Genomic DNA, 144,179 nt, shown 5'->3' with positions numbered 1-144,179 from the left:
TGGCTGTTCTCTAGCAGCAGTGAATTTGGCATCAGAACCAAAGAAACACTTGCCATGCTGTGCTGAAAGCAGGTGGGATTTCTGGGTGCTAGACTGGATAAAGGGCAAAAACACCATTCCCACACATTAGAGCAAAATTGCTGTGCCCATCTACAACACAATGGCACAGTTTGGGTCTGTGTCTGGGGAAAGCATCCCCTTGCACAGGGCAGAGCCCTTCCCGGTGCAGAGCAGCAGCAGCATGGGGGTGCTTGGTGGGCAGTGGGGATGTCTTTCTCTTACACAGACTACCACAGCTGTATTAAAACCAGTAAGTTCACTCCAGCTAAGCTGCACCCAAAGTAACCAAGTATCATCCTGCCTTGCTTATGTTTGTTTTGCTTCAGCCTCCTGCTTTTCTCTCTTGTTCTGACCAGGAAAGGCCAGGGTGAAAAAAGGGAAAACATGTTTTCTGCCTTCTTCTGATCAACTGAGGATTCTGCAATGCACTGCTCTGCAAGGAAGCAAATACCAGGAACAGCCAGAACAGTGTGAAACCCCTTTGGCCTGCTGAAGCTGGCAAGAACTTTACCATTGACCCTATTAGTACTGTACGAGTAGAGCCCAGGGACTGTTTATGCAATAGTGGGTATTTTATGTCTGAACAACAGGTTTAATTACTGTTGATCATGTCACGAGGATACCATATTTTATTTCTGTTTAATCAACAAAAAAAAGCCACCACTTCCAGAACTGTTAAATTCTATCAGAATAAACACTCATTTGGAGTCTACACTTGGGTTTAGAAACAGGAGGAGGAAGCCATTACCCTTTGCATTTCCTCTACATAACCTTAATACAATGTAATAAACACTTCAGTTATGTTTAGTAACAATAGTTACTAAATCTAGCATCAAGATGCTGCTTTTCTACCAGGGCAAAAACAGAGGCATAAACGTTCAAGCCACATCAGTGCTCCACAGCATTCCCACAGCACCGCTGAGCTCTTTACTAGACAGAAAGACTACAGAGTCCCTTCAGAGAATGGCACCACTTTATGCTTGTTTCCACAGAAATAGTAATGTCGGTGTCAAGGCTGAGTGGGTGAGGAAGGCTCCACATTGCAAAGAGCTGAGTAATCCTCTGAGACATGGAGCTTCTCTGGGTAGGGGCTGAGGGCACACAGCCCTGGGCAGAAAGGCTTTAGCATCCTGTGGGATCAAGCTGTTACTACTGAATTCCTCTCTTTTGCAATCTGTCAGGAAACAGCTGTGCCGAAGTGGGAAAAAAAAATCCCGGAAAGTTATTGAAACATGCTCACTATTAAAGGCCTCATGTTTCCACTGCAAATGGATACAATTCCCAGTGAGATTTCTGCTGTCTTTTAAGGTCAGTGTTTGCAGCGTTACAAAACACCAGGCGTTCTGTGACGCTGTACTCACAGAGTTGGGGAACATTTTTAAGTAAGACTGGAAAAAAAATGCAACTTGCTTGTTGCGAGTGACACCCCTGCTTGCCTGTAAGCATATGTAACACTGATTTACTGTCCATTCTGCCACTTCTCAGTACTGAGCCGACTTCCATTTCCTTGGGCACTTCCCTTCTGACTTTGCCCCAGTCGGATCTGGTGACTGGGGCTACTTTAAAGCAATCTTCCATTGCCTGCATTTGAAATCCATACTGAAAGGGAATGCAGTGGCTTGGTATGGACTGCACGGTACTCTGCTACCTTTGGCTCTAAGGACAAATACTCTATTCCCCTTGTTCAAATTGGCAATCCTAAAATGAAAGGTTTGAAAAGAGGCATCACAACAACCAATGCCATCTTCATCAAGACTAGAATCCCTGTCGATGTGCGGGGAAGGATTGCCGACAGCAGAATTAGCTGTGCTGTCTGTCTCCTTGTGAGCTGCCTTGCTTCATTTTTTCCATAATTGCTGGTATCTAATATCCCTCTTGGGAAACAAACCCTTTTCGTAGCAGCACTGAGGATCGTTTCAAACTCAGGGTTTTTTCCCCCTTTCTCACCACTCTAGAAATGCATTCTGGATCGACAGATTTTAATATCTCTCTTTGGTGAGGACAGATCAGACACTTAGTGGCATTCCATGCAAGTGAGGACTCATTACTGCGAAGCTGTTGTTTCTTGCCCAGCCAGTTAATTGAAGCCTATAAAATTTCCATTGTTCAACCCTGGAGTATCTCACAGGGTATGGCTGGACAAGGCAAATCCCAAAGTCTCATCCACTGGACTGATACATGGGCTCCCAGGCACGCAAAGGATGGATAAGTAACCCAAGACTGTGCCATTTGAGCAGGTTCTGTCCAGGGATCTCCAACAGAGGTTTTAATCCTATCTGTGGAAGTAAAGACACTGAGAGGTGAAGTCACTTGCCTTGAGGCACGCAACAACTTAGCTGCAGAGTTGGAAATAAAACTGAGGAATGAACATGCTGGACCACGCTGTAATCAGCAGATGCTATTGCTTCCAAGTTCTAATTAAAGAGCTGTCATTACACAAAAAGCATTTGTAGTTTGCAGTAAAACTGATAAAGCTCAATAGTCTGGAGTACTGGAGGGAAGGCATATGTTCTTTAAATTTCCCAGAGATGATAATGTACTCTTTTTTTTTACAGTCTGCCTCAGCCTTTGTAGCTAGCTAATCCCAGCTCTGAGGTCTCTCTCTCCTCTAATAAATCCAGGATCCTGCCAGTCCAAATTAAGTAACGCTAAATATGTACAGCCTGCACTACGGTTTCCTACCTGAGACTGTTTGTGCGAAAGAAACTGTGCTGTAGCACTTTCATGGAACAGACAGAACAACCAGTAGGATAAATAACAAGTCTGGGAGAACAGAAGTGGCTGATGTGATACAGCCATCATTAACTCAGCTGGCAATGTTTAAATGCATGGAAATAGGTGGTAATCCAAATATAAACAAACCAATTTGATGTCTTGGGTATGGAAGTGCCCACACAGACACACATGAATACCCACATTTCATTGCAAAGGCAGCTCCTGCTTGTAGCTAAGGCCATGCCAAGCACCACTCCAGCCCCAGCTCCAGCTCCAGTGCTGAGAGTCTGGTTGCCTTGGCTGGCGCAGCTGCTGGATTTCCACCCCAGCTCTGGAGCCAGGCAGAGCCCAGTGCTGCTGTGCCGCTCCTGCTGGCACTGCCATGAGGTCATGGGGCCCGTGGCACAGTAGGCTGGTGGCAGGGGCCAGCGTGCATGCAGGCAGTATGTTCGGCTTGGAGGAAAAAGCGTGCCCAGGGCTGCTCCACGCCAATGTCTCCAGTTGAGCCAGGAGCAACAGGAACTATCTCTCTAGACTTCTGTCCAGCCCTGCTCCTTCAGACAGACAGCAGCTTAACATGGGCCACTGTGGGAGACGAAAGGACAAGGCAAGTGTACTTCACCCTGTTTCCCACAAAAAATGAAATACCTCTAAGATTTTCCTACAGTCCAATGATTACTTGGGTTTCTCACCTGGTGAGCACATATTGCTGTGAATACTGAGGTGGTGTGGTGTGTGCAGTCGCTGCTGGGAGCACAAAGATGCTTTATTTGCAGGCAAAGACCAGATGAGTTTGTGTAAACTGCATCAAGCTGCAGGTGACTGAGAGCTCGTATGTCCCATAGCTTGTAGCATCAGTTTTGATAAAGGGGGGGGGGGGGAAGGTGGCAAAATAAGGCCTTCAGCTGAGCTTGTTTTCAGATCTCTTTCCCCAGTGTACACTGGCATCCCAGATATGACCTTCCTGTCACCAAAATCTGCCATGGCACCTGAGCACAGTGCTGGGCTCAGACCCAAACCACGAGCCAAGGGGAGGACCACTCTCTGCAAGGCTGTTCGCATGCTGTTATCAGCGGCCCAGCCTCCTTAGGTTGATCTTTTATTTCTACTGCTCCCACCCTATGAATAGGCATGGTTGTTTCCATTCTCCCCCCCTCCACCCATGTACCCATGTCTAGAGGGCAAATGCATAGATCCTTCAATTCTTCAGGCTTCAAAATGGAACATTTTGATACCTCAGAAAGCTGCCAGGCCACTAAGCCAGATGATAAGCAGAGCTGTCATGCAAGTGAACAGTGCTAGGTAAAATATAAACCTGAGGGCACAAAGTTGGGCACCATGAGCTGGCTGGGACACAGCCTAGTGCTCTGAAAAAGCAAAAACCCACACTAGGCTAGAGGTTCATCCAGTGTTTCAGTAGAGCTCTACCAACATTTAGCACAGAAAGAGAGAGAGGAAATGCCTTGAAATGAGACAACCAGAATTATCTGTAAGGTGTTGTGTGATCAAGGCGGTGTTCTAAAATCAAGGGGCCAGGAACATCAAAGTCCCCAAGAGATAAAGGGGACAAAAAAAACCCCAGCCAAAAAAAACCCAACCCAGGTGCAGTTGAGGTCTTCTGCACAAAATAGCAGGTGAGATAAAGGCTTGTGTAATTGCTCTTTAGACAGCCAATCAAGGCAGGTTTCAGAAACTGTGAGAGAAAAGCCAATTCTGCTGCAGTGCCTGAGAGGTGAGGCATGGGGGCTTTGCCCTTGGGGCAGTTGGCTCCTGTGACTTTGCTCTGTTCACAGAAGCTGGAGGCGGCCTGTTGGCGGGTTGGAGTATTCTCTGGAAAGTAGCAAGGTACTTGCCAAGGCACCTTGCAATGCACATGCCATTAGTGCCTCACTATAAGCAACAGAGTTCAGTTATGTAAGCTTCTGCTCCTAGTTAGATCTAGCACGGTGGCTATTCAATCTGTACTTGATCAGAAATCATCTTTGAACTGCTAGTTCCAGAGCTTTTTCTGATTAAAAAATAGCCATAAATATGTACATGGTCTGGCTGCAGCCACTGGATTTCTCACAGACTCTGTTGGGGACTTCTCAGCTGCGTCCCTGCCTGCTGCAGCTGCTGGGAAGGTGGCACAAGCCCTTGTACTTTCATGGCACACACTAATAGCACTCTATACGCTGCTGCAAACAAGGTGAGGCCACCCATGGGGAATTTCATGTTTGGCAAAGAGAATTACAAATTTGATTCTAGCAGCATTGAACAGTTTGCCCAATTCAGTTGGCAAGCCACGTGCAGGGGGCACAGCCAGATCCAGTCCTCGCAACTCCTGCCTTCCCAAAGCACAGCTCACTTGGGGCAGGCCAGGACTGCAGAACCTCTAGCACCTTGCCTGCCTTCTGCATGACCAAAAGCAGAACATCTAACGCAGTCTGCACTATGAAAAAAGGCACTCAGAGAAAAGAAGAATGTTTTCCTCTGCCCACTCAGAAATGAAGAGATCAAGAGAGAAATCCTGACTCAAGAAAAATGAGCAGGACTTTGCCACTGATTTCAACAGGCCCAGCTTTTCACCCCAAGAGTCTGCTCTGCAGTTGAGTAAGGAGATAAGTTGTCAGCAGCAACAGTCTGGCCTGTTGGCTGATTGCAGAAGCAGCAAAATCACAGCTCACTCACAGTCAGATGTACCTCACATACCTCCTGCTTTTCAGAAAGCTCAGGGCTCCATGTTGTTTCTTGTGCAATGACATTAATAATCATGCCTGATGATGTTTAAGAACAGAGATAGAATTCTCACAGATTATCAGTTTGTCACAGGGGATGCTAGCAGACAGAAGCTTTACTGGGATGAGGTTCGCATTTCAATGAATGATCTGCACAGAGAGCTTTCAGCTCCTCCATGCATCAGATCTAGGCAGAAGCAGATCTGTCCTGAAGCATCCTTCCAAGATGCCCTGCAGTGATCAGAGAGGTCTGACTCCATCCAGGTCACAGTCAAAGCTGGCAAGGCTAGAAATTATACATGGCTTTAACTGTAGAAGATGCTGCACTGCAAAGTGAGTAACCTGGGTTTCAGAAAAGCAAGCTGAAAACAATCACGTTTCGAGCTGCAGCTCTTGCACACATGCCACAAAAGTACCAACTGGCATATTGCTTAAACCTCAGCACGCCCTCAGACCCGAGGTGCTCAGAGCCTCCCATGAAGAGAATGGCAGAAGAATTCAATCTGGCCAGCTTGAAAGGACTCCAAGGGTTTTGCTGAGAGCTGGAGCTACCCCCCCCAACATGCAGGTAGAGACAAAGAGTGCAAATATGTAGGCAACAGCGTCTTGCCCCATAGGGACTGCACTGAGACCCACACAGACAAACCTTGCTGCAGGCATGCTGCTGATTGCCTAAACCAGGGGCAATTCCAAGGGAACCCTATGTGAGAGGGTTGTCCCTCCTAACTTCTTCCCAGCACCATCCTCCCATCACACTTCTCTACCCTGCAGACAGCCTGAGAGGCAGGTAAAGCACCTTCCTCAGCTTGCCAAATGAGCCTAATGAAGGGCTCTTCTTTTAGCAGTAATTTCCTAGGCATTATGCAAGACTAATGAACAGCAAGGAGTGGAATGCTCTGAATTAGGTACTTTTCAAGAGGCAGTAGTACCAGTACCAAACTTTGCACAGATCTGAATTTAAGATCAATGCTCAGCACTACTCTTTCTGCAAGCAGAGAAGCTAGAAACATCCCTCCCTCCCTCATCTCCCTATGAAAACAATACTTAGATTTCCCTGAAATACTGTGTATCAAGCAGCCGTCTCTTTGCCAAGCTACTGAGTATCTTGAGACTCATAACAGTCTCAAGAGCTGACAAAGCTACCTGTGTGTGTGGTTGAAGAGGCTCTGGGGGAAGGCAAGCCACATCCCTGCTTTGGGCCTCGTTTCTGCCATCCACAAGACTCGCACAAGAGACAATGCTGGCTGCGTAACTTCTCATGGTGCCGAGGAACAAAACGCAGGAGCCTGCTGCCAGCACAATCAAATTCTTCTTGCACACAACACCAATCCTCTGCCACGCTTTAAAACAGACTTGAAAATGCCAGCAGCCACGCTGATGCAGTCACAAGACAAAACACCGGCTGCTCTCCGTTTGCTCTGCAGGATGCAGCCACCAGGCTCGCGTGGCTGTAGATGCAGGGAGCATCTGCTGCCTGTGCTGGGAGTACCATCCGCTTGGGCACACGCACACATGGTCCTCAAGGGGCCACATGCTCACCAGCTACAGCCTCACACCATAAACACAAGCTGCTGCTCAAGTGCAATGCTTGGCTGAGATCCCTTCTGCCTCTACAGCACTCAAACAACTCAGAAACAAGCAGATTGCTGGGATAAATGCAACCAGGCCTTGTTTCTTCTGCTGCAGGTTTCATATCTGACATTTGCCTAGTGCTCTTTCCCATAACCCCTCCTCCCCCTCCATGGGCAATAAAGATGTGCATGCAAGAAGCATTGTTATCCCCATTCCTCAGGTAAGGGACCTCAACACCTTGGCCATGCCGTGAAGATGGCATTCCCAGCACAGGAAGGCAGGAGCCCAGCCCCAGGCTCTTCCTGCCTCACCCCCAGCCTCCTCCCTGCAGATTTGGCCCATTTCCCATTGTGTGATCCACCAGCAACCTAAGGAGCAGGTCCTTCTGTAGGTTCCTGTCTTCACACTTGGAGTCTGTTCTCTCCTTCTTTAACTCTTTGTTGTTTAGGCTGGATATCCCTTATTTCAGTTGTTCCATGCAGAATATGCAGCGGGGCAGTAGTGCAGCTATTACTTTTTCTGGTGTCTGCCCCTATTAATTTAGCTGCTCTTCGCTAGTGGTATCACCACTTCAACTACAGCATGTAAAACAGACCCAGAATTTCATCTGCAGCCACACCTCTGCTGAACATGGCCAGAGAATCACCTGTCTGGTTCCTACTGGCTACTGTACTGTTTATCTAAGCCAGCGTGACAATCTTCTTGCATAGTCCCCCACTACATAATGTGAATGTAGAGTTTCACTGAATCTAGGCAAGGAACACGCAGCTGGGAACTCAGGGAGGCAAGGGCAAGGGCTGCTTCCTGACTGTATCCCCATTTCTCTCTGTGTCCATTTCTACAAGGCAAGGGAAGAGGAAGTTTGAAAAGGATTTCCCTTTGCAAACCACCAGGTCCTGAAAGCCCCCAGCAAGCACAACCCCAGGACAGTTGTCTGCACCAAACAAAGGGCAGCAATGGCTGTGGCTGAAAACATTTGCAGGCAGCAGAGCCTGCATGTATTTGACATACAAAACCATAATAAACCAAGCACATAGCATGGGTTGGCACAGCTGCCACCTTCTCACTGTCTCTCTGCTCTTATCCGCAAAAATGCACAGTTTGTGCTTTGCTGCCCAGGGAAGAGAAGATGCACTGCTGGCTGGGCTGTACGCCTTCCCTCGCCTTGGCTGAGCCACCCCAGAGCAAAGGGTTGAGGTTTAATTTGCCCCTCTCCACTCCCCCTTGCTGCCCAGGGGCAGGCCTTGCCCTCCCCAGTTAACACTGATCACCAGTGCTGGTTCCACATCGCTGGTACACAGCCAGCCCTGACAGATGGCTGCAGAGTGGAGTTTTCAATACAAGAAACAGTTGAAACAACAAAAACCCTGCTGAGGCTGATTCAGCTCCTGAGCCTGCATCCCATTAAGCAAGTAATTTTTTCCAGTAGTTGGGCGCAGGAGCAGTGTACTGGGGCAGGGCTTCCTGGGCCACGGCTGCCCACACAGAATCACCTCTCCCAGCCAGGCTGCCCGTGGCCAACTTACTCCAAACTGGGCCCATGTTGCTCCTTCTACACTAGGAAACAAGTCCTTGTGAAAACAAGTCCTCATAACAAGGACTTCCAGCCCATTTTTACTGAAGCCACGCTGGCAATTCAGCATGTTTCACGCACTAGCAGTCCTCTCAGGAGCATGCTGCTTCAATATGAGAGGGGGATTCTGGCCAATGGAGATCTGCCCAAGGTAAAAAGGAGAGAATTTCTTAACATCCCCAGCTGGCATCTCCCAACATCTCACAGGCACTGCACATGGTGCAGAATACATGGAGATGGCTGTGATATTTTGTGGTGTACAAGGGGCAGCATACCTCCTGACGAGCTGAAATGAGGCAATCACCAGCTGCAGCTCTTGCACACGGACCATTCCAATCCAGAGCTGGTGCAGTTACATTAAAATCACCTTTCCCTCTTTTGTATCACGTCCCAGACTTACTCACACCGTCTCACAGACAAATCTTGTCCCTTTGAGACATCCTAACTCAGAGTACTAAAAAATTCTCAAAACCTAGTAAAAGCTACAGCTGGAGGAACAGCTCTACAACTGTTTCTCTCCTCCATCACCACTGGGGTTTTTTTTTGCTGTTCATGAAGTGATGCAGTGTCCAGACAGGATGAGGTTTGTGTCACTCTGCATGTCATCCACAGAAGATGCTGGACTGAAACGGTAATCAGCTGGAATATTTCAAGCAGGACTTTAAAAAAACACTAATATTTTTAAGGTGAGTAGATATCCCCAGCAACTCACTCAGATCCCATAGTACATTAGGAGCGAAATTCCCACCCAAAAGGATAGGTCGTAGGAAGTGAATGTAACTGCATCTTTCAGGGACTGGCTGCCTTTGAAAACACTGTCTTTAATAATTCTGCTCAGTTGCTTTTAATTTACCTTGGGAGGCTCTAAGTCAAGGAACAGCTTGTAATTACTACTGATATATATACTGCTCTCTGAAGTAAGACACATTGAATTGTGAGTTTTGGTAACAATGGGATAAATATTAACTGGCTAACAATTTTGCAATTGTTAAGCAAAGTCTAGAGATATAGGAGTTTGCTTAACCAAACAGTTCAGAGGAGTTTGCGTAGTCCTGGGCATACTTTCAAGTAAAAGTCATAACCAGGTTGTGCTGGAATTGCATGAAGAAGGTGGTAGTAAAATTACCAAACTGAGGATTTGATCTCTTGAGCAGACTGGTGAATGGTTTTGGATTGAAAATGAAGGCTCTTAACCACTGTGCAAACACCTGCTCAGTGGAAACATGAGGAGTCATGTAACTGATCATGCCAAATCTGATAGAGATCACAGAGCTGATCCAGAGATAGGGACACATGCAGGATCTTTTTTGTGCTCTGACCCAATTTCAAATACGGACTGTGAAGCTTTGGATGACCCTTGGGTGTTTCACTAACTACTAACCTTTAGAGAAACCCAAAATGTCCTGCTCACTTTCATTGGGCTCAGCCTCTACACCTAGAGATTTCTGCTGCTTTTTTTCTATTTTCATAGAATCATAAAATCATAGAATGGTAGGGTTGGAAGGGACCTCCAGAGATTACCTAGTCCAACCCCTGTGCAAAAGCAAATTCACCTAGAAACAATACAAAGCAATGAGCACCCACATAATGAATGTTACAGGCATTTCTGAACTGCTCACAGGCAGTCAACAGCCAGTGCTACACTCATGTACACGTGTTCACTTGTCTTTGCCTTCCATGGCAGTATTCATGCCATGGAGAAAAATTGGCCTTAGCTCCTCATCAAATACTTGGTTTTGCCAGATTACAATGTTTTGACTTTGGGTGAAGGAGCATCACATTACAGCAGAATGTCTGATCTAGATAATCTGAAGCCAAAGCAGTGCTAATCTCACAGCGCATATATGTCAACACACTTACTCACAACTCCTGGGTTAGGGAATGCAGCACTTTCCCTTCATCCTGAGGCTGAACCAAAAATACCAAAGAGAAGCTGGCAGAAACTGTAATTATAAATGAAGACATCACGAAACCAGCCCTGCATAAAACCAAGATCACGCTCCAGCTTTGAGCTGGCTGCTGAGTAAGAATTATTGAGTAAAACAAGTACAAAATGTATTGGTATCACTGATAAATACCCCTACCACAAACCACTATAATGAACCTATAAAGTGTTACAGTAAAATAAAAGTTGGCAAGCCATACACAGACAGGATTTTTTACTTAAATTTAAAACTTGGTTTTACCAATTTCCTGGTACAGGATAGGAACTTTTCAGCCCCCATAAAAGCGCACACTTTCATTAGCTATGAGCTACATAATATTTAAATGCTGACATAAAGACTGGATCACTTCAGATCTTTTTCTTTCTTTGGGCTAAGTATATATTTTGGAGATGAGCCATTGGCTATCCGGTAAACAGTCTGCTTCACAAAATGACCCGTTTCCTCCCCATGCAGCCAGAGCATTTACAGGAGATGGTCATTTGCTTCCTGTAACATTTGTGGAAGAATTTTCCACTGTGAAGCGGGTCAAGAGTCAGCAAACAGCCCTGGAGCTCCCTGCCAAATCCCCATGGCGCAGCAAGCGAGGGAAAGCCCCCAGCAAAGAGGCGGCAATGGGAATGCTGCAAAGGCGGCACCTGCCCAGCCCTCAAAGGACAGATTTTGCTTGACAGGAGGTAGTAGAAAAAGTGTAACAAAAAGGTATTAAGAGTATCATGTTATTTTCCTAAAGCCCAAGGCATCAGACTATATAACTGCAGAGTCTCTCCTATAGCAGCAGGCTTTGAGACTTGAATCCCAAAAATACGCAGTGTGGTATCCAGTGCTGTCACACCAGGCAAACTCTTGCTCATGCTCCTCTCTCATCTCCCAGGAGTTATCCCAAGTCCTGTTTACTCTATGGGGCCATTTTCCCCCATCAGTTTCTGCAGGGTTAGGTTCACATTAAAGAAAAAAAAACAACCTCAAATCCTTCCAGCTTTCAAGTGTTACCATACTAATGGGTGAGGACTTCCAGCATGAGAGCAAAGGTCTTAACAGCACTCTTTGGGAAGAAGAGGGTCACCATACTACCTCAGATGGGATCAGACCAACAGTCAGGCTAGTCTAACCCTGGTTCTGACATTGGCCAATTCAGGATATCAAGGGAAGAGCAGGAGAAGACCATGGAATCAGGAGGAAATCAGTGGCAGGTTTCATCATTCCTTTGGAGGTGATGGAGGATACCAAGACTGGACCACAGATGAAGGTACTTGACAGAGGAACATTATCTGTGGAGCTAATCAAATCCTCAACTTTCGCCCTGTCTGCATCCAATAGTTTCTGTTACAGACAGCAAGACACTCGCAGCTCACATTCCTTGTCTCTTTGAGGCATAACTTGCCTCAAGCACCAGTCTGTTTGGAAGGTACCCAACCTGCTGTGAATGCCCTTGCATAGATTGCAAAAGTGCAAAATGCCTGACATACCAAATGCCTCAGATGTAATACCTATAGCCTGTCTCTGACAGAAAACACCAAAATCCAGTTGAACACTTGCATATCTTGGATTTCCAGACACCCAGGAATTCCAACAAATATATATATAACTAGCTTTCCCTTAGATAAAACTTACAGGTGGAAGAAAGGACACATCTAGAGGGAAGTCTCTAGAGTGGGGCAGTGCGAGGGGAATCTTGTTATTAGACCTGAGTGAAAAATGGCCATCAGACATTGAACAATATGACTCATTGGGAATGTTTTGACAAAATTATGAAATTACTCGAGTCTTAAAGCCAGTCTGAGGTACTGGGAAGAGCAACAAGTGGGTGGTCTTGTGAGAAAGCTTAGCAGCACAGCAAAATCCAATAGCACTCCTAAATTGCAGGTGGAATTGAACAATTAGAGCTTTGTACTTTCAACCAAGGACATCACAGCTTGTCTTAAGACTCTTCATAATGTTTTCTTCTGTCCTTGGGAATGCTTTTGTCTGCCATGGCAGCTGGTTTTCCTCGATGAGCTGATCTCATACAAACTGTAGCCTCACTGGGGGTTGTGATGTGGTCAAACATAGTGAAGAACAGCCACAGCAATCTCTCATTGCGATCTTACTGGCATTTGGGCAAAGATCTCCATACCAGTTAGGCTAATGCTTGATGAGGATGCTAAAAAGCAACACAGCTTTTAGTCACTGATGTGAGGAGGAGTTGGTAGCTACTTTTACAACATTTTGAGGAGAGGAATGCTGACTATTAAAGAGAAACTTTTCTGAAGATATGTAATGTAAATAAAGTCATGTAGTAAAGGGCAAGAAAGCAACAGTCTTGAAAACTATTTGTATTCACTGTTGAACATCAGAGCTGTTTTGCAGCTTTTCTGTCTCAAATCCAGAGAGGTAAATAATATATTGTGCTATAGCTGTTTATTCTTTAGGACAAACATGGAATATTATATCTTCATTTAAAGACATAATCTTGAACGCTTATGAGGTGTTATTTACAAGGAGAAAGCATGTGTAGTAAGGAAAGCCATATGTGACAGATAATAAAGGAAATATAGCTGAAGTGTTAGCAAAGATTTTCATTGCTACAAGAAAAAGGACTTAAATCTCAAATTCATTTCTGAAAGACTCTCAAAAGCATGTATACAGAAAAATCCATCTAATCATTTATGAATCCTGTTCTTGGTCTGTTGCATTCAATTTAGCTCCTAATCCCCTCTTTGTTGCCTTTTCAACTATATTTTGTTCTGTGTAAATTATCTTCTGAGCAGCATCCTTCTAAATTTCTTTGCAAATTCATTTCAAGTAACCATTTAAAGCCTCCAAAAGATGTATGTTTTTGGAACTAATTCAGCTCTCTTGATCATCGCAGGAGCAGTTATAGTTGAAAGAAAATAAAAACAGAGCCTGTCAATGTCTGATTGAGGTAAAAATTCATCAGCCTTCCATTCACTGCACAGGTGAGTTTTATCACTTCTTTTTCTGTTACACCATTGTTGCATCATTTATTCACTCATATTGCCTTCTGGAAGAAGACCGATCTAGAGTATTTTTACAAAAATGCTGTGTTTACACAGAGCTTCTTGGTACAGTCTTTGAACCCACAGAATCCAGCTGGAACTCTGCTGTCTGTGACATTTGCCATACGTAGTTTTAGAGACTAACATCAAAGAAAGTAACCTGCAGCTCTCAGCATCTCTCGTGGCCTTAGCTGAGCTGAAGGTCTCTGTCAGCTGGCATGGCTTCAAAGTGCTGTTAGAATGACTTTATACCAAAACAAGCTAATTACCACAGTCTGCATCCAAGATGGGCTCTCATATATTATTATACTGTCAAGGAAAAAGTTAGTTGTGGCATCACTAAAGATCTGAAGAAATTCTCAAACTGATCACTGTTGTGTATACCCAGTTACACAGAACATTAAAACACTATGATATTTCAAAGTTGGAAAAAAGAGAGCTTTAAAAAAGAAAACCACAAAATATGTAACATTATGAAAATTCACCATAAGAGAGAAAAAGCAGCTTTAAATTTGATGCCACTTCACTGTCCTACCACACAGCCACCAAGCATGAGCAGCCCCTTCACTGTCAGCCATTGTCCCAGACCCACCACCAGCATTTTTATATGCCTGTCTTGAAACAGCCTTCTCTTGCATCAGATGCAAGAGCTACACTGCCAACCACACAGAAGCCACAGTCCCCTCTATTAGGGTCTACATACCTCCAGAAGAAGCAGCAGCAAGGGCTGGAGAGCCTTGTCTACCTGCACCACTTGCCATTGATTGCCACATCTCTTTTCTTCCGGCCCTGTTTCTCTTCACCAGGTAAAGCTCACAAAGCACACTGCAAGAGACATGTTCCCAAAAAATACATCAGCTTCACAGGAAAGGAAGTTACAAATACATCTCATGTAGCACACTTCCAGATGAGAGAAACTATAGGAAGTTATAGCTCAGATTACTTGTGAAAAATTATGCACTTCCAGACCAGAGCTATGTGTTCTTAAACTTCAACCCAGAACTGTCTCTCTGTCTGAATCACGTTTCTGTTTGGTTTTCTTGTTAGTAACTAGTGCATGCTTACAAGCTGACTCCAGTATTCAGTAAGAACAAAATTCTTTCCACCAGAAAAAAAAAATCCATTCAGAAAGACTCAGTTTAACCAATGTGATTGACAGCTGGGCAGCATCTCAGTAACTTTAAGACTGTCTCATAAAGCCAATGTTGCTTCCATAGAGGATGGGAGTGTAAGACTGGAGAGCCCTCTGCCATCATTCACCTTAATTTCCCCAGGCCACAGAAAGTGCTTCAGTTTCAGTTTGCAGGTTCAAACTTGCATGTTCATTTCCCTCTAACACCTAAACTGTAGCCAGGCTTTATAGCAGATGCCTTTTCTCTGAGGATGGGTAGAATCAGAAGGTCCAAGATGGCTTGGTAAGTTCTATCCTAAAGGCTCTCCACTGATAGCTTTACCAGTGATTCTGGATCTCTCTCACCTGCTCTGAGCAAAAAGGCTAGTGTCCTGACATTTGCATAGTTCTATTGTGTGCAAAGAGACCTTACAGTAGAGGTTCCACCTCATGCTCAGGTATCTTAGGGCAAAGTACCAAAGGGCACCGATGGGGGACAGCTAATGGGATCCCTGGCCAAGTTCATGAAGAATTTTGTGTTCTTTGTATACAGAGAACAAGGGTCTCATGCTCTGCAGCTCCCTTTGTCCCATGGCCAAGGCTTTGCCGAGGGAACATGACGCCAACTATAGCTATCAAGTGTACTGTTTACCCCAAGATAATTCTATTTAGGGGAGTTATTCGCCACAGAATCTGGGAACCAGCACCACAGGAAGACAAAATCTCTGCCATTTATTCTGACTTCAGCCCTGGCCATCCACAATCTAGAATGAAACTTGAGTTGCAGTTTGGTTGCTGACACACAGCTCTAATCAGAGCATATCATCTCACCTCTCTGCAGGGCTATTAAAAAAAATCCAATACAAACAGAATTTTTAACAAAGCCCCCACCATGTCTAACCAGCAAACAAATCAGACAGAAAGTGGGTTTCCTCACCAGGACGCAAACATCTAGCATTAGAAAATACTACTTAAACAGCTATTTGATCATCCAAGTTTTTTATTTCAGTGGAGAGAAAAGATTCAGGATATTTTTGAGTCTCCCAGTGCATTTCTGTAAGAAGTGAGACATCCTGCCTGCTTCATATTTCTCTTTCCCTTTATTTTCTTCAGTTCACACAGATTAGCATTGCCAGTAGATTATTTGCAATGCTGACTAAAGATCATCACTGTAGGAACACTGGGACAAAAAGGATCTTCTGCAGCTGCCACAGCCATAAAATAACCACTTTGGAATGATTTCAACTTTCAGCATAAGCAGAGTGCAGCAGCAATGCTGCTTGTTCTAACTGACCGTGTCCACAGCTAATTCTTCATAAAATGTGCGGTAGCTCAAGCTGGGGACTGAAGACTCCACCATTCATTGACTGTTGTTGAAAATTATCCTACCAACTCTTAAGTCTTTTGCATTTGAGACAAACATTTCTCCAAAGGACTTGCTTATTCTAGTGAACTTATTTATGCAACTGTCTTGTTTTAGGATCATTAACTTTCATAAAATTAATACACGCACGATTTTAAGTCATGGAATTCAGGCTCAGAAATCCAATGAGATCCACTCATTGAGAGCAAAGAGGAAATTTCAAATTTACACTCATAAGCAGATGATGAAGCAGCAGTGCTCCAGGCCCCAGCCCTGCTCTGTGGGAAGAAACACGGAAATCCACCATGCTCTTCCTCAGATTGCCTCTAAACATCTGTCTTCCCCTTTCCATCCACATTTACTCCCAAGTAAAACACATCTAAGTATACCTCCTATTAAAAAGATGCAGGAGTGAAACTGATAAAAATGTCACTTCGTTTTAGGTCTTTTGGGTTTGTTTTGGTTTGGTTTTGGGTATTTTCAAATCACCTGTCAAAACAACAAAATAACTCCATGAAAATGTAATTTTATTTTAAAACTTAAAATCGGTGAGTGGACTTATTTACAATGACCTTGCACACTAAAGGAACTCAGTAGCAGCAGCTGAGTTCTTTGCACCAACCGTCTTCCTGAGAGTTACCAATTAACCCCAGAAGTTCTCTCTTTTTGAGGGAAAGTTAATTCTTCAATTTTAAAATGAAATCGCTCTTTTGGATGATTGCTGGAGAGAGTGCTGTTCTAGACCAAAAATGCCTTTGGAAATACATTAAGCTAATCCACAACAAAAAATCCACTCAGCCTGGAATATGTTTATAAAACAAGATAATTAGAAATGGTCTTAGTGGGATGGCTGCTCCAGACTTACTCTTCAAACTCCTGCTGTGATTACTTTTCTGCTCCTTCTCTATTTTCTCTGTTGCTCTGTCTCCTTCAAGCATATGCAACATACACATAAACCCAATCCAACAAATCTTTTCCACCACAATGTCCTGATTATCGTGTGGCGATGTGTGTAAAGGAAGGAGGATCAACTCATACTTCATACGCGATTTGAACTCTTTCTGGCAGCCTTCTTAAAGGGCAATGCCATGCAGCCCAGCAGGGTTTCTCTGGAGCGCCAGCAGCAGCAATGTCCCAGCTTTAAGAGAAGGAAACAGAGATCTCAGAAGCTCAATTTAGATAAAGTGACACAACAGAATGACGTCAATCAGGATTAGCACCTTCATATCTTGGTTCCTTGGTAAATACTTTACATCAACAAGTTACTTGCCTTAATTCCTGTCCCTCTGAAGATATGAGTTCATTTTTGCTTTCAAATCAACTTTCATGTGAGATATTGAAGTACTTAGGAATAATTCATGATTAAATTAATTTAACACGCTGTAAATCCTCAATAGTAGCATATGTACGTACCAGAGTACAGAATGAGGACCCTAGCATTAATCTGCTAGTATCTGAGAGCACCAGCAACACCAAAACCTAGCTCAGTACAGCTTAAAATCGGGCCCATCCAGCTGGACAGACAGCACACAGTTGACTGAGAATTTTCATACAATTAGCCTTAGAAGAGTTGGGAGCTGAAGCCATGGAGTCAGGTCACCTTGTAGAGGCTGGAGAGAAAAAAATTGCCCAGACTTGATGATCCAGAACTGTCTGGCAGAAGGGTGGTAGTGATACAAAGATTTCTTCTTGCTTTTTCAGTTTCATTCACAAGGTTAGGGATGCTTGTTATGCATATTTACTACAAGAGTATTCTCCAACCACTCCCTATCCATGTGGTAACATGAACATTATTCCGTGAATCCAAATTAATCCATACTAGGAAGAGACTGGAACAAGTTTCTTTTGTAGGGAACTTGCATTGCTACTGTAATTTCACAAAAAATGAGGCAAATTTATTTCTGCTTTTAAAAACAACGAAACAGAACAAAACCCTGTAACCCCAGCCTAAAACCAAAGCAATACCAAAATGAGAAATGTGCTGTGAGTCACCTAACACGCATCAGGGAATCCCCAAGATTTCTTTGATTAGAGACTATAATCATGGATTTGCATACAGACACACAAAAGGGACCCAAGCTAGGGAGAAACACTCCCTCTTTCACTTGAATGAGTACCAACTGTTGATGCATGTCATATGAGCTGTGAGATGCAAATAGATCTCAAAAGACTGTGGGCCCATCTGCAAATTATTTACTCCGCAGAGGGAGTGACTTGCAGCAGCATTTGTTCTGCTGGGGAGAACAGCAACTCACAGTGCAACCATGTAATAACCCAGCATTGTAATCCTTCAAACCAAAACCAACAGAACCCACCAAACTGGGACTTGCAATGGGAATTCTTTAATCTCACCTGTGCATGCCAGAGCAGGCTGGGACGCAGACAGGACACTGCTGAGTTACAACACTGTGCCACAGTGGGGTAAGGCTTGCTGCTGGGAGCAACTCCGAATACTCTGGCCGCTGTCATATGGCCAATACTTCACCAGAGCCCAAGGAAAGCGTTGGGTGATGAGGTATTAATTTACACTTTGACATACTGCAGCCAAGCAAGGGACTAGGAGGGCAGTGAAAGCAACCAGAGGGAAGAGTTGCTCAAGGATGAGTTGGAGATGTTAAGATTTGAATGTCCAGATGGAGCCTCACCCACTGAGCAGCTCTTCTGCACAGGGAACCAGAGGAGGTGAGAAAGCCTGGGAGTTAAGGAGTTACAGGGATAAGGCAGGAAACTGAAACAACTTGCCTGCAACAGAACTTGGTCAGCCCAGTTATAGCTGAGCTTTAGACTAAGATTTCCACTGCTTTTTCTCCCGTGTTTCTGGGTCCACTGAAAGCTTACCCCATTGCACTCTGATATTTCTTTATTAAAAAAGATTAATACAGCTTAGCTTGTCTGAAAGCAGGGAAGAAGACCAGCCCAGTTAATTCAAATAAGAGTGAAGGCTCGTGCAAGACCACATCACATCAGCATTTCTCTGTTCAATGCTCTCATAAAACGTGGGAAAGTCGCGTTGACTTTAACAGCCACGTGCATTTATCTTGGTCCTAGCTGTATCAGGTTGCTACATGCCACAGAAGAGTGGGGAAGGCAACATGATGCTTGGTGTCACATTGTACTGCAGTTCAAAGGAAGTCAGCTTCTGTACAGAAGAAAGCACTTAGCTGGGAACAACTGGTACGTCCCGTAACAGTAGCCTGGGGTGGGAGTGCTGGGCTGGCCCAGCTGGTTAACAGCTGGTTAGCTAGGACAGGAAAAATAAACTGCCTTATTTAACAATTTACCTCTCTCAATGTCTAAATAGTGTCTACTCATTTAAGTTTTCTACTTAAACACAGTTAAATGCGAAAAAAAACCCCTCTAAATTGAAACAGCTACCAGAAGAAAACACAGTGAACAAATCAGAGTTGCCAGACAATATTCCCAGACACCCATACAACTGGATGCAAATGCAACTGCAAGAACAGTAATCTCCAATAGCAATGTTGACTGCTGACTGCTGACACCTCTCACTACAGCACAGCTGCTGGGATACACTAGAAATGTACCTGCAGGAATGCCAGGTCTTACCATGGACTAAGTGTGTACGTATATTTAGCCCATTTTTGTAGCCTGTGTCGAATACCATGTTGTCCCAATGAACTGGAATGCTGTCTTACCTGAGCTAACCAGCACAGAGTCGGCCAAGGTATGCCTATCATACTTTGGCTGCCAGACTTTGCATCTGCTGACCTACCAGAATACCACTTTTTATTTCTTTTGCTTGCTCAGACATGTTATAAGTTACTTGCTGCATTTCATACCACTTCAGATGGAGCTATAACAGCAAAAGAAAGACCAAGTAATATCTGGGATCAAATACTACTCTGTAATCTCAGTGCATTGCTCCTGATTCAATATATTATCTAAAAAGATAGTTGACAATGGAGAAATTTGAGATAAGGTGATTTCCCTTTTCATTTCTAAAGAGCTTCACGTGACTTCACCCCACAATGACGGCCTGTACTAACTGCTGCCTCAAAGGACGTCATTGTCTGCAAGAGGGACTGAGAGGGGCAGCGAGGGAGGCACGGCTAACCCTATTGTACAGAAAGGGAAACCCACACACACAAGGGCACCTACTGAAACCAAGGATCATTCTCCCAGCAAGAGTGGAGCTCCAAGTACATGGAAAGTCCCAAAGACAATAAAGGAAGTGACATCCTGCCAACCCTCCACACAAACTGGATGACTCCCTTAAAAACTGCTTGGTCAGCAAACCTCACCAGCACACGCTGCCCCTGGAGATGCCTCCGCTGCAGATGCTTGTGGCAGGCAGAGCCTCAGGCAGAGGTCAGTGCCAGTGCTGGGTTCCTGTGTTGGTCACAGCACAAAGCTCACTTTGAAGAATGAATCAAATACAAGCCGTGGCTGAGCAGGAAACCTCGCTCCAGAGACAGGAAACAAAGACGTTAAAGCACAAATATCCAAACCAGTTGCCACAGGAGAAGCCTCCAACAAGAGCCCCTTCAAGCTGTGATGATATTAGGGGGCTGTGAAACACTTGTCAAGGATTAGTCTTTTTTGGAGACACTCACGACCAACATCTACAGGAAAATAGTTGCTGTAAACTTCACAAGTCCAGCTATACACAGAAGTTCTAAACATAAAAATAGTAGCTCCAAACCCAATTTATTTTGACTAGAGGAGGCTGGGTACCTCCAGCAACAGATTTGATGAAATCTCTGTAAAAGCAGATGGTTCTGCTATGAAGGCAGAGTCATGAGCCATATCCAAACCCCTCCCAGTCGAAGACAAACAGAAATATACTGGTTCTCAAAAGATGAGTGTGCAGAGAGGATTGGTGCTATATTTGTTTAAAGCCACTCCTTCAGCTACACTGGCCACAAACAGTATTTCTGAAGTGCAGTTTTACCTGGAGAGCCATGAAACTGGGATTTACATCACCATGCTCCTCTCACTTGGAAGATAGCCTTCCTAATCCCTGAAGCTCTGCTGCCTTACTCCTGTTATCAGAGCTGCCAAGGAGCTCTTGGGGTATAGCCTGCATGCCAGCTCCCTGACCTGGCTTTTTGAGCTCTCTTAGAGCCCCACAACTTCTGTTCTCAGCAATGGCCCTGACAGGAGCAGATGCTTTCACAGTGTCCATGAGGAGCAGACTGCTTAGCTGCTCCTCATCTAAATCTCCATGGGACTCATATTGCTTCAGAGAAGAGTTTGATCTTCATCTGTGGTTTTCAGGGAGGACTGTCACCCAACACTCAGTTTTCTTAAAGCGGTTCTCCCAACCCTGGCACCAAAGTCATGTCAGCAACAGAAAGACACATGTGTGGAAGTGAAGCATATTCACATCAGCTGAGGTTTGGGTCATGGAAGTGCTCTCAGGTGGCAAAACATAACCAGCTTCGAGTATCTGCATGACAGCACAGGAGTATCAGTCCTGCCTGATGCTCATCAGTGAGTCACCTCAGGTGCACTTCTGAGGGGTGACAGATCTCTGCAGACATGCTTTGCTCCTCCCAGGCACTTCTCTGGAAAGAAGTGAATTCATCCAAACTGTACCTGCGAAGGCTCTGCTCCCAGGATTTATTCTAATCTCAAACATCTGGATAACTGCATCAAACACTTCTGTGAAACACCATCAGCAACACATACACTTCTTTCTGATGTCAAGGCCATCTGAAGCCAGACAAATTACATCTGTTCACTAGAAAGCTGGCTGGCTATGTTTGCATAGGAGGAAAAAAAAAGCAAGGATGAGGATGCATCGTGGCAAGGATTACTGAACTGGCAAAGAAGAAAGTGCAATTTAGTGACAAAATAAAGGCAACACAAGGAGATTCTCCAGTTATGCCGATGGGCACTGGAGAGGACTCCGACTGATTCCTACAGGAGCAAAGAATGCTGGCTGCTGAACACCTTCTGTAAATTGAACCTACAGGCACAAACAGTGCTACTAAACACTACATGCAAAAATGCAAGCTAGAGCTCTGTAAGGCCCACAGGCTGACTGCAACCTGTCCCAGACCTACTCAGTGTGCCACAGAGCCACTGGCACAATGGGTTCACAAACTTGACTCGCACCGGTGGTCTCAGAGAGAGGTGACAGGCTAAAGACATTTGCACTGTCTGATGGGCTTCAGGAGAACATTTCCCTGCAGCATCTCCTCAAACACTGGGATAGTTACAGCTGCTACTGGTATCTCTGTGGGCTTCCCCTGAGGGTGGAGAAGCCAGAGCAGTGGAAACACAAATGGGACTTTCCCTCATAACTCTGGACAGGAATTTCCTCTTGAATGCCTGGCTATCACCAGCAGCTCTCTTTTCCAGCTCTCTGAATTCACACCCTTACCGGGTCACTTTTTGTCCTTCACACAATGTAACTCGGAGTCTGGTGGCTCCTCATTCTAAGGGAGAGGTCTTTTGTCAGTGCCTGTACAACCCTTTCCAGGGTTCAAATAGGCCAGTGCTTTTCATAATCTCTAAACAGAAATGAGAATGCAGACAAACTGCCATTTGACCAGTTATGCAAAGCAAAACCTCCTTCAGTGAGGTATGATTTGTGGATTAAAGTTTTTTCCCTTGAGCTCAATGCAACCTAAAAATCTCTTCTGGCAGCTTATCACAACTTAGCTAACCTCAATCCTTCAAAGGCTTCTCTATCTCAGCACACCAAGGAAGGTCTTTGTCAGGGACTTTCCAAAAGCCCTCAGCAAACCTGCTGCAACTCAGGGTACAGTACAGGCTTCTGAATTTCACAAAACATCTGAGATGCCAGAGTGAGAAGTGAGGGGTTGGATGTCAGGAACAGAACAAGCCTGGGCACTATTTCACTTTGAAACCTTGTGCCAGTCACCTGGAAACTTATCACATTGTTCCAGGAGCTTGGGAAACAGGAGGCTTCAGTTGGAGTACATCCAAGAGCACATCCTCACATCCAGGCTTGATGAGGTCCTGGAGAGGTGACAGCAGCTCCCTTGGGTAAACTGGAATTGGTCAGTGAAACAAAACTGATGGAAAAGAACTCATGAATTCCCTCCCAACTTACATCTGCATCTTCACAGACTACCCTTCTTTCACCCTTGAGACATGCATGAACATGAGACTAAAACATGTGCAGTCCAAGGGATTAATCAAAAGATGCCATAGGTTTGTTGGGAGAAAGCAGACTACATGCCTGCAGTAACGAAGGACGTAAAGAGATCACTATTAAACCCTGTCACAGGCTTCCTTGGTAGTTTTTATCTATTCACGATAGCTCTGTATTTTAAGCCTCTTAAAAAACAGAGAAGAGTATCATCATGTAATCTTACCAGATTCACAAATGAGACCACACTTATGAAAATATCTGAGAGTCAGAATAGGCAAACAGTATTTTCATTAAGTTCATCTAGAGAGAAATATAAACTCTGTAACCAGCAGAAAATGACTTCACATTGACTTCTTTGCAATGGAGCTACGTCTTGCTAAACAACCCAAAATTAGTTGCTGACTGGAGCTCAAGCTCTATGAAAATATATATATGCCTCCTTCTAAAAGCAGAACATCACATACAAGTACTTACTAGCACACACAGAGTTAACCTCTGTGCACTGCCTTCTTAAACAGAACTGGTTTCGAGATGTATTTGTTTAAACAAGTTAACAGAAATGTCAGAGGCCATTTCACCGACTGCACATGACGACAGCCTTCTTCCTCCTCTATCAGCAGAGAACAATTACAGACTGGGAAACAAGGGCTTACTAATGTTGAGTCAGAGCAGGAAGATCAGTCCAGAAAACACATATAAATGAAAGAAAGGACAGACTTTGCATTCTGTCTCCCCTTTCTTCCCTCAAAGAACATGAGATAAGCAGAGACTGCTTCTCCTGCTCTGGCTTGAAGAGCCCCATAGAAGTATGTGGCACATCGACAGCTTCATCTGTTCCCACAGCTCCCACGTGGTATGAAATCAGCTGTCTGAATATACCCTAGCTAAGGCCAACAACGTCTGGTTATCTCAGGGCAGAAAACTGTTTTCCAGGAGTATCAGGAAACAATATACTGTCCAAGGATGGGCCTGTGTGTAAAGCACAAGAGCTCTTGGATCTAGTCCAAGATGAGAAGCTCCAGTCTTTCTACGACTGCACAGACAAACCACACTGGCGTTTCCCTCCAGCTGCAAGTCCGAGCGCAGGGGACAGAGGAGGTTACCATTCCTTACCTTCCTGAGAGACTCGGGGCCAAATGCTAAGTGTTGGGCATGATAAGGGCCTGTAGAGAATTCCATTTTCTTTGACTGTAAGAGCCATCTCTTCAATGTTTAAGTGCAGATACTCACTAATAATCATGTACAAGCAGAAACCTACCAGCACCAAAAACAACTGGCAAGAACTGTGAGAGGCTCTGCAGCACCCTTCCCTACTTAAATGGGCTCCTGAAGTTTCTCATTACACGTTTAATTTTGTGGGGTTTCAGGAAAGGATAAAGCCTAGGTGAGATGTGATGAGTTACTCTAGCACAGTACTGTTCCATGTCTCTCAAAAAGCAACCATACATAACTGAATACTCCCATCTCTTTCAGAACACAAGTCCTGCTCTGCCTTCCTTTCCCTCAAGCAAAGATGTCACACGTAGGTCACTCCTAAAGTCAAGAGACTTTGTCTAGTTCTCATTAAGGAAAGCACATGGTTCTGCTAAGCCAGGAGAGCTACAGAATTCATGGGAAGACACAGCCTCGTTCTGCAAACAGACTTGTTTACGTTGTGGCTTTTCTAGAAGTGCATTGTAACACATAGCCCTAACGTGCACAAAACAGCTCATACAGGTGGTACTGCCTGGGCCCTGAGGGTTCTGCGTCCAGGGCACCACTGGGCCTCCTGGATGGGGCCTGTCTCTTCCCTGTCCAAGTAACGTGCAAGAAAGGCATTCATCCAACTTCTACATTTCACTTTGGGCTCCTCCATTGTGCTGAAACGGTTGTGCAATAAAACGTTACCTACCTTACCTACTTAATTCTCCCCTGAGGACCCGCTCTGCTTTTAACATCCTCTCCCTGGTTTCGCCTCCCTCGCTGGGCTGTTGTGCCAATTAATTAGTTAATGTTTGCAAGGTGCTTTGAAGATGAAGAGTGCTAAGTACTCAGCATTAAGCATGATTATTATAAAAATACTGCAGGCTCTGGCAGCACACTTCAGGCAGGCAAGGATTACACTGAAGTTGCTTTATCCTTTTGCCTCAGAACCGCCATCACTTGCAGCACCTTTCACTTACTGTGAAACACACAGCATGTCTCGTCTTACAGCTCGGTTATAAACCAGCTCTGGCCAGCCCCACACTGCCCAGCAGAGCGAAAAGGCTGGCCGTTGGTCACGGGGCACAAACCCCACTGCTGCAGCACACCAAACAGCAAACTCAGCGTCCTGCCAGGACAAATCATTTCCATGATGTCCCCAAATACAGCAATGGAAAGGTGAGGACCTCAGGCAAATATGGCCAGACGGGGCAGGAGCTGAGCAGGCGCTGTGGCTGGACAGGACTGCAGCACAGGAGCCTGCTGAGCAATGAGCTAGGCACCAGGCCTGGGGGAGGCTGAAGAATGCCAATAGCTCTCTGCCTTACAGATCCATGCCTTTGTATTTTTTATATATAAAATAGAAAAACACACAGTTTGGGATTTCCTTGGTAATCAGGGCAATGCAGTAAAACATTTTTCTTCTCCCTACCAGTGCAAGACTGTTGCCTGTTGGTGTTTTACACAGCCAAGCCCTCTTTCCTATGTATTTTCTTTAACTTACTCTCCTAAAAATATTACAGTTGCTATTCTTTATATACAGCATACATCCCAGACAGAAACAAGCTGCTGATCAAGCTAGTAAACAGGTACCTGTTACCCTATTTGTAACAAAAAGAAGTAGGAAGCTTTTCTTCAGAACTGTGATACTACCAAGACCCCTGAAGTGCTGAGCTGCTTTTCCCCAGCCTGAGCACCAGCCACCTTGCAGCAGCAGCTTGTGCCAAAAGCCCACTGAATTAGTGACAGGATAAGCAAAGGGAAGTTTATTAACAAATGAATTCCTGCTATTACAAACCACTTCCAGTGCACTACCAGGCTTTTAAAGGTTCACAGCAGGATAAGCCATCTCCTTTAGTTCCCAAGAGTGCAATTGAAGGCTTGATTTCCATGATTGCTGAGCTCTTACTGCAGCTCCCATTAGCTGTGGCAGAAGCTGAGAGTGTTTAACTCTTCTGAGACACAACAGTTTGATGGGTAAAGGGGGGCTGCACATTCCTGCTCTAACTGAAGGATCAAGATGCATCCAGTAAGTTTCCACTTCTGATGTGAGGGGCAAGTACAAGCACACGTTGAGGGAAGCCTGTTGCAGGCTGTGTCTCTGGGCTTTGACAGGGATAGCCTTGAGCAGGAATGGGAAGAGCCAGCACCTGGCCAAAGCCTTGACTCCAGCTCTTGCCCTAGTTACCCATAGTAAAAAGCAGGCAGGAGCAGGCAGAGCATACCAGGTCTGGGGTAGTTTAGGACATGTCTGATCAAAGCATTCACCTGCACCGATCCAGAAGACAACTGGAGCAACAAGCTGATGTGCTCATGAAGGGCTGGACCTCCTGAAGTTCTACAGCAGCAGCAATTTCAGCCCTAAATTTAACTGGCAAGGGGAATATTTGATAGGCATCTGCCCTCAGAAAGTGCTTTAAAGAGTAGATTTTTCAAAGTAATTCTCTCACATGACATCCTCCTTCTTATCTAGATGCTATATTACCAACCCAGCTATTGATGCTCCCCAGGGATTTAATTATTCACAAGAAATCACTCTTTGCTGCAGCCAGCTGACAGTGCTGGGCAAGGTCTTCTGGGATCAGGCTCCAGGCTGCTTTATGGCTTGATGTTAGAAGGAAATCACATGAAAATCACTCTTCTTGTACATGATCAGATAAATGCAGTCAGTAAGCACAAAGCTGAAAGCTCTTCAGTGAAGATGGGGTAGTGTGTTGGGTTTGGTTTTGGTTTTTTTCAAATGCTGATATGAACTATTAAGTAAAAAAACAAATCATGAAGCACTTATTCAGTCTCTAACGTCTGCCAGACTCATACAGGCTTCTGTGGGAGGTCTGTTTGAACAAGACTATTTTCAGCTATCCACCTGGAAAAAAAAAAAGATAAATAAAGAGGATTTTGTTTCAGTATAATCTAGTCCCACCACATGATGCTGACTGATTTGTGATAAGATTTCCAGAGCCCAGCAGGTGTTTGGGGAGTGGCTGCAGCCGCCCGTTCAACACAGCAATACTGAACCACAAGAGATAGATCTGAAACAGAGGTCAGAGGAAAAAAAAGTGTTGGAAGTTAGGTGTGGAGATGAATGATGAAACTAGATAAAACTTGTGGCAAACATGAATTGCAGGAGAGAAATTAAATGCTCTTTCTCAGAGAGGGCAAGTCAACTAGTCCCTGTTACAGGGTGCTTCGCCACCACACCAATGATCACAGGTCTTTGCCTATTCAGACATATTGGGACAACCATTTGAAGACTCCTGGAGTCCTAGGCCAGAACACAACTCGCAGTACAATTTGTCCATTTCTTCCACATCATTGCTACTACATTCAGCAATGTAAAACGGTTTTATTCCTTCTCTTCCAGAGCTCCTGTTGCCACAGGGAAGCTGATCATCAACAGCAGAGCAATTACAGAAATTCAAGCAGAACCAATCCTTTGCTCTTTACGGATGCCAAACACCAATGAGAAAACTTCAGCTTGTTGTTGGTGCTCAAAAGCCAAAGTCCCCTCAATTCAGACCTTCTTGCTGTCAGATGTTTCAGAATGATGTGCTAAATATAGGCATGACCCCATAAATATACCCCAGGTGCAATCTGCATCAAGCAAGACATCATGCATGGACCAGCTGGACACATTTGTTTCAGTATTGTGTCATGTGTAGGATAAACAATACATGCTTATCCAAATCTGCTACACTGCTATAAAGGCTGCTGTACTCCAGAAACAACTACAGAGAAATAGCAATTACAACAGCAAGGTTGCTAAGGTTTAACAAATTCAGACTAAATGATATTAAAGAGGTAACATGGGCTGAAGTTACCAGGCAGGAAAGAGGATGGACAAAGAGTTCCTGCATGGACACTGGCTTCCCCCTTGGAAACAAAACAAGCACCGTTTTGCACAGCTCCCTCCTGACTCTTCCAGAGAGGGCTTCCCAGGACATGGGGACAGGAGGCACCCCCACTGCTCCTGACCCAGGAGCTGACCTCTCCTCCTCTGCAGGGGCCCGTCCCACAACAAGCAAACCGGAACAGTTCCCAGCGAGACTTGCACAGGCCAGGAACCTCTTGGGCAAAGGAGCAGAACATTAACCTCGACGTTTTTTTCCACAGAAGCTGGGGATCACAGGTTTATGAATGTTAGGTCCTTTTATTCTCTGTGCAAGCCATTTTTGATTCTTGCAAACTCTTCTTTATTACTGGCATTGGAGCAGCCTGTTCAGGGGACGCACATACTCAGCAGTGCACTGAGTTTTGCTCCTCTAAAAGGAAAGAGTAAAACTAAATCAAAGACACTCACTTACTACGGAAAATTGCACTTCATCTGTGTATAGATGTTAACTACTTTGGAAGACATCAAAGTAAATTGGTGTGGAAAACTGACAGTTGAAAAATACCATAAGAATTGAATTATTTTTGTCTGAATCCTCAAAATCTTGTGCAATGTTCTATTTTCTAATGTAAGGGAAAAGAAATTAAAACAAAAACCACCACAAACAACCCAGAAGAGCCGATGGCTGGTGCTCCTCCAAAGAAATCTGCAACAGAAAGGCCTGCCCAGCCCGTCCAAACGCTGCACTCCCTGCCATGACCTGCACATACAAGGACTATAAACCTGGTTGCTACTGTAACGATGAGTCATTGCGTAACCCAAGTGTCATTTGCAAAGGGATCACCCTCTCCTGGTTTTGCTGTTCCCCATTAATTTTTTACTGCTGCAACTGTAGTCCCCAGAGAACAACCATTAGCACCCCCAAGGTAATGACCTAGCTAGACATGACTGTATTTATAGAGCTATTATTTCCCCATTAGTACATTTTGGAGCACAAAGAGAGCAATCAGACCCCTTGAGGATTATATCCTAACATATCTACTATAAATATTTATCTGACTGACTTAATTTTAGCTTTACCCAGGTCTTCCAGGGACACACAGTGGCCCTTAGCTTGGGAAACGAGAGGAGCAACACAACATGACCTTCTCATGTTTGAGCCCGTTTCCCCGGGCTACAGGCAGGTTACATTCCTGACACGCACCCGCTCTGGCCCGGCCTCGGTGTCAGGGCTCCTCACAAACCCAGTGCCAGGACTCGTAGTCCTTGGTGGCTGCTGTATTTATTGCTGAAGCTGGTAATGGAAAAGGACACGGATTGCATCGCATTTTCATGTCACATAAGACCCTTTGCCATGACAATGAAAAGCCTGGTCCTTCCCAAATGAGTATCAGTAGAGAGGGGTGATTCCTTTCTGCTTAGTACAGTACATTTGTGTGAGAGACAGATGTTCATTCAGCTACTACAATAAAAGGAAAACAGAGTCCTGGTCAGAGTAACATTATGGGAGCAAACTGCAAGTCAGAATAACAACATAACTTCCAGAGCATGATTTTGGGTTGACAACAAGGTCTGCCTACGTGCTTCAATCCTTGTCCTGTAAACTTTGTCTGGAAAGCAGCTCCCTTCTCATGCACAGTTTTTCAACAGACACTGGATTCCACTTTGGAGCCTCCATATTGGCTTGACAGGCACATCTGTATAGCAGGAAGGTTTGTAAGAAGGCAGTCCAGGTTCCTAGGACCTTCCTTCCTCAGGTGGCCCCGAAGCAGCAGCTATTTTAACCGTCCATGGCACATGGATTATTGGCACAGTATGCTACTCCACTCCACATACCATGCTTTGCCCCAAATCTTTTATTTCAAGTGGTCTTTGGGACTGACCCTCATGTAAAGGCTGTGGGAGAAGCCAGAGGAGAATCAGCGCAACCAGAGGAGAATCACTGCTGTGACTGCTGTCCCCGCTTCACACACACTGCTGTCTTCAGAGAGGAAGACTGCAGGGTGGGGCAAGACTGTGCTGCAAAGGGGGAAATTCAACAACAGCTCCAAAACACCCTCCTGAGGAAGCAGGGCATCAAGCTGCTACCCTGATGAACCACTCTGGTGCTCATTTCAGCTCACCTGTTTCATCTGCCATTCTCAAGAACAGACCGGTATCTCAGTTTTTAGAAGGGTTTTCCCACCTGTAGCATGACCAACAGTTAGTACCATTGCCCTGAGGATGCTGAGGTAGTTCAGCATGGCCTCCTCAGCTATTAATGACAAATCGACCCTAATAATTAACATTTTTTATTTCTCCAATTTGCTGAATTTTCAGTGATGGTATAAGCAGCACAAACTGCCTGGGAGACGCATCTACCATGAGATCCTCAGGTTAGGTGACAAGAGGAAACGGCCTCGAGTTGTGCCAGGGGAGGTTTAGATTGGATAGTGGGAAAAAATTCTTCACTGAGAGGGTGGTTAAACAGTGGCACAGGAGTCTCCAGCCCTGGAGATATTTAAAAGCCATGTAGCTGAGGTCCTGAGGGACATTGTTTAGTGATGGGCTTGGCACTGTGAGGTTAGTGGTTGGACTCGATCATAAAGGTCTTTTCCAACTGAAATGATTCTATGATCAGTCACTAAGAAGATGAACATCCTGCCTGGTTCTGCAGCTAGGTGCAGTTCACCTCACTTGGGCAGCAGAAGTGGCTGACATCTTCTCATCTCACACCAGGCTGCCCTTTGGGCTGCTAACAACACAACTTTTTATGGGGCTTCACTAACTGAGGAACAGATCTAGGTCTTAATTATACTAAAAGCAAGAAAGATAAGATCAGTTTTGAGTTTGCTTTGAATGCAGACCTGCTTGGCGCAGAGTCCCACGCGCAGTTGCGTCACCACAAGGTTCACTGAGTTTAGAAGCCGGGACAAGAAGCCAAGGGTGGAGTGGGGAACATTGCCACCAAAGTGCCCACACCAGAAACTGCTCCCACACCAGCCCACTGCAAGAACAGCCCCGTCCTTCAGCCCACAACTTCCCAGCAAGTCACCACAACAGCAGCAGTACTGCCCAGACTGAAGAGCAGGCTGCTTCACAGGTCCCCTGCTGAGCAAGCCCCCGACAGCCCTCCCAAGCCAGGCAGTGCAGCACAGTCTTCGGGTCATAGCACACCCCAGACCCCTCCAAGGGAAGTCTTCTCTCTTCTTCCACGTGAAATAGGTGGCCATGGAACAGAACAGCATTACAGTAGGTGGTGCCTCATAAGCTCCATATACCAATGAGCTCCATCCCAGAGTAGGGCTAGGAAAACGGATTCACATTTTCTGCTCACCACAAGCCTTCTTCACGGATGTAAGGGAACCCACTACTACTAAAGGACCTACTTAAGGACCGTTTCAAAAATGACACAAGAGTGGATGTATCTAAAATACCACAGAAACCAACATTCCCACCAGACACCAACCAAGAGGCATCTCAACACCAAGGAAATGGTGCTGGGCTGGTGGAGTGGGGGTTAACCATCTGCTTTGGCCACCCAGCATCCCAAGAAGCACTGGGTTGAAACACTGTGGCGGCTCCTCAGGGAAGCTGTAGGGCTTGAGGGACAAGGTGGTGCTCAGCTGCAGGATGCCTGAGGAGCACAGCCTGCCTCCCAGCCCCTGGCTCCTGAGGAAGCCATACCTGCAATGCTGTAGCCCATGGGAGTTATCATCCCTGGTAGATTTGCAGGCCTGACCTCTTTCACTTCTGAAAGAGAAACTGGGAATTTCACCATAAATGTTCCCGCTGCAGAAGCATAGCCCAGCAGACAACTACTAAAGGAGAGGGACAAGCCAACTATTTCAAATGAAATTCAAAAAAGATTCCTCTGGAAAAAAAATCCAATGTCTTGAGGGTCTCTCTCTCAAAGTACTTGTCCCTATTACTACCTACCCTTACTGAGAGCAACATCCAAGCCACTCACCAGCACCAGAAGGTGTTTTCATGCTGCACATCCCCAGGAAGGTAACTCCAGCACTGGAGAAGTGAAAAGAATGCTCCCACGGGGAGACGGAGTCAAATTGGGCAGGTAGCAGGGACAAATGCAGGTAGAAGATAACAAAATATCTTTTTAAGTGTAGTTTCACACAGTGTCCTCAGTATTTGAAATACAACCCATTTATTGGTATAATGGAAGGTGTATATTCATGTAATTAACCTAAGCATTCAGTGAGTAACTTAGCTGACCCATAAAACAACAAAAAAAATCCCAAGCTTCACAAGCTCTATCACAAGTGTAAATGTGTCACATCAGGCAGCAAACAAACCTTCTGCAGAAAAATATGAGAGGCAATTTCTTTACCCAAACAAAAAGACCTGCCACACACTTTTGAACCTACATTTCCTGATGTCTACAGCTGATCTGGCAGAGGGCAAGAATGAAAGACTGAAGCACGTGAGAACTTCTTAACCTGGTCTGTAGCAGGCAGAGCTGTGTGCAGCCCTACACTGAGTAGGGCCAGGCAGCCCACAGGCCCACTGACTCTGCAGGACGCTCCCCCCAGCCACCCCCAGCCCAGTGAACCCTGCCACTAGCACAGTTCAGGCAGCGAGTCAGCAGCTCTCAGGGGCTTGCTATAGCTTCACTAACTGGAGGGCTCCAACTGGGAATTGCTTTAAGAAGACTTCAAGCCTTCAAAAGACCTTCCAGGCTCTCACCTCCCCACCTGCACCACCTGTGAGGAGCACAGAAAACCTTTGTAACCTGCACCACAGGTGAGAAGCAGAAAAGCCCCATCAGCAAACACCTACACAGGAGCAGACCAACCTCCAAGTGGTCAAATGCATTATGTTCAGATCAGAAACAGCAACAGCCACTGAATAACTTCTGGAGCATTTGATCAGCTCTACTGGCTATCATTATTTTTGTTGAATCAACAGCCCCCATCAGAGCATATGCTCTTGTGAAAACAAGCAGCATTCACAGGTTAGGAGAGACATTTAGTAAATTAAACGCACACCCCACTTGCTCCACTGAGCCATAATGCGGTACGTACAAGGAAATCTCAGCAGCTAAATGTGTGCTCCTCCTTCAAGTGGCTGGCTGAGCATACACAATCTGTCCCTTCAAGGTTTTTCCATTAACAAACCCACGTGTAGAGCTATAAATCAAAATGAAAGAGAACAGCACAGGCCAGTAGAAGAGCAAGAGAAAGAAAATACGTGGCAAGTCATTTTGCAATAGGCAGTGATTAACTATTATCAGCTAAAAGCAGTCACAGAGAGAGCGATTCAGCAGCCGAAACAAGGTGAGAGAAACAAGGTGTTTAGCTGCTCTTGAAATGGCAACAAACATGACAACAACTTTTAAAAGGTATTAAAACCATTGCTAAAGACACACCTTGATTTGGAATTTACTGGGAGCAGAAAGACCACGATAGTATTGACTTTTGTAGAGAAGTGAGAGGACCCAAAGCAAAAGTGGGGGGATGCAGCAGTGAGGCACAGAAAGTGCCCTGTAGGGAGCCTGCACAGCTGCTCCACTGCCTCCCTGAGGCTGCTCAATGAGTTGGTGTGGCACAACAGGCTGCCCACATCCAACACAGGAATGGCATTTACACGAGTCATCCCTACACTCCAGAAGGCAGTACCTAGGATTTGCTGGGGGATGGAATTATCACTTTTTTTAACTACAAGCATTCCATGGGGCATCCCTCACTCCTACAATATCTGAAGTCTGTCCTTCTGCTACTTTTCTCCAAGTAGCAGCTGTGAACCACTTTTCTTGGTGGACAAAGTTGGTAATTTTTCAGAAAAGGAACAAAAATCTGCCATGAGGCATTGCTGTTGAACAGGTGATGTTTTGATGGGCACTGGGATTATGGGACCTTTTTTGCTAGTAGAAGAGCTATGTGTGGCACGCAAGCCCCCATTCTTGCACCCAACTTCATGGAAACATGCCTGTGGGATCACCTTGGCAGGTCTGGTAGAAAAAAAAACCCCACTACCTAACAGTCCCAAAGCTGTGTGGCTTTGGACACGAGGAGTCCCAGCATATGCTGAGACCTTCAGCTCACAACACAAATTCCCCTCGTCCTTGGTATTAATAATACACAAACTCCCAACGACCAGCTGCGTGCAGAAGGCAATCTCATTTTCTACCCTTGCTCATGCTGAGATGCCAGGAGGGTTCACAAGAACACCTCAGACCAGCAAATGCTTTTGGTGCTGTGAATCAGTTGAGCGGGCAGCAGCGAGCGCGCCAGCGTGCATGACAAGGCAGGAACGCTGCCAGCTGCCCTTCAGCTGCCGGAGCAGCGCCCATCTACACAAACACACTGGCACAACACCCACTTGCTCGCTGGCAACAGCACACTGTACACTGCTCAACGCTGCTCTTAAATACAGGAACCATTTTAGAGCACAACAACAGTCACACATGACAGCTTTAACCAAAGCTGCATATTTTCCTGCTATGGAAACCGGTCACAAGAGTGGGCTGCTGTCTCCTAATCTGCCCTGTTCTCTTCTGAAACCCTAAAACTGATGAAGTGCGACATGGACTAGTTACAACCGGCCCAAAGCAGCAATCTAAGCTTTTCACGTCAAAGCTCTGCCATTACATTACTAAGGGTCAAACCAAAGCACACAGACGTTTCACCTGCCACCTCCAAATGACCTCATGCAACTTGCAGCCTTGCTTCATCTTCAGAAAATGGACTCCCCACATACAGACAACAATAGTCCTCTACATTGTAAGGCCTTACGACACTTTTTTTTCCCCTCCTCTAGAAGCAGGAATAATCCTAAATGCAAGAAAATGGGAGCTGGCAGTAGCTCAGTGGTCCACAACTTAATGAGAGACACCACCACGTTTAGAAAAAAGCTCAAAAGCTGCCACAAAAATTGCAGCTTCTCCTCACCTACTAAGAGCAGAAAATGTACTGACTGAAGCTGTAGCAAAAGTTGAGCTGAAGCTTAGAAAACCTTTGGAAAACTGAAAACAGCTAAGCAGCACAATCATCACTGGGAATTTGCAGGTTAAAATCTGTCAGGAAGGCTTAAAGCAAGTTTATCCTCTCTCAGAGCATGCAAGTCCACCTCCAAACCTATTTTTCTGAGAACCTAAAAACCACTGGTGTTTAATGCTGGGCAATCCAAGAACCAAAGCACTCAGTGTTCTGTACTGCTGGATTCTGGCTTTAGGTATTTGCTACTCTATACATCTCAGAAAACAATTCCATGCATTCCTACACATTTAAGTAAACACTTTATAGGATTTGTAAGCCATCCATCTACCACCAGGTCCTCCAGCTGGTCCTCCCCTGCCACGTCACATCATGGCCCTAATCTCACAACCTGAGCCTCAAAGGCTAAGGTTGCACACAGGCTAAACCCCAGTGCTATCAACAGCCACACACTCATAAAACCATATCCTTCCCGTAAGTAGACTATCTTGGAGCAGATTAAATTGCACCTGGTCTGAAAAAACACTTAACAGACTGTAACTTGTACACAACAGCCAAATATTTCATGTGTAGAAAATTACAGCCCGGCCTTGCAAGAGCAGAACCACACGGCAAAAGCTCAGCTGAAGATGGAACAATAAATGAGTGGCTAGGAGGGAAGACACGCAGGTGGCCGGTGAGCATGAGGAGCCCTGCAACCCCGGCCCCATCACTGTTACCCACCCAGAGCTGCACAGCTCAGTTGAAGCCATGGGGTGCCAAGGCACAGGATCCATCTGTGTCCATATATGTGAAGTATCACATACTTCTGCTGTTGAATCCAAATAATTTGCGGGCCTAAATGACATTAGCATGTGTTCTAAATGTTGTAGGGTTTTTAAATGCAAGATTTTAGTTTATTGTACAGTCGTCTTTGGTACCAAGTTTAAAATACATATATTTATATGGCTTAGAAAGAACCATCTGGAATCATGGCCTGAAAAACACATCCTTTGGCAGACAACTCGTGTACTTCTGAGTAATTAGTGTGTGTTTACAGAAAGATAGAGCATGCTTAGGGTTTTTTTGTCAGCCCACTCTTCATTAATTACTACATTTTCCAAGGAGCAAGATATAACTCTCTGCTGCTCTCAAATTCAGCTGCAACAACCCCCTGTGTGCAAGGCCAAGACACAATATACATTGAAAATGATTGTGACTTGTGCCTTCTTTTCACCTCACACCTTCTGTGCATGGTCCTGCCCGAGGGAGGTGGCTTCCCAGACGGGCAGAATGCCTGCAAGCACTGCACCCTTATCCAACAAGACCCCTCTGCTAGATTCAGCTACTGCAAAGAGCCCTGCTTCTAAAACAACAGGGTTTATTTCCCCATCTATTTCAGATTTCCTTTCATTTTAAAGCTTTTCAGTTTTTTGAAAGGCCTATACAGCCTGATTTAAGAAACATCTAAAAGCTGGATCCCTTCAAGATCAAAGACCTTCCAAAAGTCAATTTACCTAAAATCTCTAATAAATTTTGAAAGGTGTACAGTCTTCTTAAATTTTACAATCACAGTCTGCTGAGAAAAATGCATGCATGCTCAGGGTTCAGCCAAAAAAATGTGTGTTTGCTCAGAGCTAAGCCCAGCAGAGTGCAACGCATGTATCAAACTACTCCCAGAGAGCCCCAACCCAAATATGACACCATTTGCTGAACTGTGTCAGAAAGCTTGAGCTCTCACTCCCAGCTCTCTGGCAACAGAGGCCCATCTGCCAGCACATCTTGGATGATGTTGTGTAACAACAGAAACCCGTTTGGCCTAGGAAGGAAGGTCTGAAGAGATTTACTAAGACATTGTGAAAGAAAGGGACATGATCTAGGTTGACCTGCTTCTGCACGGGGGTTGGACTTGATGATCTCTAAAGGTCCCTTCTAACCCCTACCATTCTATGATTCTATGAAAAGAGGCAGAAAAAGATGGGCTCAAAAAGCAGTCTAATGCACATGCTTCCAAGTAATTTCTTCTCATAAAAAAGCTTCCTTCCAGCTTCTCTGGGAATTGCTCTTTCTATGCAGCCAAGTGGCATGTCCAGCCCTGTCTACAGAACTCTGAACCGTCCCAAGTGCCCAGGTCAGCATGCTCAACCTTTTTCAGCCTGCAGCTCCAGTTCTTACCAGTGACATCAGCCCTTCTGCATATCCGAGGTAAGCCTGCTCACAGCTGGCCAGCTTTTCTTAGTTACATGGTGTGGATACCTTGCAAATAAGTTAAGAGGCAGAAAGGAGACTTAAAAACACTGCTCTACACAGCTGTGACTTATGCAGAGGTGTAAGTATTTCTAGTGAACATACTGCAATATAATGCATTACATATTTATACAATTCACATGATGTAAATCCAGAATTGCCTTTAACAAACGTCACTGTCACATGTATTAAGGACATTTAAATGGCTTGAAAAAGCTCAGATAATCCTGCTTACTCAAAAACTTTGCTGTTTAATTGAAGGGAAAGTTGTCCTAAAATTTAAAGACACAGGAGCAGAGGGAGTAAATTACTACAGAAAATGGCAGCCCTGAAGTCCAGCAAAGTGACAGATCTCAAAATTACTTAAGTATTTATTGGTGGTATAGCATTCCCAGATTTGGTTTTCCCCAGCATCATGCTATGGAAGCACCGAATCTCAAGACAGACCACCACATCCTTGGCTCTGCGTGCCACATGCCAGTGGCTACGCCAGGGTTAGTGCTTGAGAAAGTCTGAGAGCCAGAATAATCCTATTTAGTTCCGAGAGATCAAACAGGATTTGTAAAAGGGTAACATAACCACAGATTACTGAAATGTTCCCAGTTTAAGGGAGGTCATCTTGCAATCACGTTCAGAAAGTATTTACGTCCATAGATATACAGAAAGTTTTTTACTATGTCCAGAGGCTTCAGAATTACCTGAGATATATAAATTCATATATATGAACACCTATGAAAACCACTGGGAATGGTATTCAGAGAACACCAATCCCCTTCTTCCCCACCTTAGCTGCCCCCCATACAAATTTTGGCTGATTCACAGGAAGGTTCTCCCACAGCCATTCATACTGTCAATAAAGGGAACACATCAACAGAGCACAGCATCTCTTTCTCAGCAGAGAAAAGCCCATCAATATTCTCTAGTAGTCAACTTTTCTAAACAAGGTCTTCTTCAGAAGGCAGTACAGATGCTATCAAAATGCCAAGTGGACAAAGTCCATACTGATATTATCCACAATTAGCTCATAGTGAATCTAAACTGATGCACTGATTCAAGTGTCTCACAACCCAGCACACAGCTGTATGCCTGACCATACCTGTGATTACAGCAATTAACAGTTCCAAAGAGCTGCCCAGAGCTCTTTGTTGACAAGGTCCTTAACAATAGCTCAGATGTGAAACTTACAAGTCTTTGCTTTTAATTCTTTGTGCTGTGCCACTACTATGAAAATAGCAGCATCATTTATCTCCCAACAAAAAAGCTTTGACCCAAGGCAGTTGTTAACGCAAAAATGCTTCCGAAAGAAAATGTAGTCTACATGGATCATGGGAAAGTACAGCGCACTGACTGAGCTAACTGCCTGCAGCACCCAACCACTGCCAGCACTGAAGGGCAGGAAGGGCCCTTCCGAAGGAGCTTTCTGACACACTTCATTCCAAATGCAGAAAATCAGCCACCTGCCTAGTGAAGGTCCTGGGAAAAACATTATCTAAATGGTTACAGCAGACACAAACCTAATTATCAACCAGACAAGCACCATAAATAATCTGAAGATATGCACAGATGTTACTTCTGTGATAAGAACAGGGGCAGTTAGGGCTGCAGAAACTGGATCTCATTCAGCCAATATAGAACAACTCCTGTTATCCTTGAATATTTATTCCCCTGCCCCATAGTTTTTTCACTCCTCTGCAATTAAGTATATTTAAACTCAGACACGGAGACTTTAATACCCATCAAATGTTTTTATTTACAGCAACATGCTTTCCAACATGTCCACAGTAAAGAGCAGCCAGACCAAGTCACCTGGCTGTCAAGATAAAAATCAATATATTCCCTACGTACATCCCACTATCCACGAGCCAACGTGACTGCAAGAGAAGAAAGTGCTCCTGAGTTTAACTGAAGACAGAATTCCATATGGGAATACTCTGGCTCTGTGGACAGTGATGTCTTAAGGGTGCTGTTCTGGCTTCAGCTTCTCTGCCCTAAACTGCAGCTTGAAGCAGCTGACAGGCACTGCCTGGGTACCAGTGCTCACTGCCCTCGAACGCCGCGTTCCTGCTCTGGACTCTGATGGACCCTACTCAAAACCTGCCTGCCCATATGGCAGCTGTATTGCTGCCTGCTGGCTCCTTCTCTAAATTCTTGGAAAAATTTCAGTACAGACCTGAAATTAATACTGACAGTGACCAGGCACATCCTGTAACTGTACCCTTCACTGGGTGCTGAAATGAAGGACGATTCATCCTGATAACTTTAGAGAAAGAACAGCTAGTAATGAATTCATGTGTTTTCTACTAAAGATATTTTTCTTTTTCCTCCCAAGCATGCTTTATTTGCACATCCTACTTAAAATTTCTTTTCTTGGGGAATCTTATTCCCCTCTTACCTGAAATATTTTGTTTTTATAGCAACAGGTCAAGGCGGAGTTACTCTGTTCACTGTACAATCATTTCTTGAACCTTTTACAAACTTACCATAACTACTGTGAACTAAAGACACTCAGGATCTTGTGTGTTTATTCTGGAAGGTGATCATTTTGTCTCTGCAATACTTTAGCCTGCGTTGGCTATCCTTCACCGTAAGCCCTAACACCTTAATATGTCAGCCCTCTTTACAAAACACACGTCTGTCAAGTCAGCATGCTGAGTTGAAGGCTGTTCCTTTCTACACTGATTTTTGATCTGTATCCTATATTCTCCCACTACAACAGTCTAAACGTAGTTAGTCCCAACATAAGAACATCTCCCGGTCATTTTCAGAAAACTGATGTAAGAATCCCAACATTATCCCAAAGTCTGCAGTTCTAGGAAGCCATTAGCTTTTTATATTAGACTAAAACTGCCTATGTTCAATAAAGCACTGGTATAACTTCCAGGAAGAAAGGAGTAACACCATCTACATCCCAAGGCAATTCACAGAACTGTTGGGAAGAATAACAGCCAAGCATTTTTAGTCAGTAATCTGACACTCCACTATTTCTGTCCTTGTTATTTAAGCCTCTTGTTTCATCATCAGACATGAAGCTATAAATGATCACCAATGCTTCTCAGAATGACAGTAGGTATTTTGCATTTTCTTTTCCAAAGGAAGAATATTCTTATTTCCTTTCCTAATCACCAGAAAAACCTGTACTGAGAGAAATAACACAGAAAATTCAATCCAAAAGACAAATTAATTATCTGACATACATAGCATAGTAAGGAGGGTATGAAAAAGCAGTAATAATTCAAGTTGGGTTAATGTCAATATGAGGCAACCTCTAAGAAAAATGCAAAAGATCTATCTTTAAGTAAAGGCAGAAAACCTTTTGGAGTCTAAATTAACAGTTCTTCTTAAAGCAACACAAGTTAATTTGCTTGTAAGAAAGGGGAATTCTCTGACATTACCAGGTGTGAATCTGGAAATGGGCAAGCTGTCCAGGGTCAGTTTTAAAGTGCACAATTGAGCTTTTTCCAGCTACCTTTGAGGGGGAAAAACAAGACAAAACTCCACACCACCAAACAAACCATGGTTAGCCACAGCACTTTGGCTTGATCCTTTCTTATCTCCTCCCTTCACAAATATAGCACAGCCTAAGTAGCAGTTTATTTTAAGCTGAAAACTGAGACTAGGAGATAGGAAGCTCACACAGTTCAAATACAGTGACCTTACTCTGTAGCAGTAAACAAAGCACAAAATGGCAATCAGTAAATACCATCAGAACCAACGCTGGACCAACAGCTACAGCAGCATTCAGGAGCTGCTCTCAGGATGCTCCCCACCAAGCACCTGAACATAAATACAAGCGTACTGAACACCTGAATGAAGGGCTGGGACTGCTGCTACCAAACCCTGATGCTTATTTCCTTTTATATAGTGAAAATTAAGTGCCCTATTGGTGTTGATGTCAGTTCTCCAAAAAATGGATTTATCCTAAGGTCAATAATGAGACTTACTGCAGGAATCTGTCCTGTACACAAGGTTTATCATTCATCTTTACACCTGATTAAAAAACCCACAAAAACTCAGAAAACTGAAAAATTACCAGGCTAAGGTTAGCATTTCACTTCCACAGTTATATTCTTTAGTAAGGTATTTTGCAAAGAACAAGAAAGGCATGAAACAATAGAAAATTAGATATAATCTGACTCGGTCATAAGATATAAAGAAGATGGTATGTTAGTTGCTGCTTTCATTGTTTTGTAAGGTTTTATTTATCTTTTAAATAAAGAAAGAGTACAACATGGATAGGATTCCATGACTAACAATAACTGCATGAATGCTACTGCTTCCCAGAAAATTTCAACAGAACCTAGAGACGTGAAGTTACGCTTGTTGGTAAAGTGCCTCTGCCACCTCTCATTTCTTCAAGACCCCGGACCAAATCAAAAAGCACTTTCTGAAGTTAAGCTTCCACTTTAATAACTGATTTCTTCCAAATATCAGCCCAGCCAACTAAGATTCACAGGCTTTTAAAGCATTAAAAGATCCTTTAAAAAACACCACCAAGCCCTCAAGAAAGCAAAACCCTCGTGTCAAAGGATTTTTTAAAATAAAAAGACCTTATGTCAGAGAATCATCTCAGCCTAGACTTTTATGTTATTTTCTCTACTACTTAGCTTATGTAACTCCTCAGAATGCCACAGAGTTTTAAAGCAATTAAGGATACAAGCTAGTAATCAATACCAGTTTGCAGCTTTCCTGCAAGCCTTCCATGTCCAGACAAGTATTAAAAAACCCCAGTTCAAGTCAAAGGGCATCGCTAGGCAACAGTACGTGTTAGTCACATTGCTCTCCAAGCAGCACCGGCAAATCAAGCCACAGGCAAGTTCCTGAGCACTAGAATAGTCAAGTTTCACAAGTGTAAGACATTATACTTCTCACAGCAAAAACTAAAAGAACATTTATCAGAAATAAATCACCTCCTCGATCATGCCCATGTAACAACTCTCTACAGTGACACCCAGTGAGCTTGATTAGCAGTCTAATGCTATTCACCAAAAGCACTCTGCTAGTATGAGCTGACACTGAGGGCCCTCGTGCCTCCCAGCTGAGCAATAAATACCCATGACTTCATAGGAAAATCACCATCTCATGCTTAACACATTCTTCAGGCTGCAACTTCATATCACAGCTGAGCTAAAACTTGCTGCCATATATAGGATCCATCTTGCTCCACCTCTGCTTCCCCTGTACCAACTCAAGATACAGATGACTTTCAGTGTGGCACACTACTAGGAAACTATTTGCTTCTTCCTCTATGAGCAGGCTAAGTTTCAAAAGAAAACTATGTCAATGTTCACCTCTGCCAAAGAGATCACCTTTCCCTGATGTCCTCCAGCCACAACCACATCAACTTACTTAGCTAGCTCTTATGCTCACATGGCCAGTTCTGCAGACATGGCCGGAAGCCAAGACAAGAACTCAGCAGACAAGGCATTTCCCCACAGTTTAGCAAGTTCACTCGCTGAGCTGGACTAGTTATCGCCAAACCTGCGGCAAGGAAGAGTGAATGCATAAGCAGCTGCTAGTTTCTTAAGTGGTCAATTCATCAGGTGTGCTGCCACAGAAAATCCATACCAAGCTGCACGGCTAGGATGTAAGAAAACAGCTGGTTGAAAATGCTACTGACCACCAGAAAGAAAACTCCAGATGAACAACTGGGAAGCAGGATACAGTTGAAGGATAATACTTGAAACAGAAAAAACATGTGGCCGAGAACAGCTTTCAGTGACTGTTTCAATAGAATTTATTCTACACATCCTGCCCCTAGCCAGAAAACCTAGTACTCACACAGCTTAACACCAGCTCTTCAAAGAAATTTTTCTTTGTTGGAAGTTGTTCAAATCATGCCCTTTCTGGAAGACGTAGTCTGACCTGTCAGTACAAGACTAAACACAGTTCAATCCACATTCTTTTTCCTTTGGCTTAATATTTTAATTTGTATAAAATGAAACAATTCCAATTGATTCTCTCATACCTAGAGGCTGTGAAAAGGAATAGCAAAAACTTGACTATACATTAAGACTCATAACTAAAAAACCACTGTGGATAAGGCTGAGTTAATTCCAATGACTTTAATTACAAGATGATTGTTAAACACTTTCTAAAATTCCAAGTTGAAATGAGACTTTAAAAGAGCAATTTAAAAAAGAAGACTGTAAAAAATTACTTCTTTTCATCCTTGTAATCCACAAAAAGCCCCATTTTTGGAAGCTAAAGTGGACCATTTACTTAGTAAGGGCTTAGTCAGCACCAAACCTAGGAAAGTGATTAAAACATTCTCACTCCGAGGAGCGTAGCAAAAATTAAAATAGTCAACATTTTAATTAAACTGACATAAAAGCAAACACATCACCAGTGAAATGGTGAGGTGTTTTCATATGTCAAATTTGTTGTTTAAAAGGTATCTGGGAGGCTTTTTCATGAAAGTACAGCATGTTACATCCCATAGAATGAGTCCCTTTCTAAACAGCTGGCTTCTTCCCAAGAAGGCCACAGATGGAAAGCAGGTAACCTCATGTAAGGAGCCATTCTCTCAAGCAGAGGGCTCAACTAAGAGGATTACAGGGTCAGAATTCCAGCAGATGGAGAAAGGTTTTATCTGCACACGAACGCAGGCACAGGAACTCTTAAACAATTTAATTATAGAAAAAAAGAGAACAATTTCTCAGGCACTCAGACATCTGAGTTGAAATTTTTCACCTTGTTTTCATACTTGCAAACGTCTCCCCTGCAGTCAGCTGCTCAGCAGAATGTATTAACACATGCAGAGTGCCATCCTACTGCAGCTAGGATGCTTCCTCTGCCTTCCAGGCTGGAAAAATGGAGGAAGAATATTCTGACAAACTGCTAGCCTAATTAAAGATGACAAAAGCAAGATGTCCAGGTCAAAAGCTGCATCTCAACAGAACCAGGAAATGTCATGAGAGCAGAATGCTCGCTATGAGGTGCCCGCACCCTTCTGCTGTTTCATAAAAACGCAGAATTCAGATGGTCAGGAGAGAGATAAGCAACAGTCCTCCTTACACTACTATCAGATACTTTATTTCATCTTACATAACAACTCCACATACTAAACTTTTCACAGTATTGGTCAATGCTTTTGTTTGAAGAGGCATTAAGCCCATTCTGTTTTCTGTTACCTTTTTTCAAGTGGTATCCAAATTCTGTAGGACTGTGTGAAATATCAGTTAAAAAAAGCAACGCAGACAACCACTGAACGCCCTCTCATCAATGAGAGAAACTACATGTGGGATATTTAATCTCAGAAAGGGTAGAAAAGTTCAGATCTTCTAGCTTTTCCCCATTTCATAACTGGTATTGCAGCATCAAATAAGGTGCTTAGAAACAGTGTAAAACCAGTAATGACTCTGCCCAGACTATTATCCTCCAGTGACTTCCCAGTTAAACAAACCTATTTATAAAATCAACCAGGAACAACGGGAAATAGCACCAGAAGGATTATATGAGATTATGAGACACTATAATTAATATGCATTTTTGCATTGTGATTCATTTCACCTTTTAAAGGAGACTTTCATCTCTGCTATCAGAAATTGCTTAGTTTTGTTTAAATAAGGGCTTTTACTCTGAGATTTCTATCACCAGACTGTGTCAGTTATTGTATCATTATTATTACCATTGCTAATGCTCAGGCAAGAGCACTGGGCTTCAATGTATGAAAAATAAATATGTGATCAGTGAACTATTCTAACTGCAGGAACTTCATAGCACATCATGACAGTAATTAACTGTCCACAACCAACAGGAAATTAGGATAACCTAGGAAAAAAAACAAAATTTTACTGTACCACTGATATGTCCTTCCAATCCTTCCATACAAATGACAAGCTAAATCACCACACCCTGGTCACATAAAGGTCTCACTTAAACATTCTGTAAAGATAAGAATGTCTTCTCCTAATGAACTCAGTAAAAATCCCTGATTAATTCAGCTGGATAACCAGTTACTACAATTCTCAAAACTGAAATGTACTGTGCAAGATAAAACATGGCACTGATGACCCCTGGAGCAACAGTTGCTGCCATAAGAGAAAAACCTGAAAAAGTAAAAGGAACTCAAAAAACTTTATTCACAACAGAAACACAGACTCCAATGGAATTTTCTTATCAAAATAACCCCGTTATGGTTACTTACATCTTTGCTGTAAGAGAACTGTACAATATATATATAAATATATATATTTTTAAAAAATCAGGTTTTGTGCTTCCTTAATATTAATCGTCATCTTCTTCCTCTTCATCACTGATCACATATTTCTTATGCTTCTTACTTGCTTTGTCATCGTCCTCTGCTTTTCTCTTTCCAGAAGGTTCACCTTCCTAAAGGTAAAAAAGGAAAAAAATAAACCAACGTAGTCAAGCTAAAATAAAAAATGCTCAGAAGAATACCAAACAGAACTCCAAATCTTTCTTGTAAGTAAAGCAAAATTCTTGGTTCTAGTTTTTTTCCACTTTGTGCTACTGTGATGCAGGACTGCTTATGTATCAGTCCTACATGCTACCCAGTCTCAACTACCAACCTGAGAGAGTCCATAATACAGCTGTAGCTTCATTTACCTCAATGGACATGAAACTATATCTGCTTCCAACTGAACTACAGAATGGAAGGAACTGATACCATAATCTGGATTTATGGCACGTGCAATATCATTCTCAGCAAGTCTTACGAGCATGGGTGATTCCTAGAATTTGTAGTGAATTTTTCAATGTGCAGAAGTTTTCCCTTCAGGCAGGCTGTGTAGCTTTGCAAAGACTTCAGACTATGGACACTTGTATGCCCTAAATTACAGCTACTGATAGAAAGAAGAAATTCAGTAAGTGGGTAGGCATTTTGTTTGTTTGCTTATTTAAAGAAACCAACAAACCACACTACTCTCTGGCACAAAGGAACAAGACTGATGAGAAATGACTACTACTGAGAAGCAAAACCACTGTTCACAGTCCAAGAATTGAGGTGGTGTCAAAGAGTTGGTCAAAGGAACTCAAATCAAGGAGTTAATCACCTGTTTGCAAGCAATACCATAATGACTTTTATAGGCTGGATGCCCAATTTTTAGCAGCTAAATATAGAGTCAACAAGTTGATTTTTATTCCACGCACATTTCCACCAGTTCTGTTTAAATCAATCTTCCAACACGATTTTAAATCAAAATGCTATGACAGCATTTAATCAAAGTACAAATCCCTAGCTGTTAATGTAAACTCATCAATTTTGACATGAATAACAAGTGGTAACTTAATTATTGCTTAAAAAGAATATCCTTAAACATACCCTCAGGTCTAAGTAACCTCATCCCTTTTTCCATTTCTCGGCTTTGGTTTTGGCTTTTTTTTGCTTGCTTGTTTAGGATTTCTTGTTTTGGTTTTTTAAAGTAACACATATTTGTTGGATTTTAAGAAACAGCAAAGACTGAGTTTCAGAACTTCAATTAATAACTTATTGCAAGCATTTTATTGTATATTAACATATCAAGTTAGTAGAATGAGAATCTCAGGAAGGAATTTCAAGTATTGAAAACAGATATTAGTAGGGGTGGGAATCTCAATGATAGCTTCCTCCAAACAAGTGTTCTCTTTTAATCTAGCTAGGCTGTTGTTACATGATTCATCTTCCTGTTTAGCAGAATATCCCCATATACTCTAGCAAAAGTAAAACTACTTGTGTGGCGATTAAGTGCATTATTAATAGACTGACGTTTTTCGTATTGATAGCAAATTGTTATCGGGACAAAGATTTGTGTTGTATTGCTGACTGACGGCACATAAAAGCAAGTGTGTGTACAAGGAAGTCTGTTCTACGTCTGCAGATACATAAACACAAAGACCGTGCCTGCAGCTGGTGACTGCAAGCAAGCGGTCGCGCCTCGCTGGGGTTTTTGTGTGATGCTGCAGCACCACCCCGTGGCCCTGATGGGAATATTGCCTTTAAGTCACGTCATTTTAAAATGGAGGCTATTGTTCCTAGAGCAGCAGAGAAATGCTGTTGACTAGACCTTTGCAATACCAGCCTCAGAAGAAAATCCCGACTTTGCTGTATCATGACCTAGCAATTAGAGGTGTCTCATAAATAACCAATTCCGTTTCTACCAACGCTAACAGAGCTCACACAATTACAGTTTTGCCTACATGCCTCACGATGGCGGTCTCCAGGATTACTGTCTTATTTTCTGAAACACTACATTTTCCTCAATGTATAATGAAAAGCCATAATCTGTGTCCTAAAAAAAAAACCCAAGTTTTAATTCTGCATCATATTACCACACCTAGGAGTGCAAATACTCAGCTGACAGTACAAGAGTAGTGGCACAGCAGTGAGAACGGGCATTTAGGATGTAGCGAACATCCAAGAGGCTAGGAAATGAGACGTGCCTCCTGGGAAGTTTACAGAAAGCACAGTATAGAAATGCAAATCAGAGTAAACTTATTTCTTCAAAAATTAAGATTTCTTATATCATACAGTTATGTGTCACACTGAAAATTCTGACCTGTGTCAGTTATTGAAACACAGCTTTGCAATTTCAGCAGCTGTGATTACATTCTTGCATGCATTCATTCCCTAGAAGGACACAGAGTGAGCTACACTGCAGTTACTCTTTTAAGAAGAAAAGGATGGTTTATTATGGAAGCCCCTAAAATTCAAGAAAAATACTCTAGCCACTTGAGTAGCACACTAGATATGACTGTAGGAAATCAACTGAAAGAAATCTTAGAGCAATAGTTAAACAGTTAAAATAATCTCTTCAAAGAAATGGTGATACACAGTTTAAAAATATTCCATAAGTTTACACGGATCTATTCACACGTTCTCTTTTTAAACTTCAGCACAATATTAAATGCATAAACTTTAAAACATAATCTACAGTAAAACAGGACAGGAAATCAAACTAGCATGCCAATATAAAAATGTTTCTCATCACCCACAAGGTAGTAGTAAGAATCTATTAAGCTAAGTTTGTATTTATTATTCTGCCCCACAAGTGAAGGTGACTGTCAGCAGAGCCCAGCTGTGTCCAAACTACCACTGCTAAGCCTCAAGAGAAATACAAGCACAGCTGCAACGCAGGGCTGCACTATACTGGTCAGCAGCAGGATTACAGTAACACAGAACTGGTGATGTCTAACAAAAGCAAACTAATGGACTACTAAAATCAAGCAGGTCAAACATCTGACCAATCTCCAAAATTTCTTTCTTGCAGCTTCCCAAGGTACACAGTACATGTCCTACAGTCTTTGCCACAGAAGCATTTTACAGAGAGGAACAAGGGTCAGGAAAATAGACTACACATCTACAGCTGCTATAGGACAGAGTCCATATACTTCCTGGTTCCATCTCTACCACTGGATAAAAACAGTTTAATAAATAGTTTAATCTCAGAAATGGTGTCAGTTTTGAAAAATGTTACACTACAGTGCCGTATCCGAACAAGTGACATTACTTGGAATGAACTTAACTTCAAGATGGAATAGATACAAAGATTCATTTGCTTACACCCAGCAGTGACAACAAAATACCATTTTAGAAGAGGAAACAGCATTACTGCTGTAGCTAACAGTTAACTTCATCATGGCCCAATGTGTAGGGTGACAGATAACACCTATTTAGCAATGGATATTAACTCATTTTTTAACTCTTCTCTTTAAGAAGAGCAGAAACAGAATGTGTGAATGCTTCTGCAGTTTCCATAATAAACAGGACAGGACCATGTAGCTTAGGAGACAACATACTAGGATATCAATATTAAGTCTTCTTACTCCTTGCATAATTTTGGTAAAATGACTCTGCATACATTTTTCCATCTTTAAATTGGCAATAACAACAGTGACCTCCTTTGGATCTATGAACTCATGCAATGTGTACGAAATTGGTGATAATAATTAACATGGAAAGCATGCCAAGTCAAACAATACATTCATCACAGCATAAATGAAACTACAAAAGTCTCAGCTAGTTTAAAAACTAGAGTTAGTGCAGGAAATGCTCCTGACTGCAAATGAATAGCTTAAGAATGAAATCCCATTTTTACCTCATCACTATTAAGTTTCTTTGCCTTGAGTAGTCTTTGCGTTTTATCTTCATCTGAGCCTTCATCACTGTCAGAAGAGTAGATTCTAGCACGTTCTTCTACAGATGGAAGCAAAAAGAAACCGGTGAAGAAGGGGGCTACTAAAAATAATTCTCTTACACTTAGTCCCAGAGAAAGATGGCAGAATCTAACTCCAGAGTAAACAAAATAAACTTACATGAAATTAATTTGTGACAGTTCATGTATCAAATGAACTGGCAAAACATGATCTTACTGGGATTCTCCTGCAAAATGAATCCCACAGGCCCTACTTACATGCTGTTAAAGTTTATTATTACCTCTGATGCCACCTTTGTATCTGTTTTTAATAGCTGCTAAACTGATTGCATCATCTCCCTCATCCTCTTCATCATAGCGATCAGGTTCTAAGTAATTTGCACTCAGCCCACGCTGATGCTGCTTCTCCCGCATCCTTCGCTGCTGAGATTCTCTGCGAATAGAAGCTCTTAATCTCTCCTCTTCTTTCTGCCCAAAGAAAGGGGCAATATATAAAGATTGAGAGGAAAAAAAACCTACCAAAATCAAATCAAGAACATCTTGTATTTTACAGTAGCTTTTGAAATAATTTCACAGTAGTGTAAAGATTGTACATATTCTGATTTTTTTGTAATCTGTAAAGTTAAGCAAACTGCACCCATGGCCAGCAACTCTTGTAAGTCCAAAATACATTCTGTTTTTCATAAATTCATAAAATGTTTAGCTACATTACAATTGTGGGGTCTTTTTAGATTAAATCAGCAGATAAGAGAGTTCCATACCACTATACCTTAATCATTTCTGTGCGCTGAGACTCTGGATCACGACCTGCCATTGGCAAAATACGAATCTTCTGAGTCTTTGAACATCTATCTGCCAGGGATAGAGTCATCTTCCTGTGAGTAGCGCTGTCTGTAGAGTGTGGCCTGTTAAAACATTGCTATGGGTTAAAGACTTTTTCAAGGAACGTATCCATTCGTAAAGGATGGTAGGGCAAGCATACTTGAGATTCTGCACAACAGTTAAAGCATCATCCTTTCTATTTATTTATTTATGTGCCTTGTAACAGATACTGAAGACATCAATTTCTTGCTCAGCAAACCATCTGCAGTCCACTACTAGTCTAATTAAACACCATCACATTTCACATCACCATCCGAAGAGGTGATCATCATCTTGATATCAACTGTGCATCAGAAGAATCTCAGGGCACAGTAATATTCTTTCTAACTCAATTGAGGACTTGCACTTAAAAGTGCAAATTAAAAAGAGAAAAAGATATAAAAAGTACATGTAGCCTACCCATTGCAGTGAATGACACATTCAACTTTCAAGCTGGGACATCTAATTTAGGAAAAATCTTACCAAAATACTGACTTTGGAAAATAGCGCATTCTTCTGAAACAGTCAGGCTCTCAAGGTTTACACACTGTTATCTCTAATCTTTATATAGTAGTTACAACACTTAATTGCAAAAGTAGAATCAACATTTGACATGGAATAGCGTGTTTACCTGAAGGTTAATTTTGTCTTGAAAACAGCCTGTCCTTGTAGACCCGTCCCTTGTCTGATAAACAAATGGTTGTGATCTCCCTGTAGTGGTGCCTTGTACACGTCAAAGACCTCATTGCCCAAGTGGAGAGACATGCTTAAAAGAGATTCACATATCAATCATGTGATAAAGCCACCATAGTCTATTTTTGTCTCACTTATAAATGGAGAAAGCCCTGATGCTTCCTTTTTATATACAGTCAATAATTATACTTCAATCCAAACTAAGCAGAGCATAGAATTTTCACAGCACTGAGACTGAAATAATTTCTGCTGTGCAGAACTGACATCAAAGTTTGTTGACCTTCCCATCTTGCACACCACAGCACACCACTTTAAGAACAACTGTACTGTTCTAGTAGCAAAAAGGCCAAACTAACCTTCCATCTGACCATTTGACTATCCGTGCATTACTTTCTCTGATCTCATTCCCTTCCTCATCTCGTCGCATCCGCCACCGTATTGTGTTTTCTACCTGTGAGGAAAAAAAACAGAACACTTTTTCTAGCTCGCAGTAAGGAATACTGTGGTAAAACACAGTCTGTATAAGTGAAGAATTACAGTTAAAAAGGCTGGATAATTGCTGCATGGTGCAAAGAAACAAAGGTGAAAGGTGTAACTTTTCTAGGTGAAACGCAGCTGTCAAACTTCTTAAAAAATCATTACTAAAATATTATTACTTTCCTCAGCACTGAACTGTCCCTCACTTTCATATTCTGACATAAAACCCAAAACAGACTTTGAAGAAATGTGGCTAGATGAATGTAAAAGAGAAAAGGAAAATTAACATTATACCTTGAGTTTTAACCTAGTTCTACCCTCTTCATCAAGCATCTCCTCATCTTCAAATTCATCTTCATAATACTGGGGATCAAAAGGTCTGCAATAAATTACAGAATACAATCTTTATTCTTCTAAAAATTAATCCAGATTTTTCTAGTTGTGCAATATAACAGGTGCTTGAAAGGTTTAAATTATACACTGCACCCAACAGTAGCCCTGCAGCTGCGAGAGCCACTTCTGCAGTACTGCAACTCCTTGCATTGATTCTGCACCACAGGAGGCCTGTCCAAGTGTCCTCACCACCACCAGTGACACTTTAAACATTCAGATCCTTTAAATGCCTCTAGCTAAAGCAAGTCTGCCTCAGAAAACACTGTTTCCTTAGTGTCAGGATGATGAGGTCTGAGTTAAGCCTGAAACAAAATAGATACAATATTCTACACAGAAAATAAAAACTACCATCTTATAAATGTGGTCAATTAGATATTTCCAAGAGTACGATCTTTGTAATTGTTTAATTTGAATCTCAAAACCAACCAAGAGGAAAGGAAGGTGAGATTGATTTTCTTCTCTTCCTACAAAAAAAAAAAAAAACCCAAACAACTGTAAGTTGGGGTGGGAGGGAGTGGGGGAAGGCCATTCCCTAGCCCCCTTCCTAAGAGTCCCCAGGCTGTTGCAAGAGAAAGAAGTGATAAACAGCTACTGTGTAATTCTATTTCCAGTCCTGTCTGAGCCCTGGAGACCACCAGGACTTCTCTCACTGATTACAGGCATTAACCAGGTTCTTAACAGGTATCTCCTCAAACAGTCTGTAGTGTGAAAGCCAAGAAGAAAGCCAAGTAAGGTATAACAGGAATGACTCTCCACTGCAGCTAACAAAACGCCTAGTAAACAATGCAATGAAGTTACTTAACAAAACACTCTGAGAGATGGATTTAACAGCAATCTTCTCAAAGTGCTGAAGGTGGGCTTTAGGGCCAAACCTAACATCATCAACGACTTTTAATATTTGTTTCTCCTTATGAATTCCAGAAAATTACTTTAGCTTGGTTTAGGTGAATAGGAAAATGAGTGACCAGACTCTTAATAGTCAAATAGTACATTTAGAACACACAAATAAAAAAGGTTTATTCTAAAATTCAAAATGATGTTTTTATCACTAAAAAGCACATAAAGTCCTGTCTATTTGGTATTCTCATCTCCGAGAGCCTGAACTCAATTAAATCATATTTTTGTTTGGTTTTTAAAGACAAAAAGTTATTCACTCAAGCTGAAACCCTAGCTCATAAGAAAATTACTCAGCACTTGATTAGATAACAACAGTAGCTTCAACAGTATTACTCTTGACTGATCACAACCAAAAGCATGCATCTCAATGTCAACTGTTTTAAATATTGCCAATATATTTAATTGCATTACTAAAACAAAAGCAATATAGAGAAACACTAAACAAACTTATCAATCATGTTTCTAATGGACAATTACCTGGGCTCCACACTGAGGAAGTTGGGCAGTTTCACAAAATACAAATCATTACCCAGGTCTGTGTTCACTTTTGGTATTTCTACCTCTATTCTTGTTTCTGGAATAGGCTCTTCTTCCTGCTGTTCTTGACTCAAGCCATTCTCATCCTAATCAAAAAAAAAAAAAAAAAAAAAGAAGAGCAGCATAAGTGGAAAAAGTCTTATCTGGCAACTGTTGCTCTAACAAGCACTTACATTTTACTTAAAGAACTGTTATGCATGTGCACAGATCTCTTCAGGAAGCTTGGGGTAAAAGAACTTGCACATATTCAGTGAAAGCAATTTAATTCAGCATTTTCACATGCCAGTTACAGTGATTTCAAATACCAGTGCAAACTCCAGAGAGCAAAATCAGTAATGAAACAGCAGAGGAGCTGACATACAGTTTTCAGCTAAGCACTGGAAAGTAAATGGGGCACAATCTCCATGAGAGAAAAAAAAATAATTATGTATTATCATCAAGACCCAAAATTAACATATTTGTTAAATAACTGTACTTAGGTACCAAAGGCAGTCATGAATTTGTATTTTCTTGATGACAATCAAAATTACTCCTTATATTTCTTATAAGAAGTGGAGAAGGGATGGGGGAAGGAAGGTAAATGAATCCATCTAGTATTGCTATGTATAAAACTTTAAAAATTCTTTTAGCTAGGGCAAAAGTATCCATAGTGCTTACTTAGTGCTATTACTCTAAAATATTACCAAACTTAATCAGTGTTCTACATTTCAAAGCATGTTAATCCTTTCAAAAGCCAAGTCTACTCACAATGGGCTGTCCTGGAGTTGGTGGCTTGTCTTCTCCGTCACTCCCTGAGGAAATGTCATCTGCCCCTCCAAACAGATCCATGACATCTGCATGCTCTTGAGCAGAAAAATTACCCTTTTATAACACACACCCCTACATGCAAGTACACTCTCAGAAAAAAAGATTAACACATCCTTCACTTTTGCTACCACTTAAAATTATCTACACAGGTTAAAAATTGGAAATGTTTATAAAGCACACGCTATTGTCTTCTTCTGAAAAACTGTTTTTCCATGTTGTCTTTAAGCAAAGGATTCAAGGTATGTTCTCTTGGAAAGGCTCTACCAATTAGTTGAAAAAATGGAAACAGAAGAATTTAGAGTACAACATCATCTTTTACTCAAGTAATTAACTTAAATATTTGTTACCAGAAACTTCATCAGACATTTTGGATGTTATAATTCTCAAAAGAAAGGACACCTCTCTCTCAGTCACCTAAATGTCACAAAAACCAGCAAAAACTGCTCTGATTAGAGGTATTGTCTTTAACACCAGTAGAAATGTGTGAAACAACATTCACAAATGCAAATCCCTGTTTCTCCTGAAGAAGACTGAAAAACTGATAGAGCTATCTAATCAGCACAAAGGCAGCGTGTACTTCCCCATGCAGAATTCCTGCTGTGCTGTTCTGTTACTTCCATGGCCCTACAGTTACACCCTGTTGCAAGAACTATCGGTTTTATTATGTAGCAGATGAATGATGCGCTTAAGGTGAGGATTAAATGAATCAAAACCCTTCAAAAACAATGCTAACACTTACCTTTCTGTCCTTCTGTATCACTGTCCACTTCTGAATCTGAGGCAATTGGCTTCTTTCGCTTCATTCGCAGAACTTCATCTTCACTGTCACTGCCCCTTGCAGACTCTGCTAAGGAGCAAAATTATTCTCAGCAAATTAAAAATGTCATTCCACATACTTAAAAATCCCTTTGTATGAACAAGTTGATTCAGATGAAAATTAATTTAAAAATGGTGCCCAAAAAGCCAAGATAAAGATGGCCACAGTTGAAAGCTACACCAATGCCTCTATGTTGAAGTCTGAACCTTTTCAGGCCAATATAAATGAAATAATAGAAACCAAACCAGAAGCAAATTATTACTACTGTATTCAGTCCTACCAGATTTATGCTCTTGGTCCTCCTCATCAGAGTGCTGGGCCCTCTCGTCATCATCAGAGTTCTGCATCTTCTCCTCGTCAGAATGCTGGGCCCGCTCATCATCATCCGAGTTCTGCATCTTCTCCTCATCAGAGGCCTGTGGCCTCTCCTCATCATCAGAGTTCTGTATTTTTTCCTCATCTGAGTTCTGGAGCCTTTCCTCATCATCTGACATCTGCGGCCTTTCATCTTCATCAGAGTTCTGCACTTTCTCCTCATCATCAGAGTTCTGCTGCCTCTCCTCCTCATCTGAGTTCTGCTGCCTCTCCTCCTCATCTGACTGATCGCTTTTGTCTTCCTTGCCCCACTTCTCATCTTCTGAATGTGCTTTTTCAGAGCCATCTCCCTCTGAATGGTGACTGCCTTCATCTGAGCCATGTCCATGATCATCCTCCTCATCATCATGTGCAGCTTCTGAAGCACTGTGTTGGTCCACATCTGACTGGTCATTATCTTCATGCTCAGAATGTCCCGAAGCTTCTGAGCGATTATAGGATCTTTCAGAGTGGTTGTCACTCCCTGTATGATGGGATGCCACTTCGTCCTCACTGTCATCTCCAAATAACTCTTTATTGCTAGGTTTTATTGCCTCTCTGTCATCATCTTGGTCACTGTCACTTCCAGAGGCATTACTGCCAGAGCCAGCATTCTCCTGATCAGAATCAGATTCAGACCCAGAATCGGAATCTGCAAAACAAATATTACCCTTTTGGTGTTAAAATGTCCCCTCAAGGATGCACATAAGATGACGAACGTTGCCTTAAAAAAATAAATCAACCTCCCCTTGACAAGACTCAGGGAGAGAACTCAGAGAGAACTGCAAGAAACAAGTATAAACATCATCTACTAGAACAATAAACATATACTTCTAAAGTCACAGCTATAGAAAGACATAATGAAAAATGACAGATGCCACATCAAGTTTCAAACCACAAGCTATTATTTAAGATTCTAAAGCTGTAGAAGGACCAAGCAATTGCCCACAAGTAAAGACAATGAAATCTGAAATAGTAAGGGCTTAAAATAAGTGAGTACATGGCTTAGGAGATCCTAAAAATCTAAAACTGCCAGCATGTCTTTAATGTGAGTTAGCTGTCTTATATACCCTAGCACGTTTGTTACAATGCAGCAACTCTTCCACTCAGAGGTTAGAGAATGCCCTTTCAAGCAGGACAAAAAAAGACCTGCCTTGAAAAAACAGGCATTTAAAAAAGATACAAATAACTCAAATCGGAGGGTGTTCCGTCATTTTCCTTAGATGCTGATGACAGCTAAAACTTTTCCAGGGGCTGACAGGAAACATGCTGTGTTTCCACCAGCTCAAACCCGAACCGCTCTGGGCAAGCACAGGACTAAGCGTTATGAAAAACAGAAGTACGTTTTGCTTTTGTTTCCCATCACGAGTTTTCCATAGCTGCGGAGTGGAAAACAGCCGCTAGAACCCGCTTTCTCCTGGAGTCCCAGCTGCGGGAGCAAGGTCTGCGTTTCGGAGCACGCACACGGGCAGGCAGGCCCTGCTGAAACGCCCAGCCGCCCGCCCTGCAGCGAGGCACTCGGAGGTGAGACGCGGACACACCAACGCGGCTGCTTTTGCTTTTTATCCAGAAAAGCAAGTGCGCAAAGGAGGCACGGGGCACGGCGGGCTGGCGGGCCCGCGGGAGGAACGGCAACCCCTCAGCCCTCGGGGCAGCACCTCCCTCCCCTCGGCCGAGGGCTGCGGTTGCGGGCCAGGGGAGGGCCTTTCCGTGGGTCGCCGCCGAGTCGGGAGCGGCGGAAGGGGGTGGGGGAGTCGCGCGGCGGCCCCACACCTTTCTGCTCGGCCTCGGAGTCGGCGTCGCTGCCGAAGAGATCCTCCATGTCGGCCATGGCGCGAGCGGCTCCGCCGGCACAACGGCGCGCGCCCACGGCCCCTCCGACGGCGCCGCTCACTGACGTCACGCGGAGCGCCGCGCGCCCCGCCGCCGGGGCAAGAGGAGGGGCCGCAGCTCCTCTTAAAGGGGCCGCGCCGTGGGGCCCGCGCCCGTGGCGGCCGGCTCTGGTGGCGGCTGCGACCCCCCCCCGAGGGACGGGAACCGCTTATGAGAGCGGCGCGAGAGCAAGCAGGGACGGGAGTTTGGTGGCAGCCGCGTGCAGAGGGGAAGCCGACGCCCGCGGGGCGGGAGCGGGCTGCCGGGGTGCTGAGCGTTCACCCGCCCCGCGGCGTCACTGCACCGGTTCCTGCTGCTGCTCCTGTCGATTACAGGGCACCCTGCCCCACACAGCTCTCGTTTAGATCTAGTTCTCCATCGCTTGCAGGTGTACAGGCCACCCTGCTGTCAGACCTGCCTCCTATGGCCTTGACAGTCACCATGAAGGGGAGATGAGCTCAACCCCTCCCATTTTCCATAGGTGAGGACTTGCACACACAGCTGAGACGGGTGCAAGTCTTACCCACTGTCCAACAAAGGCATCACTCTTTGCTTGTCTTTAGCTCTACATCTTCCCATTGCCAAACGTTGCTGAAATCTTGCTGCACAAAGCGGCCAAACATCACAGCCCCTTTCTTTGCTTGCTTGTATGGACTTAACAGACACGACAAGATGCTATTACTCAGCCTCTTGCACAGCCTTCTGCTGCCTGCTGTGTGAAAAATCACACTCCACGGCAGTAGCCCTTCCACAAGTACCAAGTTCATTGACTTTACTACTGGAGAAGAAAAAGTCATGGTTTGACATAACTGCATGGGTCAACTTTAAGCAAGTCAGTGTGCTACTTAACCAAACAAAACCCCAGAACCACAAGAAGAATACAGTACTTTAATAATCAAAAACTTTTACTGGTTTACAATCTGACAGCATATAGTGCTGATAAGCAAAAATTCTCAATTCACGTTTCCTCAGTGGAAATTTAAATTGAACACTTGCTCGTTTGTAGCTCACAAACAGTATTACTCAAGCTGTGGAGAGAATGATATTATTTTTAAAAAATACAACAGTGAATAGAGAATTGCTTTGGAATATAGGCTATGTTTCCACGTTTAGCTTGGAACCAACAGAATCAACATACGGAGTCATTTGACTTCTGCATTATGCCCAAAATATAAATCAAGAAGAAAAATCTGCATCACCTCTTTTGGAAAAAAAAAAAAACCCAAACCTTTATGGTTGCTGCCTATCCAAGTAGCTTTTGCACTCAAGAAATAATGAAGTCATACACAAGATCTCACTACACTTAGTAGCACTACATCAGAGCATTCACTTTGCTTGTTGAGACCATTTATAAGCCCTGACTACAGACTGAATTACTTCATTTATTCTAAAAAGGATACACACAGCAGGCACAATAGTGAGAGTTGCAACTGTCACGTGCCCCATGCCAGATGTCTTCCAGCCATTGAGAGGGCCAAACTCTTTTGGTTGAAACGCCCCACTAAATATATGTCTCTATGCCTAGCCTGTCAGGTACTTGTCTTGAAAGTGCCAACAAGCAGTCAACTATTTAGTTGCTGTCTACAGAGCTAAACCAATTCTTAAGATCTGCTACTATTCACTGTGACAGGACACCTGAGAGATGCAGCTTAACATCCCCAGCCTTTGATTGGAATATAAATCATTAAGTAGCTAGACTTGATTTAATAAAGTACAAAAGGGATTTGGGCTATCATGTCTATAATCCAGCCTTTCATTTTTCTCCATCTTCAAGTAGGAGGTAACTGCCTAATTGTGTTAAATAATGATAAAATAAATCATAGAAACATAATACATGAACAGATTCCATGAGCGTGCAGCCCTTCAACAAATGAAGGAGGACATTACAGCCTGTTTTTTGACACAAAATGATTATGATGCCTAGCAAATAAAGAGTAAAGTACAGCTTTAGGCAACTCAGCACGTGACATGCTTTGGCCATGTTTGTACAGCACTGTCTGTAAAAAGCCACTTCACTGTGACCTTATGCATATTATATAAGAACTCAGATTTCAAAAATCTAAAAGGTTCTTGAAAACTTATAAAAGTCAAAACCAAAAGAATCCTTTTTTTGCTACAGTTATATAGTATACAGTATATAGTTACAGATGTATAGTCTTTGGTTTTAACAGAATTAATTCGGACTTGCTTTTCAGAGCACACATTTATTTGTAATTAAAATAGAAGGCTGATTTTGAAATAGCAAAAAAGAAAATGTTCTTCCACAAGTATAAACCAGTTATATACATTCTTACTAAAAGCACTATAGTTAAAAATTCTCTGTACAGTTGCAGTAAAACTCAAAGTCACCTCCAGAATAAAATCTGTCTTTAAAGATCCAAAACAAGATTTGCAGCAAATTATAACCTGACCAGAGAGTTGCTCTGTCACATTTTTGTAATACTATAAAAATACAATGTTGATACAAAAATCTGTCCAATGCTTCCTATACATAAAACGCTCACCATATTATGATTCTTTGATGAAGTTGTCAGTTCTATAAACACAGCCAAGCAGTGGTTTAGAACATTTTTATGAGTTTATGATCTCATGACAACACTGCACACTCATACAGTCCAAACAGACCTACTCCAAAAAGCCTCTAATTTTTCCTATTATTTCAGAGAAGTCTACTGTGATTATGTACAGAAGTTGAAGTGATTCTTGTTGCCTTATTAGTTTGCTTATAGAACTTTAAATACTTTGACAATTACTATGCCATTCAGATTTGACACTGCATATTGGTCAATTTCTGCATGTTTCATGTAGTGTTTCAACCTGAAGACATAAGTAGAATAGAAAAATCCTTTCTTTAGAAATGTAACTTTGTTGCTTTATTAAAAATATGACAGATTTATGTGAAGTACTAATAGCTTAATGCAACAGCTTAAAAAAAAAAAGAGGATTTTTCTATTTGCCATCAAATTAGGACAGTGGTTTTACACTTAAGGCTGCTTTTCCTGTACTGAATTATGCAGAATTTTAAAAATGGATGTCCACTACTTCTAAAGAAATTGTTCTTTAACAATGTAGATAAGGTTTTTTAAAACAAAGAATATAAACTAAATAATGCTGATGAACAGCTGGTGAAATCCCTCTAAAAACATCCAGATTAGATACAGAGCAAGATATCATTTTGGGACTCTTTGAAAAAGACTTTTAAGGATTTAAGTGTAAGACAAAAAACAGCATTTTGCAAGACTCCTACTTTTTTTTCTTTTTAAAGGCTTCTGTATTTTTGTTAGTTCCTCAAAACTCTTGGCAGAAGTCCTTGACCAATTTATTTTTGTTTGGTTTAATAGCATGTCTTAACATAATCACAGTATCAAGAACTAATACAATTTTTTTTTAAAGTAAAACTACAAATAAGACTGCTGTGAAAGATTTCTCTTCAGTGCATATGAACAAGGCTGAACAGCTCTACACGAGTCCAAGTGTTGTGTGAAGAATCCCTTATTGCTAACAAATAGTTTTCAATATACACACCCCTCCATGTAAATAAGCACCCCCAGATTTTCTAACAAACATTTCAGTTGGGTCATTATCTGCCCAATCATCCTGAATGTCCCATTCTTTGACTATAGACAATGATACCATTGATTTGCAATTATATTTTTAGTAGAAAGAACAGCCAAAGTCTTGAAATATAAGAAAGTTCTTCAAGAAACCAATCGAAAACTATGGTACAGAGACTGGTGCAGTTACTGGGTCTCAATCTGAAAAACGTGACGCATACCAACAGATGATTAATATAGCTTTGCTTTAAAAGGAATGGGGTTTCCAGTCTTTTCCCTTCTAACCCAGGTAAATGTAGTCCAGGATTGCCAAAGCCCACGGTGATGAGCATGCCTTTACAACCCTTGAAACCTCCACACGTTTTTGACAAGATCTGCTAGTTGTCTCCTTCAACCCTTCTCTTGCGAACTGTAACAAGAAGAAAAAAAGGTTTTACTATTTCATCATCCTACTTTTTGTATTTCTGCAACATCAGCAGTTACATTCCTGCATGAAGTTTCACACAGCAGAACTGAATTAACAGTGTTGTCCATCATTTTAAGCTTATGCTTTAGCAGTGCTTATGATGTTATTCATGAACAGCTTCAAATATTTATGAGGACATGCTTGTGGGACACAATCATTTTATGTTTGGTAAGCAGCTTCAGACAGTACTTTTTCTTTGATGTCACAGTTTTCTAGTGGTGAAGAATTAAGTTTACATGGCTTCAAAAGAAATAGTGCAAGAGTTTCACAGCAGATCTAATATGATTTATACACTTCACAAAAAAAAAAATAGATGTTACATTCAACAGCCTAAACATTCCATTAATGAAAATTATTAAAACTGGCAGAAAATGCAAAACAACAAAATTTGGAGAGTGAAATCACTAAAAGCTCACTTAGACTGAAGAATATGTCAGATTGACTGAATGACTGGAGTTTTACTCAATATTTGTAATATTTTTAATTGATATTTTCCTTTTCCCAATCAAATGGTATATTCCTTTTCTGTGCAGATGTAACAAATGAGGCTAAGGGTCTTTGGAATTATCTGAGGCATCTCCATTTTGTTTAAAGAAAAGTGCTTAAAAAAAAGCATGAGCAAGCATATCTGTGCAGAAAGAAAGTGATTCTATTCGCAAATCCACTCATTGGAAGTCATGTAGTATTACCGATATTTGCAATTGGTGTTGATCATCTTTACCTTCAGGTCCAAATATCAGAGGGAAGGCTGTTTTGTTTCCCTTCCCTCTTCCTGTCTCAAGAAATGCTTTAAATACAGTCTAAAGAAGTTCTCAAAATAAAATCCTACTAGAAGTTTACTCTTCACAAAGCCAACACATTGCTTGCTTGGAGAGTAACCCATACTTAATCTCCCTTTGAATCCAAATTGGTTTTGTCGGTGACAGAAGTTGTGCATACTTGCCTTCATCAAATCACAAGAGATGGAAGAGTTTCCAACTTCACTCCAATCATGCAGTGAAAAGCAACTTACACACAATTTCAGACAAGGAAAAGGGAAGTAGTACACCACAGTGCAATCAAAGGATAAAGAAGATGTAAACTATTTTTGTAGAAGAAACGTACAAAGACAGAAATGAGAGACTTTGAACACCTTGGTTTTCAGTGCTAAATACCCAAGCTGGGTATGCAGAGTAACCTGTCTCTGTAGCTTCAGGGCTGAAGAGATGAAAAGGTATTTGAAGAAACTTTTACTCGCATAGTCCAGACTAAGAAAGCAAAGAAAAAAAGGCAAGGTATCAGTAGAAACATAGATTTCCAACAGTCAAACACTAAAATGAGAACTAGTGAAAAGAGAAACCTTAAAAAGAGAGACACGCTTGAAACCTTATGATGAAAAAATAAGAATAGCTGATTTAGAATCTATCTGGAGAATTAGTTATGCAGTGACTGAGTGCCTTCCTTCTCTCTCTGTGCCCTATTCTGTTACTGCTACTCCTCCTCCTTGATTTTCTTAAGAATTGTTCTCCACTTTAAACTTTACTCAGAGGGAAAGCAGATCTTTAAACCAAATTCCCATTTCCTATGTCATTCCCTGAACAACTACTACTAAACTGCCTGGCTCATTTTCACGCTGATGAGACGTGTAACCCTTACTACCTAAAGCCAAAAAGTTTAAGTAAATGGAGTTTTAAAATGTTATTCTATTTAAATATATGGGCCACATTATCAAGCTGTAGTTATTATTATTATTACAAAACTGATTTCTATTCACATGCTACATTATTAACCAATTCTCTGCTGGCCCATTTAGCTAGGATTCTAACAAATGAGCTCCAATAAAACTTACTGCAGCAAATAAAGATGCCACTGCTACCAGCTACATTTGAGAGAGACGAGGAATGTACCTGCATGTGAACAGAATCATAGGGGAAAAGATGACCCAGTCCCACATGTGACAATATGATCAGTTTCCTTGCTCAAGCAATCCAAATGAGTCTGTGTCCTGGCACTGAAGAGGGCATACTGCACTATTAATGTCAAATAGTGCTTTTGAAGAAACAGTGCATCTCATCTGAATGAAACTGAACAATCAAAACTATTATTTTTCCTCTATTTGCCACAACCCACATAGAATTTGAGTGTTCTTGTTCTATACTGTGCTAAAAATCCTCAACTCATACACCTGAATGGCCTGTAACTAAATAAAAGGAGAACATCAAGCAGCAACAGAAGAGTAGGAGTAAAGCACTGGAGAAATCTGATACTGATCTACTCCTATTTTGCTATTCTGGTCATGTCAAGAGAAAAGCAGGAAACCCAGACATCTTTAAAACCTCTGCCGCACACACTTTCATTTATTAGTCACTCTCTACGGACAGGTCTTACCCAAATCATTATTTTTTGTGATTGCTGCAGCTGCCCTGGCTCGAGGCCCCTGTTGTGTGAAATGGTATCCAAATTTAAGGATCTTGGTGTTTTCTTCAAGCATCTTGGCAATTTCTACTTCTGCAATCGTGCCCAGCTGCTGCCTCTGTTAATATAAAAGGTAAACAAAGACAACAGAGTTTATGTGTATTTACCCTAAAAGAGATCACAATACTTTCACCATATCAGTCAATAAACACTTAGCTTCATTTGGTTAATCTAAAAAAGCAGAAGGTTGTAAAATATGTTTGTGTATTTTAAAGCAGAAGCACGCACCAAAGTGACCAAGAATCAAATTCAACTGGATGCTTCTGAGAGTCTTAAGGACAATCAATCATTCATGAGGTTTAGATATTTTAAAGTAAAATATTTTTTAAAGTTTATCACAAGCTGTCTTAAAAAAAAAAAAACATTTCAGTCAATTAGGACAGAGTGATTTAATTATGATATTACCAGCAGCTCGCTTACCTGATTATCAATTTTGATCTCTGTCAATGTTTCATTGTCTTTGAGTGCATCAACCAGTGCCAAAATTCCAACTCCAGTGATGAAGTTTGATTCTATATTTAAACTTTTTAATTTTGTGTTTACTCTCAGCATATCTGCAAGGGCCTGTGAATGCAAGAAAGAATCATTAAACTTGTGAATTTTGCTACATCACAGGACACACTGATAATGCTTTCCACTAACTAGTTCAATAAGAGCAACAAGCTCACAGATGCATGATGTAATTTTGCAAGTTTTCACTTGTTATTTGAGACTTATGTAAGTCTTCAAGCAGGCATTATCTGCACTCTCTTTTTTAATAGTATTTAGTCAAGAAAAGGCCTGTCCTTCTCTTGTTACAAACTAAGGCTACACAGAATATAAATTGTCTGAAATTAGCATTTGGACCAATTCCATTTTGTAAGCCTCCACACCATACAATGAGTATTGCAAGCTGCCAAGTAAAGGCCAAATAAAGGGCATTAGTCAACTGAAAGGAGAATTAGATGTGGTTAATTTGTAAACAGGAGATCTGACTTTTGAAGTGCTTGTGTCTACAGATTTGGTAGGGAGAGGTAAAATTCAAAGCTCTATATACAATACCAGCATGTAGCTAAAAGCACTCTTATGGAAATGGAATATACCTGATCTTATTTCTGAGAAAATAAGGAAATAAGAATAGGTAACTGCTGAGGTTTACTGTCACAAAAATTATTCTTTTTTTTTATTATTATTAAATCACAATGCAAAAAAACACATCAAAGCCACACCTGAGAAAACGAGCCTTTAAGGATTTTTATTTCCAATGTTTCAGTTCTATTGAAAAGGAACTTTTTAATTCACCCAAAAACAAAGCTTTCAAATGTTCTTTTGTTCATTTGAGTCTTTCAAACTAGTTAAATCAAAGAATTGTCCTGGCAAATCACTTTCTGCTGTTTTCTTCTCTTTATTTATAAACAAAGAACATTCTGCTTCTGATTCAGTGTAGGAAAACAGGGACCAAGTGATAAAGTTTCAACTGTATCACACTAGGCACTTTGACTAATGTTATGCTTTATATACCAATCTTTTATGCAAATACTTGGTAGCAAGGAGATGAGAGAAGCAAGTATTTTACTACTTGCTTCAACTACAACTCTTAATTAATTGAAAAGATTATGAGCTTCTCAGTCCTCAAATGTGCTTTTTTTAAAGTTAATTTTGGATATACTATTAGCTATTGGAATGAGTACCAGAAACTAAACAATTAGGAAAGAAAGAACAGGAAGAAGAGGTTAGCAAAAAAAAAATCAGGGGAATGGGATTAGAAAAAGGAATTCTCACTCATATCTAATGCATTGCTGTATATTAGTTGACTAGTAATCATTTACCAACTTTGATACAACACAGGTTTATTAAAGAAAACATACTTTACAGTGTTAAATAATTCAGTCATTTTCATCCCTAAATATTTAAACAAGGTTCAGTTCAATCTTTCACCATTGCCTTTCCATGCTAACTTCCCTTGCATCCCACTTAAACATGTTAGCACGAGTACTTACAACAGCAACAGGATCATTGCTTCGGGTGGCTGCAAGGCTAAAATTCTTCACATGCGTGTTGGTTTCTAAAGCTTTTGCAAATTCTTTCAGCATTGGAATTGGTATGTTCTTGAAGTAAAAATAGCATTTCAATCTCTTGAGATATACAAGTTTATTCCCTCCACCCCAACTTCTTTCATTATCTTATTCTCTTTACAGCAAAATAATATTAACTATCACTGTTCTCCAGCAGTCTCACAGTAAAGGCCTACATGTGTAGCAAAGCTGTGTGTGAGATGAAATGGCTATTAGAGTCACCAATTCTATATAGCAAAGTCATCTTTACTACACTGATGCCATTGCTACAATAAGAGTGTTTTAAAGTATTTAGCTGACTGAAACTGATACTGAGGAAAACATTGTGCTATCAACATCGAATCAACCTCTTATATAAAAAGATTTATAACTTTAGATTGGTGAAAGCATTTGCATTTCTTTCTGTGTTCTTTTAACTCCAGAATTAACCAATTTACAGTTTGATACATTTTTAACACGTAGTAGCTATCAAACTTAAAAGGTATAATTTTAGATAATGAGGGCAGTAAATTTCTCAGTTTATTATATCAGAAACATTGTTCTGTTGCATTTTTAGGCATTAATTTTGGCTACCGTTTCTCTATTGTACAATATTCTTAAACCATGTATTTTATTTTCTTCCTTTAGTAAAGGCTACAAATAGCCTAGGCTGCTAGTGAAGCTGCAGCTAACAGCCTGTTGCTGATGTCTGCACTCTTGAGTCAGGTGTGCTGTTTTGCCCGTCATTCTGTTTTCTTTCACACAAGTACACAAAAGTTTTAGTCTTGTTTAAAAATCCAACTGTGAGACTTATGAGTAGAAGCTGCCCTAATTGCCAACAGCTCTTTTGTACAAGAATCGGAAGGATATCAGGTACAAATATGACTTTGTTTGCAAGAGCAGTAACTGAGAACACATTGCTTCATCAAGGACAAAGCACCCAAAGAAGTAGTTAACTGCACGGTGAACTGCTGGAACTGTTGCCAACTTGGCAGTAACAAAAATCTGGGCTGGCAGTAAGAAAATGTGAGACTTTTTAAATACACATTTGGCAAAAAAAACCCAAGATGGTTTATTGGTTTAACTCCAGGTTTCTGGGATTACACACACTGCAACATTTAGCAGAAAGGCTGCTGTACTTCAAATAAGCCTATCATGCTCTCTTACAGAGTTTTGCAGCTTAAAGTGTGTTTTGCTGAGGAAAAACCAGCATATTTACTACAGACTTCAGGTAATTACCTTAATGTTATTTAGATTAACTTCAACAAGACGAGAATCATTATCTTTAATCCTCTGCAGTGTCTCCTCCACATTTGTGGGATTTGGTGGTTCATCAAAAACAGGCAACATTTTTTCACCTTTTACTATATCTGAAAAGTAAGGCATTTAATTGTAATCAAACAGGTCACATTTCACTATTAAAAAGTGATACATATACTAAATATTTACTATTAAAGATCTTTTCATCAGTCTTTACATCTCTCCCCCACCCAAAAAGCACACCATCCTCTCCTGACCATGTTTTCATAAAGTTCAATTATTTTCCAAAGCTTTTCTGCTTTGCTTGCACACCAGCTTTTTTCATAAAACACATAGGACATGAATTACAAACACAAATGTGAAATCTCAAAACCAAGACACACAAATGCTTTTTTACATCTACTTCTATCCCCAAAAAGTGACTTAACTGTAAAATAGATTTTAGGGTACACACATTTTAATGCCACTCTTGCCACAACTCAATTAGCAATATTATAGTCATGCACATTTCCATTTCAAGAAAAAATAGTGTACAAAGAATGCCAGTGCAACAGAAAATAGTTAATGCTATAGTAACTGTGAGCAGTACAAAGAACTCATTTACCTAGCACTTGCACACACACTTACTTGAGAAGCTGTCCTTGTCAATCCCATTACTGCTTCCTACTACGTCACAGAACTGATTATTTGTTATCAAGTTGGACATTCCCAGTATAGCTGTAAAAGGAAGAAAAAAACACCCCACAATTTTACTGTTCCTGATTCAGCTCAGATGCAGAGTTCCATTAAATAGCAACTGATGTCTGTAAACCAGCCCGCTGTCAGTACAATAAGCCATTCAATCTTGTAATAATTTAAGGAAGACCAGAAAAAAAATTATCATAGACTTTTTAATTGGCTTTCACACCTTAGAAAGACTCGATCTTACCAGGTTCAAGCATCAAAGTTAAAAGTGCAGGTCAGTCACAACATTCTTGACTGAAGCTTAGGAACACAGGCACACAGCAACACATTCTTATATGTAAGAAAAGGCAGTAGTGTATACAACAAAAAACAGTCTGTCTGTGAAATAAATTAAAGGTTTTGAGTTTGAAATTCAGATATCTAATGCAAGCCAAAGTAATCTACTTTCCTAAAAATTATCACAGATCCAACAAAGTAGATAAGCTACAAGCAAACTGGCATATTACACCATCTGATTTCTATCCCAATTAAAACTTCCTCTACTCAAATTTCAGATAACAAATACATTACCACATCAATTATAGATCTTTCCTGGCTTAATATGAACCATCCATACTTCAAAAAAACTAACCTGCAAGGTCACCTAATTCTGTGTCTGTGGCACTGGTCAAGGCCTCCTCCAGCTCTGGATCAAGAGAGAATTTTTCTTCTGTGTAAGACTGTACAGCCTTTTGCTTGGGGATAAATATTTTCCCTGGAGTAAAGAAAATGAAAAGCCTGATGTTACTTCATATTATATAACTACTTATCTTTAAAAACTTTTCTGTACTTAGGGAATACATATAACATTTACTAAATCCTGAGAAGAGTACGAAGGACAACACAGAGGAATGAGAAGGGATTTCTTCTGTTTGTTCTTGAAAGTCAGAGATGAGGAAAGAACATAAGAAGGAACATTACATTACTTATTCCAAATTTTCAGGAGTCTGTATTACGACTCCAACCTTCTTTGTTTCTCCTAAGGATTAGAAAATAAATTGTAAGCCTCCATTATACATTTTAAATAGCCTAGAAAGTGCCTGTAAGGAAAATCTAGTATTGCTAGAGAACTGTGACTGGTATCCTCTCAAGGGAGAAAGGAACACAGGCACGGCAATCTGAACATGTCAGAGGAATAGAATATCAAAGAATCATCTGAAATCACAGACCCAAGTATTCATTTATTTTACAGCATACAAGATGTTTGTGATTTCAGATGATAACTCAGTTTCGAAGTAAAAGAGATGCCTGAGCTGCTTGAGAAAACCATAGTTTGCAAACTGCACAAAACAAGACAATCAATTTCTCTGCCAATAACACTGTTTTCTAAAATGGTACTTAGAAAAGTCACATAAAATTCAATGGGAAAAGGAGCAGCAGTAATATCATGTTCTGCATCAACTTTTTAGTCATTACAGATAGGTAATTGGAAAAGTTATTTCAGGAGACATTAAAAATAGAGGACTGTGTAGTTGGCTTAATTCCTGCACATATCTTCAGCTGAAAAGTTAGAGTTAAAAAAAATCACATTGAGAAATCTGTTCTAACAGTTGTTCTGAAAACAGTTCAGATTTGGATGATTGGTCTTTCAGAACAAAGAAGTCTACTGCTGGGTAAGAACCCAGGAGAGGTAAAGGGTGCTTAGGTTCAGGGCAAAACTTCCGGCACTGTATGACAGAAAAAAACTGATGCATTTTATGGAAGAAACTCACAACTAGAAAACCGAGAATCTAATCTAAACAGTTAATCAAAGCTTTTCAGACTTTCCAAGTTGCCTGAGATATCAGAAGCCAGAGCTGTGAGAAAGGGGTTCCAATTTCCTTCACTTGTTTCCCGGGGCAGGAAGCAGTATTGATCATCTTCCTATGAAGTCTCAGTGTAAATTCAGAAACTCACCCTCTTCCCATATGCACACCTAAACTCATCCTAATTACATGATGAAAACCCACCACACCACACTCCAAGATCAGACCAGCTGGGCAGGAGCCCAAAGCCTGAGATTTTTTTCCCCCGTCATACTGCATACAAGCATATCTTGTTACATGTTTGCACTAATTTTAGCATTTTTAAATAGCTCCCAGTGATGAGAAGCTTTATAGGGATTCTTCAGTTCTATTTCTGGGAAATTCCAACAAAGTGAGATTTTGGGTTCAACATTTGTGGGAAGCAGCGCCTGAAGTCAGCTCCGGTGTCACACCACAGACACAGGCGCAACAAAACCCATCCACCTTCTCTCTCTCCAAATTCACATCCTAGATTATGAGAGTTTGTGCTTCATTTTCTGTTTGAATGAACTTAATTTATTACCACTAGCACAGATTACAAAGAACTGTTATCAGCTTCTTTTCTGACAGTGCAGTCTGATGACCAAGATCTGTTGCTAGCAACACAATATTTTTGTTCTTGGGTTGCTATCTCTTTGGAAAGCTGTACAAATGGTCATTATCCATATTTAGAAGCAGAAAATAAACCTCCTTACATAATTGTGCTGACTACAAACAGTAGCTGAGAGCAGCTGACATGCATTATCACCCATACCTCAGGCTTGATGGACAGTGCAAAGAAACTCTGTGGTGACTCATGATTAAAAGAAAATCTTCATAAATTAAAGGCTTTGGTATTTTGATATAACTGACACAGTACATTTCTATGCCATTTTATTTTACCAGAATCCCCTACTGGGGAGAGAATAACTTTCAACTTCATTTGTAATTTTCAAAAGAGATGTAAGAATGCTTAACAAGGCTTCCATTAACTCCTGAGACACTCAGAAGAGCAGATCTAAAGCCTTTCATTAGCTATATTTGCATCGTTTTCCCTCAGTATTACAGACCAGTAAAAAAGTGAGGATTTCAGAGTACAAGGAAGGAGAAAAGAATTAAAGTGCTTTTTGAGCAGCATCAATGCAGGAAGCAGCAAGTGGGAGAAGGAAACTGATCTGAATTAAAAGCAACTTTGTAAAAAAGTATTTCAACTTAGATCAGCCTCCTGCCTGGTTCATCACATAGAACTCACAAAAAAGAACTACTTTTCCTGATGTTACTTCAAGTAATTCTAGATTCACAGGGTAGGAACTTCTGGCTCTAAAAATTTGCTTCCTAAGAGTGAGACTGAATTTATCCATACATGCCTGATCCTTAAGATAACCTAAAGGGAGAGAAAGCAAAAATGTTAAAAGTCACTCCCTTCCAGACCTGTTCATTGCAGCCAACTCCAGTCACATGAACTGGATCAGGAGCAGTTCTTACAACAAAACAGGTCACACCCTTGTGTATATAATCTCTCACTCATAGGCTTCATCTGGTCCTAGCCCAGAGTTCAGAGTTTTACAATGCACATATAAAAGCAGGTCTTTCCCCACTCCCCATTTCTAGAAATGAACTTAGTTCAAAAAGGGTAAGATCCTTGTGTCTCTAGGGCCAATGATCTAATTCTAGGCCGGCTGCCAAGACAGTCTGGCACTTCCTTTCCCCCTTTAATAATGTAAGCTTAAAAAAAAAACCCAATAAAACAAACAGATTACACATCTGTGCAGCCCATGAGGTTAATAGCTTTCTTGGTCCTCAAATGGAACATTTCCAAACAGTAAGGATTAATCACATGAAGGAACATGACATCCTCCTTTTCAGTCAACAAGGAAAATGCAAAATTAAGTAATACAACATGAAGAGGCAAATTTCATAGATGTTCACATCTATGTAATAATTATATCTGAGTCTTCTAGGCCTTTAGCTAACATGTTAAAAAATGATGCACATCCCAGGATTAATTCACAGGCCTGCTTTGCTATAGAGTGAACTTCCCATTCCAAGTTCCTCACAATAGGCAGAAATGTTGGATCATGTCTGTTGAAGTGCCCTAGATATTTCACACACAGACTCACAGTATCTAAGGTGGGACCTAAGATCTTTCAGAAGTCAGGTCTATTCAGCATGGCTGTGCACTGCATATTGCTGGGACAATTGCTCACATATCCTGCAATCCTACTACCCCTTGCTAGTGGCTATAATTTGCAGATCAGAAGAAAGTCCAAAATCCACTTTGCAGTACTCTGTTTGCAGAAAAAGAATCAAGTGGCAACTGAGGACAATCAAATACATGCTTGTCTCATCATGACAAAGAGTGAGAAACATCTGATATATATTCCTTACATCTTATGCTCTTCAAAGGTTCTTCAAACCAGAAATGCACATCAATCACCAGTTCTTACCATGTGACAAACTTAGGTTCATCTACTCACTTGTAAATTCAACTTATAAAAGACTTCCTCAGCATCTTACTGTGGAAACAGTACTGTTGCTTGTTATCTGATTATGGAGCACATAGCAGTGAGTTAGAAAACTGTTTTACATTAAGGCTAGAGTATCACACGTTATTTTGTTCTAGTGGTCTTGTATGGAGAATGTCAATTTGACAAGTTGTTTCCCAAAGCTCCTACAGGATATCAGCTTCATTTACAACATGTAATGTGCTTTCTTCAAAGGTCAGCCACTGAAAGGCAGAGAGTACAGAATCCCAAATCTTGCTGTAACAGAAAAAAATAGTGATCTAGAGCAACAGCTGAGCAGGGCAACAACAACAGAGCTCTGTCCAGATGACTACAGCTTCAGCCTAACAATCTTTTCTGGATGACAGAGCAGAAAAACACACAACCACAACGCTGAAGCAGAAGTTACATGAAATGAAAATCCACACAGAACAAACATACCGCAGCAGGAATGCAGAGGGAGGGTTGGAAGAGAAAGGGAGAATGCAAGGGCTAGAAATACAAAGTTTAGTTTACATAATAATTCACTAGTGCCTTGTACTATAGAGCACAAAGTACACTACTAATGTTAGATATGCTTTTATCTCAGTCAAGTGCAATAATTCTCATCTTTTGTCATTCCAAGAGAAGTGAGGAGCATTGGTCTGACTTGGTAGATGTGTAGAATACACTCAAGGGCAACAGTCTCCAGTGCTGAAGCCTTGCTTGACCGCTTGAATGAGATCCTTGTCCTTGCAGTATCCCTTGCAAAATCTTTATGACATACTTACATACACAGATTGAGACAAAGCAAGCTTTGTTGAAATTATTACCACATTGCTCTCATGAATCTCTTGAACTATGGTTTACTGTATGGTTCAACAATTAATTGGAACAGAATGTGACTGAAGTCATTAAATCCTGTTTAAAAACAAAGTATCTTTTTAAGGATGCTTTTTAGAAACAAAATCAGGCAGTGGAAAAATGCAACAGAATATAATTTAGAGATTGTTAAGCTTCACATTTTTGTAGCACTGTTCATCTCACACCAGAACACTTTACATAATTTCACATCTTCCACATCTCATAGCACACAGCAAAAAAAAAAAAAGGTTCCAAAGATCTGGAGAAATTAAGTCACCTATCAGTGAAAGAGAGACAACATTGTTTTAACAACATGTAACCTCAAAATGAAGTACTTAGATCAACTGGAAAAGAGGATTTTCCTTTACACTGCAGTAAGGAAACAAGGTTACCAGAAGCAGTAGCAAGCCAAGATGTTTAAAATTAATCCACAGTAAGCTTCTTTGGTAAACTTGCAGGCCAAATCACCAAGTGGAACATCAGTTCTTCTAAAGCAGGAAAAGGAAAAGAGCAAGAATAGATTTTCCTCTTCTTACTTATGAAATTAATAACGAGAGCAAGTTAGAGCAATGAGACCAGCTAGGCACTCAGAAATAATTTAGCAAAGCCTGATCCACAAAAATGGCACCAAGAAAATAGCTGCAACTCCAATTCACCTCTCCCTCCAGACCCTCTAGATCTGAAGGTTACTAACAATTGTCAGTTTTATTCTGAATTATCAGGATACTCAAGTAAGACTTTCATCAACTCCTATTCCACAATTTGTTAGCATTTTTTCATAATACATTTACCTAGCCAAAGAGAAAAATAAAAAAGGCAGTTAGATCTTTGTTGGGTTTTTTTAATATTAAAGAAAAGCCCATCGGGATAAAATTTCCCTCTAGATAAAAGACATCCTATACAACTATTAAGTTGTACTCCACTAACTTTCAAGTTTTACATAGAGCTAAAGATTGTGATTTCTTGATTTAAAAGATTAAATTATATAGGTTTACCTTTTATGTGCAAAAGGGCTACAAACGTGGCAGCAAGCCAAATTTGAACCATAACATTTTCTTGAGGGGAAAAGAAAAGGTTAACCTCAGCTACTACAGACTGCACTTAGCCTTCTTGTCCATTTAACAGAGCATCACTTCCATACCAAACATTTGTTTCCAGATTTTTAGTTTTGATGAAAGTAAGCTACATTTCATTTCTCATGTTATTTTATCTTCTTTTATGGTACTAAAATAAACATTAGAGAAACTCAATAGTAAAATTTCCCATGTCTTAAAAAATAAAACCAGTTGCTAACTAAACTGGTAAGACATATTGCAACATTGAGACAGACTGCTATTTAGTAATACTTTATTACTTAAAGGAAATGACATTTGATCTTTCTTAGCCAAGATCTGTGCTACAGCTGAACCCTTCTGGTTTTCCACGCGATTCTCACAGATTTTATCTATCCAAACAAGTAGTTTTGCCGTGTGCATGTGCACATAAAGCTGACTTTAAAGAACCACCTATTTGAATGAAGCATTAGTACTCAGTAGAAAAAGAAGTACTCAGTAGAGCAAACGCTTCCCATCCAGTCTCACATCCTGAAAGAGCAGTGTACAAGCTAGCCAGGCTGCAAGGGATTCCCCAGCCAGCTCTGACGTCTGAATATACTCGAACTCAATCATCTTAAACCATCAAGCTGTCTCTAACATAGACTATCAAGCGTGTCAGGCAAGCAGCAGAACAGGGGAGAAAGCAGTGACACCCTAGAGAGCTAAACATGGGATCAACAGGGACTTGCCAGCAGTGGCAGTACCATAAGTTACCACTGCTATAGGTACCTTTGACTACTTTCTATGTGCAACACATTGCACTATCTTTAATTTGCTTACTCTTAGACATTCAGTGAACTCCCACTCTCCTGTCAGCCAAGGAGTGTCACAGTTAACTCTTAACAAAAGTGGCATTAAGCTACACAAATAAGGCAAGATGTGGTGTATTAAGGAAGTAGTACATAATAATACAATGCAGCCCATTATACAGTCAATCTCTCTATTACTTCAAGGAAAAGAGAGAACACCACAGTCTTGTAAACATCTATCTGGTACAGACAGAGAAAATGCAATTACCCACAACAAAATTTTCACTTAATGTACACCACAATCACAGTCATATATACAAACTCAGTACATGAATGGTGACTGAAGTCTGAAATAAGCAACGACTCACACCAGAGAATTAAGCAGAATTAAAGGGTTTCAAACCCTTAAGAAGAAAGAAGTCTGTTCACCTTGGGCAGTTGGAATTCAACTTATCAAACAATTTACTCAGGTCTTACTGAAGGAGATCTGCCCTGCACTTAGGGAAGGTTCAGGCAAGCTAGGATTCACAAGCAGTACCCAAACACTGTAGCAACAGGCAAAAGCCACAGCCTCCTCCTATATATATGTGCCCAGCACGAGACTGGGAGTGTCTGTCTCTACTAATAGTGCTTAGTAAGGCACAATAAACTTCAGAACTCTTGTTCTATGGTGAAAAAAATACATCTATTCTTACAATATTTAAGATGCACATTCTTTTCTAACGTTCTCCTGAACAGTAAAATACTTCCCATCAAGTCCATGAGAAGACTAGATCTAAAACAAAGATTTAAAATCCCAGGCTTTGGTAATGTGTCCACTCACTGGATCACTATTTATGTGGGTTTTAAACCACAAACCATCACTAGGTTTCAAAGTTTCTTGCAATGTTAACTAATTAATTAATAACACTAACATAATTAGTTAATAATAACTATACAGTCTTATTAAACCTCTCAGGAAGGATACTAGAAAAACAACATGATTGCATATGCCTCTTGCCTGTCCTTGACAGCCTACATCTTTGAACATTTCATTATTTACCATGACATCATTCTACTGCTATTTTTTAAATTCAGTGCAGTATTACAAACATTCCTCCTTGTACTCAGCACCACAGGGCATAAGCCACAGGCACTCCGACAACATTTGTTATTACTGGCACAAATCAGGAGTAGCTCTTACTTTGAGGATACCACCCCCCTCAGAACTTTGCTATCTCTGATAAAATGTTTGAGTTTTATTTCCTTCCTGGGCTACATGCAAACAGCACACCAGCCCCAGCACCACAAAATGCTTCAACAGGAAGTATCCCGCCTCTGCTCAGCAGCACTCATCTGGAAATGTCACAAGTTAAAAAGCATTAGAGCTGCCAGTGCTTCAATAAACTTTGGTTCACAGTTGTTCTGGCTAGTCCACTTCAGAGATTTCATAACCACCTACACTGAAAAGGGTGGTGTTACCTTTCTTTTCTCTTGTAAAAGGCACATAGTCTTCCCTGTCTTTGTGTTCAAGAGCCTGCTTCTCTAAATATGCAAGGAGTCGTTCCCTGTCGAAGGGACCTGAAGCCTTTTTAGCAGTCTGGTCTTTCTGTCGGAAGCCTGCAGGCAGAAGTGCATTCTGCAAAACAAAATAGAGCAAATAAATACAGTTTATAAAGTCTGAGTGAATACCTGTTAACTTTCATTTCTCTGTTCTTCCTCCCTTTTCCCAAGGTTCAAATCTGATACATCATCCTTTTTAGGCTACCTTTGATCCCTTGCCAACTTCCTTTTTTTTTTTTTTTTGAGTGGGGGAAGACAAATAATCTATTCTTTAGATACCAAGAAAATAATTAAAATAGAACACACTGCACTCTGAATAGGACTGAAGCAATTCTTTAAGTACAATAGCTCCAAGCACTAGACTTGTTAGTTACTTTGCATTTCTTTTCTAGAATGAACACTGTTTAAATGAATAGCGGTAAATAAAACTTTGCTATTTACAGTTTAGATATTCAGCAACAGACTGCTTCCTTCCACTTACATCCATGTGTTTCCAAGTCTTTAAGACAACTGCCTATACTACTGTCTGGCATTTAACACAGAGTATTTCTACCTTAGACCTGACTCAGGGTGGGCTGGTTTTTTTGCTACCATCAGTCACAAAATTCATCAGGTAAAGAAAAAAAAAATATGATGGAAAGAACATAAGATATAGCAATTGCAATTGTCATCAAAGACAACCAATCATTTTTGCCAGTTCTCCTCCATTAAAATGTCTATACAGCCAAAGCAAATTAAAGTATTGAGGATATCTTGCAGTGCAACAAAATGGGTGATCACAATATTTTTAAGTGATCCCTGAACATCATAGTAAACTTAATCCTGGTATATTAAAGCAAGAACAGAGAATTGGGAGGTGAAAAAAACAAGTCTTGGACTCTGATATGAGTTTGCAGTATCAGTAGAGAACATAACTCAGCTTTTTATAACAGAAAGCTAAAATAATCCTTATTCAATACTCCATGCTGATATAATTATTCAAGAGCTGAGTAATTTATTTGTCTTCTCTTTGCAAAGTAATCAGGAGGAAAGGAATAGACATAAGCCAGATATAGGACCAGAAATCTTTAGAAGTGAGCATCCTCTCTCCTACCGAACTCCAACGGTAGAAGCAACTAAATAAAAATGGACGCACAAGGGTTGTTTACCAGACAACACTGGAAACAGGAAGGTTAAACAGGCCCTTCTAAATAAACCTTTTCAAGAACATGACTAAGAGCAGTTTTTGTTTATAAACAAGTCCCAGAAAGCTCCTCCTGACAATTCCTTCTTCCATTTTCCTCTACTGCAGTTGCATTCACATTGCAAACAGGAAATAAACAGTTGAAATATTATATATGTATCTGTAAATAAGATCATTATCAGACTATGAAAAAAAAGTCCTAAAGTACAATAAATGCAACAGAAGTCTCCATTTATTTCAGGCTAGCTCCCCAATAAATGAAAAATAAAACTTCTCTTGGCTAATACTTACCTCAGGATCAAGGTCATCCAAAACAGTTTCCAGTTGTTTCAGTTCTTCTTCCGAAAGTTTGCCAAGAATTTCATCCTCATCGAGATCTTTGTACTTGTCCAAGTCCTTTCGAAATGGGAGTGTCATGACTTGGGCTCTAGCAAGTTGCTCAAACACTTCAAAATCCCAGACAGATCTATTTAAAAAAAAGTTTTTAAAAGAAATAACCATAGTTAGGGTAACTATCCAAACTACAAAGCAGCATCAATCTCAGAAAGATAAGCCTTTTCATCCAGTATTCTTATCTATGTGTTATTCAATAACAAAGAGTACTTGGAAGCTGTTTACACCTTGCTTCTTCGCTGTCAAGAACCTCATCATCTCATGCCCTCTTCCATCAGTATCTAAGCTACATGTATTTCAGAGGAATGCCAGTACACAGTTTTCTCAACAAGAACTCCAAGGCACGCTGTGGAATAGAACAGAGGAGATACCAACTATACCTACCATTTATGAGTCCAGCTTAAGACCATCAGTTTTTATAAATACTGCAGTAAAAAGAAGAGTTAAGATGCTTTACACTTATTGTTGCTGCTGCTGTTCGGAAGACAGTAAGGGAGAACTTCACTACAAACAAGATAATTGGTTATTACTGATTCATATCCCTGCATGTTACCTACACAGGGAACAAAGGAAGTTTGCCTCTGAGTTAATTATAGCACTACAATTGAAGTAACATTCTGTTCTGTCCAAGGAAAAATACCTTGATGAGAGGCTTAGGAAATACAACTCCAAAGTGGCTGCATGCCAGTCAATCCTATTACCAAAAAAAACTTTAAAAATACAGAACAGACTGAATAACTGCTCACTAAATATTGCAATTAGATTAAATTGGTGTCCTTCAAAAAGATGTACAGTCTCTATAGTTCTTCTCACTGACCAGGAGAGCATAGGGAACTTTCCTCCCACCCCCAACAGTCACAATTTTCGAGCACTTTGCTTGGAAAAAGCAGAGTTAATCACAGCAATGTTGAAGCAGACAAGTTAGTTTCTCTCATTTTTCTGTAAGAAGCTCTAGGATTCTCCTTCTGTTCAGATAATTTTTTGCCTCAAGTTTAGCACACACACATCCACAAAAAGTAACTTGAACGACTTTCTAAGTGAGCAAGAGTGTATTTGGGGAGCAAAAGCTAGATCATACATTCAGGCTCATTAGCCTCCCTAACCCCTTTCTCAGATCTATAGAAATATTCAAGACAGATTAAACATATAGAAAACATGATTTGCTCTCCAATAGCCTACATTCCAGTTCAGATGCTTGCAACACATATGCTAACTGCATTACTTCAAACCTGCACTTACACTACTTCAAAAACAGATCCGTTTACATTTTTGCCTCAAGTAAAAGAAAATTAAATGCTAGAGATACATTCTATACCATGGAATCTGGCTCACAGGATTCTTTCACCTCAGTTCTTTACATCAAGAAAGGTCTCCTTGGCTGTCAAATTTACATATGGTGGCACTTTAGTCTGGGGACACTGAAGAGACATGAGCACGTGAAGGTTCATCCATGCCATTCATTCAAGTATACTTATTAAGTAAATCTGGTTTAAATTGTCTTTGCAAGAATGGTAAATTTCATTTCCCACCAACGTCTACACCTGAAAGAGGTGTATTTACAGCTGTTTTCCAGATGTCCGCTTTTAAAATGCATCATGGATATAAACACTTAGAGCTTACTTGTAGGCTATGGTTGACATGGATAGGGTATAATTCCAAAGCTATACTATTGTCTTGGGTAAAGTTCTCTCAAACATAACAAAAAGTAGGAGGAATTATGAATTACATAGTAAATTATGTCAAAAGAACAGTGGCTGGCTACCTCTGAATTAAAGACAATCATGTTGGAAGAGCTTAGACATTTTGCAAAAGGTCACAGAACTGAAAACATCCAAGTTTAATGGCTGCAGAAAATGTGGAGTGTAGCACACCTATGTTTTTCAAAGCTGTGTTCCAAAAGTAACTAAAGAAGTGCCTCTCCATCCTAGTGTGCCACCTCCTACAGTTTCCATAGTCTCGTGGTATTTGTTTATCCAGGTGCATAACAGCTGGAGGACAATTAGGTGATAGCCGCAGCAGATGCCACACAATCTGCATGCAAACTTCTCATTCCTAGAGCCTTAATGTTTTGCCCTTTCTCACACTTCAAGCCATTACAGACTATCATAAGAGAAAAACATTTCCTGCAGCTGATTACACAGCATTGTTTGTGACCAGGCTGCACTGAATCCTACATAATGTGCTGCTTTTACCACATTTCTGCATGTCTATTTGCATTCAAATATTAAAAGGTGTAATTTTAACGGGTAATTATAAGGATCAGAGTAGTTAGCATACTGCAGAATAATGCTCCCCTTACTCTGACAGAGTAGCATGTAAATAGCCATGTATTACATTCACATAGGCTGTATTTCCTCTCCATGAATTGCTGTTTTACCTTGGAAAATAATTCATCCTTTTGTAACAGATGCACTTGCTGCCCCGCCCTTAACTAAATTACCAGTGGTTCAGTACAAGCTCCAAAGCAGGCAAAGACCTGAGCCGTAGCAGAAAAAAGAACTCTCCTCAGAAACCCACAAAGAAGCAGAGTACAGTGAGCATGGGCGCTGGGGAAATTTGTGGGTACAAGGAGCCTCATGCATACCTCTCCTGATGTACACAAATTGACTACAAGTCAATGTGCAAACGTGCCAGCCCAAGTGAGCCTCCTCTGAGCTCTTCCTGTGAGGCTGCATGGCGGTGATCACTCCTTGAGCTGGGATCCTTCTCATGGATGTTCCTCAAAGCAATGAGACCTTTAACCAACATCAGGTCATGGGCTGAGCTACTTAATTTGAGTTCTCCCTGGATGGCACCTCAATTACACACCCAACAACTCTCCCCTTGAGCAGGAATGCCTCTCAAGGTTAGGAGATATTAGTCATTTAGCTTAAATAATTTTTAAGCAGAATGAATCACTTAAGAGTTATAATGTCATGTGATTTAATATGCCGTTTGCTTAGCCTGCGTTACTTAGTGTGAGTAGCTGGATTTGCCTCAAGCTGTAAACTTTGATCTACATGCACCTGTTAAAGGGAAACAAAGCTTTCAGAGCTAACCCAAACCAGAAGATTGGGAGGCTGCAACCATCAACAGCTTCATCTGGACAAGATAAGTCTGTTTGAGGACAGAGAAAAGATCCAATGAGGAAGACTGCCACCAAATATTACTGTTGGACGAGTCATGTGAGGTACAACTGAATAGTCTGTAAAGGCATAATTGCCCAGGGATTTCTTTGGTTTCCTCTTTCCTTCTCCACAGACACCCAGCTTGAGCTGATCCTGCTGCTGTACTATCAAATGACTTATTTTTATATACTTCAATGCCATCCACTCTGCTTTAGGAAACCTAAGGCTCAAACTTGTGAGCAAAATCACACTGGACAGGGAGACAGAGAGACAGATCATGTGACATACCCAGTAAGTGAATTGGGAATAAGCACACTGAAACTTTAAAATCTTTCCTAAGTGGTATAAGGGACAAAATATGCACATATAATCCTTTAGATAAAAACCATTGGCCAAGTGTGGGACTAAGCCTGGGTGCAGCCACACCTAGACTCCTGAGGAGTTCAGAAAGCAAAAGGGTCCATTCTGAACCTTGTGACTCTCCTTCACTTTTGTGCATCTTCAATGTCTGTGAATGTCATTCTAAACGAAGTCTAACTCATTTTTTCTTTATGTTTCCTCCATGTAGTAATAGAGTGAACCTTGCAGTCAAACTCTGTTTAGTCACTTTTACTAATACCTTTGGCGATGCTGAAGTGATCTAAACACTCAGCAGGATCCTAAATCTAGAACTGTGACACCTTTACAATACACTTATTAATGTTCATGACATAGCCCTTAGTCTCACTTGTTTCTATAGTATGATCAAAGTAGCCATTTAAAATCCCGACCTACAGTGCTCACATAAAAAACAAAAATAAAGCATGAGAGCACAACTCTCCAATATTTCTGTAACTGAATCTTCACTTCAACAGGAGGAAGAGAAGGCATGGAAAATTTAAAGAGTTTTGGACATATTTTTCTAATGCTTAGAAACCAAAAGCACTTTTTGAAATATGAAAGCATACTTAACATGAGACACCTTTAAAAAGTTATGATGGTAGCACTGATTAGCCTCTCTGTACTACGTAGAGATTGCTTGGTAACAACTTTCAGAAACATTCCCTACAAAAGGAATCACAGCATATATAACACTTATATACAACGTGCTAAAAATCGGTTTTTAAAACACAGTGTCAGGAATTTTTGTTGCCTAAAAAGGGCATTGAAGGCCAGCTAAAGCCTTAATCTCAAACAAGCCCTTCTACTTCCCATTAAACACATTTGGTATTCTACTTGCTTTCCATCACTCATTGTAGCAGAGAAAGGTACACGCATAACAAACATCTTGAGACGCTGTTATTTAGACTGGATATTTGTGACACATCTTACTGAAAAAATCATAGGCAAAACCATACCCATCAATTTTGGCTTTGCAAATACTTTGCATTTTTTTGGATAAGCAGAGACAGTGTTCTTCCAAGTATCCTTCTTAGCTTTACCATGAAAATGTTATATACATTAGAAGTCAGAAGGAATAGTATTATTTTTTTTCAGATATATAAGTTAAAGCAAATTCTTTTCTCTAGGAACTCCTTAGTCTCAAAACAAACATTTCAATTCTCTGTTAAGCTGAAGAGTAGTTGAAAAAAATCAGAAATGAAGATATGCTGCTGGACATCACGGAGACAAAAATCTTGCCATTGTTCCTTCACCTGAGAAATCAATGAAGAACTAAAGAAATCAGAAAACAGCAGTAACTTTACTTCAAGCCATTTTATAAGTATCTGAATCATTACCTGAAACAACAATCTATTATAGTTAAGAGCTCCGTTTCTTGGGACCCTAACAGGAGTTACTCGTTAGAAATATCATGCTCACAGGAAACTACAGTCAAAAGTCCACTGGAAATGGTTTCCGTAACTTAGATTATTTTAAAATAGAAGTGACATCACGAAAAACAAACCGAGCCGGTTTTGGCCAGCACATCCAGAGAGTTCACTTTCATCTCATTTGTTCCTTCAGAGCCTCCTTCCACCCAGCCTCTGGGTGAACCAGACCTGGAGCAGGGGGTCTGAAGCAGGGGAAGGCTGTCAAATTGCCGGCCATCCCAGCTGCATGGAGGAGCCCAGACTGAGCACTCCTCTGGGAACCACTACGGTGGCAACAACTTTATTTTCCAGTGTATGAGATTACACAGAACTGTTTATGAAGAATATTTTGCAGTGGAAAGAGCTCTCTTTATTTACCAAAGCTAGCAGAAAAATCAGTAAATATAAGTATTACCATAATCCCAGCAGGTTCCTTAGGATGTTTCTATATGTTAACCATGCTGAGCAGCCTAAAACTCCTTTTCTTAGCAGGAAGTTCTCCAAATCCCACCTGAGCCTTCTGAGTACTCATGGTGGGACACTGTGCCCAGGAGACTGTGGGCCTGCACCAGGCCAGGGCCCCAGGCATCAGCAGGGCACAGCCTGCCTTCACCTAAGATGCCAGTCCTGGTCAGTCGTGTTTCCCATGAATAAAGAATTGCTGTTCTGGGGTATTTCCCTACAAAAGCAAGGCCAAGGCTTCATTCTGTCCAAAGACACAATTCACTAAATCTTATATGTGGCAAACTGAGCTTCCCCAACTTCACATTTGTCTATGCAGTGACCCAGGGAGTGGCGACGGACAGATGACTACTGCAGAGTAACTACAGGACCATGAAGATTCTTCTGTGATGACAGAAATCCAAATACCTGTATTTCCAGTTCCTGATAGCACTTCCTCTGTATCAGAGGGCACATAGAACCAGACAAAGCCCACTTTGCTCTTTTCTATGTCCTGTATACAACTACACTGAACTAGGACACAGTTGTCTTGAAGGCAGGGTGCTCTGAGTGATGGCTAAGCGGTGAAGTTGGCACTGTCTCATAAAAACTTACTCCTGTGTGCCTGTTCCTGAAAACCAGTCACTCATACTGCAGAATTGTATGGACTCATCCAGCCCAGGCAATAGCATGGGCAACAGAGCCACAAAGCAGATGTTCAGCAAGCTGCATGGGGCACAGAAGCAGCAGCCTTGGCAGCACAGGAGGTGGCATTTCAGCACATCCCTATCCACCACACTTCCAGGCATGCTCATCAAACTAGCTGCAGGGCAGGAGTTATGACTTACAGAAGAAGCTAAAAATCCAGGGTACCACAGGTACCACCTACGCTGAGAAGCTCCTCTGGCAGAAATCACCACTCCAACTGTCCATTCTCTCTCTCAACACACAGGGCAACACCACTACATCAGGAGTTACTAACCGTCCAGGATCAGGGAAGTTTTGGCATCATGTTTTTTTCAGATACTATCAGGATTGTTTTCAATTGCAGTGTACTGCCCATGGACAGTGATGCACAATATCTCCTCCTGGAAGAACTGTCTACAAGTGTTTCAGTCAAAGAGAAACATCAGATGCAAGCTGTCTGAAGGTTTATAGAAACATTCAAATGTTTGTATGCATTACAGGAAAGTGTCAAAAATTACAAGCAGAAGAAATGAGTTGCCATTATAGGAAAACTCCCGAGTCCTAGTCAATTTCAGGTTCTCCCTTAGATCACCAACGATCTATATACCTGACACAGTAGCAAAACATTAGTTTTGAGGACACTTTCAATATATCACAGCAAATTTCAAGCATACAGCAAGCTCTTGACAACGGCCCTTATTTTCAACATAACTTGTGTCCACCCACAAAGAAACAGGTAGATAGCTTTCACAGGCTCATGCTAAAAGCTTATGTGCAAAAATCTCAGGAAACACCGAAAAAAGTGCACGCAGACACCCAGGGAGCCTGCTGGGTCTCGGCTGCTCCGCGGGGCAAGCACTCCTTGCCCAGCAGACAGCTTCCCTGGGAGCTCCCAGCACGGGTGGCCTGCTGTCAGTCCCACAGAGCACAAACCCTCCACCAGCCACGGCCGCACCTGGAAAGCTTCTTCCGTAATACAGCGTCATCAACTTGCAAGCGCTGTATCTTGTAGGAAACATATATAGCAAGTCGAAAAACTTATGCTAACCAGATCTACATGCAAAGGTTTAAAAGTCACAGTTGTTGCGTTTCACGGCAAAGCTGGGTGCTGGCTAAAGTTAAGCAATATCCTCCAGCCGAGGGTCCACCAGTGAGCACCCGCCGCGGCTTCTCTCAGCCCCTAAGCCCACGACACCCTTTCAGCTGCCAGAGCCAGGAGAGCCCCACCGCTGCACAGCCCATTTCCCAACGCAAATACGAGAACTCCACCCTGCACCCTTCAGCTCCGCACCAACGAAGCCCTGACCTTCCCCCTCTAGCAACCCAACCGAAGCTTCGCCCCGCTGCCAGTGAGCCGCCGAGGTCCGCGGCGGGCGAGTGCCGACACAGCCCCTTCCTGCTCCCGCCGCGGCCCCTCCCGCCGGGCGCCCGCCGCGCTGTGGCAGCAGAGGGCTGAGCCCGCCGCCGCCGCCCACCTCGCCAAACCCTCCCTGGACCTCCGGCAGGCCTGCCCGGCACAGCCACGAGCCGCTACAGCCGCTTTCCGGCCCTGGCCCCCGGCCCCCTCCCGCCGCGGCCGCTCCCCACTCACCCGGGCGGCAGCAGCGACCCGCACCTCCCGCAGCCGCGACCAGCAACCCCACACCCGCCCGCGCCTGCGCGCCGCCCTGCGGCACGACGGGAGCTGTAGTCAGCCCGCGCCTGCGCCGCCGGGGCGGGGCGGCGGTCCTGCACGTTCCCTCTCCCTTGTGTGGGGCTGCGTTGGCTGCCAGCGCCTCGTAGGTGGCGGGGCGGCACTGAGGGACCCCCACGCGGGCAGGGAAGGGACGAGGCATGTGCCCGGGTCGCGTTGTCTCTGCTTGCCACCCGGCCCTGCCCTGGCCAGTCTTTGAGGTGCGGTGGCTCGCGGCCTCGGAGAGCCTGTGCCCCCGCAGTCCCCGGAACCGCGTTTGTCAGGGGGAGAGCTGACATTGGCAGCCGCTAGCGGTGCCCCTTGGAAGGCACGGTGGGTGCAGGACGGGGCGCGCAGGCCGGCAGGTCCCAGCTGGTGTACCCGTGCACGCAGTGGAAGAAGGAGCTCTGCGCTCCGGCGAGATGTTGTGTGTGTATCAGCTGCTCCCAGACGGGCACAGCGTGTGTCCTGCCAGGGGGTCAGAGCTGCCGGGCCTTGCTCGCACTGCCGGACCAGGGCTGGCCCTCAAACTGCCATGTGCCCTTCCAGCTCTTCACGTCCTTGGAGATATCTCTGGTAGCATCCTTAGTTTGGCCTGTCCAGTGTCCTTGTCTTTACCTCTGCCTATTTGTTTAAAACATGCAGCTGCCTGCTCGGGGCAGTGGGTCGTGGCCTCAGGGAGATGAGTCCCTTGTGGCTGCATTTAATGCTCTGTCCCTCCCTGACCCAACAAAAGGAGCAATTACAGGGACCCTGTGGCTGCTTCTATCAAGCTCTGGGCTAGAGCACCTTGAGCGCTTTCACTGGCATGAGGCTGGGGCAGCCCAAACACCAACGTGCCCTGTTAAGGCCTGGTGTGTGCCTAAGAAATGTGAATTTTTAGACATTTTGATCTACTAGTAAACTATGTACTAGTAAACACCATGTGCTAGTAAACACTAGCTAGCTACAATTTTCTAAAGGTTTATAATGTGAAAGCAATCTGGACAGATTGTCTTGAAAACAGTGAAAGATCTCACTCATTCTGTTCTCTATCCAATTTCAAGTGTACATGAAAGCTGGAGCTGCTCAAAGACAGCAGTCTTCAAAAGTTTGGTTGGTTTCACCATGGTTTAACTTTTTTCTTATCTTAATGTTTGAAACAGTTCAAGTTTTGTCACCTCAAAGTAAAAAAAGAACCCACAAAAACAACCCAAACCATTTGAAATTAAGGCAGTTGTCTGGCATGTACAATTTGAATGGCTAAGTTCTGGCAACATAAAATCATGGGAAATAGGGGTTTATGGTAGAAACAGTTGAGTAACCTTCCTAGTAAACATTGGCATAGCATGAAAATAATAACCAATAATTGTTAGTACAGCTATAGCAGCTTGAACTTGTGTTTTCCCAGATATCAAGAGACTTGTAATACCACTGTGACCTAGAAAAAAAATGATTCACGGACTTACACAGCAGGTAATACCAAGACGCTGTTTTGTTCAGAGAGTCACTGGAAACTCCTGGCAGGTTTAGGAAAAGAAACTGGGAGTGAAATGTTGGCCCTGCTGGCATCGGTGTCAGTTCTGCATCACTAGTGCAAGTTTTAATTTCATTCATACAGTGTAAGGTATCATGCAAAATCCATCATATTTAATATGGAGTTTATTTTAAATATTTTAAATTCTAGTAACTAATGACTAATACATTAATTAAAGGTATTTTGCAAAGTCCTGGCTGTGTTGAAGTCATTAGTCAATTTATCAACTTAATGGAGACAGAAATTCATCTAATAAATTATATTAAAATCAGAATTGTGCAAACTTCAAATGGAACAGTGCAATAATGTGTTGGGCTGCATTATCCAAGAGTGCTTTGCGTCAGAGAAACTTCCAGTGCGTGCAGAGGAGGAGGCTGTGAGTGGCCAGCGGGTGATGGAGCTGGGCTTTGGACTGCTGTGAGATTCTCACTTGGCAAGAGACCCACAAAGCCATGCTGAATCCCGCTGGCACCAAGCCCATGGATGAATGAAGAGACACTTTTATAACTACAAGAGCACTTCTGCAAATGCTCAGGCATAGATTCATAACCCTCCAGTCATTAGGAGGCTGGCATTTTCCAAGCTGACAGGCCAATGTGTGTATCGGAGGACAAATGTAATGTCCTCATAAGGATTAGTGGAGGGATTCTACTAGGCTGTGATATAATTTAAGACAATCATATGTGTGTGAGAGAAGTGTTGAAAATAAGAAGTCTAAAAGGACATAGAAGACCTGAACAGCAGTGGAACTTTCACTAGTGCTGAAACAACACATATGCAACGCAAGAGTGGGTACAGCATGAAGCATCCTCACTGCCATTCTCTGCACTGAGCTGTACACAGCAGGAAAGGGACATCCAAAGCCTCAGACATAATTCTAAACTGATTAAATCGTAATATATTTATTTTCTACAATGCTGATGCAAATTAAGAACATGGATTCGTTATATATGGCCTGAGACAGAAATATCTTCCTGGCTGGGGAATTCAGACCAGATAGAGGCAGGAAGAATATTGTTAGTAAACTAGATTATAATAAAAAGTGATGCATGGACCCTCTAGCCCATATTTTTTTTATAAGCATGACCAAACTGAGATTGAATCAAATTAAGAGTGAGGAAATCATATTCCTTCCAGTGGCAGCAAAGAACAAAGGACATGGTTCAGTCCTGGTTCTCTTGAGACACAGCCCTAATGCTTTGACACTTTTATGTTCTGACAGGAAGGGTTAATACAAGCACATTCCCATGAGCAGGCTGGCTTGCACAGCTTTGGGTAGGAGGCCACAGGGGTAACTACCTGCACATGTTTTGGAGTTTTTCCCCCCTGTTGCATATGGCTGCCTTGCAGACAGTCTGGAGCCCGCCTGCCAAGCTCTTGTCTGGAGACAAGCACTAACCCTCACCATCCTAAGCCCTGTCTGCATTGCCTCACATGCTGCCTCACACGCTTTCTGCCCAGCATCAGTGAGCATGCCATGTGGGGGTTTGTTTCTCAGGTGCATCATTAAGGCAGTTTAGATGTATCTAAAATAATCACATTCACCATGAACTGTCTGTATAGAAGAAATCTGTGCTAAGAGAAACATGATCAGCTGCAGAGGGCCTTGGGCCTCAGACTCTTTAGGTAAAGAAGGAAATCCAACACTGAACAAGTCATCCTGGAGAAAAAGGCTGAGTAGAAAGATCTTTGCTATTAGCAGACCGTGGAAAGAGAGAACAGTATCTGTTAGCTCCGGCTGCCTTCTGAGGAGAAAACCACATTAAATGGGACAATTTAAAGGAGGTGAGTCCCATATTCCTGTCTCTGATGGCATGCCCACCAGGTTGGCCCCAGGCTTAAAATGACCATCTATTCTATGACCATCTATTCTGTGTCTAAATTTCCACACCTGCAAAATGGAAGTGGTGATTCAATTTGAGATCTGCTGCTGCAAATTAGTTGGTATAGGTGAGGTACGAATTATGACTGTTACCGCCACGGCAAGTGCAGTGTCCAAATCTAAATGTATTTCTTCAGAGCTTAGAGTACTATGAATATGGAAGAGTTCACAGAAATCAAGTCTGGGTGAAATAACAAGTGGCAATGTTATTTAGTGTCTTACTGTACTCTGTCTTATAAAACAGCCACAGAAAATTCTATTATCTCTCAAACCAATGCAATTAAAAAATTTCAGCCTACACAGAGTTGGGATTGGCCACCTGAGAGGCTGCTGGACAGCATTTTGAGGCCTGAGCCTCCAGGCTCTTATGAACTGGGGCCGACTACATACCTTAGTTCTCTTTCAAAGCCATTTCACCACAAGTCAGTGATTTTACATGTGAACAAGAGTAAAATTTTATCTCTACCTTAGGTCTGAGATTTGCTGATCAGGCATTGAACCAAGGGGGTTTATATACAAGTCACTAAATTTGATCAACAGCTGGTCTTTAAGGGAAGAGATCAAAACATGCACAACACGGTAATCAAGACCAGATGTTTGTCTAAAGCTCCAGCTCAAGTAGGAATTAATCAAGCAAAGTCTTACAAGCCGTGTTATAAGGAAAACAGATGAAAAGATCACAACTGACCACATCTGGGCTACAAATAGTTCAGTGAAATAAAACTTGCTTTTGGGTGCCCCAGTTAAAGATTTACTGGTGCAGCCTGCTGGCAGGAAGCACAGTTTAGGCAATGTTGCAAAAACGCCAAACCTCTACACTGCATTCACCATGCAGCAGCTCTGTACCAAGCTCTCAGTCGCCAGAGGGAAGGCAGAGCCAGGAAATACTCTGTTTCAGGGTTCACAGGACTGCTTGCTCTCGAAGATACCCCTCAGAATGGAGTAAATTTTTTTCTGGAGTTCTTGTTCCCATGTGTATTGAATCCTTAACTCCACCACTTTCTCAAGTCAGCATAAAAACACTGTCCAGGCAGAATGTTCTGCAAGATTCTTACCTGAGAAAAAGGAACTAGTTTGGAAACTAGGCCTGCACTTTTAGCTGTGCTTTTAGGGTGTGGGCTGTGAAGTCCCATACATTGAGGATACGGTCTGTCCAAGTAGTCACAGTCATTTGATGTGACTGTATCGTAGATACATCTTAAATTTGTGAATGGCATTCTTTTATTTTGCCTTTTAATTTTGCAGTTAGGGAAGAATGAAAAATCATTTATAACACACACTGTACATGAGATTGAAGTCTGATATGGTTTGCTTTGTATTCTGTAATTTAAGGAGAGTGTTGCTCCTATACATGTGGGTATACTCTTGTGTACATCTGCATTTAATATATTTATTGTGCGTGTTTTTGTCTGTATGTCTCATGAATACAAGTGACCCGTATTTTTTCTTAGACAAAAACTGATCATGTTTCTAATTTTTTGATTGCAAATGCATGAGGTAAAAGGAAGAAAGAAACATAAAACCACAGCCAAAGAAAAGAAGAGCCTCTACTCCAGCCAAATTCTGTGCTCTCTGTGGAGGTCTTAGACTGTTACTTTTCTAACAGAAACTAGGATGAAGTGAGTTTGTCAGCAAATACAAAGCCACTGCAAATGGAAAAGTCAGCATGGGAGGGGTTCTTCCCATTCATATCAACCCAGCAAGTTTTAACTTAATGTGTATTTTTGGGCGTGACAGGAAAATCTGAGTGAAAACCTTGCACAAGTTTATCAAAAACCACACATCCCAAAGTTAACATTTGCTCTTTTGTATATTTCCCTTTCACAGTATTTGTATAATGATAATTTAACTCCTTGAAGCCCTGATCCTGCAGAACAAGACTAAACATCAAAAGAGGGTTTAATCCATGTTAAGAATTAAGTTCACATTTCTCTGTTCCATGGCTGACTCAGCCCTGTTTGCCGTGAAGCTTCAACCCCAGAACCAAACCAACAAATGTATCTTCAGCCTGAGCCATCAAGTTGCCGAGCAGCAGATTTCAAAATAATTTAGTTTAGTTTCTCTGATGCTTCTGGTACTGAACAGGCAAAACCACGGGTGCAAACTCTGTTTTCTCTAAACACTTCAAAGCAGAGAGAGAGAGGAGAAGATTGTGGAACTAACAGGTCTGTTTTTCTTCCATTTCTGTTGATCTGATAACATTTTAGATGTTTGGCAAAAAACTTTGTTAACTTATGGCTGACTATTCCATTTCATAACAAGTTTGAGGCAAGGACGCTCCAAGCGAATAATTGCAGCTTTGAAGCATCTTTGTGCACAACACATTGTTGTGGATACAGGTGTTTTCCTGAGCAGCAGTGGCAAAATGCCCAAGGTAACCCTTCAGTCCCTGATATTAAGCTAAATTTTCTGCTGTAAGCCTTGCTGCAGATGTCTGGGATGTTTGGCAGGGTATGGAGTGAAGCTGAAGGCATTGTATTTCCTAGCTGGGCTTCCCCCTCCCCCCCGCCCCTTTTTTTTTTTCCACAGGAAAATTCATCTCTGGTGCAGCATCTGCTTCTTAACAACGCAATGTCTTGTTTTCCTGCCAATGCATCATGAAATTTAAGGACATTTTAATCATGGAAATAGTTTTTCTGCTGCTAGTGACTCATCACTTAGTGCTCAGAAACAAGGGCCTCAGTTTGGCTAAAATACAGTACCCAGTGAAGGCAATCTGATAAACTGAATTATGGACATGTTTGATTACAGGGGGTACATTCGGATTGTATTCTATATTATATACCATTTCAACCAATGACTAACTAGCATGGAATAAAAGCACAAATATAAATTGACTTGTCAAAACTAATTAAGAGAGGCAAAACGTTAAAATGGTCTCAGAGACCTCAGAGGGTGAGGGATATCAGTCTTCAGCTGCAGGACCCATTTGGCTGATGCATTTTGCAGAGAGGGTGTGTGAGAGGCAAAGCATACTCTTTGGGGATGGCTGCCTACATGTGTGCCCAGACTGTCCAGTACACCTGCCCAGGCCAGGCACCCACCTGCAAGGAGTGTCTGGTCAACTGCCCAGAGATGTACATAGATGGGTGCAGCTGGCAGAGCATCTGAGCCACAGCATGGTCTGTTTTTGTAGTTTCCAGATAGAGAGGCCACAGGGGGGAGGCGTGAGGCTGAAGCCACGCTATGCCATGTCAAAGGCGAGCAAGAATAAATATGATCTGGATGTGGGTTAGGTGGGACTTCACCTGTGGGCTTGGGGCAGAAAGAGATGAGGGAATAAAGGGGGTGACCTGATCAGGTGTGTGCAAGAGAAGTGCTGCTGGGGGTACTGGGAAGTGGGGAGAGGAGGGGCTGACGGTGCTGGGAGATGGAGGAGTTGAGTCAGGCGTGGCTGAGGCTGGAGGAGCTGGCAGTGCCGGCGCCAGCGACGGCTGCGGGCGGCCGCCGGACTACGAGTCCCAGCGTGCCCGGCAGGGCAGAGGCCGCCGTGCGCAGCCGCCGCGCCGGGCACCCACCTGCCACCGCCGGCGCCGGGCTCGGGGTGCGGAGGGGCGCGCAGGCGGCGGGCGGCGCCGGGCTCAGGCGCGGCGGGGGCGCGCAGGCGGCGAGGGCTGGGCCCTACGGCGGGGTAAGGCGGCGGGACGGGGGCGAGCGGGGCCGCCGGGGCATCGCCCGCGGGACCCGGGGCGGGCGGCGGCTCCGCGGGGCTCCGCGCGGGAGGCGGGTGGCGGAGGGGCGGTGCGGAGCAGGGCGGAGAGGGGCGGGTCAGGGCGGCCGCCGACCCTGAGCTCTGCGGCGGGCGGGCAGCGGAGCCGCCGCGCATCATCCCCGGGTGGAAGCCGGCGGGGCTCGCCCGAGCGTCCGGGGCTGCCGCGGTGCCGATCCTCACTCCGCCTTTTTGTTCCCGATAGCGCTTTTGGCACGGGAACGCGTAGGTGCGGGCTGCGGTGTGCTCGCATCCCGCATGCCAGGCGTTTCGCGGCGAAAATTAGATGAGGCGATTTCATGGACTAGGAGGAGAAGGTATGTTAGTAAATGAAGGCAAGCTGTCTCTCCTCGGAGGTCTCATGCCTTTTGTATGTCAGGAATACAGCAGGACTGATGGAGGGCGGTTATGCGCCGCAGCCGTGGAGCAGCTCAGAATAAACGTACCGGTGACAGGTTCAGGAACGGGATGCAGATTTAGCCGCACTTAGTAACATTTCCAAGCTCTTGATGGGCAAAATATGTCTTCCAAATCTACATGTTGGTATTGGATACCACATCTGCCCTATTTTGGCATCTTCTGCTTACAAAATTCTCAGGGTGGCCCTCGGTTTTGTTTGGATGGAAGCTTTGGGGGAATTTCTTTGGCCAGAGTGAAAATCCACAGTAGATCAATGAGAAACATGTAGAGAAATACGAGGACTAGAACACAAAAAAATAAATGAAAACTGCTTAGATTCACTGACTACCCTGAGCTCAGAGGTGAAAAAGCCATTGCAACATTGTTAACAATGAAACACATTCAGAACTGTATTAATAAAACATAAATAATTGGAAGAAGCGAGAGGATTTTCATGCTGTGAATGGCACACCCTGTAGATCTATGCTTTTGAAAATGTTTAGTAGATGAAGTCTTCAGGATGTTATTAAGTTGCATATTTGTAGTAAATAGGTGCAATCCCTTAATTTCTTATAATATGAAAGCTTTTCTTCAACTGATTATTCTCAGAAACTGTCCTTGAACTTCCTCTGTTCTGCCCTCCACTTTTAGAGGGAACATGTAATGGGAAAGAAACACCTGGGACCAACTGGCCTAATACTGCAGGCATCACCATCTCTAATTCCTTGCAAGGGATACAGTTATTAGGAAAATGAACTCAAACTCAGTGATGTACGGAGGTGTCTCACTGAATTATGCTAATGATATTCTCATCTTTTCCATGTTATTCTGCACCCATTTGCTATGTAATAGACTGTGTGCCTTTGCTGTGGTGCTGTATGCTGTGCAGCTCATAACTGTCTTCTGCAATACATGGATATTTAAACTTTTACTGCTATGTAAAAAATAAGACTATGTGACTTGTTTCAGCAACTTTGCTAACCTAAATTTCATATGTAACTTTTCATCCAGCTTTGTTGGATTTATCTGAACTTAGCCAGTTGCCTCTCTCATCTTGATAATCCAAATAATTTTGTTCAGAATGGTGTGCTTTGCTCTCTTGTTGCATAAGATTTCCTTCTTGCCCAAATTATTATTATTTCCAGTATTTTACAGCTTCTGGCAAGCAATGTTTATGCATTTCTGCTGTTACTAATCTGCTCTAGGGTTTGGGGTTTTTTTGGTAGCATTCCTGAGTTATTGAATCTCATAGTTTGATGTCTTCCTGTGACTGAGTATCCTTTTGACCGAGGCTGTGGTAGCTCTGTAGGGTTTTGCACAGGGTAGAGTCAGGTAGCATCCTGTAGCCACGTATGTTTGCAGATCATAGGTTAACATGGGGTGAAGACACAGGTTCTGTTCACTGACCACAGCACGCAAGTGTAGCAGTGGCTTCTGTTTCATAGTGGAGTTTGGCCATCATTATTTGGTGCCACAGTTATCTTATTTTAAAAATCATTCTTTGTTAGGATTATTTTAAGGAACAGCTGGGTCTGAAGGTCCAGCTGCCATTTAAAAATAGGGACATCTAAGAACAGCAGTAACAAAAAGGTAGCACCCTGTTTGCTGTCCACTGGCAGCACAGGTGAAACAATGCTTTTGTTAGCATTACCCAGTCTCCTTTTTTTTCCCATTGATGTTTCCAACCTGTGAAAAACAAACACTAGTGTTGACTTTGCCAGGGCTTGCCTGGTCTATTTTGCTGTAAAAACAAAAAGTCTATTTCCAGGTACAGTTCCTTCTCCTATTTATTGTTTTGGCTGTGAGGACATGCACATCACAGATGGTTTCTAGCTTTGGTTTACAGATAAAATGCAAAAAATGTAGGTAGTTATGATGTCTGCATACATTGTAAAGAGAAAAAAACAGCTTAGGAAAGATGCAAAAAGAGGGTTTTTAGAAGTTATCTAACCTTGGTCACTATTAAGGATCACAGTTCTGCAATCAATGGTATATGCTCTTAACCCAGCCTTTGGTTCTCTCTCTGCACTATTTTCACTTGGCTTATATTTTTCACTTAAAAGATCCACTTCAATAAACAAAACTCTCCACAGAAGAGGAGACCTATAGCCAAAGGAAAAGCTGGCCAACACTTGGTACTTGGAAAGTGGTTCAATTCCTTGTCTTGCCACAGACTTTCTGTTTGACCTGGAACGAGACATTTCTTTCCTCTGACCGGACAGTGATGTGGAGAGGCTGTCGTGTGGAGGATGGTGTTCAAGGCACCCCAACAGCTGGTTGCAATGTATCCATGGTCAGTCATTGAGCATACCAGAACCTTTGGCTTCCTGAGGATGCCTTTTTACAAAGCTGCAGATAATTCACACCCCAGTATATGCTTTGCTTTGGATTCATGGTAGATGTGCCGATGACAAGAACTACAATTCTTTACACAGCACAAAATGAGAGAGACTGAACTGAATGAAGATACCCTCTTGTAAACATTAGAGCTATTACTATAATGTGAGTGATACAGGAACTGATTCATCCATGTCCATCTGGGAACCACAGAGCCATGGGCTGCTGTGTCACAAGGCTGAGAACAGGTACACTCTGGGGAAGAGCTCACCAGGGGAGGTACAACCTCTTGTGCCAAGGTAAATCAGCACCTTTCTCCTGCAGAATCAAAGGTGCAGAGTCTGGTAGTTATCCAAAGAAGTTAAAATATCGTTGGTGCCCCAGAGAAAATAAGGAGGCTATTTTCTGCCAGTTACTATCAAATGGGCATTTACACTCTCACTTATAGCACTGATCAGCATCATTACTGGTAGTGTCAGTTAGTCGTGACATTGTCTTATCTGAGGGACCACCAGCCAAGCAGCACTGGTGCAGCTCAGCAGTGGGGTGTTTCTGCACACCTCAGAGCTGAAGCTTGCAGTTGGCGTTTTGTGGGTGGAACTGCCATTTTGTAGCCCTTGTTGTCCGTATAAAAAGACTACTCTCCAGGATTTTCAGCCTAGCACTTCACACCGCCCTCAGTTTCAGACAGTAACTATGTTAAGTTTTTATTTTAGAAAAGCTGTTTAACTTTTCATTGATTTTCAAATAATCCCTCTAAGTTCTAAAGACGGAAGAAACCTACCTTCCAGTTTTACAAAGTTCCCAGTTGCAATGAGCAGAAATAGAATATGATTGCCTCATTATTTTATAGCTCAGCTTTACCCTTTTAAAAGCAAGGGAGAGACAGCAGGAGAGACAACAGACAGACAGGTCTTTCTGGTCTCTTCCATTTCTCATACCTGACACGTCACTGCAGTTTCAGAGCACCATACACAATCCCATTGATATCTGTAATGCTTAGGTTTGTTCTGGCATCCTCTTCCTATAGGTAGGAATAGAATGATTTAAAGGATGATTTTTTTAAAGTAAGACTAGCTTAAATCCTCATATGGTCACTGTATAATTAGTCATAATTTTTGTATGGAAACGATTTTAGTGGTTATGATCTAAAAATATGACGCTACCCAGACACAGGTTATAAATTCATCTGGCATTGTCAAGAAATCTACTTCCTTCCCAGGATTTAATTTCATGTTTTGAGTGGTTATGAATAATACCATTAATATTACTTCAGAAACAATCAGAAATCAGTTGCTGTATAACTTTTTTCTGTATCAGTGGGAGAAGCATTAATGTTTCATCTTTCTTTAATCGCCAGTGAAAAGCTTTTCATGTTATCTGACTCAAAGGGAGTGCATCCCTTTATATCTTCTATAAATAACGGTATTCATATGGACAATTTTGCAATATACATGATGATTATTTTCTTATAAAGGGCATGATTGAACTCCCATTATAGTGAATTGCACTTTATTTGCATAGGAGTTGGCAATGCATCAGTAAAGAAGCCAACTGTAATGTTAACTACAGAGTGGAATAGACATTGCCAAGGTTCAGAAAGGCTCATCCAACTGTGAAGTGGAGTTTCTAGTCACTGAATTATCCTAAAACTTCAGGCCTAGTCTAGTATTAGGACAACATAATTGTTATTTCGCAGTATCTATATGGGACTAAACCAGTTGCTAAGAACAAAATATGAAATAACCTTATATTAGCCCCGGAGAGAAACATCATTTTAAATATACAGGGATTTTTAGGGTTTATTTGCTATAGTAAGGCAAAAGGTTGCCATCTGGGCTGGGGATAGAAGAGGTTTGCCCATGTCATTACTTGCCCACAGCCAGCCTTGAGCTCAGTGCCATGTGCAGCTGAGTCTGCTCCCCCCAAGCCCCAGAGACATCCTCTCAAAGGACACAGTTTTACAAATCCTTTAACAGGTTATTTTCATGTTATTAGCTTTGGACCAGCAAGAGATCATGCTGTGTCCTGGGTGGAAAGGGTTAGAAAAGGTGACTAAACCAGAGCAGTTCAGTGCTCCTTATGTCATGAGTTCCTCAGAATTTTTTGAGGGGAAACAGGCAAAAAAAAAAATTGGGGAATTCCAGAAGACCAAAACCTTTTCTACAGATCTCATTTTCATTTTCTGCCTGTGTGAGTTTCTTTCCTGTGTCTGCTGTCTTTATCTACACCAGGACCTGTTGCTAATACCATTTACATCATAAATGCAAAAAATCAGTTTCGTAATGCTCTGTACTCTCTGAGTACACGTCACCCATGTTCATTGTTAGAAATTTTATGCTGGTCTTTCTTTTTAAGTGTAAAAAATAAAAGGGAACCTTGTTCCTATGCCAAGTAATGAAGTATTTATATATAGAGATTTTTTTTTTAAGTTTGAGCTTTCAGCAGCCCAGTCTTGTTTTTCATAGCAGGTCCTGGACAGTAGAGAAGTCTCCTGTCTGGCAAGGGATTAAGTGTGTTGGTGGGAACATTCAATTTACTGAATGGTATGGGACAATCGATCTCCTACTGAGCATCTGCTTGTGTTGCACAAACATTGCCCTTAATCATAATGGCCTCAATCCTCTTCATTTGTTCCAGTATCAGTTTAACTTGGGATTTATCCCATCCATTTCTTACTTTCACGTTTAGCTACTTGAGACTATCAAGAAAAGGAAGAATTCTTTCACATTTACAGATCAGTTTCACAACTATTTTTCCAAATCCAAATACCCAGCGGTGTGGATACAGACTTCGTTTAAAATAGATTGTGCATCAGTTGCCATGATTTGGAAAAGCAAGAACAACTTCTCAAATCTGATTATAAAACAACTTCCCCCCCCCCCCCATAAAAGTGCAGAGAACTCAATTGGATTATTTCCCATTCAGCACATCTCTTTTTACATCATAAATGCACATTGCCGTGCCACTTCATTCTTAGATCTGAAAAGCTGGAAATTCACATTATGTGTATCACAGTATTCTCATCTCTACAGGACACCAGAGACACTGTGTTTTTCCAGGTGTGTAAGCCTGTGGTTTAGACAGCATTAGTGTGCCTTTGTAGCTGCTGTCCATAGAAGGTTCTATAGTTCAGGCTGTTCCAACACTCCTCAAGCAAATGCAAATAGGACCTCTTTGTCATTAATTCAGCAGAGGACTGATTTCATCTCAGAAAGAAATATCTGTATCAGCAGCAGAAAATTGCAACAGTATTATGGTGTCAGCAGAAGCTACAGCCTAGCTAGTCTAGAAAAGCTTTTCAGTAGTGTATAAAGACAAGCGAGTACTTATGGAACACAGCAAAGTATAGAGGAGTTATACCACAGTAGGTGTTGACTCCATAAAGCAATAATGATTTTATGCAGGCTGATGAGTGACACCCTTTTAGTCTTTGAAAACATTTTTTGAATTGTGAAATTGACAGGCAGGTTTGAAAAAGCTGCTCCAAATAAAACAGTTGTATTTATTTCTTTAGAATGAATCAAAGATAATAACACAGCAATGCAGTCTTTGGAATGGTGTGAAACATCTGTGCTCCACGGAAGTTTAAAAGTAGCACATGGTTAGCAGAAATGCAACCTCTTCCAGTTTTGCATCGTCCTGAATCTGCAGAGGTCTCATTTGTTGGGCATCTTTGCTGTGCTGTGTAGTAGTGGGTACTTGAGCCCATGGTAAATTATGATGCTCTGTGTTGAAACTAAATGGGAAAAAACAAATGGGATTTGTGCTCTTCCATTCCTTACTCTCCTTTTTCATTCCATAGTCTTACCCATGGTACCTCATTCTGCTTCCCTTAGTGTCCCTAATGCAGTGTAACATTTGACAGCATCTCGTTTTGTCTGTGTGACACCTTTGTGCTTTTGTAAGCCCAAAATAACACTAGCTAGAATCTGTTGGTTAGTTAGCATTGTTTCTTTAACTGATTAAAGTTTTGATACAGTGATCACAACAATATAATCTGTGAAAAGTAAATAGTATGTGCACACAAAAAATCAAATCACAATAAGAAGCAGCACAAACAGCATATGGCCCTGTTTACATACACAAAATTAGTGGTATGGAATCCAATTAGGAAGGTGGAGATAGTAATCATCACATTAGACAGCAATTTCCTGAGTATGTGAGCTAAGGACTTCAGCATTTCCTTCCCAGACCAAATAGTGCTGAATTGTTAGATTTATCTTGTTCCCTCGTTTCCTGATAATGTAATTGTGGTGAAAGGTCAATAGAGAGCATAAAGCCAAGAGATGAATGATGAGCGTTTCAGCGAAGCTTTCAGTAGCCTGTACAACAGGGTGCAAGCTCCAGAAAAGCTTTTACTACTTACAGGGACTGTGGACAAAGAAATTCAACAAGTGATGTCTTCTGCTTTTGTTCAGTCCCAGAAGAGTAGGATTCAGTTGTGAAAGGCAAAGTACCAGGGGAATTTCTATTGCAAATGCATGTGTGCAAGAAAAACATGAATTCACGCTCTTCCATGCACTGCTAGTCTAACAAGAGTTATCCAACATAGTGCTTCATATCCTTAGAGAAGTTTGATACATCTTTAATATCTGGGTTTCTATTTGTCTTTGGGTATCCTTGCTGCACATGACAAATACCTTATCTTCCTAATAATTAAAAGGGAAATTGTTAACAATATTGGAAACTGTCACATGTTGAAAAGTGTCTCTTGGCACGTCTTCCCGTTATGGCCATACACTTAGGTAATTCACAGAGAACGTAGGAATGTCTGAATGTCACACTCTGCAGTAATTACTCATTAGCACCTGGATTCAACTTTGCAAAGTTTTTCATTAAAGCCATTACATACGTGTGTTACATACGTGTTCTTGCTGATATCAGTAAGACAATTCTTAGCTGTGTTCTCAGGTGTGAATCATGCAATGCCATACAGCGCAGGGAGAGGTACTGGTACCAGGCATCCTACACAAAGGAAGTGCTGAACCTCAGCCAAGGATACTGCTACCTACTCTTACTAGTTACTTTTTCCAACAGTATTTAATTAATCTAACCTTAAGACTACATTTCTTTTCCAGGGATGTGATTAAACTCTAATAAAGTAGCCATTTAAACTGTTAAATAGAGTTTTAAGAAGCTGTAATCCCCTCAAAGAAACTTCAGCCTGGTTAATGACTGTTAGCTGAAATCTTAACATTTTAATGAGTTTATCCAAAGAACTTAGAGAAGGCACCTGATGCCTTAATATAGAAATGCTAAACTGCAACGGAGTTTGGTTTTATGATATAAAGAAATATACTTACCACTTTGAAAAAAAATGCTGTCATTATTTAACAAGTAGTTTTGGTAACATTGTGTCAATTAAATGTGTGTGGAACTAGTGTTCCCTTTAAGCACCAAGTACACAAAAGTATTAGCTCTTGTGGACTTTTTTTCCCCCCAAATATCTCACATACTAATGGCATGGGATAGAATTTTGATAATATAAAATTTCCTCACAGCTGCTGTAATTGTATGAAACATCAGATGCTGACTGACTGCCTAAAAGAAACTCAGGATTCAAAGAACAATTGAAATCTACCATGACATTTGGAATGGCTTGACAATTATGTCATGCTGTGAAAACAGGCACAACAAATAGAGCAGCAATAAGGAAAAAAAAGAGAGAATATAGAGGAAATTATGTTTTTTCTTGGAATAGGATGTTTAAGTATTTCAAGTCAAGGTTTATCCTGCCTTGTAGTATTTATAGAATTCCTGATTCTTCAAATTTATAATTCTACTAGTTATTCTCTTCCCTTTCTATAGGTTGCAGATTTCTGATATCTTCAATAAATAGAAAAACAAGATATGCTTTAATAGTTAGTATTTGAATAGTGAAACTCTAAGTAAATGCAACAGTTTCATTTCTATGTTTAATAAAATAAAATGAAAGATCAGACTTCCAGTTCAAATGAAGAGCAATGGAACCTGCATGGTTTTTTTTTAGCTTATGACAGCTCAGGACCTGGCCAAAGGAAACAGAATTTGGGTTGATATATAAGCCAGATGCAGGTGCCAGTAGGCTAGTTTCCATATCAACCATAACCCTGAAATTTGTGAATGCAAAACCTCTATTGTAAAACTGTACATCTGTCTATTTGGAGAGCTCTGGTAATGGCCTGGGAAACTGAGCACACTTGGGAGGGCCTGGATCACATCTGAAAGCCCCAGCTAATGCTGTTTCTGATCATAGATTGATTCTCTTTCACTCCATCCATTTACAAGCAGCTTCTGGATCTGGAATTGGTTCTGGACAGGAAAAGCAAGCGAATACAAAGAGTCCATCACATGACAAATTATATGACAATGACTATTGTGGCCATGCAAAAGACACTTTCTTGGTATTTATCAGTTGGGGTCATCTAACAAGGAACCACAGTTTTTAATTAAAGAGTTTGTGAAATACTAAATCTGTATTTTCTTCATGACCATGTTTTGAATGTCTGCAGGTGTCCCACGCAGCACACTAATTTACGGATGATCTTTTGAGCTCTAAGCAGCATATCCTCACTGCAAGAATTACTTTTATGATACGTGCTGTCATTTATAGCCAAACATTTTGAAATAAGACTACCAATCAGCATACTTCAAAGCTGCTTAGGTGACCAGAATGTACCAAAGAGTTGAGATGATGAGGGTAAGCTTTCAGCCATTGACAATGCTGGGACAAGATAGAATACCTCAAAGCATAACATTTTGTTTCTTGTTTGTCAGCATTGGACTGTTTTTGTGACTCTAACTCTGCCTTTAGCCCAAAGACCAAGAAAATGCTGCTGTTTCTAAGTAAATTAAATAAACTAGATAAGTTTCCAATGTTTTTTTCTTATCAATGTATGTCTCAGCCTCTCTTAGCTGCTGCACCCATAAGGTTCCCAAGCATACTGTGCCCTTCCTTGCTATTCCTTGTCTACTGCTGCACAGGTAGCCCCAGTGTTTCCACATCTCCTCCACTGAGCCAGGACATCTTGCTGCTTTGTTTTCATTATAAAGTGTGAATGTGCCTCTCAGCATGTGGGCTTCTTAGGGCTGTATCTGCTACATGGAAATACTCATAATGCTTTATCATAAACAGTGACTGAAGCTGCAAGAAGCTCAGTACATCTGGATGGTTGAAATTTTGGCAACAGCATCAGCTGAGCAGTGCTGCAGGAGCCATGTCTCTGCCCTTCCGAAAAGAGTTGGAGAAATACAAGAATATCAATGAAGACGAAATACTCAGCAAACTCTCAGAGGATGAACTGAAACAACTAGAGCATGTTCTCGATGACCTTGATCCTGAGGTTAGTGATGAGGGCCAGGGGGATCGTAGTCCAAAAGCTTGCTATTATAAATGCTACATACTGCAGCATTTAATCTTTGCGTTCTGTTACAGTAGAGGCAGAGTATCCTATGAGAAGCTCAACTAGGGACATTTTGGTTTTATTCTTGCTGTGATGTGCTGCTTGCTTTTGAACAAATCACTGTGCCCTTTCTCTATCCCTTGTCTATTTAGACATGAGCTTATCTGCAATCTAAATCTTTAATCATGTTTGTACACTTCAGCATGATGAGAAGCTTTCTATGGCTGCTATTTCTGAGCACAGTAATAAACAAACAAACATAATGTGTATTTGTGCAGATCAGATCTTTTGAACTTCTGAAATCTGTTGACTGTGTCATTCAGCACAGATATTTTTAGCTGAGGAGAATAGAGATGATTAAGAAAAATAAGATTTAGCTACATAGCTGTTATTTTCTAGAGAGCAAGGATAATTTGGATATTTGAAGATGCTCTCACAAAGAATTTAAAGATCTCTAGCCTGGGAACCACTTGATCCTCTAATAACAGGGTAACAGTCACAAGCATGATGGATGGGATTTCTGGCTGTGCCTACCCCAAAACCCTCCAAATTGATGTAAGAGTTTGAAAACTGACAGATAAAATCTGTACACTCTGGAGACAAATTTGAAAAAAAAACATAATAGATTTACAGCTTCTAGTTCTATAGCACAAATTTGCCTGGAAATAAAGGATGGGTTTCACTGATCTCTCCCACCATGTTGCCACTTCCCTCACTACTACCTCTTCTACAGTCCATTTTCTGGTATTTTCAAATATGTGGCATTTCAAAGGGAGGCACAGAACAAACAAACAAACCAGACCATGGTACATTTGTAGTCAGGCTATGTATGTGCAGTAGATTTGTAGCACTCTGAGAACATTTCTGCATGCACAGATAAAATGTCTAGTGACTGGAGTTCACTGGATGAACTCAGAATTCGCTGGCTATTTGCCATGGATCAGATTTACTGCATGCTTTCTGGCCTACAATGGACTGTTTCTGCAGTACTCTAGGGTATCTTTAGCAATGTTGGCTTTACTGCAGAGGCACTGCAGAGTCCTCCTACGTGTGTTGCTTTCTGGGATTTCCTGGACTGAAATATGGGAGCCTTATACATCTTCCTGTATTTTGGGATGCATATGCAATCACACGGTCATACAGCTACATGTTTAAAGTGGGGCTTCATCTGCTTGCTTCCTGCATACTCTAAATAGCTGAAGTCCGCATCATTCACCAATTAGTTTCTGTGTGTGCCATTCATTTCTGAAGTCCAAGAGACATCAGCATTAGAATGAAAGGAATTTCTGAAAAAAATGAGAGAGAAAAATGTAGTGGAAAGAAAGAACCAAAGAGAGGATAATATATAGAAAACTTATCCTGGTCTATTTACCTGGACTGCAAACTCTATGGTTATACTTTGCAGAACACAAAGGGTGATCTTGTGTAGTTCTTTGGTGCTGTGATTGTAAATATCGCTAATAAAAACCACAAATAGGTGGTACAATCAAGAAGCCTGAAAGCTAAACTGGTTTTAATGGTTACCTTTAGGTAGCGTGTGTTAACTGCTGTTGCCAAAAAGCATTATGTGAAGTACCATGCAAAGAATCATTTCACTTAAAAGACAACAACATGAGAATTAAATTTGGAAAGCCCCCTGAAACTGCCTCATCTCCTTTCCATGCCTCCTTTTCTCTCACAGAATGCCTTGCTTCCAGCGGGATTTCGCCAGAAGGACCAGACCACCAAACCTGCCACAGGGCCTTTCGACAGAGAACGCCTGCTCTCATACTTGGAGAAGCAAGCACTGGAGCACAAAGACAGAGAAGACTTTGTGCCATTTACAGGGGAAAAGAAAGGTACCATCTGTTTTGGTGTTGAGTACCAGACTGCCTGGGCAGGGGCATCCACTGTGGCATGAGTGGGACTATTCCCATGTTAAGCATTAGGCCCATACGAGGGTACTGTAGAGAGGGAGGTGTTTAGGAGGAAATGTATAAATGCCTTTTTGAGAAAGTATTGCCTGCAATTGCTGTAAGTAATAGCTCAGGGAATACACTTAAAAAAATGAGTACTTTTCCATTTGTTTACTATCACATCTGGCACTGCTATTCATGCAGACAGTTTCTCTGCTTCCCCTTGTCCTACAGCTACAGGAAAAACAGGAAAACCTAATTCTAGTCATTCAAACATTGATACAATAACCTTAGGGCAGGAACAATCACATTTTTAAGCAAATAATGTTCCTTTAGCACCATTACCTCCTTTTTTTCATTTATATAAAAAAGGATAAAAATGCATACCTCAGGCCACCCTTTCATTCAAGAAGGAACTTATTATGTCTGGGTTCATTTCTGGCCATCTAATGCATTTGCCATTTCAAATGAATCTGCTTAAGGAAAGCAGATATTTCAAGCAAGTCAAAGGCAGCATTTTTAATTTATGTATCATTACCAAAAGTATAAAATATTATTTGCAGGCCAAGAGTTATTACCATCATTACACTGTGTTCTCAGCCTTTGAAACAATAGGTTTAGGCAAATGAGACCTTTATTTTCAGCTAGATCTGCTTAATATGTTATTTTATCATGCAGCATATTCTTTAACCTGCTTTTTCCCCATCATAACTTATGCATATTGCTATTTGCAAGGCTGAATCTGAGCCCACTAAAATGCAATGACAGTGCAGTGATCCTGCTGGTAGCAGGACTGATTAAGCTCATACTGTACAGAAAGGAAAATGGTTTATTGTAGCATAGATTTATTACCAATTGTTTCCAGTTTCCTGCACAATGCTGTGTCAGAGCAGTACAAGTTACTGCTTGCAGGTCTCTGCATATTTCTACCAACACCTTCAGTCAGGTCTTACCTTACTGATATTTACTGACTTAGGGCTAAGAGTTTGCCTTTTGCACTGTAGTCATGTCTGAGATTTTCAAACATGCCTTAAATGTAAGTACACAAAACCACAGCAGTGTGTGGAATCTCATATACCCATAGGACTGGTACTTGATCTGTACAAAACTAATCCCTGTATTGTCCCTGACAGTGTATTGTGTGTACTGGCCTCTGTATACTATTTCAGTTTTCTTTTGATGAGACTACAGCAGTATTATTCCTATGTTTGCTTCCAGATGACCTTAAAGTGCTTATTAATTCCTGGTGTCTCCAAGAGGGAAATACCACAGCTTTACAGACACGTGTAACCACAGATTTCACTTTTCCCTCAGCACAGAGTGAATTCAGTCATACCACCACTTAAAGCTGTTTTTATTTTGGCTTTTGATTCATGGTGATAGTTTACTTCAAAATTACAATTTTATGAATTATCACACATGTTAGGTTATGAAAGCATTTAGGCTAAAGGAATGACACCCTTAATTTCTCCTGTTCTTTGTACACCACCAGTTCCTGACAAAATCCTCAATATCAGCTTTAGCAGATGAAGTAGAATGAAAACAACCACATTTTGTGATTTTTGCAGTCATTTTACAGTTGTAATCTAAACACAAAGAATTCTACTAAATTTTCTTTGAAGTCAAAGCCCAAATGCCATTAAAATACCTTTTGTTTCTTTGTTAATGTTAGAAATAACTGAATTAATCTGAGATCTGATGAGGTCTAGTACCTTGACAATTGAGAAATAGATGGACTGCACAATGTCATTGCTATGCTGCTTTAAGGCAACAAGCTTTGAGAAAGAATCTGTTTATTTTGAGTTTGGCACATCCCTTAGTGGTACTTGAGTATCTCTTCCGCTGTCCCCGGCTTGCTTACAAGAAGGTGTCCTACAGAAAGACCACTAGACTTCAAGCACTGGCCTTTGCTGCCTCCTTCTCTTGGTCTCCTTTCCTCTTGCTCTTCCCTGCAAAGACTTCATGCAGAATATAAAACATATGACTGAAGTCTGCTAAATATACTGAAAGCTTCCCGTGAATTGTGTGATAATCCTGTTAATTGGGTGAATCTGGTGGAACATGATGAATGTTGCACAATGGCCACACATGGTTGGCTCTGGATCTTAAAATCCATGCTTGCAACTGTAGCTTTACTTACTCTGACACTCTCAATTGAGAAAACAATAACAGAATTACTATAAAATATTAATTGCTTGATTTCACAGAATCACAGAATGATGGGGGTTGGAAAGGACCTTTAGAGATCATCTAGTCCAACCCCTCTGCCAAAGCAAGTCTGCCTAGATCAGGTCACACAGGAACACGACCAGGTGGGTTTTGAAAACCTCCAGAGAAGGAGACTCCACATCCTCCCTGGGCAGCCTGTGCCAGGGCTCCATCACCTGAACAGTAAAATAGCTTTTCCTTATGTTTAAATTGAACTATTTTTGTCCAGCTTCTTTCCATTACCCCTTGTCCTGTCACTGGATACAACATAAAAAAGTGATGTCCCAGCCTCCTGACACCATTTAGATATTTGTAAGTATTAATGAGATCCCCCCTCAGTCTCCTCTTCTCCAGACTAAACAGCCCCAGTTCCCGCAGCCTTTCCGTGTATGAAAGATGTTCCAGTCCCCTGATCATCTTGGTGGCCCTGTGCTGGACTCTCTCCAGAAATTCTTTGTCTCTCTTGAGCTGAGGAGCCCAGAACTGGACACAGGACTCCAGATGAGGCTTCACCAGGGCAGAGGAGAGGGGGAAAAGAACCTCCCTTGACCTACTGGCCACACTCTTCTTGATGCATCCCAGGATGCCATTGACCTTCTTGGCCACGAAGGCACATTGATGGCTCATATTTAGTTCATTATCAATCAGGACTCCCAGGTCTCTCTCTGCAGAGCTGCTCTCCAGCAGGTCAATCCCCAGCCTATACTGGTGCGTGGGGCTGTTCCTTCCCAGATGCAGGACTCTGCACTTGTCCTTGTTGAACCTCATGAGGTTCCTCTCTGCCCAACTCTCAAGCCGGTCGAGATCTCGCTGAATGACAGCACAGCCTCTGGGGAATCAGCCAGTCCTCCCAGTTTGGTGTCATCAGGGAACTTGCTGAGGGTCACTCTGTCCCCTCATCCAGGTAGTTGATGAAGATTTATAAAACTATTTTTTCTGTGCAAGGAAATAGAGCAATTCTGCAAAGACATTTCCAAGATATGATACTACATGCTAGATTTAAAGTCACTTTAATTAGAGAATAATTAGTATTCTTCCAAGACTTAGTAATTAGTCGTTAGGATAAATAAGTTACATTTCAAAAATATGTGTCCTCATAAGAAGATAAAGAAGGATATCTCATGAGGAAAAGCTTAATCTTCTCATTCTGTATGTTGGTGGTCTCTAAGGTGTACTTATAGATTGGTAAATGTTGATATGATTATATTTTATAGATGCCTGTTAAAGGATTTCTTTACATTATAGCAGCACTGTAATGTAGTCATACTGTAAATAGCCCAAAATTAATTTTATACTAATTCTGCTAGTTAAAAATTAAGTTCTGGGGCAGTTCTAAAATCCATCTACTTGTGTATAATTAGAAATGATGCCAATGTACCATTTGCCACCATTAACCACGTGAGAATATTTGTGTGACAGCAGGATTAGAATATGTCAAGTGTTGTTTGAGCTTTTATCAGTGTTTTGTACTTTGATATTTGTCTTCCATTTTTTTCAAATTTAGGAAATGGGATGCTTCTACCAAATAATAAGTAACATTTCTACCAGTTCCTACATTTATCATACAAAGCTTATAGTGACTTGAAAATTCAGCCATGAGATGAAAAGAATGTGGCATTTAAAATATCCTCCTTCCAGAATAGTGTGTTATACTTCGTTATTTTTTTTACCTACTGTTTCTATCTCTTTTTTGTTGTTGTTTTTAATGTTTTATAAGAGAGTTCCTGACCAAAAAGCCATAGCAAGCAGCAGGACAAAAAATTCAGTTGCATCTATGTTATGATAGTATATATATGCCTATGTTTAGATACTAAACACAACCATGAGGTTTTGATTCTGGTGGAAAACAAGACAAAACAAATTCCAGATATTCCGGATATTCTGAGTGGTTAAAACACAGGAAGTGTTAGATACAAGCTCAAGGTGGGGGGCTGATTGTTCAGGGAACTGCCCTGTTTTGATTGTAATAGTAGTTTCAAGAGATTGGAAATGTTTGGCCAAAACAATTGAATGTATAGCATGCATCAGGGTTTTGTACTAAAGCCACATTTCAGCTTGTTATACTTATTAATTGATGTACAAAGAGAAGGTTTTAAGCCTGTATGGAATAGCTCTCAAATTTCCATGAAAGCCCAAGTTTTGTGCTGAACCACGGCCAGAAGAGTCACAGCCTGACAGGTACACACCCAAACTGATTTGTTCAGACTGCTTTACCCCATATCCTCCCCAACATAAGTCGGGGTGGAACTCCATTTGAATGTCCCCATGGCAAGTGTTTGCTTCCTTTGTGGTATGCAAATAATCTTTTGGCTTTCAGGAACAGTTGTGTAACAGCTGTTAGTCGGCTATTCCCACAAGCACATGGGTCTTTATTAATGAGCAATGGATGTATAGGGAGTTAGGGCTAATAATTGTAGCCATGGTGATTGGCAATTTGTAAGTGTTTATTTTATCTATTTTTGAATTAGTTTCTACTTAGCATAGATGTTCTAGAAATCCTAACATAGAACCTGATGAACCACAGAAGTTACTTGGACTGACCCACTGCCTTTAACACATCTAGCTGGAACAGCTGGTTGTCACACTTCGATCAGTGTGAAGCCTTTTCTGAATGATTTGCAAGTTTATAAAAGGTCCAGGAATAAAAAGAAAAGGTAGGGAAAGTAAGAAGCAGTGCAGGCACAGTGTATTAAAGAGCAATATCAATCCTGCGTGTTTTCTCTTCCTGAATGCAGTATTCACATCTGACCTCAATTAAGATCTGAGTACTACTAGAACAGAAACGTAAACATTTCTATTTCTGCTTTATTGCAGTAGTTCTCTTAACTACATGATACTAATGAAACATAACTGAAAAAGATTCTGTTGTGAGCTATCATTAGATATGAAAAGTTAGCTGTGCCATTTTTAATTGCTGTAAGGATCACTGTTTCAGCCCTTCACCACTATCCTTGTTTTCTACAAGGTCTTCTGCTTCTTGCCAGACCATTTCATTTTGGCTTGGATCCAGTTCTCATCAAGATCATGGAAAAACTCCAGTGGATTGGGCTATTATTATTTGTGGCTGGAAAGAGAAGGGGAACACACTTGTATGTGATTAAATGCTAACATTTTTAGCCAGCTGATAAAAGGGAAAAGGAAGAAAATAAAGATGATTAAACCAGAGAACTTTTATCCAACTCTTCATTTTCAGTTGCTCTGGCAGAGACTAGAGCAACTTGTACGCTGTGCCATGCCAAGCAGAACACACAGCACTAGTAATAATAACAGTCATTTTCAGAAGGTCAAAGTGTTAGAGTAGATGCTAATGAGCTCCAATTCCAGTTTGTCTAACAGACTCTCTATAAAAAAAGTTAGGGTTCAGTTTAGACACACAGTACGTTTCTTAGATTGACAAAGGCAGTCATTTCACCCCTAACACTGAAATGGGTAGTTTAAATTTTTGCCACTTTCTTCCTATTCTTCAGGGCTTTAATTTAAAACTGATGTTTGTCTCTTAAAGCATTGAAAGTGCTGCAGTTGCTGACAGTAATGTCTCTAGCCAGTGCCTTTCACTGCATGCTTTTCTAAGACCCTGTTTTAGTTGCTCATGACTTTGCCAAACTCGCAGTTCACACTGAAATTTCCCATGCTGAGAGTCTGCCTTGGGCTGAATTTTTGGAAAGTGTCAGCAAAAAGGATTTAGCTGCTTCCAAGAACAAGATTAGGAGAAAATACATTGTTTTAGCCATCTAAAGTAAATTTTCCCAGCTGTTTTTTTATGAGCTTCAGTGCCTCCATCCTTTGAACAGGAGACTTGAAATGCATGCCCTTTGCAGTCCTCAGGGAAATATTCTGGAATTTGGCATCTTCAAAATATTGTACTTTCTTGTACATCCAGTTTTTTACAACGTTCTCCAAATATTCCCCCTGCAGTGAGTATTAGTCACGTTGTCAGAGCTTCTGCCTGCCTGTGCAGACAGCACATGTGGCAGCAGCACCCAGAGAGACCTGGCCTGGCTGGCTGGAGGTGGTGTGGGCCCTGCAGGATGCTCTTTGAAATTGAGACGCCATTGTTGCACCAGAACTGAGGGCAGGAACACTCTCCCCTGTCCTGACAGTGCTCCCCTCACTTTGTAAGGAGAAAAAAAAAAAAGAGTAAACAGCCAGCAGAGGTGGAGGGATTGTTTTTTGGAGAGCTGACTGAATATGTTCAGGCTGAAGGACTAGATGTGGCAGCTCTAGGGAAAGCAGCTGTAGAAGAGAGCAACAGTAAAGAAGAAAGAGTAGAGGGAAAGGAGGTGGTGGGAAGGGTCAGGATTCAAAGATATGCAAAACCAGGAGACAAAAAGGGTGGGGAAGGCAGAGGGAGCAATGAGGAAGGGAACAGAGGAGAAGGATGTGCAGGACGTCAGGAAAGATGCCAGAGGGGAACATAACTAGTGTGGCATTTGGATCTGCCCAAGTTTCAAGGTTCTTTGATACCCTGAGAACCTGAAGACCAGTGGTACAGCTTGACCCTCTTCCTCCTCTGCTGCCATCCCACAGCAGACATAAGAGCTTTCTGCACTGGTGGTGAAGCGGGTTAATCCAGGTGGTAATCAAGAGGACTGCTGTAAGACTACAGGGATCTTCATTGTTATGGTAATCTGTATGAGTGTCTGATGAAATTCTGGGCTTCCTTTTGCTTTCAAGATTATCAGTTGGCTTTTTGAGAAAGTATACTTTTCAGAAGAATTCTTTAAAGGATATAAAAGGTAGCAGAATCACAGCACTCTGATCAAGGTCAAAGATGCAGGTGCAATTTAACCTCACTCTGTGTGTAGACACAACAGATTTAATAACTTTGAAAAACTTAACTTTGCAACCTTCCTATTCCATGTCATAATTTTTAAGGCATAGAATATGCAGACACTAATCCAAGAGTAACAGTGCAGCAGCAATAATGATGCTGCATTTTAATTACTACTAGCTTTCAGCTTCACACTTATTTGAACTTGGCCTGTTTTCTTCTTCATAATACAAACATATTCTTTTCTTAGCTCCATGTTCATCGAATATTTGTAAGGAGGCATTTAAGTAAGTCTCTAAAGAATAAGTGCAAAATGGAAAAAGTGAATAAGGTACCTGTGATCTATGCAAGGCAGATTTCCAAGATTATTGAATTTTACTTCTAAGGTCAGTGTACCATTCTGTAATTGAGAATGAAAAGGCATTCACTGAAGTCATTGATTCATTGAAAAGTAAGAAATAATAAGTGTAACTAGATATTTTCTTGAAAGTAGAATAATCTGAATTACAATTTATAGGAAAAGAAAGTACTTTTTTTAAAAAAAAGCATTTATGACAGAAAATGCATTTTTAATTTAAAATTAAGTAACTATTCTTAATAAAATTGATGTTATATAAAAGGACATTTTTACATCTAGTATAAAAGGTCTTTTTTCCTATTGCTCTGTGCTTTGTTGAGTTTTGGCTTGTACGATTTTGGCTTGTACAAGGTGGAAATGAGTACTAAGTATTTATACTAATTAAATATGGTGACAATTGATATTTATTCACAAAGGTTTCATGACATGAAAAGGAAGGCAGAGAGATACCAGAAATGGTGTTCCAAATGCTTTAAACTGTAAATGAAGGTGAAATCCTCAAAATCTTTTTACTACTAACTATACTATTCAAAGTTCATTTCCCCCCTCCCCCTTATATAACAATAAACAAACCTGTCTCAGGAAAATACTCTTGAAGTAGTTCCCTGCACAATTAATACATTTCCCTGTAGATGTGCATATGTGGTTATGTAGTTAGCTATTACTGTTTAAGGAGATGAAATTAGAGATGCATCTCATTTCCTTGCTTTACTTTGACATTGCTTTGATGGGGACATTTGCATAGTGCTGGAAATCAGTTTGCTGAAACCAAGTGGCAAAGTTAGGTCTGTGTTTTTGTGACTGTACCCAGGGTATTTCTTTTTTTCATAGAATTTGTTTTCCTTTTGTCTCACTCTGCATTTCTGTGTCTGTTTGTAGTCCTTACTAAATCCTTCTTCTCTCTGGTTTTCAATGGGTTTTTGCCCGAAGCCTCTTTTGAGTAAAATGTGAACTGTATCACATTTCAGTTTGAATAAAAGTTTTGCAGGGTGTGAAAAGGAATAGGTCTGCTGTTACACTAAGCCAGGACAAATCTCTACTCACTGCATTCACAGTCGGGAAGTCCCTGGGTTATAATGAGATGCCTCAGTCATCATCTAGGTCACCCCAGGCACTTATCACAGTTTGACAGAAAGAAGGGGAGAATTGCACTAATTTATACTTAATTTTACGTTGAAAATAAGCACTTTGGATTCCAGACATTTTGGGTTTCTGTGCACGTGTAAAACTAAAACGATGTTTTAATGCTTACTGTTTTTTAACCTAAATTTAATTTTGTTTTGCAGAAAAACACAGTAATATATTATTTTGGTAGATAAATGTGGTTATCTTTGCATTGTTAACACTGATGTAGCTCAAGTGTGATATGTATTAACATAACTTTTGTCACTGTGTTTTTCATTGTGAGAAAGATAATCTTCATTGCTAAGACTTAGCATAGAACATATTAGCATATTCTGAAGGCAAAATGTAACACAGCCAACATTAATTATACAACATGGAATGTTATAGGAAAAAGGTGTCTTCTATGAAACAGTGTGAATATAAAGAGCACCAAGAGCAGCAGCCTTTCTTCATAAATCTCACTTTAAAATAATAAAGTGTCACTATTCTTCCAAGGCTTCTTCCAAATAATAAATTTTCAATTTAAGCTGGACCATTGAAAGAAGCAAGCCACAATCCATGTTCTGTTTTGTCAGTGAATTCCATGATAGCATTATATCATGAATTTACAATGTGTAGATGTGGGACTAGGAGGGACCTTCTGAATCTTTACATTCTCTCCTTAAAATTATGAAGGAAAACTGATTGACAATCATCTATAAACACAGACAGAGTTTTGCTGTTGGTAGACAGGTAATTAATTCCTAATAATATGCTAAATGCATAACCTCTTCTGACTTCTATCTGCTGTGCTAAAGCCTCTCTTCACAGTGGGATAATGCAAAATAACATTTTTATCTAGATAGCAGAAAAAAGAATGTTTTAAGGATTCCATTGGATGCCAGCAAGGCCTACATAGATTAAAGATGCATATTCCTGTCTTTGACATGACCTTGCCCCTTTAAATATTTCATACGACTAGTAATAGATTTTTTTCTGAAACATTTGCCAAGAATGCTTTAAATGAAACTATCACTGGGAGTCATATATACATTTTAAAAGATTTGGGCTGCCATCCAAGAATTACATATGCTTGAAACAAATGCTTAAAATTGTATTCCTATATATGTGAACTGCACAGAGAAAGTATAGGTGTGTCCTGGTTTCCGTTACCCATGGATTTATTGCTGCACAAGATACTTGGCCTGCTTACACGCCACACCTATAGAGAAGCACCAACTGTGTTACAAATTGTGTCCAGTTTATACCACACTCAAGATTCCTGTGGCTCTGTGGAGTATAGCTGTTAGGGAAAGGTATTATCAGTCAGGATAAAGGTAAGTAGGATTCCCTCAAGATCTCAAATGACCTACTGATTACTTGAAACTCATGTGGAACCTTCAGTGATCTGAAAGGAAAACATTTGATGGACTGTACTCCTCACTAGTAATTGGTTACTCAGATGTTCTGATTAATTGTGGTCTTCTAGCTCCCAACATAATGATGATTTTTTTTTTTCCCTTACGTGTTATCCTTACCAGTCAAGCTGGTATCAAGTTAAGTCTTGGTCAGTGGTGTCTGGAAGCTGCCATCCAACACTTCAGATTATATGTCAGTATAGAAAGCCTGAAATCTTAACACCTGTGCTATTATGAAATCTGGAGAACATGACTATTTCCACAGAGTATTTCTCACCCCAGATTTCTCCTTGACTTTTGTTTGGTGTTGCTGAGATGGCTGTCTCTGATTCATGTCAACCAGTGTGTGTGGTGAAAGTTAAAATTATTCTTATCTTTGGCCTACAAGAGCTTTATGTTCCAAAAGCCTCTTCTTAAAAAATGACTTACATAAAATATTGCATGAAAAAAGATTCATAATATGAGACTACTTTGTCCTTCTACATAGCCTTCTGTCCAGTTTTGTACTCAGAAATTATGTGGCCTTGGTACAACTATCTGTAAGGTAAATATTTTGAGTCCTGCATCAATAAACCTTGCCAGAGTTTTACAAATTTTCTTTTTTTTTTTCCTGAGCATATTCAGTGACCTCAGTCACAGAAGCTGACAGGATTGAAATTGCTGTAGACAAACTTGTATGAAAGAGATAAATGAATTAGGAGTTGCCTACATGAAAATGATACTTTGGACCATAATAGAGAAAAATTAAGCCACAAAGATGACAGTGTTGAAAAACTGGAAGCAAAGCACCTCTAATTCAACACTAAATATCACAACTGCATTCATTAATGGTAACAAAATAATATCACTAATACAGTTAAACAATTTTAGAGACATTTCAGAAAGCCAGAGAATATGCTTCAAGTGTTACATTTGGAGTGTACAGAGCTGCACAAAAAGACAATTTAAAGTTGACAATGGGCCAAAGCCACCTGCATCCAAAGGTCATCGCAGCTTCATTACAATGGGGTTAACTAAAGCCTGCTTGAGAAGTAGCTGTTAGGGACAAGGTGAGCAGAACTACTGTGCAATGGAACATATGAATTCACAGACTTCTTGGAGCAGTGACACCATCTGTTGCATATGGCATCAGTTAATGTATTACTGATGGTATGGGTTTGATACAGGAAAGCACTGGGGGAGAGAAAAGCCCCAGCAGCACTGCTGACTGAAGTGGGGCCCTAACTCGGATTTAATGGGCCTTTCTCCAAACATCTGTGCTTAGTTACATAACAACCCTGCTGAGGTTAACTCTAATAGCAAGATAAAGGAGTAGTGCAACTCTTTGTGTTGTTTCTGGATTTATCTTACGTTTTTTTTCATTTCAACAGAAGGGCTGATGATCTAAGTTTTTGGGGAATATTACATGGAAACACACACTTGCTAACCCAAATGTGACAGCAGTATGCTTCCAACAGAGATAAACAGGAATCTTTCTTGGGAAACATGCAGTTCATTTCAGTTCAGACTTTTCAGGCCTGTACAGATCATAGAATCATAGAATGTTAGGAGTTGGAAGGGACCTTTAGAGATCATCTAGTCCAACCCTCCTGCAGAAGCAGGAGATGATGAGGATAAGGCTATTTATGTGATGATCATCGGGAGACACAGAGGGGGAATAGTCATGGAGAGGCTGGGAATGAAACTGAGTCACTAGAACAGGTTTGCTGAGCTTTCAGGTTCTTGTGGGGAGTTTGGTAAACTGAAAAGTTCTTGCAGTAGGATGGTTTTAAGTGTTTCTAGTGCCTCATTTAAATATAAGGATGAAATTTCTGCAAAGCTTTTTGTGTAGACCTAATTCTGACTGTTTAAGGCCAGGGGAACTTGAGAAAAATCCCAGCTGTGACAGCTGCTAGGTATTTATTTTATGAAGTTTGCTTCCACACTAACAATCACCAAGACAGGGCAGAAGTCTGCACCTTTTATTTGTAAACCCTTATTAAGATCCTGGTGCAGAGGATAGCATCAAGTAAGAAGGAAGAAAACATGCACTTGATAACATTTCCAAGCAGCTCCACTGTCGCAGACCTATTGCTCCCACTGCCAGGCTGCAGATGAGTTGTTCCAATAATTTGTTACTCACTCTGTCTTTTTTCTTCTCTTAGGAAAAATATTTATCCCTAAAGAGAAGCCCGTAGAAACCCATACAGAAGAGAAGGTGACCCTGGATCCAGAACTGGAAGAAGCCCTGGCCAGTGCTTCAGATACCGAGCTCTACGACCTTGCAGGTTAGATGATACATAGGTATGATCCCCCTACATGTCCAGTTCTTCTCTGCCTAGACCTGCCACCAGGAGCATCTTGTGATTATCTGCTGTTTCACTATACAGACAGGTAGACAACCTGTAGGCCATGTATTGCCCATGACTTCTTCAGGCATGACTCAATAGCTGCTGCATTATCTCAAGAGGTCCCTTCCAGCCCCTACCATTCTATGATTCTGTGATTTGAGACTTCTCTTATCCACTTACAATTGATGTCAGCCAAGGGGAGAAGATGAACTAAAATCATTTGGGGAAAGGAAGATGATTGACTGATCTACTCATTGTAGTAGAGAATATTGATTTTACTGTATTTACAATGTTTATAGCATACTATTGCTACCTCCTCTCAACTCTGACATCTGAAATAGCAGGATGAGCTTGCAATGGATGAAAATCCTTCATCCATGAGAAGATTTGGAATCTAGCCCCTTGAATCAGAAAATTGGTTGCCAACTGATTAGAGCTGTGTATCTTCACTACTTTTAATTCTTCTCCTTTAATCCAGAGTATAACCTCATGTTCTAAAATGTGCACAAAGGAAATAATTTTGAAGTCTATCCACTTGCACAAATAACATTTGAACCTGCAGTATAACAAAGGACAACTTGTAGTTCTTGAGCTGCCCATGACGTTCAAGCAGTTTGTGTCATGGCTACATCATATGTTTGTGCTAGTAGAAGAGTATTATCTGAATCCCTAATTAGGGAAAACTAGCCAGAGCTGGTGAGATTAATGTCAACGGGTCATCCTAAACACCTGCTCAACTTAGTGTTGAGACCTCTCCATGGAACCGTTGACATCTCTTGCCTTGTCCATGCAGTTCAGAGTGGATCCTGTCCTTCCCTGGGCACTCTGAGGTTCATGGTCTACCTTTTCTGGGTGCTAGCTTATACAACATTTTTTGTGGGAGAACTGCAATTCTATTGCTACTTTTTTATTTGTTTTCATTAGGAAAATCTGAATTATTTTAGCATATTAGATTAATCCAAGTCTGGGTTAGATGAACATTAAACTAAAAACTCTTGTAGCTACTGTGTTGTCCTGTTGAAGGATATGACCTTGCCATTATCTTGACTACACCACCCATTTGGTGATGCATTAGTCTTGGCTCTGACTTTGAATGTGGAGTATCGCAGGAATCACAGGCTTATAAAGCAAATGGAGGTTCTCAGGAAATCTGAAGGTAATGGAAGGAAGTTCCAGGTTTTGCTGAGCTATGATCAGGATTCAGCCATTCACAGCAGAATTTGTAGGCACTGAAGTCAAATGAAAAACAGCAAATAGCAAACCTACTGCCAAGAGTGCTGAAAATAGACTCTGTAACAGCAACTGAAGAGTCATTTGCTTACAGAACAGAGTATTTCCCATAATAAAATAAATGATGATAAAAGTAACAATCTACATTGAGTTACTAACTTTTAATTAATGGATGATCCTATAAAGTCATATAAAGAATAAATTACTTTTTTTCCAAGCATGTTATCATCCAATTGCTTCTGTAAGAAACCCCATTGTGAATGCCAATTTATTAAGCTAATGACAGGTACAGTCAAATTCTTCTCAGATACGCCAAACAATACAACAAAGACGTTCATGTTGTGCATTTTGAAGAAAAATATTATTAGGAGTGTAGCGCTGAAACAAGTTACCTAAAGAGACTGTAGGATTTCCATCCCTGGATGTTTTCAGGATCTAGCTATACAAAGCCATGTCTGACCTGGTTAATGTTGGCAACACTCCTGCTTGAGGCGGAGGCTGGACAAGGTGGCTCAGAGCAGTTCCTTCCAGATGGCATTTCTGTGATATGTATACTACATAGATTCAGTTGTTCAAAAATCTGTATTAAAAATCTCTGTATCTCCTCTATTTAGACCCCTAAAGGCTCTCCCTATAAGCAAGCATGACTCAGAGCTAATATTTTATAAAGCTTTTGTTTTCTTTGGGGAACAAAACTAGAATTTGTAGCGGACATTTTTCTGCAGTCTTTGTTTCTGCCAGTAACACTGTATCCTGATGCTGGTGTTCACACATTTTAGCTGTTCTTGGAGTGCACAACATGGTCAACAACCCAAAATTTGATGAAGGAGGAGCCCGCAGTAAAGATGGAAAAGGACCGTTGAGAAGTAAGCAAGCAAGTTTCTCTTGTGAGCTATATATCATCTTCAGGCACTTGTACACCTATAGGTTGGGTGTATTGGTCTAATTTAATGTAGTGTAACTAGGCCTTACCTTGATGGATGTAATTAATACTCTTTAAAGTAAACACAATCTTTAAATTCATTATCTATAGTGACAGCAGTACTGTGGAAATAAATCATTCCTGAGTAGTTTTGTTTTCCTAGACAGCAATATCTGTTTGTACAGAGATGCTTGAAAGGATGGGAATATTTAAGAAGCAAAGATGTATATACTTTCATTTCACTTCATTCCACTTCAAGGAGCAGACAGAAGACACAGTGAGCTGTAGGTAAGAGGTGGCCACAGCACAGGCCAGGCAATCTCACCCCCAGTGCCTGCATTTATACAACTCAAAAATAACTTGTAACCATGGGGCTCAAACTTGGCAGAGTCCCTGTCAGAGTCACATCTATGACCAGACTCATGTCAAGCCGCGTCCACAGGGAGGCAAAGAGCCCATGAATGTTTACTCCTGCCCTGGCTACTCCATCTGATCTACCACCTCCATCTCAGTCCTGTGGCAATGTGTTTAGATATTGCCTATTCCTTAGGTACATGGGAAGTGTAATTGTTCAGGAAATCCTCCAACACAAACAGCTGTAGTTACTAAAATCCAGAAATGTTTGCACTAAATAAACTGACTTTTGGTGAACCAGATCTTAGCTCAGCAGCTGACACGAAGCTGGAGGGAGGGTGAAATGGGTACATCTGAATTCTGAATTTTTCTTGAGAGCTGTGAGCCTTGATCCAGAGCTCAGCACCTCCAAGCTCTGGGATATCAAGTGGGCTAAGCTTTGCTTTTTAAGGCAAATTTGTGGATGCTCTTTACTATGGAAACAGTAGACAAGAAACCCTTTCTTCTTCTAAGGCCATGAGAACAGCAACTGTCTTTACTGAGGACTTTCATTTCCATCCTTCATTACTAAAGGGGAGGTGGGAAAGTAGACAGGGCAGCGTGTCACCTCATTTTTCTCAGGATTATGACTGCTCTGAAGCCTCCCCAGCAGGGCCCTGTGCAAGCTGCCACCTATCTCACAACAGGCAACCACAAGCATTACTAATCCATACAGATTTTGGAATATTTTTGTTGTACTGAGTCAAAATGTCAGCTATGTGAGTCAGCTAAACTATGCTCCAATAACAGACTTAAGAACCAGAAAATCACCATCACATCACTGTAGTCTTTGCTCCAAAAGCAAGGTTCTTCAGCCAAGTGAAATGCTTCAGTAAAAGAAGGAGATATCTCAAAAGTTGCCCTTCAATGTGGCAAAACAGCACCCTGATTAAAAAAGCAAGATAAAACTCCTGGGAAGCAACAAGAAGTAGAAAATGAAAAATACTGCTAACTCTAGGTTGAGTGTACTGCAATGTCGAACCTGAGGAGAGGGTGCAAGTCTCTCCCTTGTTCCCAGCTTGGCAGGGCATTGCCACAAATGCAAAAACTGTCTGTGCTGGTTTTTGTTTACTCTCCATCTTTGTACCCAAAGTGAATTATCTATATGCATTTTACTACTACTTTTCAATTCCATACTCCCTAGCAAGGCTGGAGTGTTATTCAAAGATGTGGGAGATCTCTCAGGGAGTTAGAGAAGAAAAATTCAGGGTGAAAGAGGGCAGAGTGAAACTAAGAGTATAAATTCTAAAAAAATATTTGGTTTTCTTTAGGCCCATGACATGACATGAACTTTACCCATTGCACTGTAATAGCAACGTTTAGTAGTTTGAGACTTGAGCACAAGTCTTCAAAATCACTCACCCTCTGCAAGGAAAAAATGAAAGGGTTTTAACATACTTGTGGTCAGTAACATATTCTTTCCTTGCCTCTAGTGGCTTGGGTGGTCAGGGCTTATAAATTAATCTCCACAACTACATATGTGGGAATTAGAAGTACTAATTGTGTTCTAAGCTGTGATATTTATACATCGAAGAATATTTATAGCTCATAGCTTCCAGCATCAAAAACTGAATCTCTTTGGAGCATGAATACTCAAAGACTCCATAAATCTTGGTGCTGGCAGACGGACTTACTTTCCATGCTTTGATAGTTTTATTATTTAGAAAGTGCAGATGTTGCAATTTTACAAGAGCTAATAGAATTTAGAGTAAGGCTAATAACGTCAGCCTAGAGAAGGAAACTGCAGGGCCTCCTGATCATGTTTCTTTGTTACCATGGTCTATTCGTAGGTGCAGGGGCATTTTTTCAGTAATGTAATGGGCAAGTTCTGAGCACACCTTTCTTTGCAGATATTAGACAAAGAACAAAGCAGCCCTTGCAGTATATGACATTCTATACAATAGTCTTTAAAGCTGCTTTGTCTCAAATTAATTGCACCAGGACCTGTGTACATAAAGGAGGAATTTGCCCATGATAATACTGCCCAGGCTCTGTGACCACAGCCTCCAGTAATGTGCTCCTGGGGGCACAGCCAGTGCAAAGGGCACAGCAGGGATAACGAGGCTAACACTCCTGTTTCCAGGTTTTGTGGTTTGTGAAAACCCTTTCTTGAATGCTACAGTACAAACCTAAATAGGAATTGAAAAGCTAGACTGTGACTGATGATGACTGTTTCTCATGTCAATGTTTCACAAGATCTTCTGTTGCAGACGTGGTGAAAGGTGAAAAGGTCAAGCCCATCTTTGAAGAACCACCTAATCCGACCAACGTGGAAGCAAGTTTACAAAGGATAAAAGCAAATGATCCTAGTCTCACAGAAATTAATCTCAACAACATAAAGGTAGACACTGTGGTTTCCTTTATGTCATAATGAGAGGGTTTACTCAAATATTTCCAAAGCCCTTGCCTATTATCTTCAAATTTTGTCTCTCTTTACTGTTCAGAAAAGGCAGAACACACAGGAAAGGGATGTGGAAGAAACTGTTGTAGAGGCTCCAAGGTCATCAACGCCTGATATTGAATTAGATACCAATCAAAAGCCCAAGGGATGACTCCCTTTGACTGCCTTTCTGCTGGAGAGTGTAAAGCAAGATATCTCATGGGCACTATATGATCATCACCATCCAAATTCAATTAGCCCACACATGCAGATGAGAAGGAGCTGGAATGCAGAGCAGCAAAATAGGAAAGTAGCTCAGAGATCAGTCATGTGCTTGTGTTGGCCTGACCCAATTAAAGGCAGTGCTGACACTGCATACTGGTGCAGGACTCCACGTGTCTCGGAAGGCCACTTTAAGCAGAGAACACTTTGTACATTCTGAGATACGTGTAAAAGCATTTGGGATGTTTAAATTGCATAGACTGTGGCTATCAGTCAATCAGTCATTTTGATAATAATTAAAATCAGTCTATAATGGTGTGACTGGCTTTCCTAATTACTGTATTTATGTTCTTGTTACAGAATATTCCTATTCCAACCCTGAAAGAATTTGCTAAAGCTTTAGAAAGCAACACACATGTGAAGACATTCAGCCTTGCAGCTACTCGAAGCAATGATCCTGTAGCTATTGTAAGTTTAAACACTGCTTGTAAAAAAACCCAAAAACCAACACAAGAATTTTTAAGTAGGCCTATGTCTGCTTTAGGATGCTTTTTTCCTCACAGAATTTCCCTGTGACTATGCAAAGTGTAAGTACAATCTCTTCTGATCTACTTTTGTGCTCTTCTAAGCCTATTTATGGTTTATTTCTTTGTAGGTATCAAGCTATGTTTTGCAGAATGATTGTTATTCCCTGAAACTCTCATGGCATTATCTCATATTCATTCTTTTTGGCCCCTTAGGCGTTTGCAGATATGTTGAAAGTGAACAAAACACTGAAAAGTCTGAATGTAGAGTCCAACTTTATCACTGGGACAGGTATTTTGGCACTGATCGATGCACTGAAAGAGAATGAATCCCTGACAGAGATTAAAATTGACAACCAGGTAAGGAGAGAGTATTGAGTGAGTTTACTTCTGTTTCCCTTCTGTATGGGTTCCAGAGGGTTCTCCTAGAGGGCTCTGGCAAAGTCAAAGTGACCTTTTTGGCTCACTCATTCTGCAGCTCGTGTCTCATGCCCATGAAACTAACCGGTGGAAAATTCCTAGATAAAACTGATCAAATCCAAATGAAAAAAAAACAGAACAAACTCTCCAGTGATGGGATTCTCTGTAACTTACAGAATGGTACTGAAATATAACCACTTATTTCTTTCTCATATGAAAACATTTCTTTTGGGGACATTTCACCACATCACCAACAGAGGCAGCAGCTGGGGACAGCTGTAGAGATGGAGATTGCCAAGATGCTGGAGGAGAACTCCAAGATTCTCAAGTTTGGATACCAGTTCACGAAACAAGGTCCAAGAACAAGGGTAGCAGCAGCTATCACTAAGAACAACGATCTAGGTAAGATGTTACTACCTTTTGTATATGTGAGCCAAGTCCTAACCTTCCTAGATACAACTCTTCCTGTCTGTACATTAGATTCAATTTTACCTCTGCAATATTCAATCTGCTGTATGTGGGGGGTGAAGCATAGCTCCACAGGCTCTAGAGCAGACAATAGCAAAGATCTTACTGTTATTAGGAGCCACTGTCCTTCTCTTTCTCCTACTCTTTCCAGAAAGGGGAGTTACTTCAGCCTTTTACATAGAGCACCTTGAATTTCCAGCTGCTCTGTCAGCTGTTCTGGCCAGCAAGTAGAGAGCTAAACCAACCCTGTTTGTTCAATGCACACAGAAGTCTTCCCTTCTTTGGACTGCCCATGACAGACCAAGCTGCTCAGCCAAAGGAACAAAAGAGACTTTTTTTTGACGTTAGATATATGTCCTGTGCCTAATCTTCATTTTCCTGCTTTTGTATTTTATGGTTTTGTTCATGATTTAGTAGGACAGAATACCCAAAAAAAAATCAATAAAATAAAATAAATGGATACTGAAACCAGATACAAATGACTGATGCTACACTGTAGGCTTTGGAATAAGGCAATCTGTTTGCCAAGAAAGCACTATGAAATGAAATCGTAAAGTAATGGGATGTTTGTAGTAATATATTGTTGTTATTGACTTTCTGCAGTGCAAGGCATTCATTCATTCATTTTTACTGCTTTTGTTCTGTACTTCAGCAGATCAATATCAGAAACAGGACATGACAGTTTGATGTAACACCAAATTTTGTATTGCATGAACAGGAGAACCTCACTAATTTTATCTGGCCAAGTCAGAGAAGATTCAATACATTTTTATTAGGGATTAGTATAGCAAGTGTTGCCCAACTAGACCTGCTCTCTAACGTCTGGATCCTAAGTGCTGTAAAAATCCACATGGAGCTGCTTGTCAAAATAAATCTGCCCTCCTGCTTTGCTAAACAGCAACTTCAACCTACCTGAGTTCTAATGAGAATCCAGAGTTAAGTTACTATCAGATGGTTGATGCAATCAGAGCACATGAAGTTTAAACAGACAATTCAAGGTCCAAGATGATCATAGAATCATAGAACCATAGAATGGTAGGGGTTGGAAGGGACCTTTAGAGATCATCTAGTCCAACTCCCCTGCAGAAGCAGGTTCACCTAGATCAGGTCACATAGGAACATGTCCAGGCAGGTCTTGAAGACCTCCAAGGAAAGAGACTCCACAACCCCTCTGGGCAGCCTGTGCCAGGGCTCCCTCACTCTCACAGTGAAATAGTTTTTTCTTATGTTTAAGTGGAACTTTTCGTGTTCCAGCCTCATCCCATTACCCCTTGTCCTGTTGCTAGCTACTATAGAAAAGAGGGATGTCCCAACCTCCTGACATTCACCCTTTAGATATTTATAAGTATTAATGAGATCTCCCCTCAGTCTCCTCTTTTCCAGACTAAACAGCCCCAGTTTCTGCAGCCTTTCCGCGTATGAAGGATGTTCTATACCCTTGATCATCTTGGTGGCCCTGCCCTGTACTCTCTCCAGCAGTTCCCTGTCCCTCTTGAGCTGAGGAGCCCAGAACTGGACACAGGACTCCAGATGAGGCCTCACCAGGGCAGAGCAGAGGGGAAGAACCTCCCTCGACATGCTGGCCACACTTTTCTTGATGCATCCCAGGATGCCGTTGGCCTTCTTGGCCACGAGGGCACATTGATGGCTCATGGTTAGTTTATTATCAACCAGCACTCCCAGGTCTCTCTCTGCAGATCTGCTCTTCAGCAGGGGGTTGTTCCTTCCCAGCTGCAGGACTCTGCACTTGTCCTTGTTGAACCTCAAGAGGTTCCTCTCTGCCCAACTCTCCAGCCGGTTGAGATCCCGCTGAATGGCAGCACAGCCTCTGGGGAATCAGCCAGTCCTCCCAGTTTGGTGTCATCAGGGAACTTGCTGAGGGTACACTCTGTCCCCTCATCCAGGTCGTTGATGTAGATGTTGAACAAGACTGGCCCCAGAACCCATCCCTGTGGAACTCCACTGGCCACAGGCCTCCAACTCGACTCTGTGCCATTGATCACCACCCTCTGGGCTCTGTCATTCAGCCAGCTCTCCATCCACCTCACTGTCCACTCATCCAAGCCACACTGCCTGAGCTTTCTGATGAGGATGTTGTGGGAGACAGTGTCAAAAGCCTTGCTGGAGTCAAGGTAGATGACATCCACTGCTCTCCCCTCATCTAGCCAGCTGGTTATGCACTGATAGAAGGCTGTCAGGTTGGTCAAACAGGATTTCCCCTTGGTGAAGCCATGTTGACTCTCCCCGATAACCATCTTATCCTTCATATGTTCAGTGATAACATTCAGGATGAGTTTTTCCATTACTTTTCCAGGGATGGAGATGAGGCTGACCGGCCTGTAGTTTCCTGGGTCATTCTTGCCCTTTTTGAAGACTGGCATGACACTGGCCTTTCTCCAGTCCTCAGGCACCTTGCCTGTCCTCCATGATTGTTCAAACATGATGGAGAGAGGCTTAGCAATCACATCAGCCAGCTCCCTCAGCACTCTAGGAAGCATCCCATCAGGACCCATTGACTTATGAGCCTTAAGCTTGGACAACAAGTCTTTAACCTCTTCCACCCAGGGCAAGTCCTCTGCTGTCCTGGCCATCCTGTTATCCTTGCTGCACTGGGCTTCCCGAGGGTCAGCCTTGGCCGTAAAGACTGAAGCAAAGAAGGCATTCAGTACTTTGGCCTTCTCTGCATCCTCAGACACCAGGGCACCCTCAGCATTTAGCAGTGGCCCACATTACCCCTCGCCATCCTGCTGCTGATGTACTTGAAAAATGCCTTATTACTGTCCTTAACTTCCCTGGCTAAATTTAATTCTAGAAGGGCTCTGGCCTTCCTAGTTGCACCCCTGCATGCCCTGGCAATGTTCCTATACTCTTCCCAAGAAGCCAGCCCCTGTTTCCACCTCTCATAGATGGCTGCTTTCTGCCTGAGTTGTCCCAGCAAATCCTTGCTCATCCATGGAGGCCTCCTACCTCCTTTTCCTCCTTTCTTGCGCATGATGTTTTCCTTGTTGCTGAGCCTCACTGATAGTGGTACTTAAGACTACTTCAGATTATTTCCTAAAAGGATATTATTGCTTACCTGTAGTATACACTTGTGAAATTACAAAAGTTATTTACTTTTGGTGCCTAATACTTAAATAATCCAGAGCACTGCCACGTATATTAGAACAGTACAGTGCCAAAGCAGCTGGAACACAGTGGCATTTAAAGTAAAAACCAAACTGTAACAGAATTCTAAATGGAGCCATTGGGAGGAAGCACTGGAAGTAGTGATTTATTCTTAATCTAAACCCTCTAGCTCAGAATCTGTTTTTTATAGAAAACATTAACATGAATACTTGGTGAAATTCTACAGTCTGTGATACAGAAAAGTGCAATTTAAATACACTGTGTTTTTCAGCATTAATATGTTAATTACTGCTTTGATGGACATAATCCTGCTGAGTATTTCTTAGAAGCTCCTTCGTTCCTATTCATGTTACTGGCAAGGGAATGTGTCAGTGAGAAAGGTCCTTGGGCTCTCAGGAAAGCAATAATGACTTCTCTTTTCTTGTTTTATTGGTCTAGTGCGTAAAAAGCGAGTGGAAGGAGAGCGGCATTAGCCACACCATAGAGGATGCAAGGCAAGATTGGAGGCCACCAACACCTGCAATCTCCGAGTGCTCACTGGGCAGAAGGGAAGGCACTGGAAAACTGTTGCAAAGGGAGTTGCTCATTTCTATTAATGTCTCCTTCTAACCTTGAAAACACAGCCTGCTCATTTTTAACTTTCATGGTTACTTTAATTTTTACGAGAGGAGATTCATAGTTGGTTTGATTTTTAAGGAAAAAAATGTCTTGCAATGTTTGAAGCCAATATGCAGAATCTGAGCATAACATAGAGTGACTCCCACCCTTATTTTCGATAACTTTTGGATATGTTAAAACACAATCTTGTGTATGGATAAGAGGTTCTCTGCTGAAAATAGAAATTTTAGGGCCAAGTTCTGCAATGCCTTATGTTTGTGAATAATCCTTACTTACATGTGTGTAGTCCTGCTGAACTGAATCCTGCAATGGCATGCTCTTGGAGCTGAACTAGTAATGCCAGTATGTGTTTGTAGGATCACACCCTGAGCCTCTCTCCTGTAGCGGGATCTGGGCAGCTGGAACAGTGCCCTTCCACCTTGTTGGTTCTCCACCCATCCAGGTCCAAGTGCAGGATAACACCTAGGCATATAAACATTGTCAAAGCCTTCTTGTTTACATAAGCTTAGGTTAGATGGATCATTTTGCAATGTTACACTGATACTTGTTATCCTTACTCCACATTATAAAGTAATATTAGTGCTGCCAATCGTATAGACTTCAGATGTTTTGGGTTTTTGTCTAGGCCAACAGGTTTTTATTTGCTACTAGAATGCACAGTTTACAGCTATTAATCTTACTCTAAACAAGTATTCTGAGCAATATTTGTTTTGCTTTGAGCCATGTGTTTGACTTTTTTTAGCTCTGGTATTTATGTACATTTATTAGTATTATAGAACTGTTCTCAGGACTTTTTAGATGAAGATGAATTAAATAGCTAATCCAGGAAAGCAGCTGTACTACCAGGAAAAAAAACCCCACATTAAAAGGGTAGTTGTGACAGCTACATAACTTACATTTATAGGCTCCAGTTCAGGTTTGTCCCTATATCACAAGGCACTTAGGAATTCACATCAGTGCTTATCTGAATAAGGGCAGATTTAAGCATATGCACAAATGCTTTGCTAAGTCAGGGCCTTAACTCAGTTTTTGGAGATAATAAGCACTTGTGAAGTAGCAGCTAACCCCAATGCTCAACAACATCAACATTTTAGTAAGAATTCAGCCTGGTGTTTAATTTTGTGTATTTTATAGTCTAAAACTGTTGTCTACCACTGTTTTATCACTGCCAACAGTTGTCTCTAAGAGCCAGAGGTTCATTCTGGTTACAGGCAGGTGTGCTGCCAGAGCTAAGAGAGACTGGGGTTCAGTGTGTCACACACCCCAGTGCTTTCAGACAACTGCAGAAATGCACCCGTGGCCAGTGTAGCTACCCAGGAAACACTGGCCTCTCCTCTGAGAGCTCCTATACAGCCCTACAGTGTACTCTTGACCCAGGGAGAGTGCTGTGACCCACTGTGCAACTGGGCACTCAGGGAGCAGAAACCAGGGGATCCCCAGGAGCAGCCAGCGCATGTTTGATATACTTGCCTGAGTGAGGTTTTCATGACCAGAGTTGGGGTGCAAGCCTTGAGGATGAACCCTCCCTTCGTGCCTTCTGTAATGGTAATGAGTAGGTCCAAGGCAACACTTTTCCTGATGAATACTAGTTTTCACACTGGAGTCCAATCTTGATAACATACCCTTAAATCCCACTTGTTAGCTAAAATGGTCTGCTGAGCTGGGATGTAAAGTGCAGTATCCATAGTTTACTTTGCTGGAGAGCTCCCAGTCTTTACAATTTCCACCTCTTCTTCCCTTCCTCAGAATAAGGCTGAAACTTTTGCTTTGCGAGTAAAAATCATAACACATAAGGCAGTCTTGCTGAGATTTTCCATTGATCCATACAAGATTTGCTGGGAAAAACTTTGAAAAAATCACATGAAAAAACAATGACAAGTTCTGTAATGCACTTATAACTCTGCATGGGCTTAAATAAGCCATCCTTAAAAAACCGTGCAGATTACCAGGGGAATACTTGGCTTTGCAGCATCAAGTCTTATGGGTTAGGAAGATTCCTCCCCACCAAAACCAAAAAATGACGTTACTGACAAACTTCAGTGATCGGAATCACACTGCCCCTATTTTATTCTTCATTTTCTTTGATCCAACCAAGGGAGTACCCACTATCTTTTTTTTTAATGTATTTTGAAGATTTTTTTAAATGGTTCCTTTTTTTTATAAAGGGTGGTAGATATATGTGTTTAAGGGAAACAAGTGCAATCCATTTCTAGTCTTAATTGCCATTTAAAATGTTGGTATTTGCATGCAGCAGTTTTACAGGGATGGATTGGTCTGACTGCTTCATGTCTGCAGCATGTCATCCTGTATAGCTTTGCTCACAGCCACACAAGTGGTTATACAGTCAGGTGGCTCCATCTTTGTCAGCTACAGTTTGCATCGTGGACCAAGACACCTGGCTGGGGAAGGCCCTGTGGGCTCTCTGTCCCTTCATCTACCACACTCTTTGCATGGGCATGTTTCCTCTGAAAGGAGGATTCCCCAGGCACTTGAGAGTATCATCCAAACACCAGCTCTACCATGCACTAGCAGACAGTGCCTGGAGCTGTACACCACATGGCAGAGGACCTGGGAGGTTTGGCTCCTTCCAGTACCTGTGAGGAGAACTCCTAATCCCTGGCCATTTCTCCAGGCAGCTACTGCCAGCCCCTGCCAGGGGGCTCGGTAACTAGGGACATCTCTGTCCTGCCTCTTCTGTGTGCTCCACACAAGGGCTTAATTGTCACCTGGCCTTGAGCATCACAGGTCAAACATTGCAACAATATGAAGATCTGTTCAGTATAACAGCAGCACGTGATGGTGATGCATGAAGGCAGATTTTCCTGTCAATATAGGATTATTTAGCTGGTTAAAAAACTCTGCAACTAACATGAAGGGGGTCAGCATGTAACTAGTTTTAAATTCTACTTTCAAGCAACATCTGGCATACTCAATGCTGAGTGGGGAACAGAGGTGAATCCTTTTTTCTTAAGCAAACATTCAGGAGTAACTGTCTATTTTTGCACATTGCTTCTTGTCTTGACAGTTCAGTTTGGTTTATATTTTTTATACAGTGTTTTCATGGAAAAGCTTAACTTTGTGTGTGTCCTAACATATATGTGAACTGTAGTGTGCACTAAGGACCATATGTGTACATGTATAACGCTAGGTGAAAATGTTATCTTGGGAACAAAATGATTGCATGCGCACAGTGTGGTGCATATTGCTCAGAGGAAGAGAATTACCACGCTATGTAACAGTGACTCCCCAGCATTGTGGTTTTTCTTAATAAATCTTCATAAAGGATTTGGCTTTTGCAGTTTCTCAGGGTTTTGTGCCTTGAAGCAAACCTCCCTTGACACCCTGACATCAGATTAAGCAGCTCTCTCCACTGTGGTTCTTGCAGCTTTCACTTGTCTGGATTAGCAGCTAGGTTTTACCTTCCCTTCCCCCCACATTCTGTGCACTGGGCTGGAGCTTTGTGAATGATGGTTGAGTGCCCAGCACTGGGAACAAAGAAACCTGGATTCTCCTCCCAGGTTGAACAGGCTTCCCAGATTTACATACGTAACTCTATGGGGCCTGACGAGATATGCCTCAGAGAAGAAGAGCCTGGGAACTACTGGCCTGTCAGTGCGAGCTCTGTGCCGGGGAAGATCATGGAACAGATCCTCCTAAGAGCCATGCTAAGGCATATGGAGGATAGGGAGGTGATGTGAGAGAGCCAGAATGGCTTCAGCAAGTGCCTGTCTGACCAACCTACTGGTCTTCTTTGATGAGTGACTACGTCAGTAGATAGAAAAAGAGCTATGAATGTTGTCTACCGAGACTTCTGTAAGGCCTTTGACTCAGTCCCCCACAATATCCTTCTCTCTAAATTGGAGAGATGGATTTGATGCGTAGACTGAAGAATTGGTTGGATGGCCACATCCAGAGGGTAATGGTCAACAGCTCAATGTCCAGATGGAGATTAGTGACAAGTGGCATCCCTCAGGTGTCCACAGTGGGATCAGTACTGTTTGATATTTTCATCAATGACATAGGCAGTGGGATCAAGTACACCCTCAGCAAATTTGCAGACAACACCAAGATGAGTGATGCAATGTCATGCCTGAGGGATGGGATGCCATCCAAAGGGACCTGGACAAGCTCAAGAAGTGTGAACCTCATGAAGTTCAACAAGGCCAAGTGCAAGGCCCTGCACCCGGGTCAGGGCAACCCTAAGTATCAATACAGGCTGGGGAATGGAGGGATTGAGAGCAGCCCTCTGGAGAAGGGCTTGAGGGTACTGGTGGATGAAAAGCTGGCAATGAGCTGGCAGTGTTCTCTGAAATTAAGCGACAAAGCAATAATAGATCTCTGCGGGGTGCTGTTCTTCTTTGAAGTAAAAAATGAGTGCAATTTATAAAAGGCTGCTGCCATTGGAGCTCCAAAGGGTAGGTTTTATGATTGCTTCATCACTAACTCAGGGAAGACAGACATTTCACAGTTTTTCCAAATTTAGAACTCAACTGTGAGCAGTTGTATGCCTGAAATCACTATTGTTTGATCAGGAACTTTCGTTCAAAACATAGCAGAAACACTGTATCAAATTATCCCTCCTCAGATAGCTTCTACTGAGAAAACATGTAGAACAGTCCTGTGAGAATCCGGTAGAGACACACATATTTCCTGCTGTTTTCTCCACACAATGTCTAGGCAATTTTCCATATGGTGCCTCATTAGAATTTGATACCAACAACATACACTGATCTCTTCCAGGGTATACACAGCTTTAGGCTTCAAGGAAATAAAGCACACTGTAGAGCACCTAAAGGCATAGACTAAGCTCATGAAATGGTTAAGCTGACCCCTAGAACCTTAGCTGCATGTTAAAAAACACTGGAAAATACACACAGTTACACATGCAGGACAGTTAAAGAAACCTCAGAATATCTCCACAAAGTGCTCTCTGCAGTCCCAGAGAAGTTCACAGTTTACCCAGAAAAACAAAACATCCCTACCCATTTAAAAACTGCCTTTATTTATGTCAATACTTGAACTCTGAAATCTCACAGTATCTTTCTTCTCTTGCATGCCAAAAAATGGATAAGACTCTTCACAAAAAATAGGAAATCTCATAGGGAAAAGAGAGGAGGTATCTGTGTCCTAGCGTGTGGTTCTGCTGGGATTTATGGAGCCTGACATCAGAGGGAGTGCTCATGGGAACTGTGCAGCACAACCCCCAGATCCACAGTCATGAGAGCATCAGAGAATGCAGCTGCAGAGAAGCTGATGGGGTCACACACTCCATTTACTATCCCCAAGATACTTTTCTTTCTATGTACTTCACATCTTTTGCAAAAAGACTTGTTTTGGTCCTGCATCCTTTTTAATACGGGAGTTGTGTTGCAGTCCCCTGAGATTTTAACTACAAGTGCAATATATGCCAAAGAACACAGCTACTGCATCCCACCTTCTCAATCTGAACCTTTATTTTGATAATCAGCTTCTTCCCTTGCACTCATTTTTTCAGAATGATAATTTCGTGTGTGAACATTTGAAAAAGAACTGATTTACCAAAAGAGAACTGATAGTATTCTTACAGTCTCTGGGCATCTTTCCTATTCCAATCTCTTCACTCCTCTCCTAAGCCTGAGCAACAGCAGTGCAAGCCCCAGGTGCAGGACCAGTCTCCTCATTAATGTGATTCAGAGAGACAGTCTGAGCTGCAGCAAACTGCATTTACCACTGCCACCCATCTTCTGCTGCTGCTATGCAGAAAGTCCCTTACTTGTATTCTTTTCATGCATCTACCCCTGAGTAAAGTCTTCTCAATTTTGGCTCTAGGGAGTTTTAATACCAAAAGAAAGTGAAAGAAATGCAAGCTAACTACATCTGCCATATTGCAGTAGCTCGGATCTGTCTGTGTGTTTCTCTAGCCACAGCCAGGAGCTCTGCACTCTGTGCCCAGTGTCAAGCTGCTGCCAAACCTGCAGAAGGCTGGCATCCAAATGCAGCTCATAGAGAGCAACCACAGGGCAGTGTTCTGCTGGGTGTGAGGATGTTGGACAGCAACTACTACACCATGTAGCTCTCAAATAAATTATTTTAATTATTTTAATAGAGCACAGCATTTGCACACTAAAACCAACCACCACCAAGCAATCTATGTCATTCTAATCTGTATCAGCTTTATATCCAGTGTTTATCTGTGTCTGAATGGAGCAGAAGGGTCAATGGCACTTGAGCTTTCCTTTTTGAGGAAGGAGAGGATGGTAAAAAAAAATAAATCAGAATTGTATTCAGCTGGTTCCTGGCCACAGTACAGTGCTTTAAATATTCATGTTTTTCCTGCCCATTCCAGGAGAGCAGATGAGCACAAACAAAAGCAGCATGGGAGGCCTCTCTTAATGAGGGTCTGTTTGTTTCTTATAGCCAGCTGCCTGACTTTATTGAGTCTGACACTAGGTAGACTTGGTCAATGAGCAAGGGAGGAGAAAACAAGGCTGTCAGATAAAGCAATTGCATGTACTGTTCCACTCTCAATCTTCTCTGTTCATGACTGCATTGATAATATACTGAACAGAATCTGAATGCAACATTTCATACTTGCAAATTATTTGCTTCCAGAGCTGTCACCACTGGTATAGGTCACCTAAAAACTACCTGGACTTTCAGTCTGTGTTGGTGAACATTACATATATAAAGAACTCCCCAAACCTGGGAATCTTGTATTAATTCTGCCCATTCATCCATGAAAAGGTTATACACTCATCATCTGTCTAAATCAGCATTAAGAGCTATCAGATGATGGTGGTGAAGAGAGAGGTCACTGTGTACAAGTGGCTGGTGAACTGAGGTGTTGGCACTCTTGGTTAGTTTGTACTCCAGCAATGCTGACATGCTGAACACACTTATGTTTGTCATCTAAGTTAACTGGGTTGCTTAGAGGTTGAATCTGTATTCGTCTTGTTTTACCAGTTCACTGAACTCTGGGTTCAGGAATTGAAAAATGAAGACATGGGCAGGAGCTGCTGGTGAGAGTGTCTCCCCCTGCCCCCAGCCTGGCAACGCTCCAAGGCATAGCCACTCTCTGCCATTCCTGGTTTGTTTTTTTTTTTCCTTTTCTTTCCTGCATGCTTTTAGGCTGCCTGCAAGGGGAGAAAGTATCATTAAATGTGTCAAGCTCACTAGAAAATAAGAATAGCCCCTCAAAATAATCTCCTTTAAATTTTAGTCTTCAGAACGGATTGCTCTGTGGCTGCTGATTAAAGCTCCAGTTAAGCTCTCCCTGCCTTTACACTCCCAATGCACTGGTTGATCCAGGTTAACTACTGTGACAGCTTCTTAAATGCACCACAGGGAAGTTTATGGCATCTCTGCTGAGCCTGGAATAAGGTCAACAGCACTGCGTATGAAGCTGGAACTCATTACCTCACACTTCAGCTGCCCTCCTTACACTGCTTTTATGCAGAATAGTGATCTCACTTATGCATTTGTGGAGAAAAAACAGAGTGCCTGACAGAAGGGAAATGGAAGTTTGATTGTCGTAAGTGGCCAGGAGTGCTCAGCAACTGTGACAAAGCCAGCCAGCAGGGACATAAGCAGTTATGCCACCTGCCAAGAGCTGGAGTCCCTTCCAGAAATACAGACTCACAGAGTATGAAAGATCATTTCCATGCTAAGAAAGACTGCAGGTTTAAACAAAGATATGTGATGACATTTAAATAAAAATGCATTTTCTTCCATTTGGTATACATTTTTCATTAAAATGAGACAGATGTACTTACATCTTCTAGTTATTTCCTATTCTATTTTTGTACTAATGACAAAAATCCAATTAAAAATGATTTCTCTTCTCTCTTCTGAAGGTTTCAAACCAACTCCATAATTAAATGAACAAGTCAGAATGAGTAACTTATAATATTCGTACAATGGAAAACACACTGTTTCCAAGGAGAAGGGGCATGATCCTGAATGCCTTGAAGTCAGCTGGGACTCAAACCTGCACACAGCTAATGCTGAGAAATCAGCAGTCCCCAGGGACACCGGCTGAAGTAACCTGCTGGTCCTGTGAAAGACTCGCTGGGCTGTCTTGCAAGCTTGGAGTCAAATGAATCAGTGCAAGAATATCCAAGGAAGAGCTCTGTATGCAGACGAGGAGACTTGCAAAAGGTTTTGCCTATTGTTCTTCCACTGATGCACATGGTCACTGTGTTGCTCAACTGTGCCACTCAATGTTGGACAAGCTGTCACCAAGGCCATATGTGTACTTCTTCACCCTTGTGGTACAGGTCACAGCTTTGTCCACGAGTTGTTGTCAGCTCCTGCTGCTTTGAAATTTTTTTTTGTTTATATAATAGTGATACTACTGGGTCTCATTTTGCCAGAAGAGAGACTATGGGGCCACCTAGTCTGACTTCTTGTGTATTTGATATCTTTAAATTATACGCAGGAACACAGCCTATTATTTAGTCAGGCCAAATGTTTGCATCATTTGGGAGAAAAAAGTTGACACTAAAAGTGTGTTCCAGAGAATAAGGAATGTAATGCCAGGAATGAATTAGGTACGGCATATGCAGATATTCCCATGTGCTGAAAGTAAACTCCACCTGCTACAAAGGAAGTGAAAAGCCTAAAGGTCTCTGTCAGCTAAGCTGAGACTGTGCGATATCAGCTCAAAGCTGGTGATTAAGTTTACCTGTGGACACACGAGCAGATTGGCACATAGATCTGCCAGAGATACTAAAAAGACATTGGCAGTAACCTTCTGGATCCTTTTCCGGATGTTCACTCTGAGCCCAATAATTCACTCTGCCTGAAACTTAACAAAAGAGACTTCAGCAGGCTAATTAACTTGAAAATGTTTAAAAAGGTGCCAAGCTAATCAGCCCTCTGGATGACCCTTTGAATCTCCTCTCCTGAATAAAGCTGCTCTGAAATCAAAGAGGAATTTCAGTTTTTTCTTTACTGAGAGGATTGTTAAGCACTAGCACAGGCTGCCCAGGGAGGTGGTGGAGTCCCCAACCCTGGAGATATTTAAAAGCTGTGTAGATGAGGTACTGAGGGACATGGTTTAGTGCTAGGCTTGGCAGTGGGAGATGGAAGGTTATAGTGGTTGGACTCAATGATCTTAAGGGTCTTTTCCAACCATAACGATTCTATGGTTCTATGATTTACTCTCAAAAGAATTTAGATACTGCAAAGGGTACATACAGTAAAACCCTCATCATAGATCAGAGGAATCTGGCATTGCACAAGCAGAGGTTAACTTCATCACTGTTGAGGATAGCAAGCAACCTTGAACCACTTTCACTCAGACCATGCCAGCATCTGGAGTAATCATCAGTGTGGTGATGGTGCCTAAGCAGTCTGCGTTCTACCTTGGAGAAGTTTACTCTAGAGTAAACACTGCTGCTATGCTGAGCTATATTTGGAAATCCTCTCATTGGCTGCACAGGACACGAACAGTATTTCTACACTGTGAAAGAAACCCCAGGAAAGCAGTAAATTACTGCTCATCCTTGCCTGCCCACTGTTATAAAATAGGTTTTAGTTCACTGGGTTTTAACAGAGCACATACATGTACTCTGCTGGAAATGCCAGTCACCTGCTATTAATTAGCACCGACTTATAGCAAAGGCAAATTACAAGATTCCTCTCGACAAGTTTTACAAGCAGCAGGAATTGGGAAGCGATTCTGAAACAAGTGTTGGTGTTCAGTGGGGTGCCCTGCACAGTACAGTTCCCTGCTCGGACTTTGGGTAGGTTAAGGCCATAGTACTACCCTGGCAGCTGCTTTGCCATGGACTCCAGGTATGGCAAGTTTGCCTCCAGTGGCAGAAAAGTCACAGGATGACAAACAAGTCACTTATGGTTAACTGAAGAGGGAGGAGAGGCAGGAAGAGATTTGTGCTGAATGTGTGGGCTTCACTGTAAGTGCATTAAGATTTCTGCAAGGCTGACAAATACATAAAGCACATTAAAGTAATTTTTTTTAAAAGGTGATGCATCTTACTGCATTTCTCTAAACTGGACAGTAATGGCTATCTCAGGTTACTGATCCTCAGAACATCCCTTCATTAGAAAACAAGCCTTTTTTAATGCCTGCTTTACAAGGGGTGGCTAGCTATTGTGTGGCTAGCTATTGTGCTCCCCCTTTTACTGGTACAGGTGACTTTGTATTTTTTAAGCTATCTTCAAATCATTCATAAATCATAGTTTGCTTCATTTTTGACAAATGGTTTTGGTGCAACCATTTAAAAATACTCAGACAGCGAGTATCATACCTGTCCTTCACACAGTACAGAGGTGGAAACTGAGGTACGGATACATTCAATACTTTTTCCCATTCACATTACAAAATGTTAAAAAGTCCCCTTCATGTTTCCTGTAGCAGCTTCTACAGAACCTGATGCACTACCCTGTCAATGAAGATTTATCTACTAGGCATGCATTTGTTTTCCAGTACAGCTCATTGGGGCTGCAGTGATGCTTTTCCTTCCCCTCTGATCTCTGCTATGAGTCACTGAAGCCTTTGCTCACTGTCTGGGTCGGAGCAAGAGCTGTGTCACCCTCTTCACATGCAGGCAGCTGGGTACCCAGAGCAGTAGAGGGGAGCAGAAGCATGACTCAGGCTGGAGCATCCATGGGCGGTGTTGCCATGGCAGCTATGCTGTAACCATTGGCTTACTCAGACTAGGCAGCCTTTAATTAATGGCTTCATTCTCACTCCTTCCTTTCTCTCATTGTTGTAGTATTTACTGCACTTGCTAGGCAAGCCAATGAAAGCCTTCAAACAGATAGCAAACAGCAGAGACTACAACCAGTCCGAATAACATATGGCAGAAAGCCCTGAGCTTCCAGGAGCAGTAATGAAGTGTGGCTGATAGAGCTGCTAGTGTCACCACTGCCTCCAGGAAGGGGAGTGCCAAGGTGATGGATACCAAACAGATCTGCCTAGACCCAAGACTCACTGCCAGCACCTGGCAGGCTCAAACATTCAGATAGTCACTTCAACATCAGAGCAAGGAAGGAAAAGACATACTTGGAATCAGAAGCTCTCAAGCACATCTTCAGTTGTATTGTTGAGCATGGCAGGGAGAAGATAGGGTTTATTCACTCTCCTGCCAGTGGGATGACTGAGAAGTACCACAAATAAGTTTACATCTTCTGCTAGATGGACAGTAGGCCACTAACCTTCAGGAATGCAAGGACTGTAGGCTACAAATCACTACAGTACAGAGCTGAAAACTGAAGAAACAGTTGGAAATGTTGGGTTTTTTGCTGTTTCAATATTAGGTGAAAGTCTATGTAAGCAATATTTCAGGAAAGAGAGATGCAAAATCAAAGACAACAAGTAAGCCTAATCCTCTACGTGCTTGTAATTTTTAGCAATGTCACTTTTGAAATGCTTTTTAACAAAGGAAATTCCAGTCACAGCATGCTCTATGGGAAGACATTAATCCAGAGTAGAAATTAAAGTCAATTTTTAACAACAAACAACTTGGGATCAGGTATACAACAGATACTACAAAGATCCAGTTGTAATGATGAGGAACTGAAGTTCACAGCCTGGAGTAACAAACCAGATTGTAAGTTCTATAGACTAAAGAAGTGTGAAACAAAGACAAGAAAATATTTAGGAAAAAACCCACCAAAACCCATGAAGCAGTTTGCATTTTCAGATATGAAAATCCGCATCCTGACAGCATTTTCAAACTTACTTGCATACCCAGGATAGCACATACTCATTGCAAGTATTCAGAACTGTTCAGCTGTACCCTGTTCTTCCAGCAGAGCCAAACGGAGGAACACCACCATTCCCCCAAGTAGATGGCCTTTGCACAGTTATTACAAGTTTTCAGGACTGGCTCCTCAGTGGTGACTATTTCTAATAGTTGAAAGATGGATTCATCAGTTCATGATCACAGGGTCATTACATATAGCACAACTATATGCATATGGTCACTGATGCTCATCCTACCTTCAGATACATCACCAAAAGAAGTCTCCAGTCATATTGCAGAACCCAAATCTCCTCACTAACTCTTCGCACTACTTTTCCAGATAATACCATTTTTATGCTGCTAGGGAAAGGGCTGCACATCTACTAGTAGCAGTAAATGGCACTGCATTGAGAATCACTATTTTCCCTTCAAGTAAAAAGCACTCAAGTTGATCTCTGCTATACATCTATAAAACAGGTTTAAAAAGAAGTGGTACGGCTAACATGTACAAAGTATGCAATAGGAAGCAGGAGAATGAGCATTATCCCCCTAATTGCTTGATGTCCACAGCAAGAAAGAAAGGATCTGCAGTGTGAGGAATACAACCACAGCTCTGTTCTTTCAACACTTTACAATTTTACTTCAAGGTTTGAAGTCTGAGGTGCTTTTCCCTTAGTGTAGTTAGTACAAAAGACTTCTCCAGATATAGCCAAGCCTTTACCTAAAAGTTCTGAGTTGTGAAGAGCTCCCTACTTCAATCTCAGCACCGAGTGATGTAAACCAGCATCTGGACTTTTGCACAACCTCACTCCTCAGATGACATTGACTCTGTCTCCCAGAAAATACTCACACAAGATTCAGGGCTCCTGCTGAACTTGCCTTGCTAGGGCCAAATGACTGAACTACCCCAAATTAATTTCTGAGGATAGCCTAATGAAATGAGTTGTTTTAGCTCAGACAGGAACAGGGACAGAATAGTTCTCCAGAACATCAGTTTCTCTTCAATTAATTAGAGAGAAAAACCTGTCTGGGTGTAGATGAAAAACATGACTAACAAAATGTTTTCTCCAATGAGAGGATGTTTTCTTGTCCTATATTTCATACCTGAGACACAGTGGGGTTTGATGTTAACAAGGTAGAACCAGCCTATGTACAAGTCTTGTTGCCAGGATGATACAGAGAAGATCAAACATTTTTCAAAATGACCAGTCCAGTTGTAATAAAGAACATCAAGCTTTTGTTGTTTTAATCTCATCCCATTTACATATGCACACTGGGAGAACAATCCTTATTTTAATTTGAACTCAGTTCAAACTGACTTAAGAGATTTGCAATATATCACAGCAGAGACTAATGAGAGTTCATGCTCTTGTTAGGAGACAAAAATATGAAAATAGATAGAAACTGATGATGTTCATGGTGATAGGCTGGCCTGAACCTCCTGAAATCCACTGTAAACAATAAATGCCATCCAGCTACAAGGAACAACTACACTGCTCTGTGTAATGGCACAGCTGAAACAATAGCAGCCTCATCCACAAACCAGATGTAACAACTTAAAACAAAGCCACATGCAGGGAAGACTGAGATCACTGTCAAGGAAATGCTGCAATTCTGCCAAGATCTGGGTTTATGAGAAGAACTAGAAAGCCTGAGAGAATACAGACAACACAGAAGACCTAATGTAACAGCTGATAGCTCAAAATGAAACTTTACAGATTGTCAGTGAAGCTGAGGCAGATTTTGTGTACCTATGATATCTTGGCAATAGAGACGATGAGCAGAGATCCTTGCCAGCAAAAACATTTGCTAAGAGAATTCTTGATTAGTAAATGTAGTTAGAAAAATGACTGAATTACCAGTAGGGCACAACGTTGTCCACTGCAGAGAAACGTGTTTTAGTGTTTTTTTCACTTTTGGAAAAACCTATTCCATCCTCAGGGGCTTCACTTTTGAAATGTCAACTCTGAATACACATTCTACTTGATTTACTTGTTTGCCAGATTTAACAATCAACAGCAGAAGCCTTCCTGTTTACAGAGGCAGGTCAAGAGTTGGTGATGAAGGAACAAAACAGAATGAAGGATGTTAGAAAATGGACCTGGGGATATAGTCCAAGTGAGGATGAGTAATGATACTTGCTTCTTCAGATGTGTGTCAAAACCAATCTTCATTAAGGGGTTTGGGCTGTTAAGGTTTGCACTGCTGTTAGATTTTAACTTATTCAAGGACAGAAAGAGTTATGATTCATAAAGAGGCTTTTCAGAAGATGAGTCTAAGCCCTGCACTGCTTAGGTAGTGCTCTCACTGTAGCTTAGATAATCACTTAGGTCAATCAAAAGCTGCAAAAGATTGAATGTGCATTTGTTACAGCTATCTGTATTTTACAGAGCCTATCAGCCTCAGCTGAACAGAAGGCCCGAGCATCCCACACAGAGCCCAAATATCATGCAAAAGCATAGTTATCACTGCAAGAAGACTAGGAACTAAACCAGAAGTTTTATTGTTTCTATTTTAGAGTTCAAAATTACAAACACATCTGGCTCCATTACACCTAATGTATAGAAGCCCAGCTGCATTTACCTTCACGTATTCTGCACTCTCTGGTGACCTCAAGCCCAGGTACCTCTTCAAGCACCTGCAGTCAGACAGGACCAGCCCAGGTCCTGTCTAACTAACTGGGATGACTAACATCCCAAGGACCTCATTCAGCCTCTGCAGCAGAGTGAGGACTCCTCACTCACTGCTCTCCACAGAAATATCTGTTTGTAGGTGCTTTCCTCACAGGAACCTCAAACAGCTGATTGGTACCAACGCAGCCACTGAACTACAACTCATAAGCAGCTGCAGCCCTACCAGGGAGAAAGATCTGCCTGAAGGAACCTGGGTTTCTTGTTTCCACTTTCAGATTTAATCTAAATACCAAACCAAAACATCAAGTCCTTTTGACCAAGAAAAAATGAAACAAGTTTACAAGTTTTTAAAGAAAAGCTGAAAACTGCTGTTTATTCAGGACACTGAGGCACTGTAGAACATCACATCTACTTGTGGCAATGTGATCTCAAAAACTGGTAACTGGAAAGTTACATGTCTTTAATCAGATGATTTTTTTCTTTTATCTGATGAAAACATTTAAACTATTTCCAAAGGTTCACTACTGAAAGTGCTTTCCTACTCCTAGTTTGAAGCAAATCTAATAGCTGCAGACACCATGGATTTAAAAGGTCACTGCATAATCCAACCTCGGTGATTAATATTTTCCTTTGTAGCTATAACTATACTAAAATAATGATCTCAATTCACAGGATGATTAAACATGTCTATTAATTTTACTCCAGTAAAACAGGTTGAACAATATTTGTATAACCAAGTTCATTTAACCATACGTCACAATACCTTTTCCTTCAAACAAGTTAATTTTGCCAGTTAAACCAAAAAAAATAGTCCTTGTTCAAACTCATTTTTTTCCCATTCAAAATTGTGTGTTAAGATTCCAATTTTAGTATCTTATTCAGAGCCACCATCTCAGTACTACTGTGAACATTATCCTTCTGCCTGCTCATTTTAAGGCCTCGTTATTGCCCTAGGAAGCACATCAATGTTTACTATAAGAGTTCCCCTGCCGTTTGCCATTTGTACAAATACTCATCAAGATGAGCAAGTGCCCTTGATATGAGGTGAAAACTCCTGTCAGGAGTGCACTTGATAGGAGGTGAAAATCTCTGCAACTTCACAAAAATTATACTCTCAGAGCCATTGATATCCCAGTCATATATTTTTTGTGAGACACGATTTCAAGCAGACTTCTCTTGATTTTTCTTAGATTTTGTATATTTCCCAGCACTAACTTGGACTAGTTACAGGAACAGGCCTCTTCCTCAACCAGAAGAGCAATTAATATGTAATATTCTACTTTAAAGGAGTTCTTTCTTTGTTGCATATTTTGTACTCAATTTAAATTTCATATTATTCATGTGAATGAGCATAAATATACTGACAATATGAAAAGCTACGTTTAATGAAGGAAAATTAACCTCTTAGCCCAGCAGACAATTAAAACAATAATTAATGAAAGCAGATGGCAACCAGGTCACAGCACTTAAGGATTAATATATTCAGTACTTCTTGATTCTCAATTCTTGCATTAAATACTGGCAGTCAGCTTGCAGAGTTTAATCTTTCTGACTACATGGAAGTGGGGTGAGGAGAAAAAGTCTAATCAGCTCTTTTTACAGAATCACATTATCTCATATGCTGCAGAAGAGGGCAGAGGCAAACAAAGGGTCTGAACACCCATCCCACAATGCCATCCTAATCCCTCAGGATCCATGCAAGATCAGGACCAAATCATAGCAATATCCTTTTCTATTTTTTTCCTTTTCCTTACACAAAGCCATTGGAGAAGCATAAATACAGCTTTACAGAGGCTCTGGCTCCAGAGGGCTGCTCTGAATCTGCTCTGACTCTGCTCCTGACACGTGCTTGAAGACTTTGAAGTTTTGTCCCCAGCTATGGAACTGAGAAGTTGGGCTCTGTTTTGTGCATCTGAGGTCAAGACACAAGCTCCTGATCCCTTTGCTCTTCTAATGGATTCCTTTACCTCTTGTAGTGTCTCCTTCACCTTCTCTTTTTTTTTATGTAGCATGCTCTTCTAGAAGCAAGACACTGAGCACTACATAATAAACAAAGGCATCACCTAGTGGTGTCACCTGAGTGATCAAACTGCATTTTTTAATGCAGAAATGCATTCTGACAGCTGTAGCCAGTGTAACTAACAGTATGTCTCAAGAGTTTTATATCATTTTACAAGAAAGTCAACCTTGATACTAAATGCTACTTTAATTCCTTGATGACTTCCTAATGAAACAAACCCGCCAAGGATGCTCACCAGGAATCTGCAGAGGACCAATTTGGAGAAACTGAAGATACCTTTTCAGGCTCTTTATGTGACATGGAGTTAGGAAATGATTCAGAGCAGCTTGAAAGAATTGCTTAAGAGGAAAGAAGATGTGAGGCAAGTACCAGCAAATTTGTATGTCTAAGATCAGCATGAGTGTTTATGTAAAATATTTGGGCTCTTTCAGGTAATCCCTCCCATTGGCTCACTTGCCATCTTGAAAATATTTGTTCAGCTGCTGCAAATGACAGGACACTCACAGGATGAGGTAGATCTCATACACTGCTCTGTTCAGGTGAATTAGCTGATGGTAACTGTTTGTTCTGCAATTCTTCTGGTTGGATGGCCAGCAGCAGAGTTCATCTCAGGAAAATGAAAATCCCTGGTGCCAAAGAGTAAAGTGACAGACTGGAACAGTCTATTTTAGAAAAGAGCTGCCATGTCTAGTTAGTATCATACAGAGATTCACTGCACAGTAACAAATGGTTGCTGGACTGAGCTTGGAAACTAAAGCCAAAAGTATATTGACGATTTCAGCCAGGAAAGAGAAATGCTTTTCTGCACTGAGCTTCAGGGAGCAAGCGTTCCTACTTTACTGACGTTCTCA

The 144,179-nt window shown here is 41.6% G+C and overlaps 3 protein-coding genes across 14 annotated transcripts; 1 reads left to right on the top strand and 2 right to left on the bottom strand.

Annotated features, from left to right (window-relative positions):
- Nucleotides 1–26,127: 26,127 nt before the first annotated feature.
- Nucleotides 26,128–57,123, bottom strand: LEO1 (LEO1 homolog, Paf1/RNA polymerase II complex component). Of its 5 annotated transcripts, none has more exons than XR_009819109.1 (13): nucleotides 57,014–57,123; nucleotides 55,167–55,892; nucleotides 54,809–54,916; nucleotides 54,010–54,104; nucleotides 53,203–53,348; nucleotides 51,730–51,814; nucleotides 51,315–51,409; nucleotides 50,897–51,031; nucleotides 50,174–50,309; nucleotides 49,686–49,872; nucleotides 49,348–49,445; nucleotides 45,459–45,643; nucleotides 26,128–27,188 (listed from the first exon to the last, which is right to left on the bottom strand). XR_009819109.1 is itself a non-coding variant. In XM_062000516.1 (12 exons), exons 1-12 carry the CDS (start codon nucleotides 57,069–57,071, stop codon nucleotides 45,539–45,541), a joined length of 1,974 nt encoding a protein of 657 aa, XP_061856500.1. In that variant the 5' UTR covers nucleotides 57,072–57,123; the 3' UTR covers nucleotides 45,089–45,538. The 5 variants fall into 5 exon arrangements, 3 of the variants coding, with proteins under 3 accessions (XP_061856500.1, XP_061856501.1, XP_061856502.1); XR_009819110.1 differs by lacking the exon at nucleotides 26,128–27,188 and adding an exon at nucleotides 44,161–45,082; XM_062000516.1 differs by lacking the exon at nucleotides 26,128–27,188 and having other exon boundaries at nucleotides 45,089–45,643.
- An 857-nt stretch (nucleotides 57,124–57,980) lies between these two features.
- LOC104554058 (tropomodulin-3) lies at nucleotides 57,981–85,365 on the bottom strand. Of its 5 annotated transcripts, none has more exons than XM_062000675.1 (10): nucleotides 85,290–85,365; nucleotides 77,572–77,746; nucleotides 76,017–76,173; nucleotides 68,195–68,317; nucleotides 67,507–67,596; nucleotides 66,859–66,989; nucleotides 65,566–65,673; nucleotides 64,007–64,150; nucleotides 63,500–63,644; nucleotides 57,981–61,075 (listed from the first exon to the last, which is right to left on the bottom strand). In XM_062000675.1, the coding sequence occupies exons 2-10, from the start codon at nucleotides 77,695–77,697 to the stop codon at nucleotides 61,044–61,046; spliced, it is 1,056 nt and encodes a 351-aa protein (XP_061856659.1). In that variant the 5' UTR covers nucleotides 77,698–77,746; nucleotides 85,290–85,365; the 3' UTR covers nucleotides 57,981–61,043. The 5 variants fall into 5 exon arrangements, with proteins under 5 accessions (XP_061856659.1, XP_061856662.1, XP_061856660.1 ...); XM_062000678.1 differs by lacking the exon at nucleotides 85,290–85,365 and adding an exon at nucleotides 85,005–85,110; XM_062000676.1 differs by lacking the exon at nucleotides 85,290–85,365 and adding an exon at nucleotides 84,654–84,987.
- A 6,954-nt stretch (nucleotides 85,366–92,319) lies between these two features.
- On the top strand, nucleotides 92,320–130,270 carry LOC104560552 (tropomodulin-2). 4 transcript variants are annotated; one of them, XM_061999992.1, is made up of 10 exons: nucleotides 92,320–92,399; nucleotides 102,331–102,538; nucleotides 104,280–104,436; nucleotides 116,497–116,619; nucleotides 118,692–118,778; nucleotides 121,438–121,568; nucleotides 122,190–122,297; nucleotides 122,570–122,713; nucleotides 123,031–123,175; nucleotides 126,806–130,270. In XM_061999992.1, exons 2-10 carry the CDS (start codon nucleotides 102,413–102,415, stop codon nucleotides 126,838–126,840), a joined length of 1,056 nt encoding a protein of 351 aa, XP_061855976.1. In that variant the 5' UTR covers nucleotides 92,320–92,399; nucleotides 102,331–102,412; the 3' UTR covers nucleotides 126,841–130,270. The 4 variants fall into 4 exon arrangements, with proteins under 4 accessions (XP_061855976.1, XP_061855979.1, XP_061855978.1 ...); XM_061999994.1 differs by lacking the exon at nucleotides 92,320–92,399 and adding an exon at nucleotides 92,712–92,794; XM_061999993.1 differs by lacking the exon at nucleotides 92,320–92,399 and adding an exon at nucleotides 101,807–101,895.
- The last annotated feature ends 13,909 nt before the right edge of the window (nucleotides 130,271–144,179 follow it).

Source organism: Colius striatus, chromosome 7, assembly GCF_028858725.1.
Source record: "Colius striatus isolate bColStr4 chromosome 7, bColStr4.1.hap1, whole genome shotgun sequence".
NCBI lineage: Eukaryota > Metazoa > Chordata > Aves > Coliiformes > Coliidae > Colius > Colius striatus.
This window is presented reverse-complemented; position numbering and strand designations above follow the sequence as displayed.

Bases quoted from the DNA above. Each gene is read 5' to 3' on its own strand.
- LEO1 (XM_062000516.1), bottom strand. From the start codon at position 57,071: ATGGCCGACATGGAGGATCTCTTCGGCAGCGACGCCGACTCCGAGGCC. The intron at 51,815-53,202 runs GTAATTGTCCAT...AATTTATTGCAG, and splicing joins TTCCTCAGTGTGGAGCCCAG to ACCTTTTGATCCCCAGTATT. The intron at 50,310-50,896 runs GTAAACACGCTA...ATGTTTTAACAG, and splicing joins AAGACAAAATTAACCTTCAG to GCCACACTCTACAGACAGCG.
- LOC104554058 (XM_062000675.1), bottom strand. From the start codon at position 77,697: ATGACACTCCCATTTCGAAAGGACTTGGACAAGTACAAAGATCTCGAT. The intron at 68,318-76,016 runs GTAACACCACCC...TCTTTACTCCAG, and splicing joins TTTTACAAGAGAAAAGAAAG to GGAAAATATTTATCCCCAAG. The intron at 61,076-63,499 runs GTAAGACCTGTC...TTCTTGTTACAG, and splicing joins CACAAAAAATAATGATTTGG to TTCGCAAGAGAAGGGTTGAA.
- LOC104560552 (XM_061999992.1), top strand. From the start codon at position 102,413: ATGTCTCTGCCCTTCCGAAAAGAGTTGGAGAAATACAAGAATATCAAT. The intron at 102,539-104,279 runs GTTAGTGATGAG...TTTCTCTCACAG, and splicing joins TCGATGACCTTGATCCTGAG to AATGCCTTGCTTCCAGCGGG. The intron at 122,714-123,030 runs GTAAGGAGAGAG...CATCACCAACAG, and splicing joins AGATTAAAATTGACAACCAG to AGGCAGCAGCTGGGGACAGC.